A 116,629-nucleotide genomic window follows, 5' to 3' on the forward strand; every position below is an offset into this window, starting at 1 on the left:
TGTGCTGTAAACTATATGCTATACCACTTATGTATTCCTCATGCGGGTTGTCACTGTACCTGTACAGGTACCTTATGTGAACTGCTTTACCACTTTCTCTACCCAGAGTTTACCTCAGCATCACTGCTTTCCTGCTCACTTCCTGGTTCGGCGCAGGGGGAGCGAGGAGAGGATGCAGAGGTGCTGAGCTGAATCAGCTCAGCATCGCTGTGTCTTCCTCTGAGTTTACACAGGTCTCCAGGGACAATCCAAGCCCTGGAGACATGTATAAGCTCAGTAGGAGAGAGTGAGAAATAGTACATACTTACCTCTCCAGAGGATCCCGGCCACCCAAGTGCCTCACAGCCCGGCCACTGCTCTCGGAGCTGAGAGCAGTGGTCGGGAACTACAACCGTATTTGCGGTTTCTTTTGCCTTCCCTATCACCTAACAAAAGCTTGGATGATGGGAATACTCCATTTAGGCTATGTTCCCACTCAGTATTTTGCAAACAAAACCAAAACTGGATTGAAAACACAGAAAGGCTACTGAGCAAAAATACTGTGCGGGAACAAACTGCACTAAATCCACCCCAATTGTGTGTACTTTGTAGATTTGCCGCTAACAATTTTAGCAGGAAATTCACAGTTGAGGATCTTGTGGAAAATTGTTTGCATATCCAGCATAAGGATTTGCTGCTAACATCTTTATAGGTATTGAGGAGCCCATGGCAACAGGTCCCAGCTGTTTGGTGGCGCAAGGAGTCTTACTCTGTCAAGCCTAAGCTTAACTCTTTAGTTCTATGCCCCCTCCAGTCTCCCACGTCCACCTGCTTCAGTATTAGGCTGACCTACTACTTATAACCCGCCCATCTGTACTGTATTTATTACTAGCACCCACGTTTACCCGTCTGCTTGCACATAAGCTGAAGTCTGCCCACACTAAACATGGCGTAGCTTTTTTTTTTTAACTTTGGACTCCGCAGTGCGTCGTCGAGCGTTTGCCCTGAACAAAAATGGCGGCCGTAGCATCAGGTTCACGCTAGATGCCAGCTGCGCTATAACCTTTACCCTGTTGGCAAGGGGCGTGGTAATGGTTCCCAGCAAGCCGCCATATTGCCTGTTGTCCTGTCCAAGGGGTATAGGTCTGGATTATTGTCTTTGGAAAATAAATTTGGCGTCGGAACGAGCCGTGTAAGTTCAGGAGGCCGTAGGAAGAAAGCAGCCATGACCAGGAGGCGGAACAAGCAAGGAAGCCTGAGGAGGGAGCGAGCGCCGGGGCAGCAGAGGCCGGGGAAGGGGTCCCCCTCTTCTGATGGAGCAGAGACAGATGTGAGGGAGAGCCTCGACGAGATGGGCAAAGGGGGGCAGGTAATGGGCCCGGCACTGTGCTGCTGCATGTCCTCTGTATAACACTCTGCTGACTCTGTACATGGCCCCTGGGTAACACACAGACTGTACACATACTGTATGCATGGCCCCTGGGTAACACACAGACTGTATGCATGGCCCCTGTATAACACACACACACACATACTGTATGCATGGCCCCTGTATAACACACATACTGTATGCATGGCCCCTGGGTAACACACAGACTGTATGCATGGCCCCTGGGTAACACACAGACTGTATGCATGGCCCCTGGGTAACACACAGACTGTATGCATGGCCCCTGGGTAACACACACATACTGTATGCATGGCCCCTGTATAACACATACTGTATGCATGGCCCCTGTATAACACATACTGTATGCATGGCCCCTGTATAACACATACTGTATGCATGGCCCCTGTATAACACATACTGTATGCATGGCCCCTGTATAACACATACTGTATGCATGGCCCCTGTATAACACATACTGTATGCATGGCCCCTGTATAACACATACTGTATGCATGGCCCCTGTATAACACATACTGTATGCATGGCCCCTGTATAACACATACTGTATGCATGGCCCCTGTATAACACATACTGTATGCATGGCCCCTGTATAACACATACTGTATGCATGGCCCCTGTATAACACATACTGTATGCATGGCCCCTGTATAACACATACTGTATGCATGGCCCCTGTATAACACATACTGTATGCATGGCCCCTGTATAACACATACTGTATGCATGGCCCCTGTATAACACATACTGTATGCATGGCCCCTGTATAACACATACTGTATGCATGGCCCCTGTATAACACATACTGTATGCATGGCCCCTGTATAACACATACTGTATGCATGGCCCCTGTATAACACATACTGTATGCATGGCCCCTGTATAACACATACTGTATGCATGGCCCCTGTATAACACATACTGTATGCATGGCCCCTGTATAACACATACTGTATGCATGGCCCCTGTATAACACATACTGTATGCATGGCCCCTGTATAACACATACTGTATGCATGGCCCCTGGGTAACACATACTGTATGCATGGCCCCTGGGTAACACATACTGTATGCATGGCCCCTGGGTAACACACAGACTGTATGCATGGCCCCTGGGTAACACACAGACTGTATGCATGGCCCCTGTATAACACATACTGTATGCATGGCCCCTGTATAACACATACTGTATGCATGGCCCCTGGGTAACACAGACTGTATGCATGGCCCCTGGGTAACACACAGACTGTATGCATGGCCCCTGTATAACACATACTGTATGCATGGCCCCTGTATAACACATACTGTATGCATGGCCCCTGGGTAACACAGACTGTATGCATGGCCCCTGGGTAACACACACATACTGTATGCATGGCCCCTGTATAACACATACTGTATGCATGGCCCCTGTATAACACATACTGTATGCATGGCCCCTGTATAACACATACTGTATGCATGGCCCCTGTATAACACATACTGTATGCATGGCCCCTGTATAACACATACTGTATGCATGGCCCCTGTATAACACATACTGTATGCATGGCCCCTGTATAACACATACTGTATGCATGGCCCCTGTATAACACACAGACTGTATGCATGGCCCCTGTATAACACACAGACTGTATGCATGGCCCCTGTATAACACACAGACTGTATGCATGGCCCCTGTATAACACACAGACTGTATGCATGGCCCCTGTATAACACACAGACTGTATGCATGGCCCCTGTATAACACACAGACTGTATGCATGGCCCCTGTATAACACACAGACTGTATGCATGGCCCCTGTATAACACATACTGTATGCATGGCCCCTGTATAACACACATAGACTGTATGCATGGCCCCTGTATAACACACACAGACTGTATGCATGGCCCCTGTATAACACACACAGACTGTATGCATGGCCCCTGTATAACACACATAGACTGTATGCATGGCCCCTGTATAACACACATAGACTGTATGCATGGCCCCTGTATAACACACATAGACTGTATGCATGGCCCCTGTATAACACACATAGACTGTATGCATGGCCCCTGTATAAGACACAGACTGTATGCATGGCCCCTGTGTAAGACACACACACACACACACACACACACACACACACTGTATGCATGACCCCTGTGTAAGACACACACATACACTGTATGCATGGCCCCTGTGTAAGACACACACACATACTGTATGCATGGCCCCTGTGTAAGACACACACACAGACTGTATGCATGGCCCCTGTGTAAGACACACACACAGACTGTATGCATGGCCACTGTGTAAGACACACACACACACAGACTGTATGCATGGCCACTGTGTAAGACACACACACACACACACACACACACACAGACTGTATGCATGGCCACTGTATAAGACACACACACACAGACTGTATGCATGGCCACTGTATAAGACACACACACACAGACTGTATGCATGGCCACTGTATAAGACACACACACACACACAGACTGTATGCATGGCCACTGTGTAAGACACACACACACACACACACACACACACACACACACACACACACACACACACACACACACACACACACACACACAGACTGTATGCATGGCCACTGTGTAAGACACACACACACACACACACACACAGACTGTATGCATGGCCACTGTGTAAGACACACACACACACACACACACACACACAGACTGTATGCATGGCCACTGTGTAAGACACACACACACACACACACACACACACAGACTGTATGCATGGCCACTGTGTAAGACACACACACACACACAGACTGTATGCATGGCCACTGTGTAAGACACACACACACAGACTGTATGCATGGCCACTGTGTAAGACACACACACACACACACACAGACTGTATGCATGGCCACTGTATAAGACACACACACACACACAGACTGTATGCATGGCCACTGTATAAGACACACACACACACACACACACACACACACACACACAGACTGTATGCATGGCCCCTGTATAAGACACACACACAGACTGTATGCATGGCCCCTGGGTATCACTCCTCCTATACACATATTATGTACATGTCCTCTGGGTATCACTCCTCCTATACACATATTGTGTACATGTCCTCTGTATAACACATAGACTATGTTCACACTCTGGTATAAACAACATCCATTCCACGCGAACAGACGTTGTTTAACGCTACCTACGGGCGGCATTAATGATCATTCACAGGGAACGGCCATTGTTTGTAAAGCGTGTGAAAAAAGCCTTTTATTACATTGCGCTCTCTATTATTATATTAGGTACCCAGTATGCTGGATACCAGTAAAATCTTATCACAGTTATGGTGATATACATAGTTATCCGATCTTCCAGCTACAGAAGTGACTGCACAGGTACCCTGTCAGTGGTAGTTTTCCAGATCCGCCATGTGTGACTCTAGCATTAGAATAGCTCCACGTAAAGGATATAGACACGCTCATATTCATCATTTGGAACGTTTTTCTGCCAAATTCTGTGATAGAAATATGGCTACTTGGACTTGTATCCATACAGATACATGTGGGCCTGTAAGGATGCCTGGGTTGCAGTCAGCAGCTTTTACACTTGGCAATCCTAGGCCGTCCACAGCCACAAATGAGCGATGATTGAGCAAGATCGGCACTTTCTTGCAATGCCTTTCACAGCACAATTAACCGAGCAGCCGGACCATATGAATGATCCCTGTATCGTTTGTGCGGCCATTTAAATACATTGCTATCGGCCACTCATCTCCTATTTACACTCGGACGGTAATCATCTTTTTTTAGGCCTGCATAAGAGTTGTGATCAGTCGAGCATTGGGTGTTTTTCCGCTCCATGGCTGATCACTGACCGCTGTACATGGGGCGCCTAATTATCGCCCTAATGAGAGTTTCTATCAACAAGTGTAAAAGAGCCTTAAAGTTACCAGTCATTATAAAAAAAACTTTTGACGTGTCAAAAGTTTTGAGTGGTCCTGGTCAGAGTGCTCAGTCCCGTATTGATTGGGAGAAGAAGGGATTCAGCGTGTCCACTCTTTGCTCTGAATTTAAAAAAAGAATCACACCTTTTTTTTTTTCTTTTCTTTTTCAGAGCGGGGAGAGGACACGCTGAGGTCCTCTCCCCGCTCTATCTTCCGATGGGTAAAGCTCTGAGCACTCGTACTGGACCGATCAAAACTTTTGACATGTTAAAAGTTTTTTTCCTTTTATAACGACAGGTACACTTTAATCCTCCCAAAAGTGTCATAGATGGGGATGACCTTAGGAGAAGGTAACCCACTTTAAGAAAGGCCTCCAATAATAATTACTACACACACATCAAAATTCCAACAGACTTCCAATGGAAGCCCTATTCATGATGCTTGGAACAAACAGTGTTTGTTTGGACTTTCCTTTTGGAGGCATCCTGGACCTGGGTAGTAAGGCTTCATTCACAAATGTGTAGTGAGAGAGTCGGGCAGCTCTGTCACTACAGTGCCGTGGCGATTTAAAGAGTTTCCCCGCTGCCTGCATAATATTAACACATCATGTCTGATGGGGAAACAATCCATTGCATGCATTCACCGTCTGTAGGTCCGCAAAATCTACGAACGTGTGAGTGCAGCTTAAAGGGAATGTGTCACAAAGTAAAAAAAAAAAAAATAAAAATGATAAAATTGAATTTGGTTTTTTTGTTAATTTGTAAGTGTTTTTTTTTTTTTTTTTTACATGTAAGGAAATATGAAAAAATAACTATCTAATTTTCCATATTTCCCAGTAATGGCCCCTAGGGGGAGCTCCAGCAGAAAAACTGCTGGTAAAAGTTACCTGATATACGGCTGTGCTGAAAAAAGAGGCAGTCTCTGCTCAACTGCTGTGACATCATCACCTCCCTCCTCTTTTCACAAAGGAACAAAGAGGGGAAAGGTGATATTATGTGTACTGCTGGGCAGCGCCATTTTGTTGTTGTCTGCACAGAAGTACACATACAACAGACGTGTCTCACAGGTAGAGTATATATATATATATATATATATATATATATATATATATATATATATATATACCTTCTCTACCTGTGCTATGTGTGACACTGCGGTGTATTATGAAGGGCTCATTATATATATATATATATATATATATATATATATATATAAAGCCCTTCATAATACACCGCAGTGTCACACATAGCACAGGTAGAGAAGGTATATATATATATATATATATATATATATATATATATATATATATATATATATATATATACACACACACAAAGAGACCTATAGCACGTCCTTCAGTGAAAAAAATGCACTCCATTGTGGAACTATGTGTGTGTATATATATATATGGCTCTTGCATGTATGTGTGTGTGTATATATATATATCTATCTATCTCCTGTATGTATCTATATCTGTGTGTGTGTGTGTGTATATATATATATATATATATATATATATATATATATATATATATATATATATATATATATATATAATATATTTATTTATTTACACACACACACACACACACAGGAGAGTACCGGCTATTGCTCTCTGGTGTATATGGGGGCTAATTGTACCAATTAAAAAAGAGTAGGAGAGACACTTTGCTCTGCCAAATGCAGCCACCTCAGTGAGACAAGAGTTGCTGGCTGTAATAAGCAACTGTAACTCCTTTGCTGCAGTCACTGATTGGTTACAATATTCCTGTCTGTACAGATGTATCTATTGCAGTGTAACAAATAGTTGCCAATAGTTCTGGATAACAGTAACTTCTGTCCTGGGAGCTGATTGTTTGGTTTATTCCTATATAATCACTGTGGGGGATAATACATGTATGTACTGGTACCTTATCTGGCTTGGACCCGACAATAACTCCCAGCATACACATGCAATATCCTCCACAGTGATTATATAACTATAGGGGAATCCACCAAACACATCATCAGCTCCAATGATAGGAGTTACAGTTAATCATTACAACTTGTAATTTACAACAAATTGCTTCGCTATGGACATAAGAGAGCTGTGTTATTACCTGAGCTCCTCCTGCAGCTGTAGATTGTCGGATCCCCAGTGCAGCAACTGCCCGATCAGGACACTCAGTTCCCTGCCCTGTACTCAGTTATTGTGGGGTCAGTCACATAAGCTGAGTACAGGGCAGGGAGCTGAGCCAAAGTGAGTGCTCTGATCGGGCAGTGGCTGCACTGGGGATCCGACGATTTACAGCTGCAGGAGGAGCTCAGGTAATAACACAGAACACTGTACTGTATAAGACTCCCACTGAGGGGGCAGCAGCACATATATGGAGGAGAGCAGGGGCACATAGCAAGAGGGGCAGGGGACAGCAGCAGTATATAGAAAGGAGGGAGAAGCGGCATACAAGAGGGAGGGAGAAGCGGCATACAGACAGATGGGAGAAGCGGCATACAGGAGGGAGGGAGAAGCGGCATACAGGAGGGAGGGAGAAGCGCCATACAGGAGGGAGGGAGAAGCGGCATACAGGAGGGAGGGAGAAGCGGCATACAGGAGGGAGGGAGAAGCGGCATACAGGAGGGAGGGAGAAGCGGCATACAGGAGGGAGGGAGAAGCGCCATACAGACAGGAGGGAGAAGCACCATACAGGAGGGAGGGAGAAGCGGCATACAGGAGGGAGGGAGAAGCGCCATACATACAAATGGGAGAAGCGGCATACAGACAGGAGGGAGAGCGGCATACAGGAGGGAGGGAGAAGCGGCATACAGACAGGAGGGAGGGAGAAGCGCCATACAGACAGATGGGAGAAGCGGCATACAGACAGGAGGCAGAAGCGGCATACAGACAGGAGGGAGAAGCGGCATACAGACAGGAGGGAGAAGCGGCATACAGACAGGAGGGAGAAGCGGCATACAGGAGGGAGAAGCGGCATACAGGAGGGAGAAGCGGCATACAGACAGGAGGGAGAAGCGGCATACAGACAGGAGGGAGAAGCGGCATACAGACAGGAGGGAGAAGCGGCATACAGACAGGAGGGAGAAGCGGCATACAGACAGGAGGGAGGGAGAAGCGCCATACATACAAATGGGAGAAGCGGCATACAGACAGGAGGGAGAGCGGCATACAGGAGGGAGGGAGAAGCGGCATACAGACAGGAGGGAGGGAGAAGCGCCATACAGACAGATGGGAGAAGCGCCATACAGACAGATGGGAGAAGCGGCATACAGACAGATGGGAGAAGCGGCATACAGACAGGAGGGAGAAGCGGCATACAGACAGGAGGGAGAAGCGGCATACAGACAGGAGGGAGAAGCGGCATACAGACAGGAGGGAGAAGCGGCATACAGACAGGAGGGAGAAGCGGCATACAGACAGGAGGGAGAAGCGGCATACAGGAGGGAGAAGCGGCATACAGACAGGAGGGAGAAGCGGCATACAGACAGGAGGGAGAAGCGGCATACAGACAGGAGGGAGGGAGAAGCGCCATACATACAAATGGGAGAAGCGGCATACAGACAGGAGGGAGAGCGGCATACAGGAGGGAGGGAGAAGCGGCATACAGACAGGAGGGAGGGAGAAGCGCCATACAGACAGATGGGAGAAGCGGCATACAGACAGGAGGGAGAAGCGGCATACAGACAGGAGGGAGGGAGAAGCGCCATACATACAAATGGGAGAAGCGGCATACAGACAGGAGGGAGAGCGGCATACAGGAGGGAGGGAGAGCGGCATACAGGAGGGAGGGAGAAGCGCCATACAGACAGATGGGAGAAGCGGCATACAGACAGGAGGGAGAAGCGGCATACAGACAGGAGGGAGAAGCGGCATACAGACAGGAGGGAGAAGCGGCATACAGACAGGAGGGAGAAGCGGCATACAGACAGGAGGGAGGGAGAAGCGCCATACATACAAATGGGAGAAGCGGCATACAGACAGGAGGGAGAGCGGCATACAGGAGGGAGGGAGAAGCGGCATACAGACAGGAGGGAGGGAGAAGCGCCATACAGACAGATGGGAGAAGCGCCATACAGACAGATGGGAGAAGCGCCATACAGACAGATGGGAGAAGCGCCATACAGACAGATGGGAGAAGCGGCATACAGACAGGAGGGAGGGAGAAGCGGCATACAGACAGGAGGGAGAAGCGGCATACAGGAGGGAGAAGCTGCATACAGATCGGGGAGAGCAGCGGCAGGCATACAGATCAGGGAGGGCAGCGGCATACAGACGGGGGGAGCAACGATATACAGATCGGGGACAGCAGCGGCATACAGACGGGGGGAGCAGGGAGAACACAGACCGAGGCAGCAGCGGCACACAGACAAGCAACAAGTTCAGGGAGTTAGTACAGAGAAGGACCATAAAACCAGGGACTTATGGTGAAGAAGCAGCAGCAAGTGTAACGCCCGGAGTAGTGGATCCACTGGACCGGCACCAGCGATGGCACAAACCTCACCAGGGAGCGGAGTCTAAGGGGCCGCTGGTTTTCACCAGAGCCCGCCGCAAGGCGGGATGGACTTGCTGCGGCAGGCGACCCCCAGGTCGCTACCCCTGGCTTGGTTGCTGGTGTCGGCAGGCGAGGCGTGGCAGGAGATGGCACAGGCAATAGTCTGCAGATGAGAGAGCACGTGACAGGCTGGACACGGGAACAGGTGGAGTGACAGGGAAACGGGAACCAGGAACAGGGACTTGGGACCAGGTAACGGACAGGACTCAGGAACAGGGACTTGGGACCAGGTAACGGACAGGACACAGGAACAACAGGGAGCTGGGCCAAACGCTATGGGAAGCATGTAGAGGCTCCAACACTAAGGACAGGGCATGCTGGGATTTATAGGGGAGTGATTGGGTGCAACTACCAATTAGGAGCGCACTGCCCCTTTAAATCTGAGACAGCCGGCGCGCGCGCGCCCTAGGAGGCGGGGACGCGCGCGCCGGCCGGCACAGCGGGAGACAGGAGCGTGGAGAGGTGAGGCGCCCCCCGGGGCCGAGGTGACAGCAGCGCCGGGTCCCCGACTATGGACACCGGCTGCTGCATAGGGCAGGTAGCGGTCGCGGCGGCGGCCCGGAACGCGGGACGCCGCCGCGGCCGTAACAGCAAGCAAGCTGGAAACCACAGTTCAAGTAACTTTCAGCCACTCTCAGTACTTTTCACAGTACTTCCAGGAGCAGGCTCCTCTAAAATGGTGCCATCGCCCTCCCCCAGCTGTGTACTACGCATGCCTTCGAATATGCCTAGCACACAGCTCATGAAGCACAATGTAAGTAAACGGGACGGACTCCGTCCCGTTCACTTCAATGTTATGTGTGTGCCGTACAGCATCTGTGTAAGTGTCGTGCAAAGACACCATACACAAATGCTATTCAACATGGCAGCCCCCTGTGGCCAGCATCACAAGGTTATAAAACATTGATACTACAGGCAAAATAAAAATAAAAAAATACCAAACCACTTATTTTTTATAATTACATTTAAAGGAAAAAGAAAAAAAAAAGTGACACTATCCCTTTAAGCACTGCAGCCATTTACTGATGTGTGAGTGACTGTGCGGCTTAGCTGTAAGTGTTTCTAGACATTCCTTAATAACTAAACTAGCTGTTTATTGGATCAGCTGTGACACAAGCAGCCTTTTATTGAGGTTGCATCTTATGACATTAACATATTGAAAGTGAACAAATCATTTTACTGCTGTTGTCTGTCTATGGAGAACGTATAGTGATGTGCTTGATTTATGCTGTTGGTGATGGATGTGGCAAAACTAGACAAACCCACTAACTTAGAGGGTCCTCCTACCTTTGGTAAGAGGTTTTTGAATATTGTTGAGCTCTGTTCACATCATGTTTTTAAGTACCACAAACTGTCACTAATAGACTACACTTGGTTTCTGAAAATCAATGGCCATAGCACAGTATACACTGGAGTACATTTTAGCCACTATCCCAATGTTTATTGGCAGTGTAGGTGTGATCTGAGTGGGGCCTTATAATGGGAATGGTTCTGCAGCTTGGGAAGTATATGCTTATCTATGCTTTCTGTGCCTATTAGGGTAACAAGAGCATGAATTTCCCTGTTCACTAAGTGTGCTTGAAGTTAAAGTCCCATTATGCAAAAATTTTCAGTGCTTTTAAAAAAAATAGTTGCAGTATGTAAATGCTAATTCCAAGCCAAAGCATACTTGCATGTGGAGCTGTCACCCAAATAAAAAATAGGCTTATTAAATTCCCCTCATGTTTCTTCTGCTCTTCTTGTTCTGCATCTTTTTAGTAACTGAGATATGCTTTTCTTTTTTAGGTATTGCCATCTTCAAGTGAATTTGTACAAACGTGCTGCCTGTTGTGTCATCGAGAGAAGAAAGATTGGCTGGGTTCAGCCCAGCACAATGGGCTACTGTCGCCAGTGGACGAAATTCCTGCCTCGTTTATGCCGTCTTTAGCACAGAACCTGCTGGGTGAAATGCCACTGTGGATTTGCCAGAGTTGCCGGAAGAGTGTAGAAGAAGAAGAAAGACAGGCAGTCCCAGAGCAACCATTAGCGGTAAGGCTCAGGAAAAATTCATACTTAGCCAGGGCTGTGGGGGACATGACAGTAATGTATACTTACCTATCCCGCTCCCCTGCTGTAGATCCACTCTACACCACTGTTAGCGTTTTCATAACATCCGATGACATCAGTCCCCATAGAAAATTAATGGTCAGCATAGGCTTTTTGGAGAGTGGCTAATTCCAGTGGTACATTACTGACATGTCTTCCGCAGCCCTGGTACCATGGCTTAGTATGAATTTCTCCCAGAAAACCCCTTTAACGTGTACTTGTCAGGAAGCTGGCCACCGCTATCAGTGGTGAAATCCATTCAGTGGCCAAAAGGTTGGGTATCCATGGAGATGGAACACGCTGAGACGGTAATGTGCACGAACTCCATTCTGCACATTACCGTCTTCGAGTATTTTTTTGTTTGGCAGCTGTATTATCTTAATACATTACCTGGCCGCACTCCTGACTGCTCCTCAGGCTCCCGTCTCCCTGAAATCCCGCTCAGCCAATCATTGGCTGTGGCAGAGCAGCGCACTGATTGGCTGAGCGGGACGCCAGGGAGCTGAGAGCCTGAGAAGCAAGCTGGAGCACGGCCAGGTAATGTATTAGCTTAGCAGCTGCCGGGTTGAGTGGGAAGGGGCTTTATTACTCGCAGCAGAATAAAAAATCCGGGAATCACAGCGAATTTAACTTGCAGTGTGGAATCCGCTGCGATCTGGTATGTGTGAAGCTACCCTTACCCAGACTCTTTTGCTTCAGTAATGCAATCTCCTAGTGACCCATAGGTGTAAAAGGGTGCAGTACAAAATTAATGTGTATCTCCAGTTATATATCCAGTGCTATAGTTCTTCCTTTTGGCTTTACTTTAACAATGTAGTTTAGCTCCATCAGTACAGATATATGCCACACATTCCAGTTATTGCTGTAAAAGCAGACAAAGCCCTGTGCACTAGTGCACTATTACATGGCTCGATATGCCAGATAAGCCAGTGCCAATCTGCTAGATGGGTGCTCACTTACTAAGCTTATTCTACAGCTCAATAATCGTGCAGCAAGGGCTGTATATATATCGTTAGCAAGTCCCTGCAGCTCTTGCCTTAAGTGTAAAATGATAAAAATTTATAAATTGAAAGACACGATCAGCCAATGATCGGTTCCATCGGCTGATCATTGTCTTTATTACACAGAGTCATAATTTATTCGGCAGATTATCCCTATGAGTAATATGACCCCTAGGTGTCTATGCTGCTGCTCAATTACAACAATTGTGTTTTGTGTTATTGTACTGTACAGTAATGTTAATACCATTTTCCTTTTCAATTTTTACATATTGTACCACTGTTCTGTATGCTCCTATTGCAGGTGTCCTTGTCGCACACATCCTGCAAGTCCCAAACCTGTGGTGGTGGTTCACACTCCTCTTCCTCCTCGTCATCCTCCTCATCTTCCTCTACATCTTCATCTTCCTCCTCCTCTTCGTCTTCATCTTCTTGCCAAGGTAACTCTGGGGACTGGGACCCTAGTTCCTTTCTGTCTGCTCACAAGCTGTCAGGACTTTGGAACTCGCAGCACTCCAATGGAATCCCTGGAGCTGGATCTGCAGGTAAGTACAAATAAACACATTACCAATGACCCATATGCTTGCTGTTAGCATAAACATCTTACAGGTATTGTAAAAAAAAGTAAATGTAACATTTTCTTTTTATATGTGCTTAAGAAGAGCCTAGTTTTGGAAATCTTTACTGTGAAATTATATTAAAGCCCTATAAAATTAATGATGGAGATTGGTGGAAGACTCCCAGCGCCCTTACTGATAAGCTATTAGTAGCTGCTTAGCAAGGTACTACAGCGTTTCCCTATTCGTTTTAATGGGACATTACTGCAGTACCTTCTATCATCACTAAAAGTACAGCAATGCAGGTGTGAGTGCTGGTAAACATTGACTGTGGTGCCCTCGCAAGTGCTACAAACAGCTGATCGGAGGGAGTATGACTACCGACACCCTAGCTAATCTAATAGTGATGGCTTATTCTGAGGACAGACCATCAGTTTTCCACGGCTGGATAATCCATTAAAGGGCTACTTCGGGCAAAATGTATTTTTTTATATTTTACTACATAATGAAAGTTAGACAAATCACTAATATACACTTTTTATGGGAAATGCACATAAAGTGCTATTTCCCTCAATTTAATAGATCAGACATGCTCAATTCCTCTAAAAGAAACAAAAAACCTGACGAATCTCGAGATGAGCGAACCTCGAGCATGCTCGCGTCTCAAGTGTATGCAGGGTACAGTAGGGGGTGCATGTAGACGTATAGAATAAGAATAGATGTCTGTGTAGTTGAATCAGTGCCCATCTTTCTCCGTCCCTCCCTTCCTGTGCTGCCCAGTGCTTGCAATGTCCCCCTCCCTCCATCCCATCCCGCTGCCTGCCTCCCCACCGGCCATGCTGCTTGTTCCTAATACAACTTCCGCCCGGTCCCATGCAGGAGGGTGAGTGCTCCCTATCTGCTACTCACCCTGCTGCACCTCCTTCCAAGCAGCTGCCCAGGCCCTCACTGACGCCCATCCTCTCTGAGCCCTTGCGGCTCCGTGCCCCGCTGCTTCCCAGTGCTCACCCCGCTGCTCTGTCCTGTGCAGGAGCACTCACCCCGCTGGGACCGAGCGGCGGGGTGAGCGCTGAGGCACAGCCGGGCATGGAGCCACAGGGGCTCAGAGAGGACAGGAGGAGGTGCAGGAGCGCTCACCCCAAACAGGACCAAGCAGCGGGGTGAGCGCTGAGGTGCAGCGGGGCACGGAGCCGCAGGTGCATAGAAAGGACAGGAGGAGGACAGCTGTTTGGAAGTAGGACAGAGAGGACAGGAGGAGGTGCAGGAGCGCTCACCTCGCCAGGACCGAGCGGCGGGGTGAGCACTGGGAAGCAGCGGGGCATAGAGCTGCAAGGGCTCAGAGAGGATGGCTCAGTGAGGGCACGGGCAGCTGCTTGGAAGGAGGTGCAGCAGATGAGGAGCGATCACCCTCCTGCACGGGACCGGGCGGCAGGTGTATTAGGAGCAAGCAGCATGGCTGGGAGGGAGACGGGCAGCAGGATGGGATGGAGGGAGGGGGACATTGCAAGCACAGGGCAGCACAGGAAGGGAGGGAGGGATGAAGAGAGAGGGCACTGATTCAACTATACAGACTTCTACATAGACGTCTATTCTTATTTTATACTTTTTTTTTTTTTTTTAAGAGAAATTGAGCCTGCCTGATCTAAATTGAGGGAAATATCACTTTGTGTGCATTTTCCATAAATAGTGTATATTAGTGATTTGTCTGACTTTCCTTTTGTAGTAAAATTTTACAATATACATTTTGCCTGGAGTACCCCTTTTAAAACCAAAAATATTTTTGATACTTATGAATTACATTTACAAGAGTTAGACATGGCTACATTTGCTAAATTTGAAAAGCGTGATTCTGCTATTAAATGTCAGCATTTGGTGCCTTCAAAAACCAGCTTGACATTTTCATATTCTCCTGTGAGTAATATGGTAAATGCAAAGATTCAGAAAAATTAAATAGTCATTTATTGTATGCTTTAGGGGAAAAAAGCAGTGGACTGTCAGTATCGCCAGAACATGCCAGCAAGACTTCAAAGCTCTCTGGTTTGAAGGTGTGTCCATATAGTCCCTCTGGAGCCAGTACAGGAACACTCCCTACCTCACTTAACTTCTGTAAATCTCCGAAGCAGTTTAAAACTATGTGTCACAGGCCATTATCCCCAGGTGAGCATGGAGGGGTTTTTGGTTGTGTTGGGTACACGCTGCTGCAGTGTTTCTTGGTAGTGAAGTTTCAGTTTTCCCCCTTTGCCTTCTAAGGCTGCATTCCCACGTTCCGTGATCCTGACGGATCACGGACGTGGAATGCATGTACCGGAGTCCCCCGTGCCCGGACAGCATCTGTAATTAGATGCTGGGAGCGGGGGAGACTGTATTCATAAGCGCCGCGCTGTAGTAACAGCACCGCGCGGCTGATTCATTACAGCGCGGCGCTTATGAATACAGTCTCCCCCGCTCCCAGCATCTAATTACAGATGCTGTCCGGGCACGGGGGACTCCGGTACATGCATTCCACGTCCGTGATCCGTCAGGATCACGGAACGTGGGAATGCAGCCTAAGACCTGCAACTTTTATTTTCTGTTTCTATAGCTCTATGAGGGCTTGTGGGGCAAGTTGAACTTTTTGATGGCACCTTTCCTTTTCCATATATTAAAAAATAAAACTACAATCTGCTTGTTAACTTAACTCATTGGGTCATTATGATTGGATACCAAACATATAATTCTTATTTTCTTTGCATTGTATTCCGAACCCTAATATTTAGATTTTTGTGGCGTGCTGTAGCATTTTATTTGGGAGGTGTGGTAATAATAATAATAATATTAATAATAATATTATTATGCGTTTCTGACATTTATAAATGTGGTCAATTATGTCTGCTTTTTTCATTTGATAAAACATATACCACAGTTACCTTAAAGTGACACTGTCACTATACCACAGCACGACCGCTGGCCCCGCCCCTCCATGACGTCATAGGCACAAAGGGCCTGCCCCCACACCGACCATTGGAACAGGCATGGTCTAAAGGTCTAGGCCCCACCCCTCTAGGTCGCCCCATACCAATGGGCGTCGAGGCGGTGGGGCCTATGTGCCGATGTCTTAGATGGTGCCGCAAAGCCCCGCCCACTTAGCACAATCTGCAGTTGATAAAATATCACTTTTTACTTGAACAAGCACAATGGCGTATGATATAAAATAAGGTATAAAAGCTGCTAAATTTACCCTTTACACCTGTGTAGAGAAGTCAGAATGCAAAAAGGGGATGACTGTGTCACTTTAAGGTACTTGAATAAGTGATCACTTGTACAGTACATTACAATACTATTGTAATGGAGTGTATAGTGATCTGAGCACTTTACCAGTACGCCATTTGCTAGGCTCCCATCTCAACTGCTCAGCACCCCATAATTGTGTCTTGTGCTGGGGGTGAAAGGAAGTATTATGGCTTGAGAGAGGGTACAGTCACCACCTTGGGTCTAACTATCCAAATGCTACAGTATACAGAACCTTCCTGGCAAAGATACATTTTACAGACTTTGTCTTTACAGGTGAAGCGTATCATTCTTCAGAGCTCCATCGCCATTCTGACCCTAGTGCACCACCAAACAGCCCAACGGGACTCTCATCACAGCAGCTGACATCTCCTCACAGTCCTCCGCCTCCTCACCTTTCTTCGAGTAACTCTTCAGCCCCTTTCTCAGCAACAAGCCTCTCCACTCACTCTGCACCATCTAAAGCCACTGTCTGCACCACTTCCGGAGCTCACAGAGGTAGTCATTTAACAGGGTCTAGCCCATCCCTCCTGAAAGTCAATCCACCTCCACCACCACTCTCAACCTGTAGCCATCCCTGCAATGGGCATTGCAGTGGAACAAATGCACTTCAAGGAGGAAACACCCCGGGGGCCACTAACAGGTATATAGGCGATTTGTACACTAAATAATTGACTTTGCAAATACTCTTCTGTTTTTCTGAAATTTTTATTTTTCATTTAATGAAATAATTTTCCCTATTCTCACTTTGGTGATAAGTGACTAATCCTACATGCACTGCTTATGTACTGTCAATAAATTTTTACTTCAGTCTGGTCTTATTGTATTATTAAGGCTATGTTCACATATGCAGATTCCGGCATATATGAAGGCACTATTCTTTCCATCAGCGGGTCAGACACATCAGTGTATGACTGATTCAGAAGAACCATTGTGGGTTAGTCTTATTGGATGCCACAATGCAAATGTGAACATTTCCTTAGCTGGTGTGTGTGTGTGGGGGCATATCTGTCTTGCTTTATTTCCTAATTTAACCCTAACGTTGTAGGGATTCAACGTGCAGAGGACACAAATTTTCTAATGTGTCAAACTGCTTGGCCACACAACCTTGTGAAACAGATGAGGGACTGGGCGAAGATGAAGATAGTAGCTCAGAACGCAGCTCGTGTACATCTTCCTCCACAAACCAGAGAGACGGCAAGTTCTGTGACTGCTGCTACTGCGAGTTTTTTGGCCACAACACAGTAAGTAATATATACATTAGATAATTGTCTGTGTAAAAAAAACACCATTGTACCTCTCTTCTCCTCAGTAATGACTGAATTTTTATATAATATGCAGCTAATAAGATCTGAGGTGCTTCTCTCTATAGATTTTTAGAAAAGCTCCATGTTGGTAAATATTAAAGGGGTATTCTGATTTAATGAAGCTGTCCCCTATGCATAGGTTACCCTAACAGTGTCAGCAGGTTGGAATGTGAAATGCAGCTGACAGATTCACTTTAAACTAAGAAACATTTAAAGGAAAGGGTATAGAAATTTAAAGGGTTATTCCCATCTCGTGAAGTTATCCTCTATAATAAGTTGGGGTCCAACATTTAAGAAGGAGGCTGGCAGTAGTGGCTAGAGCAAACATGGTGTATTACAAAATTCACAAGAGGTATACAATCAATATGTTTAGTATTTCATTTATAAACTTATTGAAGTGGTACACAGGGAAAACTTAAAATTTGCCTATGGCCTTCCCCTTCCATAACACAATAAACCAACTATAATATTGAATTATATATATCATCGCACAAGGGTGTCTATATAGACAAACTGAAAATAATATATATTTAAATTTCTTCCTGTCATTTAAGCCTCCTCCAGCCCCAACTAGTCGAAATTACCCAGAAATGCGTGAGAAACTTCGATCACGACTGACCAAGAGAAAAGAAGAGGTACCGCAGAAAAAATATTCTCCGGGGGAGCAGGCTGTGGACCATCGTGATGTAAACGAACTCCTCGACTTTATTAACAGCACCGAACCTAAGAGCACTAGCAGCAACAAAGCAGCCAAGAGAGCACGACATAAGCTGAAGAAAAAGGTAAAAGGCTTAAGGAGAATTGTCACTGAATTACAAGTGCACAGTTAGGGCGTGTTCCCTTTTTTATAAGTTTGAGGATTTAACTCTTTTCAGATTCTTTCCCGTCTTTGCCTTCAGAAGTCAATGGTTTAGCCCCAGTCAGTTGTTTCCTACGTCTGTGGGGCTACTGTAAAGCATGTCTGGAAAAAAAATAGTATATATTCATCTGCCTGATCCACACAGCTCACTGCATTCAGGAAATACCTGCGCAGCCCATCATTTGCCACAGTGGTAATCCACCCCAGCCAGTAATAATGCTGTTATTGAGCCCCTAAGATCACCCTAAACAACAACCTGTCCTGCAAAATACAGTCTTGTACAGTTACAAAAGAATGAATAAAAAATTTATGACTTGAGTTAAAATTGGTTATGTCACTAGGGATTAAAATAGACTTTTTACTTGAGTTGATATTAAAAATCTACACAAAAAAGTGACATTTTCAGGAGGGTTATTCCAGTTTTAATGGTGGTTAAAAAAATGTATTTATTAATCGTGACCTTTTTTTTTTTTTTTTTATTCCCCCCCCCCTTTCCCTCAGGAAAAGGCTCTTCAGGAGGCTGAGTGCCAGAAATCATCAGATGCTTATTGTTCAAATGCTGAAGAAGCAGGATCTCCGTCTTCTGGGGAAAAGCTACTCCAGTGGCCTCAGTTGGAGCTAGAAAGGGTGAACAGCTTCCTGACCAGTCGGCTTGAAGAGATAAAAAATACCATCAAAGACTCTATTAGAGCGAGCTTTAGTGTCTATGATCTGAACCTTGATGTCAATGACTTCCCCAAAAAAGCTGCTGTGCTGGAGCAGAAAAACCTGCTTTCACACATTAATGGTTCTTCTGATCTCCAAGAGATTGATCTAGATCTTACACCTCTTACACTCAGTGTCTCAAAGGGCCAAGAAGCAAAACAGACAGAAGAAAATGTCAACCCTTCACAATCTGCAGAAAATGGTGTTGTTAAGAGGTTGAGTGCTGTACCGAATCTTTCCCGCATGATCTGGGTTCAGTCTCAAAAGAACTCAGAATCGGGACAAGGTCCGGACACAAATACTGGGTCTGCCCCAGACAAGGTTCTATCCAGCTCAGAAAATCTGAGACTTCAAGGGCAGTCTGTAACTGGAAGTCGTGTGAAGAAGAGCAAAAAACAAAGCCTCCAAACACGAAAGTGTGAGCCTCAGAATGGAGAGGGTTTACTGGCCAAGACACCTGCACAAGGAACAAAAGCCCAGCAGAGGCCCTTACTTGAAAAAACAGAGGACGTTTCAAGACAAGGACCAGACACTGTGAATTGTGTTAATTTTAGGCCTGAAAAAGATAAGCGTGAACCAGGATCTGAGAGGACTGATATAAAATCCAGCAATGGTAATAAAAGCAAATCCAGGAAAAGCAGGAACAAGACAGATAAACCCGGTATCTCTGTTGGTGCGTTGTAGTAATTTTTTTTTTTTTTTTTTCATGATCTGATGTTTACTTTTATTTTTTTTCAACTAGTCTGGCTTTATCTATTTTGAATTTGTTTTTCTCTTATATAGTACAGCATAGGCTGCTATTATAGAATATTATTACAAGCGAGACTTTTTTGGTATGCCATGTGTATACCTATATTAGTTGATGTGGTATTCATAAGTTTTTAGCCATCTTGATTCCTATTTCCTCACTGATGATGTTTGCTAGGTCTGTCTGCATGTCCCATGATGCCTCTGGCTTTGTGCAAAGAAGCAGTGGAGTCTTATCACTACACTTAAGTGTAGTAATTGATATATCATTGACCTAGACCTTCTGTCCCCAGATTTAAAGCGACTCTGAAACCACAATCTGACCCCAACCCTTTGCCCCCCAAACCCCTTGTACCGTCAGATAGCTGCTTTTATACAATATCTGTCCTGGGTCCGTTCGGAAGCTGATGCAGTTATTGTCCTTAAAACAACTTTTAAACTTACAGCCCTGTGTCAAATTGGCGTGGCTTAGAGTGTGTGTGCCCAAGCCTTGCATCACATCTCCGTCCCTCCTCATTATTAGGAATGCCCTGAGCAGGGTTTTTCCTATTCATCACCTGTCTGAACACTGCACATGTGCTGGATCATTAAGGCCCATGTGCAATGTTCACACAAGTGATGAATAGGAAAAATACTGCCCAGGGCATTCCTAATGATGAGGAATGTGTGGAGGAGGGACAGAGAGGCAGAGCAAGGCACACACACTCAAGGCCACGCCAATTTGACACAGGGCTCCAAGTTTAAAAGTTGTTTTTTAGGACAAAAGCTGCATCACCTGCCAGGACAGATCTTGGATTAAAAGCCGCTATCTCATGGTACAAGCGGTTTGGGGGGTTCAGATTGTGGGTACAGAGTCGCTTTAAACTATTATATGTGGTTCAACTGTCTGATTTTGCCACTAAGCAGACACCATAGGAAGTAACTACAACCAGTCTGCAGCAAGGATGCCAGTTTTAGTATGTTCTGTACATTATGCCAGTGCTGGTCAGTAGACATGTCAAGAGTAAGACAGGATTATGGCAGTCTGGCAGAGGACAGGGAGGGAATCTTGATTTTTTTTTTTTTTTTGTTTGTTTGTTTTGAGTTTAATATCTCATTGAATATATGGGTTGTATACACTCATTGACTGTAAATATACTGTTTATATGGTGTAGCTGGTTTTTAAAGAAGCAGTTCACAAAACAAAATTTTATTGGCCCCCCTGCTAGGCGCTGGCACGTATACACGTATACAGTCCTGCGGCGGCGTTCAAATTCGGAGCTCACTCACGTCATCCGCTGCTGTGACCTCTCTTCTGTCTCCTGTGAATGAACGGCGGAAGTCATGCACTCCTATAGATAATGCATTGTAAAGCTTTTGCGGATTTGAACGGCGCCGCGGGACCGAAAAGAAGCCGCACTGCGGGACACCAATCAGCTGTGGTGAGTATAAGCGCAAGTGCCTAGCGGCGGGGGGGCACAAAATTTTTTTTGAACTGCTTCTTTATGGCCAGGATCCTACATGATATTTCAAGTCTTTTTTTTTTTACAGTGCATACCATACTAGAGATTCCTATTGATGTAAGGAAAAATATTATTTTCCTTTTAAACCATGAACATGGTTTTATTTTATTTTTAGATATGGTGCTTGCTCTAGGTGTGTAATTTTTTACCCATAAGGCTGGGGCTGCACAGCGATTCTCACTTGCACAACCAGCAACCACTGTTTTGCATTGCTTGTCATTCAACTTCATCACTCACAATGGGACCACAGTGGGCTCACAAGCGACTGTGACCCTGCAGATGCAGAAATCTATCCTGGATGGATTTTTTTGTTTTGTTACTGTAGGGTCATAGTCACTTGTAAGATGCAGCATGACCCCATTCCCTTGTATGAGTGATGGAGTTGAGTGACCAGGAATCTCCATGTAGACCTATCCTAAACATCAACCGTAACAGTTAGGCTGGGTTCACACTGCCTTTTTGCAATCTGTTTTTTTTCATCCGTTTTTTGAGAAAAACGGATGAAAAAAACGGATGCATTTGTGTGCATCCGTTTTTCCATTGACTTCCATTGTAAGAAAAATGGGTCAAAATGGATCCTTTTTTTTTTTTTTTTTTACGGGCACAAAAATAGTGTCAGCTACGTTTTTGCGTCCGTCAAAAAAACGGATCCGTTTTGATCCTTTTTTTTTTACAGTGGAAGTCAATGGAAAAACGGATCAAAACGAATTCACACAAATGCATCCGTTTTTTCCATTTGTTTTTTGCAAAAAAAGGATGAAAAAAATCGGATTGCAAAAACGCAGTGTGAACCCAGCCTTATGCACTAAAACGTGGGGAAAATCGTGTAACTTAAAGTGGTTGGCTGGGCAGGAGAGTTTTTCTTTGTCTATGCCCAAAGAGGGGGGTTTAAAAAGAATAACATACACTCACCTCCCTGGCACTGCTGGTATTATGCTGCTTCTTAGTTTTGAATCATGATTCTGCTGGCCCGCTCAGCCACTCAGAAGCTGCAGCAGTGTCCCCCCACTAACTGGTTTGGGGGGCTACCACATCACTAACCTGGAAGCAGCTGCACAGTGGGGATGGAACTGCATAAAACTGGTGTGGTGGCACGGGAGACATAAGTGTTATGTGGTGTTAGCCAGGTTTGAAAATAGAAAAATGCTTTGGAAAAATCCGCATGAATGAATCCTAACCTATTACTATTCTGTCTTCTATTAGATGATGTGTTCCTTCCAAAAGATTTAGACAGCATGGAAATGGATGAAATTGACAGAGAAGTAGAGTATTTTAAAAGGTGAGGATGGTTATTTAAGTTAAAGAAAGGCACATATGATTATACAAAAACTCCATCAATGCCATTTATTTATGGGAAAATGAAAGGGGTAGTGCGGCGCTAAAAAATTATTCACAGAATAACACACATTACAAAGTTATACAACTTTGTAATGTATGTTATGTCTGTGAATAGCCCCGTGACCCACCCACCCCACCCCACCCGTGTACCCGGAAGTGTTGGTGCATTATACATTACTTGATCCGTGTCAAGGGCCGTCCGCCATTTTGTGCCAAACGTCATCTTCGGGCGGCCGAGTCGCTGCCGCCCGTCCCCCCTCCGGTGCGTCACAACTGTGCTCAGCCGCGATTGGCTGAGCACAGTTATGCCCAGCCAATCGCGGCTAAGCGGCTGATGACGCTGCAGAGTGCGGCCGGCATTCGGAACAGATGGAGCTGTTCGCCGGCCAGCTGAAGAAGACGTCACTGAATGAAGATCGGAGACAGGTGTCGGCATGTGATAGGCGAGTATAGCGCACCACACTTCCGGGTACACGGGTGGGGGTGGGGGGACACGGGGAAGGGGGCCATTTACAGACATAACATACATTACAAAGTTGTATAACTTTGTAATGTGTGTTATTCTGTGAATAATTTTTTACCGCCGCACTACCCCTTTAACAGCAAGTTAGAAGAATCTAACCTGCTGTTATGTGTCCATAGATCAGGCGATGCTGAGGAAGAAGGCAGGTTTCTTAACTTCATTCTCAGCATTGTTTTCCTGCTTTATTATGTTAAATAGGTTGTTAGGTGCATTGGGGACGGTATTACAGCCCGCGGGGCACTGATTGGCTTGTTTGCTCCTTTTCATGAATAATGAGGCAGTGCTCTGCTGTGATGCCACTTAGGGCACTCATGATTGCAGAAGTCTGGATAAATATTCATGAAGATGGGTGGACTGGGAGCCGTAAAAAAGCTGCCTTCTTCCTCAGCATCTCCTGCCCTACAGGAGCATAATGGCAGATGAGATTCTTCTAACCTGTTGTTAGTTTTGCATTAAAAGAGAACTCCAGGGTGGGGTGGCAGAGTGCTGACTGGCTGTGCAGGCCTGACACATCACGTCCCAGGTTCCCATTCAGACCCAGAAACGTCTGGGACCAGAGCCGCAGGATACCAGCACCAGCGCTGGAGTGGGGGAGGCGAGAGCAGGTTACGGCTTTCATCCTCCCACTCCCCAGCACAAAAATCACCCCAGCCCAGAATTCTCCTTTAGGCTGCGTTCACACTACGTATATTTCAGTCAGTATATGTATATTTCAGTCAGTATATTTCAGTCAGTATTGCAACCAAAACCAGGAGTGGATTAAAAACACAGAAAGGCTCTGTTCACACAATGTTGAAATTGAGTGGATGGCCGCCATATAATGGCAAATATTTGCTGTTATTTTAGAACAACGGCTGTTATATTGAAATAATGGCAGTTATTTAATGTTATATGGCGGCCATCCACTCAATTTCAACATTGTGTGAACAGATCCTTTCTGTGTTTTTAATCCACTACTGGTTTTGGTTGCAATACTGACTGAAATATACTGACTGAAATATACGCAGTGTGAACATAGCCTAAAGGTGAATACACATGCATATTTGTTAAGTTCAGAAACTTCTAAAACGGAAAGTACATTCCTTTTATCTATTCGTAAGAATTTATTTAAGTCCCAAATAGAATAAATGTCTGCAGCAAATCAGTGGTGTGTGATCTTTATCCTTACAAGCATTATTTCTTGCTGTATTCTTTAACTTTTTATTGTAAGGACTAACAATCTTCACACTTAAAGGGGTTGCCTGGGCATTTTTTATTTTAATATGTTGCTGGGGCTGCAGGGGAAATAATAAACATGTTAACTCTATTGTCTTACTCTCCCACCACATTTCCGATTGTCCAGTCTCCACCACCACCACCTTCTTCAGGCTTTTGCTGATGTGTGGTGTGGACAGGAAATGCCCACTCAGCATAGACCGCATTGAGAGATATATGCTGCCTGTGCCAAGCTGCATATCCTGTTCACATGGCATGTCCATGCAAGCCTTGTGAAACCAGCAGCGCCGGAGGAGCAGAATGGGGAAGGATACATTTTTATGTTCCCTGCGCGCCCCCAGCAGCATATTAAAATATCAATTTACAGACTACTTTAAAATCGAAGTAATTAAAGGAAAAGCCTGCCGGTTGAAAAAAAAAAAAAACTTCAGCCGGCAGGAGACGTAATTAACAATGACTACTTACCACTCCCCATGCCTTTGTAGTTTTGCCTCACCACTCTGGGACCCCCTGTCGGGCTCCGGGATCATCTTCGGTTGCACCGTCACATGGACAGTTCATGGACTGCCCTCTCAGCCAGTCAGTGACTGCGGCGGGAAACCGCCGCAGTCACTGATTGGCTGATGGGGCAATCCTCCTAATTGTGGCAACATTGGAACCCCAGAGCCTGTGACATGGCGCTTCACGGGCACAGGGAGTGATAAGTAGTGATTGTTTACTATGTTCCCCTCTGCTGGCTGACAAATAGTAGTTTTTTTGTGTGTGTGTGTGTGGAGGGGGATGTATTTGTGACTTGTACCAGCAATTGTTCAATTTCTTATACAGTGAATTAAAGTGTACTGTCATGTCTGCAATAGTACTTTTAAGTGGCAGCTAAGTAGATCTTTAGTTGTTCCCTGGCTGCCATGACAACTGATTGGCACCTCTGCAATGCAATCGCTGGGTTCCAATCACTGTGACATTTGAGAAGTTAAATAGTGTCTGAGTGATCTCCCGTGATGGTCAGTGATGTTGGGTGTCCGTTACCAGCTGACACCCACTGCCTATTGAAAGGTTTTAGCCCCTGAACACCCTGCATACTTCCCTACTTGGGAGAGGGTTTAAAGGGGTAATGTGGTGTAAAGCATTATTTCTCTAAATAACACAAATTACAAAGTTATACAACATTGTAATGTGTGTTATTTAAGTGATTGGCCCCCTTCATCATGTTCCCCAAACGCCCCCCCCCCCCCCGACCCGGAAGTGTGATGCTGTATACTTACGGAATCACTGTCGACCCCGGACGCCATCTTGCGACGATCATGTCATTTTCAGGAGTCCGGCCGGACCGCTCTAGCCCTCCCTCATGCCGGCCCCCATCCAGCGTGTCATCGGCTGCTGACCCGCAATTGGCAACACACTTCAGGGTCTAGTGTGGTGGTGGGGGACATGGGGAAGGGGGCCATTCACTTAAATAACACTTATTACAATGTTGTATAACTTTGTAATGTGTGTTATTTAGTGAAATAATGCCTTACACCACACTACCCTTTTAATTACTTCAAGATAGGATTAGCAAAGACAACACCAGAACCTTTACATGTGCTTAAACAAAAAGATTCTCATGAATTCTTGTTTCCTTTTTAGGTTCTGTCTGGACTCTGCCAAACAAACACGCCAGAAAGTGGCTGTCAATTGGACCAATTTTAGCCTGAAGAAAACCACTTCCAATGTGGCACAGTGATGCCTGCACTTTCCAACGTTTTCCTTCTTCTCTAATTCACCAATACACCTTCTATCCCGTACAACTGACCTCTAGTTCCCCGCTATTCTCTTTTTGCACTGTCACAAATCTTTGAGGGATTTTAATAATATATCCTCCTTTTCTTTTTTTAATAAGAAAGTTGGCAAGGCTCATTTCCAGTGCATTCTCCCTGGCCCACACTGTTGAAATCCATGTCTCATTGTTTTTCCAGTGTAGGGATGAATGAACTGCCTCTTCTGCTAGGAAGAACACCCCCTTTATTTGCCATGTCTTTAACCACTTTCTTTTCTGATATCTTTTACTCTTGGGTCTTTTTCAGTTTCCAGAATTCTAACATGTAGGTCAACCTAGGCAATAATAATAATCTAATAATATGTACCTTTGTAAAGACTGACCGATTATAAAGTGTGATTTCAAAGTTCTTTTTCAAGTTCTTAAATTCTGTTTTTCTGGTCAACCAAGAATACAGCCAAGGAATTAATAGCTACAAATTCTTATTGGAGCTAATATAACAGTTACATCTTTAATTCACTTCTTAACATTTTTGTTTTTAACTCATTGACTTGGTTTCCATTCTGTAAATAAATGTGTATGTGCACATGCCCATTAACCGCATGTGATCTCCTATTTTACACCATCCTTTCATTCAGATGATACACTTCAATGTTCTGGGAACTGTTACCTAATAGATTTATCTGATCATTGCTCTCCCTGGAAACCAGGACTGCAGTGCTAAGTTGAATAGACTCTTCCCATCCTTTGTGAGTCCTGACTACTTCAGAGGTCATAAAACCTGGTCTTACTATTAAAATAATTATTCAGTAATATGCAATTATTGCAGTCAACTGGTGATGGAAACTGCAAACTAGATGGATTACTAGACGAGAACTGTCCTATCCTGTTTTCTTTTTTATACAGTAAAGTATAAAATAATAGAATGATCAGAAGCCACAGTTGTGTGGTTTATGTTCCCACACCTCTTTATCAAGCACTTGCATCACTCCTATTTCTTCACTTAGCATCTTGTGTGACACCTTCAGAAGGGTGTAATGGGAGGTACTTTTAACTAGAGCACCCTTTTAATAGTCCCTCATCCTTTGCTATGTGTATTCCCCTTGCATCTCTTTCTACCAACCAAAATAATGTATCTGGCTTCAATAGAAACAGAAATGATGTATTTTTTTTTTTTTTTTCTTTCACATTATTTCTACCTGACAGCTGGTGCTATGCTCGAATAAACCGTAGGACTTTGACCTTGTGGATAAGCTGGTCCTCTGGATTCGATATTGGATTTTATTAATGTTCTGTTCGCCAAGTGTATATTGGCTTTGCTGTGTTATTTTTCTTTTGTTTTTATTTTTTTATGTTACGTTTTTTATACTGTGAAAATCTTTCATTCAGAAAGATTAAATGACATTTGGACACAGGTAAAAGTGAGTTTGGTCTTTGTTTCCTTTATCCCGACAATTCTTTCTATTGAGCGTGTAATGTACGAGTATCCGTGTTGTTCTTACCATCCCATACTTATGTATCAGAAGGAGACATTTCCCAGGTCTGGATCCAACTTCTCCCAGCACCTAGGGAGGAGCGGCAGGGAGCAGAGCAGACTTCAAAGCCTGCAGCCTGGTGAGCAGAATCCCGATAGGAATGAATCGCTTTGCTTCGTTCCTTCTGTAGATTTGCTCCTCTTTAACTTCTAGTCTTTGAGTTTGTGAATGTCATTATCAAAGTACAGCTTATAAAAGTGGATATTGTGCCATAACATTTGGGATTTTTTAGGGCACTATATTATAGATACAATTCCAATAAGGTATTACAAATGGCACAAAAAGATGTACTTAAAACACTATAGTAAAAAATACATCAAACTAATGCTTCTATTCAGGAGGAGAGTGCTGCTCCTGGCTGCCATCTTCACTAATGACCGATGCTGGCAGCGGCTGCTGCTGTTGTATTTGGTTGTACACACTGGCTGGCAATATTCAGCAAGTAAAGGACTGGAACAGAACTCTCCTTGTGAATACAGGGAATTTCTAGACAAAATGCTTTTTTTTTTTTATTTTAATTTTTTTGGAATCAACACACTGCTCACATACATCTGTAGTTTTTGCGGATGTACAAATGGTAAAGCCCTGTAATGGATTGCACATTATGCCCGCAGTGGGAAAACTCTGAATCTCCATAGCACTGTAATGACAGAGCCACAGCGATTGAAAGAGTTTCCCCGCTGCCGGCATGATATTGACACATCATGCCAGGTAGGGAACAATCCATTGCATGCATTCACAGTCCATAGGTCTGCAAAATCTACAGGCGAATGAATCGCTGCAAGAAATATTAAAAACAGCAAACAAAAAAGGGGGGGCTGCTACAAATGGACTGTTTATAGTGCTGCAAAGTTAGGTACAGGAGAAAATCTATCATAAATCAGTGAAAGCTCAAAGAAGAGTTCTAAACAACCATGTAAAAAAGGTGACATTACCTATATGTAAACCACAGGGACGCCCACTGACTGCCCCCGCCCCGATGCACGTTTTGGCGATGCCTATATTTAAAACAGATCTGTCACTGCCTCAATGCTCAGGGACACCACAGCATACATCTTAAATCAAATATTATAGTTTTCTTGACTTGTTAAAATTTTTTACTGGGTGTGGAAGGCAGTGGTGTCCGTGGAGCCTCGGTTGCGAGTCTCAAAACACGGGAATAGCCAGATATCCCTAGCCCCACGGGGCGCCTCCACCTTGATATAGACTTTGACACAAAAGGGGGCCACCCTGTTGTTTCCCTATTTATGTTCCATTACTCGCAATCGAGTGGGACTTTAGGGGCTATCTAACAGGGCGGTTTGGTGCTCTTCCCATCCTGGAGGCACCCCGTGGCAACAGGCTAGAGATATCTGGCTATCCCGTGTTTTGAGACTCGCAACCGAGGCTCCACGGACTCTTGTTTTGCATATTTAAATTTCTGGGGGCATCAGTGGAGACTTTTGATTGAGTACTTCATTGGAATTTTTTCAGTGATTTACTGTGTTTTGTTGACTTGAGCTTTATAGTGTTTTGAGGTGTCATAGAAACATATCAAAAGCTTTGAGCAGCCAGCTCTTTGCTGGAACCCACACAGATCACTAAAACACACAAGATTGGACCCATAGACTTGCTATAGAATTATTCTTCAGCAGCAAGAACAGTCAGGCTATGTGCACACTGAGCAATTCTCGAGGAATTGTAGCTGAAAGATTTCTGCTTGAAATTCCTCGCCTATTCTGCTCTGGCAGAATTTGAGCAGAATTGGGGCGGAATTTGAGCGGAAATCAAGCGGAATTACCAGCAGAATTCAAACCCCATTGACTTCTATAGGATTCCTCTAGCGCAGGCATGTCCAAAGTCCGGCCGGAGGGCCATTTGCGGCCCGTGTTCCGAACTTTTACGGCCCCCCAGGTATCCAGCTTGCTATTATCTGCCTGTGTTATAAAGCATATAGCATGTAGCATGTAAAATGGTCGGCCCTCGCACATGTTCACTTCATCAAATTTGGCACTCTTCGAAAAAAGTTTGGACATGCCTGCTCTAGCGGAATCCGCCCAAAGAATTGACATGTACATTCTTTGGGCGGAATGCGGATTCTGCGCGGAATCCCGGATGGAAATTTAATCTGTGTGCACGGGCAGTCGGAAATCCCATTGTTCTCTATGGAAGGAGCAATGTTGCATTTATACGGGCTGAATTCCACGCGGATTCCGCTGGCTTTTTATGGCGGAATTCGGGCGGAATTCCGCGAGAATTGCTCAGTGTGCACATACCCTCATTGGGAGAGAAGCACTTAGCTGAGAGCTTCTCCTTGCATGTTCTACCCATTGTCTCATGTCACTTCTTTTAGCAGATCGCGGAATACGCCGGCCTATAGAATGGTGTCTATGGAGCCGGTGGAAAAGCGCGTGCCCGTGCAGGCGGACAGCTGAAGGAATTCCGCGGCGAGAATTCCATAGTGTGAACCCGTCCTTGGGGTATGTGCACACTGAGGAAAAGGCGAGGAATTCAGCTTGAAATTCCTCCCGTAAAATATGTACAGAGCAAAGTCCCATTGTGTTTAATGGGTTTTCTGTTCTGTTGTTCACACTGCAGAATTTCAGAGCAGAATTTTCTGCCGCAGATCTGCTAGAGGAATCCTATAGAAGTCAATGGGGGGCTTAAATTCTGCTTGAATTCTGCCTGAAAACTTTCTGCTTCAATTCCTCGAGAATTGCTCAGTGTGCACATACCCTTAGGGCGGACAATGTCCGCGGAATAACGTCAGCTGTCCGCCCGCACATCTGGGCGCCTTTCCGCCGGCTCCATAGACACCATTCTATGGGCCGGCGTATTCCGCTATACGCTGAAAGAAGTGTCATGTCACTTCTTTTAGCGGATCGCGGGAATACGCCGGCCCATAGAATGGTGTCTATGGAGCTGGCGGAAAAGCGCGTGCCCGTGTGGGCGGACAGCTGACGGAATTTCGCGGACATTGTCCGCGAGAATTCCGTAGTGTGAACCCGCCCTTACACTGGGTCGCACCGTATTGACAAGGGGGAATGGCAACGCCCAGTTGTCAATGTATTCATTTATTTTCAGAATGTCCCCATATTGTAATTCCATGGGGAATACAAGTATTTATTAAAAACTATGCCAGGAGAGGTGATGGTTTGCAGTGTATGGTGTCAGGACTCTCCAACCTGCCACAGAACTACAACTCCCATCATGCCTCCGACCCTCTCCATCCACATGATGATCCATTTTGTGCTTCACAATAGAGAAATGGCTCGGTGAGTGCACTTATAGGGCATGTTATGGTCTGTCTGTATTATGACATCCTTTACTACCCTTCAGCTCTCTACATACAGAGCGGGGAAGCCAGCCCCACGTGACACACAATCCGTCCACTAATTTCCGCGGCCGCTGGCACTGACGTCACCAGTTACACTTGCCGCATAACTTTTACCTCATCGTCCTTTTCTCCCGGCCTGTAAACAACGACATTGTTTTACACGTGACTCGTTCTTGTTTGTGATTGGCCAGATTCCTTGTGACGACACGGAGGCGCCGGAAGTGTTGTGGACTCCGTGGTGCCGTTCCTGTTGCGTCTGTGGTGTGAGAGAAGATCGGTGTCATGGAAGGCGGCAGTGACAGGAAGGTTAGTGCTCTTCTTCTTGCAGTGTGTTTATAGCAGCCTCACCATCTTTATTACTGGATATTGTGGGAGAGTCAGGCCGGTAACCTTCAACTTTCCCCTGCTCATGTCTGCTAGGTTTTTATAATCGGATTATTGCTTTTTTTTTTGGAAACTACATAACTTAGGCAACATATTGAGCAGTAACATTTTGTTTACATGTATTTAAAGGGATTGTCTGGCTGGATAAAGAGAATCCCTTAAAGGAATTTTTTTGAGTCTGAGAACAGCAGCTGCCTGTGCCTCTTCAGCCTGCTTGTGTCTGGCGGAGCCAAATTGACTGTTTTATGCTATTTACATATCGCCCATTGACTTAAAGGGAGTTGTGCAGCACCACAAGTCATTCACCTTTCTGGACTGAGTCTGTACATTGCTTTATTAGTTCTAGTGATGGGTAAGGCTCTCAGCCTCCAGAGTAGGGTAAAGTCAGTGCTGCAGGCCCTTCATTCATTAGGATTGGTGAGGGCGGACTAGTGATATGCAATCAGTTTATTTATGAGGAGAATAGCCTGTTAATTATTTGTCCCAATTCTGAAATATTAAAATTGTCTCATTCCAGAGAGATCGTGACCCAGAGGAGCACCATGCATTGTCAGAAGATGAGGACTATGTGCCCTATATACCACTCAAGCAGCGGAGGCAACAGCTGGTAATTTATATATCCTTGCTCTTATCTTTTCAGCCTTTTATTGTATTTGTATTTGACTTTTTTTCCTTGTAACAGTTCCCCTTTTAACACATTTTTCTTACTTTTCACCGATAGCTTCAAAAGCGTTTGCAGATGCGTAAGAAAGGAGTCATAGAAGAAGAGCAGAAGGACAGCGGCAGTGAGCATCGTGGGGATGAGGATGACATTCCTTTGGGCCCCCGATCTAACGTCAGTCTTCTGGATCAGCATCAACACTTAAAGGAAAAAGCAGAAGGTATGAGGATTTTTATTGTACTTTGTCTGTTCCCTGAATATTTTTTGTACAGATTTAAACCAGTAGATGAGTGACCTCTCCTTGTAACATGCTGCACTACAAAGGAAAGCATATTCCGACATTTAAGATGACAGGTCACTGCACTATCTGCCCAATCTTATATCAGGTACGGAGACATGCTGCAAGAGCTTTTCTGGTTGTACATTTGTCAAGGCAACAATTTCATGCACACTATACGGTTAAACGTTTGCCTTGTTGACTGTACCATATAGCATTACACTAATGTCTATCCACATCTGCTGGGCAGATTTCTGTGATTTAATGTCAAATCTGATATAAAAATGATGATGATAGTTGTAGTCATGAATGTATTTATTTTACAGCTAGAAAAGAATCTGCAAAGGAGAAGCAGCTGAAAGAAGAGGAGAAGATCCTGGAGAGTGTGACTGAGGGAAGAGGTGAGTGCATTATTGCATCTAATCTGTACAGTGAAAACAACATTGTGTACTCATGGCTATAATGCATGTAATCTCAAAAAATAGTGCCTTTCTGGTTGGAGTGCAGGGGTGAAGGTAGGCACGAATTATAGCTCACATGGATTTCAGTAAGGGTGCACAGGTAACTCTGATGCACCCGAATCTTTACAGCATGCCAATGTGTAGGTGGGGGATTAATTAAGACATGTGTTTGAGATGCCCCCCCCCCCTCCTTTTATCCCTACTTGGTAATTTGTATATAGTTCCAATACTGATGCATGTTTTTCTTTCCATAAAGCTTTGATGTCTGTGAAAGAAATGGCAAAAGGTATTACGTATGATGACCCCATAAAGACCAGGTGAGCCCATATTTCCTTTGTCATTCTTTGAGTCTTCCATTTAGTTTTTTTTTTTTCTTTTACTCTTAGGTCACTGTCAGACATACCCCTTTTTTGTTTATGCATTTTTTTTTTTTTTTTTTTTTTTTTACATTTTTTGCAGCCTTATTATTTTTCTCAGGTTTGCACTCCCGAGGTCAGAATGTGCTGTATAGTCATGAATACAGAAAGAGATTTTCCGCCAACACAACTCTTATCTACATTTTTTTTTCTTTAATACATTCAGAAAAAAAACTATCCTGTTACAATTTTGGGTGTATTTTAGTTGATTTATGGCTGTTCATTGTATGTCTAGTTTCTGCTTAGTAACCATAGCCTTGCTTTTATCAGTTGGAAAGCTCCACGGTATATTCTTGGGATGTCACAAGCTCGGCATGAGCGTGTCAGACGGAAATATCACATTTTGGTTGAAGGGGATGGCATTCCTCCTCCCATAAAGCGTTTCAAGGAGATGAAGTTCCCAGCAGGTGACTATCGGACGTTTTTTTCCCCCAGACACGGCTATGATCTTTGTGTAATATAAATACTTGAGTATTTGTTATAGTTATATTTTACATTATTGCAGAGATAAGAGAGTTGTATCAGATTAAAAAAAAAAAAAAAAAGTCTGTCCAAGACCATAACTGCTTTTCTCTTATCCATGGCCTATTTCTGTAGTTGCAGTTTAATGCTGTCCACTTAAATCAAGCAGAGCTGCAATGCAAAGTGCACCTCATAGACAAACGTGGTGCTGTGTTTTGGGGAGGGGGCAAATGGGGTAGTCACCCCCTTCCCCTAGATACGTACAGTCCTGGATATTCTGGCTGTGTACCTGTGAACTTTGGGCACATTGTGATGAGCATTCAAGCAAGAGATTGAAAAGGATGGTTAATCCACTGTTATCATCTGTACATCAGGAAATGAGCAAATACAAAGAGGGTTTTTTTTTTCATTGTCCTAAATGTTCTTTTGGTGTATATGTATATTTCTTATGACTGAGGAACAATTCATTAAATGATGCATTTTTAGTGAAAGTGCCATTTAATATTTATGTATTTATGAATCTATTAACAGCCATTCTACGTGGACTGAAGAAAAAAGGGATTCTGCACCCTACCCCCATTCAGATTCAAGGCATCCCGACAATGTAAGTACTGCTGTTTTACATATATTCTACAGTGTTCAGAGCTCTAGTGATGTGGTACAGTAATTGTAAAAAAGGGTGAATCTGATTTTATTTGTACATCTGTTATATGACTAAGGGAATTTAATTTTTCTTGCAGCTTGTCTGGACGAGATATGATTGGCATAGCTTTCACAGGGTCTGGAAAAACATTGGTTTTTACACTACCTGTTATCATGTTTTGCTTAGAGCAAGAAAAGAGATTGCCTTTTACAAAGAGGGAAGGACCATATGGGCTTATTATTTGCCCTTCAGTAAGTATCTTCACTATTCTCCATGTGCTGTCCTTACATCTTACATCTGTCCTGCTAAGTGCTTGGTGATGAGGAAATTATAAATATATTTTTACGATAGTAGAATACCTAGCTTTAACCCAGCCCCGGGGGTTTCACACACTGGTCTTGCAACCGGACAGGTGAGGAGCATTCAGTGTGATCCTTCATAGAGCAGAAAAAGTACTGTAAGAAAAATCATGTTTACTGTACTTTATGGTGCACTTCTAAATTCATGAACCCTCCCAATATTATATTGTATAGACATGTGAGAAGGTACATTTAAACAGTTATACTTTTTGGTGGTTCTTTACTAAGCACTGTTTACTGCTTTGTTATTATAGAGAGAATTGGCTCGTCAGACACACAGCATCATTGAGTATTACTGCCGCTTATTACAAGAAGATAACTTTCCAACCTTACGGACAGCACTGTGCATTGGTGGTATGTCTGTTAAGGAGCAGATGGAAACTATAAAACAGTAAGTGCTCCTTCTCATTTCCTTTACTAAATTTTGTCCAAATTATGATAAGGTCTGCAGTGTTATCTACCTAAAGCTGACCGATTTTCAAAATCTCTCTCACGACCTGCCCAGACACATGAACCCTTATGTGTTTCCTATGGTAGGGGGAGGGATAAGCCACAGCCAGACTGCTCTTGTGTCGGCTCTCCCTCTAAAAAAAAAAAAAAAAAAAAGTGTCAGGCAGCAAAAAAACACCACCAAACTGATGATGATGGTGGTGGCCACCATACAACTTATACTGCTGCCTGAACCCAACCACCAGCAGTGAGTTCCCTTAGACTTTATCAGGGGGTGGGTGCCTTAACATCACGTGGTTTAATCACAAAAAGGGTATGTTTACATAGACTAAAGTCTTTCTGAAAAAAAATAACACCTACAAACCAACTGTATGCATTTCTGTACTGATTTTGATGTGTTTTTTCCTCTTTGACGTCACAGATTTTTTTTTCTCCCTTGCATGTGATTTTAAACATTACCACTTGAAATAAATGGTAGTTGATTTTATGGGTAAAACTGTGCAGTTTTTGTTAAATGTTTGATGCATTTTTGGCTTAATTTTTTTTTTAAATGCAGTTTTTGCTCTTTTGAACAAGCCCAAAGGTCTATTTCGCACAAGTGTAATCTTAACATTTCTTCTTCTAAAAGAATTCTTACATTACATTTTTATAACTTATCTTTTTAATTATCGGTAGGTTATTATAACAACATGTAATGGCCCTGAACCCAATGTCCGCTATTGTGTTACTCCCTGTTAAGCTTTGTATTGTTACAATAATAATCTTTTAATAGCCTACTCACGACGATTGCTGTCTGCTTAGAGATTTGTGGGTGAGATGTCTGCACTTGTTAAATCAGAAGCTGTCAAACTTTTTCAGTTTATGCAGTCACACGTCCGCAATGCAGTGTGCTTTGTGCCTCCATAGTGGTCCACAATTCACAGACCACTACATTCTAGACAGTGACCTGTGCTGCAATTTCGGATCCTTACTATGACCTGTCCTTTTTTTTTACGGCATGTATCACTGCCTCTTCACGGATCCACAAAAAGTGTGGCTGTGTGAATAGGCACATTGAAATAAACGTGATTTTAATTTTGTCTGTATTTGCGGATCCACAATTATGGACAAATTTTGCAGATGTGAGAATGAGGCCCTAGTGTTCTTGCCAGATAATACTTTCCCAGTCCTATTACATTGTCTCCAATATATATAACGTACATTTATTTTTATGCCTATGTTACTTTAATGGTGCGTACACACCTACAGGATCTGCAGCTGATTTTCTGCAGCAGATTTCATTTAAATAACTGAACACAGCATCAAATCTGCTGCAGATCCTGTAGGTGTGAACGCACCCTAAAGGTGGTTTTTTTTGTTTGTTTTTTTTATAAAAATCACTTATCACCTATCTAAGGTGGAAGATAGTTGATCACTAGGGGCCAACTACCAGGACTCCTACTAATGACTAAAACTGTTTCCCAAGTGCCTCTTTTTAAAGGGGCTGTCCGGGGATAGCACTCACTTCCTCCCTTCGCTCATCTTGGAAGTATACCTTCAGAGGTGTGGGTGCTTGTCATAACCATCATGCGGGTGTGGCTTTGCCTATACATGATGCTTGCAAGATGCATCCACCACCCTCTTATCTTAGAAGGTATACTTTCAAGACAAGAAGTAGGGGGAGTTGAGGTCTCTTCTGCTCCCTGGGAAATCCCTTTAATGCAGGGGTAATGTGCTTGTTTGATTTCCAATCCATTGGTATGGAACTGACATTGATTGCCCTTAGCAATATATTGACATAACTATCTATTTTGTACATACTGTTTTGAGTGTGACTGTAAATACTTTGTTTTTCCTGCAGAGGTGTGCACATGATGGTGGCAACCCCAGGACGACTTATGGACCTGCTTCAGAAAAAGATGGTGAGCCTGGACATCTGCAGGTATCTGGCCTTGGACGAGGCTGATCGTATGATTGACATGGGCTTTGAAGAAGATATAAGAACAATATTTTCCTACTTTAAGGTACATTCCTTTAATGTATATGTATTTTGAGCTTTGGATATGTTTTCTACCTTTAAAAAGAGTATACCATGAAGGAAGTATATTTTTTGTTGATCCAAAAATAATAATTATTAAGTATACTGATACCAAATACCTCTATATGGGATGATTTTCCTGTTTGTTTTGTGTTATTTGCAAAGTGACACTTATGATGATGTAGTGTATGCTTTAGAGAATAAAAAAAAAAAACCTGATAGTACATATTTATTCTTATATCTGTTTAAATCTTTATAGGGTCAGCGACAAACACTACTTTTTAGTGCCACTATGCCCAAGAAGATTCAGAACTTTGCTAAAAGTGCTCTAGTGAAGCCAATAACTATTAACGTTGGGCGAGCAGGTGCCGCCAGTTTGGATGTTATACAGGTGAGACATTTGAGTATTTGTTTTACATAGTTAACATATCTAATACGGTTAAAGAAAGACACATGTCCATCAAGTTCAACCAAGGAGGGGATGGATCCAGGGAAGGGGGGATATACAAGGAGGGGATGGATATAGGGAAGGGGACAGATGATAATAGGTTCTATACATATGCATTTATATTTATTTTGGCCTAAGAACTTGTCTAGGCCTGTTTTGAAGCCCTCCACTGTTTTTGCTGTGACCAGATCCTGCAGTAGACTGTTCCACAGATTCACTGTTCTCATTGTAAAGAAGGCTTGTCACCTCCAGAGACTGAACCTTTTTTTCTCCAGGCGGAGGCAGTGACCCCTTGTCCTTTGAGGGGGTTTACCTGAAATATCTTTTCCCCATATTTCTTTTAGGGGCCATTTATATATTTAAATACATTGATCATATTTCTCCTTAAACAACTCTTCTCCAGACTAAACAAATTAAATTCTATTAATCTATTTTCATAACTAAGATGCTCTATTCCCCTTTTATTAGTTTAGTTGCCTGTCTTTGTACCCTCTCCAGCTCTAGAACATCCTTTTTATGAATCGGGTTCCAAAACTGGACAGCATACTCCAGATGAGGCCGCACCAAAGCTTTATAAAGCGGTAATATCATATCCCTGCCCCGAGAGTCCATGCCTGTTTTAATGCATGACAATATCCTGCTGGCCTTAGAAGTAGCTGACTGACATTGTGTGCTGTTCTGTAGTCTATTATCCACAAGTACACCCAGATCCTTCTCTATCAGCGACTCTCCCAGTGTAACTCCCCCCAGGACATATGATGCATGCGGGTTATTAGTACCCAGGTGCATAACTTTACATTTATCCACATTGAACCTCATTTGCCAAGCGGACGCCCAAACACTCAGTGTGTCTAAGTCATCCTGTAACATCTGCACATCCTCCATAGACTGTACTGTACTACAAAGCTTGGTGTCATCTGCAAAGATAGAAACATTGCTGTTAATTCCATTCTCAATATCATTAATTAACAAGTTAAACAGAAGGGGGCCCAGTACTGACCCTTGGGGTATCGGGGGACCATTCGGAGTAGGAATCATTGACCACCACTCTCTGGGTACGATTATTAAGCCAGTTTTCAATCCAGTTACAGACTAAACTTTCCAAACCCATAGACCTTAACTTACCCATCAGGTGCCAATGAGGAACTGTGTCAGCTGCATTTGCAAAATCCAGATACACGATATCCACAGCTGCGCCCCCATCCAGGCTTCTACTCACCTCTTCATAAAAACATATTAGGTTGGTTTGACAGCTTCTATCCTTAGTAATACCATGCTGGTTATCACTTTTACCCACTACATATTCCTGGATGTAGTCCCTTATAAGCCCCTCAAATAGTTTCCGCACAATGGACGTTAAGCTTACTGGTTGTTAACTGGGCAAGTCCTACAGCCCTTTTTCAAGATCGGCACTACATTTGCCTTACACCAGTCCCTTGGCACAATACCAGTCACCAAAGAATCACTGAATATGTCATACAAGGGTAAAGAAATTACAGAACTGAGTTCCCTAAGAACTCTGGGGTGTAATCCATCAGGCCCTGGAGCTTTGGTTACATTACATGTGTTAGCAGTACTGGCTCCACCCACCTCAGCTCCATCCTCTTCTTTTGTATATACAGAGCTGAAGAACCCATTAAGTAACTCAAGCTTTCTCTTGATCTCCAGTTATTAACTTCCCATCACTATTATTTAGGGGTCCTACATGCTCTGACCTTGGTTTTGTTGCATTAATATATTTTGAAGAATTTTGGGGAGTTTCTTTTGCTATCTATGGCTACCTGCCTTTCATTGTGGAATTTTGCTGCTTTTTTACATTTTAAGGCTGGGTTCACACTACATATATTTCAGTCAGTATTGTGGTCCTCATATTGCAACCAAAACCAGAAGTGGATTGAAAACACAGGATCTGCTCACACAATGTTGAAATTGAGTGGATGGCCGCCATTTAATGGCAAATATTTGCTGTTATTTTAAAACAACTGCTGTTATATTGAAATAATGGAAGTTATTTACTGTTATATGGCGGCCATCCACTCAATTTCAACATTGTGTGAACAGATCCTTTCAGTGTTTTTAATCCACTCCTGGTTTTGGTTGCAATATGAGGACCACAATACTGACTGAAATATACGTAGTGTGAACCCAGCCTTACAGGGTTTGTTGACTTGTTTGTAATGTTTAAATGCTACAGCTGACCCCTCTGATTTATATTTTTTGAATGCCCCTTTTTTCTCATTTATAGCCCTTCTAACCTCGGTTGTTAGCCATGTGGGATTCGATTTTAACCGTTTATTTGTTACCCATAGGAATATATTTGTCAGTACAGTTATTTAATGTGGATTTGAAGATTTCCCATTTTCTTAGCGGTATCAGTATGTGACAGCAGCCGCTCCCAGTCTATGCCCTGAAGTTCTGCCCTTAACCCAGGAAAATTGGCCCTTTTAAAATTAAGAGTTTTTGCCCTCCCAACATGTTTTTCTTTTCTACACTTTAAGCTAAAAGTCACTATATTGTGGTCACTATTACCCAGGTGTTCATGGACAGTGACATCCCCAACCAGCTCAGCGTTGTTAGAAATAACCAGATCCAACAAGGCATCACTTCTAGTTGGCTCCTCCACAAACTGGCCCAGAAAATTATCCTGCAGGAGGTTAAGAAATTCCCTCCCCTTTGTGGTTTTAGCTCAACTGTGACCCCAATCTATATCTGGATAGTTGAAGTCCCCCATTACCACTACTGTCCCCTCCCGGGCAGCCCGCTATATTTATCTATTCAACTGACCATTAATCACCTCAGTAATGTTGGGGGGGGGGGGGGTCTATAGATTACACCAAGAATAAATTTTTCACAGTTTACCTCCCTCTGTAGTTCTACCCACAATGCTTCCACATCATCACAGTCATCGCCCACTATTGCATCTTTTAAAATCTTTTTAATATAATTTCTGACATACAGACATACTCCTCCTCCCCTTCTGCCCACCCGGTCCCTTCTGAACAATGCAAATCCTTGAATATTGACAGCCCAGTCATGTGAGGAGTCCAGCCATGTCTCAGTCACACCAACCACATCAATGGACTCCTCCAGAACCAAGGCCTCTAGCTCCCCCATCTTGCTGGCTAGACTTCTTGCATTAGTAACCATACACTTTATATTACCATCTAATTTAACCCCTTCACTATAAGAAATGGGATTTATTGAAGTGCTGTGGCTACAATCATCCTCACTGCTCATCTGCAACATATTGATCTCCTTATCCACTGCTCTTATCCTCCCCCCACAGGACCCTTCTCCTCCCTCCTCAATGTTCTGTCCCCTCTCTAACCTAATCAGCCACTATATTACATACTACATTGTCCTCCCTCCACATCCCTAGTTTAAAAACCCCTCCACCCCTTCTAGGATTCTCTCTCCCAGCACAGCGGACCCCCTTCCATTCAGGTGAAAATTATCTGTGGAAAACACCTAGCACCTAGTTCTCTAAAATTATTTTTAATAGAACTAGGCTTTGTTTTTTTATATTTCATTAATATATTACTGAACACAGTGTGTTATGTGTGAATGAAAATCTGTCACTGAGAATTAGGATCCCACAAAGCAGGTAAATGTAGTATCACATGGCATCTATTCTGACAAGACGAGTCTGCCAAAGTCATGATACCTGTTGCTCTTTGTTCAGACTCATGGAAGGTGGTACTTAACAGGTTGATATGCCCAAAAAGGACATATGGAAAGAGGTTGTTTTGCAAGGTAACCTCTTTTAGGCTGACCCCACACACAGACATAGTTTTGGAAAACGATCACTAGAGTTTTTGAGCCAAACGTTGATCCAGCTGGAAGTACTCTTTCCTTTGTAGTTCCCGTACCTTTTGATTCCACTTCTGGCTTTGTCTCAAAAACTGCAGTGACAGTTTTTAAAAGAAAACTTGCATGTGACACCAGGCCAGATGTTTAGCTAATTGTCGGATGGGGCCATCTGACTATGCACAGCATCTTACTAATTAAAGTGCTGTGAATGTAGCTACTTGGTCCATCTTGTTTAATGAAACACAACAATCGCTGACCACAGGGAGAGCAGTATAAAAAAAAAAAATCCAATGGGTTACCCTTCCAGAGTCTCCATTGATACATTGCTACCTAAAAATTTTGAATATGCAAAAAAGGGTCAGTGGAGCCTCAGTTACGAGCCTTAAAACACGGGAACAGCCAGATATCCCTCCTGGGAAGGAGACCTGTTGCCAAGGAGTGCCTCCCAGTGGGGAGATCACCAAGCCACCCTAATATGAGACCCCTTAAATTTAGTTGCGAGTATTGGGACACAAAAGGGGAAATAACAGGGTGGCCCTTTTATGTCATAGCCTAACTCAGTTGCGAGTATTGCGACATGACAAGTGAGATGCATACAATACCATCCAAAGTGTGGGAAGTGGCAAAAATCTTTCCTCTTTTTGGGACTGGATCTCCTTGAGGAGACTGCCAAACTTATATATGGAATCTTACAAGCTGTACAATGCTCCATGGTAAAAGTCCTTATAAAGTAGGTAATCTCCAAAAGGAAAAAAAAACTTTATGTAGAATGCCATCTGTTGCATTTACCCTCCCTACAAATTGGTGTTCCAACAACTGTGTATAAATAGGGGACTCCCTCTTCTGATTGGGGCTTGATATACAATACACATTCATGCTTTAATGCTCTTTTATGGTGCGTTCACACCTACAGAATCAGCAGCAGATTTTCTGCAGCAGATTTCATTTAAATAACTGAACGCAGCATCAAATCTGCTGCAGATCCTGTAGGTGTGAACGCACCCTTAAGGGTTACTCCTCTTGATATGCTGTGCTCTATCCACAGTAACCATGAGATAGGGTATAACTAAAAGATCATGGGGGGGGAATCCAATTGCTGGGGCGGCTCCCTGCAATCTTCCGTACGGGGACTCTGAAATCCCTGCTGGAATACCCCTTTTAAGGGTTGAACATTGATGTTTAGGGAAGCTACCTTCAGCTTTGTCTGGGATTCGAGAAAAGGGTCTGCCCCTTTTCCAAAAACCACACCATATTGGTCTGAATTGACCAAAGTCAATATGGTGTGCTTGGATGCTGCAAACATTTGGAAGAATAACCCATATGACATAGTACAGAACCATTGAGACTATGTAGCCTTTTGCAAAAATAAGTGTAGATGAAGCCCGGGTAGTTTAGTAACTTAGTATTCCTTCTGATAACTGATGCCCATGTTTGTCCTTCTTTCAGGAAGTAGAATATGTCAAGGAGGAGGCCAAGATGGTTTATTTACTGGAGTGTCTGCAGAAGACTCCACCTCCCGTGAGTAACACTCATTTTTCTAAAGGACAGGCTTACAGTATTGTCTGATGCTTATATTCTTATACTGTACTTGGGTTTTGAGCATTGCTGTAATGTATGCTTATGTTTGGTACCAGAGAGGATAGCTCATCAAATAACTTTATTATATCCTTTAGTCTTTGTTGTGAGTACCCCTACTCACACCAAGTGGTACCCAAACGTAGTATTACAGTATGAATCAGGGTGCTGTGTCCCCCAATGACAGGCACAAGAAATGTTAATTCATAGTATCATTGAAAGACCATGAAAAATGAAAACACATCAGTTCTCTCACTGTTAAAATGTCATCGTAGTACCATACTGAAATTCACAAATCCTTAGTACCATCAGTTCCACCGTTACCGATTTGTCTTTAGATGTGGCATGCAGTATTTTATGCACTATTTTAGGTGTGAGCTTGTAGTTCATCAATTCCCTAGTTACCAAGGGTGTCCACATTTGTGTTGGCATAATAATAATAAAGGTTATATACACATTATATGACTGTGCTTAAACAATATGCTATTGATCCATTTTGTCATAGGTGCTGATCTTTGCTGAGAAGAAAGCTGATGTAGATGCCATACATGAGTATCTTCTGTTAAAAGGAGTGGAGGCAGTAGCCATTCATGGAGGGAAAGGTGAGGGGGAAGTCTTTTTAAATAAGGAATATCAAGATTTGCGAATTTCTGCTGGTGAAACAAAGGAGCAGCAAGTGTCACAGGGTGGGGACAATTACCTCAAGTGCTTATAACCCCTACCGGGCACTGTGATTAGTTACCCTTTGAATGTTGAGCAAAAAAGGTCCTAGCCGTTCTTTGGAGCTCCTCTTCGACCTCTCTCCTTCTATACCTTCCGAGAGGAGGGAGATATCAGAGGGTTGTTGTTAATGGTGTATCTTCTGAGCAGAGAATGGTTACAAGTGGTGTACCACAAGGGTCTGTTCTGGGTCCTATTATTTTTAATATGTGTGTAAGTGACATAGGAGAGGGTTTGGTAGGTAAGGTTTATCTGTTAGTTGATGACACTACAGTGTACAATATGGTTGATATTCCTGGAGGTGTCAGTAATATAGAAAATCATTTAGCTTTGCTAGATAAGTGGTACAAACAATTGAAACTGCAGTTCAATGTTTCCAAATGTAAAATAATGCACTTGGGGACGAGTGTCATATCAACAGTTCTGTGTTGGCAAAGACTGCAGAGGAGAAGAATTTAGGGGTAGAACGGGTCCAAAGACGGACTATAAAAATGGTGGAGGGTGTGAGGCGTAAAATATATGAGGAAAGACTTAGTGACACTGTCACTCCCTTTTTGCGATCTGACTTTTCTACACAGGTGAAATGGGTAAATTTAGCAGTTTTCATACCTTTATTTTATATCCTATGTCATGGTGCTTTTTCAAGTAAAAAGTGATGTTTTATAAACTGCAGATTGTACTAAGTGGGCGGGGCTTCAAGGTAGGGCTGGGCGATATGGCCTAAAATTTATATCACAATATAATTAGATGCATTCACGATATATCAATTTTTTTTGTGTGTATACAAATTACAACACTTTAAGAATTTTTTAAGATGTGTATTGTATAACAGATCTTTTTCCAAACAAGGTAAAGATTAAGTGTTAGTAAAACACAAAATTGTTTAAAATAAAGTGCCAGTTATCAGCCCCCCTTGTGCCAGTCATCAGTCTTTCCCTGTGCCATCAGCCCCTCCTTGTGCCATCAGCCCCTCCTTGTGCCAGTTATCAGCCCCTCCTTGTGCCAGTTATCAGCCCCTCCTTGTGCCAGTCATCAGCCCCCCCTTGCCAGTCATCAGCCCCCCTTGCCAGTCATCAGTCCTTCCCCTGTGGCAGTTATCAGTCCTCCCCTGTGCCAGTTATCAGCCCCCCCCTTGCCAGTTATCAGCCCCCCCCTTGCCAGTCATCTCCCCCTCCCCTATGCCATCATCAGCTTTCCCTATGTGCCAGCCAAGCCCCATGCCATTGCCACATCATGTCCCCCCAGCCAGGGCCATCATCAGCCCCATGCCATAGCCATCTGCACCCCCCGACCCCTCTGCTACTTACCTTTCCTGCAGGGCTGGCTGATGGAGTCCGCGAGGCGAGACGGGCCACGTCTTCTTCCCAGCATGCACTGGGAGAGACCTGACGTCACACGCATCGTCAGCTAGCGCGCTGACGATGCGTGAACGGAAGGCCCTGCAGCGCGGTACCACGGAGCGGTAAGTGAGAAGCTTATTCACTACCGCTCTGTGGGCATGTATCGCGATATGACGATATGCCGAAAATCTATATCGTGATCCGAATTGATGACGATATTTTTGCATATCGTTCATATCGCCCAGCCCTACTTCAAGGCAACAGCGCCACTTATCCCCGCCCCTCCACAACGTCATTGGCACACAGGCGCGCCCCCTCTTCACCTATTGGTATGGGCCGACCTAGAGGGGGTGTGGACTGGACCTTTACGCCAGCCTGTTTCAATGGTTGGTGAGGGGGCGGGGCCAATGTGCTGATGACATCGCAGAGGGGACGGGGTCAACAGTGGCGCTGTAGGCGGGGCTGAGTAGCGCTGTTGCCGTGAAGCCCCGCCCACTTAGCACATAGCACCATGATGTATGATATAAAATAGGGTATAAAAACTGCTAAATTTACCCATTACACCTGTGTAGAGAAGTCAGAATGCAGATTTCAATCTGTATGGTCTGGAGGAAAGAAGGAAAGGGGGGGGGGGGGGGGGGAAATGATCGAAACCTTTAAGTATGTTAAACGACTAAGGTTCAGGAGGGAAGTGTTTTTAGAAGAAAAAAAAACTAAACTCAAGAGGACCCAGGGAGAGGTTAGTTGGGGGAAAGATCAGAAGCAACATGAGAAAATGTTACTTTATTGAAAGAGTAATTGAAATGTAAACCTGCCTGAGATAAGCATCTTTCTAACCGAAGATAATAAGAATGGAAATACCAAAAGTGCAGACTAGATGGACCCAGTGGTCTTTTTCTGCCAACAGTCTATGTTTCTATGAGAGGGGGTGATGTATGTTGCAGGTGATGTTTAATAGCTGGCTGGTAGAGATGCAGGGGCAACATCGGGCAGCTATTGGACATTGCGCGTGGGCATAGTTTCGCCTTGCCCGCAACATACACCTGTTATTATTTTGCCGCTGCAGCCTGAAAATACCAGACTGCTAAATACAGAAACCATCACCGTTTCTGGACGACTCCTCAAGTACAAGAAAACTTTAAATGATAACTGTATGGTGTATTCTTTTTTTAGACCAAGAAGAGAGAACCAAAGCTATTGAGGCTTTCCGGGAAGAAAAAAAGGATGTCCTGGTTGCTACAGATGTTGCTTCCAAAGGTTTAGACTTTCCGGCTATCCAACATGTCATCAACTATGATATGCCTGAAGAGATTGAGAACTATGGTGAGTTTTGGAACAAACAGGAATAGCTGATTATTGGGAGTGTATGGGTATGTTTACATGGGCAAAATCTGCACTGTAAAGAAAAAAACACACTTAAAAATCAGTGTGGAATCTTCTGTGTGGATTTTAATATGGGCTTCACTATCTGCCTTAAGAGCACGTGCATTAAGAAATAGCGCTGTCTTCCTACAAACTGCATTGATAACGTATAAAGTAGCTTGATATTGATGGCTGGAGCAGAATCACTATATATCCTTAAAAATGAACACACAAGTCAGGAATGGGATGGTTTTAGGAGACAAAGTATCTTATACCTTTACACACTTACACATTTTTTTTTTCCTAGTAAAGCTGGAGCATTGATGGTAACTGCAATGTAATATGAAATGCATATTGGCATGTCTCTCTTCTCTTCATATATAGTCCACAGAATAGGACGTACAGGACGATCTGGTAACACAGGAATTGCAACCACTTTCATTAATAAGGCATGCGGTAAGTATTCACGCAGGTATTATAACAGTAGGTTGATAGTAATGTATGCCTGTGCTGCCTGATTTCTGTTACTAACCTTCCATCTTCTACAGATGAATCAGTATTGATGGATCTGAAAGCCCTACTTATGGAGGCGAAGCAGCGAGTGCCCCCTGTCTTGCAGGTACTCAACAGAAGCGACGAGACCATGCTGGACATAGGAGGTGAGTAATGCAAACCACTCCCTGCCATTTCCTGAGTTAGCTCTGTCTGCTCATTGTTTAAGGATTCTCTCAAAAGTAAAATGAATGATTTCTTTTTGCATTGAATTGAGGTTTCTTAGCCAACTAATTTTAATAAGTGTCCTTAAGATGTAAACCACCTAGGACAAAGGGTGGTGATGTAAAAGATGTGAACGTGATATAAGATTTTGTGCCTGAAGGAACTAAAAAAACACCCTTATATACACTATATCTCTGTTCTCCCATATTGTTGTAACACAGCAATAGACACTGCAGTTTTACAATGATTTTAGAAATTTACAATAAAAACTGCAAGCTTACCGCATTACCACAGTGTGTGAACACAGCCAAAAGCTTATGCAGTATGAGAACCAAGTCCATGTGAGACAGGGCAATAAACTATATAAGTACATGCCTGCAACATGGGCCATTTTCATAGGAAGAGCTCATAACTATAAATATGATGTAGGAGGATGCAGAATCCATTACAATATTGTATATGGTGCTTTCTCCTAAAAAGCTTGACATGTTTTAATTTGTTCATGCATTTATGGTTCTAAACTATCTTTTTGTATTTCTAGGGGAACGGGGCTGTGCATTTTGTGGAGGTTTGGGTCATCGTATTACAGACTGTCCCAAGTTGGAGGCTATGCAGACCAAGCAAGTGAGCACCATCGGGAGAAAAGACTACCTGGCCACCAGTTCCATGGACTTTTAGGGGAAGAACATTACAGATTGATATTGGATGGACATTGTTTGGATTATGGTGTTCTGGTTGCAGACAAATATGTGACTGGCATGAATCTGTACCTACACCTAAAGTACACAAAAGGATCTCGGGTTTTTCCTAAATACTTCCTCCACTTAAAGCTGTTAAAAGCCATGTATGTCCCTCATACAGAGCAGATTATTAAGTAATGGACAATTTACAAGTTCCCTTATTATTTAGTTGCTGTCATTTTATCCATTTTACTGTGTTTGGGTTCCTCTTTTACAGTCAAAAAGGCATTAAATGTCTGCTGCGGATTTCATGGATTTTTTTTTGTATTAAGAAGAATTGAAGTGAGAAGAATTGTGTATTGTACAATAATAGTACAAACACAGTTATACTGTATATGGGTTATTATATTAATATCCTTGCGTATGTACAGCAGTGAAAGGTGTTGGCCTGAAACTACGAGTATTCTAATATAATGTAAATGGAATGATATACTTGTTCATACAGTTTCTGAATAGTTGGAGAATTGAGTCAGTTCACAATTACAGTATGTCATAATAACTTAGGCTCCTCAGATTTACCAGATGTACATATTGTTAAGTATAATCCTGCATTATGATCATTTAATCCTCATTCCACTTGAGCATGTCTGTATTGTGTCATTGTGTGTGACTTGTATTGTTTAGTTGTGGAATTTAGAATTTAAAGTTTTATATTTTATAATGTTTTGTTTATTTTCTCTTTATTTTCTTGTGGTGTATAAACTATCCCATCACCACTAAATTTGATTAAAAAAAAAACTAGGTAATAGGAAAGCTAGTGATCCCTTTATTGTGTGGAATAGGGATAACTTTTAATCTTGGGATAACCCTTTTAGGGCAGATGTGTTGTAGAAATTCCTGAGAGATAAGACTAATAAGCAGAGATAAGATAAGAGCAGAATTAACCCCTTCACATCAGCCATATGGCTATATATATTCCTACTGTCAGTGTCTTGTGCAGTACTAATGTATGTATACATTCCTGGTGTAAAGGTATTTTAATGTGTGCAGGGCTGCTTCAGTGTGAACATTGCCACACACATTAATGATAGACAAAGAATATACACCTCCATTCTATCAGAACAGCGATCTGTATCTGGAGTCTGCCTCAGGCAGACTTTGCATGCAGAGCACCAATCTCACCGACCAGTGCTATGCAATGGCATAGCATTGATCAGTATAAGCAGACTAATAATTGCTTAAATAGGTAGCCTCAGAAAGCATCCGAGTGCCGATCTCATTGATCTTTGCTGTATAACTATACAGCAAAGATCTCAATGAGAGATCAGTATACTTATACTAGAAGTCCCCCAGGGGGAATAACCCTAACCCCAGGATGGGCTTCTAGTATAAGTGTAAAAAAAAAAGAAAAAAAAAGTGTTATTAGTAAAAAGCCCCCTCCCCTAATAAAAGTCTGAATCACCCCCCTTTTCCCAGGTTTTAAATAAAAGTAAATAAATAAACAAACATGTTTGCTATCGCCGCTTGTGTAATCGCCCAAACTATTAATCACATTACTGATCTCGTACGATAAACAGCTTAAGCGCAAAAAAATGCGAAAGTGCAAAATTGCGCATTTTTGGTCGCATCAAATCCAGAAAAAATTTCATAAAAAGCGATCAAAAAGTTGTATATGCGCAATCAAGGTACTGATAGAAAGTAAACATCATGGCGCAAAAAATGACACCTCACACAGCCCCATAGACCAAAGGATAAAAGCGCTATAAGCCTGGGAATGGAGCGATTTTAGGGAACATATATTTGTTAACAATGGTTTGAATTTTTTACAGGCCATCAGATACAATAAAAGTTAGACATGTTATATATCGTTGTAATCGTAACGACTTGAGGAACATGCATAACAAGTCAGTTTTACCCCAGGGCGAATGGCGTAAAAACAAAAATCCCCTAAATAAAAAAGTGTTTTTTTGTTCAATTTCACCACACATTGAATTTTTTTCCTGGTTTCGCAGTGTACTTTATGCAAAAATTCAGCCTGTCATTGCAAAGTACAATTAGTGACGCAAAAAATAAGGGCTCATGTGGGTCTCTAGGTGGAAAAATGCAATCACTATGGCCTTTTAAACACAAGGAGGAAAACGCAAAAACAAAAATTGGCTCCATCCTTAAGGGGTTAAATATAACAATATTGTTAATGCACGGTGAATATATATAATGATACCTTGGTTTAAGAGTAACTTGGATTAAGAGCATTGCTTTGGTTTAAGAGCTTCCTGTACTGGGTGTGAGGGGGAGTGGGGGAGAGGCCTGGTCTGCATAGCGGGGTCTACAGCACTGTACTCTGACCCCGGAAGTCTCCCTTACCTTCCAAATCATAGAAGATCCACTTCAGGCTGGGGTTTGCATCAGGGGACAGGACTGTGGAGGTAATCTCTTCATAGCAGTAACACCTCTCTCCCCGGACAGAGAGTGCTGCATATATGTGCCCACATCTGTCCTGCTCATTCCTTCACACTTGGCCATTCACACTGCTGTATAGAGAAGTTTCTGTCACTGTTCTCCTGCACAGCTCTGAGATTCTCACTTTCTGATTGGACCATGCTAAGCACCCCCCCTTACCAATTGCTGTCATGTGACCACACAGACCTCTGACAGCAGCCCTGCTTCTCTATTCTAGCATGTTGTACTACGCTACTGCATTATGGGGATCTGCAGTTCCATCCTGTAATCTACAAACTGCTGCTGTTTTTTCAGGTTTATGTATTTACTATATATTATACACCACATGCTGATTGCTATACTGTACAGTAACTTATAATGTTTCTCATTGTTTGTTTCATCTGTTCTACATGTTGTTGATAATTTTAAACATCATTATATTTGGGATGTGGAACCAGTTGTCTGCATTTCAATTATTTCTTATGGGAAATTTTGCTTTAGTATAAGAGTGGATTTGGATTACAAACATGGTCCCGGAACAAATTATGCTCGTAATCCAAGGCACCACTGTAGTAAATTGTGGCTATCATTTCTTTTTATTAGTGCTTACAGTGGCTTTGTCTACCAAGCATTAGACTGGGTGTAATCTTTATACATGTACGGGTGGAGCCACCGCTTTACCAGACAGCTGAAAGAGCGCAGTAAATATTGTTTTATTTTTTTTTTGATGATGGTCCCCAGCTTCAGTGCTTTTGTTTTTCTTCAAATGGCTTTTCTGCATATGTCTACGTTGTAACGGAGGTGACATCCAGACCTTTGGGTTTGACTGGTATGTCAAATTTCTACTAGAACATCTGCAGATTGTATTCAAAGAATTCCCACATGCTTGACATTTAGGCCTGGTTTCACAGGCGTATTATGGCTGCAAGACCCGGCCTCTCAGCAGGTCTGTTGACTCGAACTGACAGGTGTGCTGGCGGCCATAATAAGTATGTGTGAAACAAGCCTAAGGGCCCTATTCCACCGGATGATTATTGTTCAGATTATCGTTAAATCGTTCGAATCTAAACTATAATCGTTCGGTTGAAATGCAGTTAACGATTAACGACCAAACGAGAAATCGTTGATCGCTTTATAAGACCTGGACCTATTTTTATCGTTGCTCGTTCGCAAAACGTTCGCAAATCGTTCACATTAAATAAGATATTGTTCGGTCGTTAGCAGTAGATACGAATGCAATTGCGAAGAAAAAACTATCGCAAATACGATTATAAGTAACGATTATCGTTCCATGAAAATGAGTGTTTTCAGGTCTTTCGCAATAGCGGTCGTTTGAGATCGTTAATGATTATGCGAACGATAATCGTCCGGTGGAATAGGGCCCTTAGGGTCCATTTACACAGAGAGATTATCTGACAGATTATCTGCCAAAGACGTAAAGCCAAAGCCAGAAACAGACTATAAACAGAGATCAGATCATAAAGGAAAACCTGAGATTTCTCCTCTTTTCAAATCCATTCCTGGTTTTGGCTTCAAATCTTTGGCCGATAATCTTTCTGTGTAAATGGACCCTAAGGGTGCATGGTAACTTATGGTGTGAGCTGATCCTACTGTGAAATCTAAGCACATGTCCTTGTAAACACTGTTATTTAGTGTAGTACCTATATCATCTACCTCTACAGGATGTCTGTCATCATTTTCATGCTGCCTAAACCACCATTAGGGTGGTCCCTGGTGTCTTCCCCTCCGCCTCACCGGTTTTGGCTGGTCAATCTCTCTTTATACCCAAAAAGGGGGAGATATCGCAGAGGACCACCCTAACGCCTTTTGGCAGCATGAAAGTGATGAAAGTTTCCTATAATATATAGTGGTGCCTTGGATTATGAGCATAATTCGTTCTGGGACCGTGCTTGTAATCCAAATCCACTCTTAAACCAAAGCAAATTTTCCCATAAGAAATCATAGAAGTGCAGATAATCGGTTCCACATCCCCAAAATAATGATTTATTCCCTATCGTCCATATTGGCAGCACAACAGATGGGGTGTCTCCACCCCTGTGTACCCATGGACAAGGGAATATTTTAATGAGGCAAAATTAATAAATTCCACCCCCTCTGGTATAATAGGCCCTCAGGAACTCCCTCCCACTGAGTTTTTTTCTCTTGTCCCTTTAACCTATGGTTAAGGGAGTCACAGCCAGCTTTTTGTCTGGCTGTGATTAGAGTTAATAACTTGAGGCAGTTAGGTTGTGGTTACTCTGTGACCCATCCACAGGTTTTCTCTGCCCCTGGTACCGGACTGGAAAGCTTTGCTATTTTTATTTTCGGCCAGCGTTCCAGGGGCACAGGAATCAGCTTTCAGCTGTTTGATTACCTGGAAGATCCTGCAAGCGGTTTGCGGGGTTCCAGCTACCAGGCGGATCAGAAGGACGCGGCGGCGCTATCTTGGTAGAGGCAGAAGTGACGCCATCGGAGGTCAGAACGACCACTTCCGGGTCTCCGCCACGGTACAGAACACCACAACGGAGCGGGCATCGGTAAGAGACCTCTCTTAGGAGAGCGGTTTGCTCACTTTAAGCATCCCCATTAAGGGGAATAAGCGCGGAGGGGTATTTTTACCCATAGAATTGGCTTCCTATTAGGGTCTATGGGACGCCATTGAGTGGGCGGAGCATACGTTGTGGCGCCAAAGGGGGCCATTTAAACCGCTCCCACCATCATAGTAGTGTCTGGCGTTCAGGACAACACATGTGAAGCAGTCCCAGACTATAGAAGCCAGAGGCGGATCGGCATTTGCACAGTGATAATCTTGTCTACTGACCTATCATTCAGCTCGAGGTAGCTGAATCCCGACCAGATATGTATGCTATTGTACTGCTTGCTAGCATATTTTAATACAATGTATATTGCAGATGTCTTCTATGGAATCCAGCAGGGGATCTCAAGGAAGGAAGTTCTCCTCTAAGCAAAGAAATCTATCTTGTATCCAGTGTGGTAAGTCGAGGATAGTTCCTTGCACCCTTTTTTTTCTGCTTTTATGGTCAGGGAAGGTCTTGACTGCATGCTTTTGTCCACAGATAAGTCTCTCCCGGAGACTAGTGACACAATGTTGCCAGGACTGCCGCAGTTCCTCACCAAACGGATGAACCTTCCATCCAGGATGTCGTTGTCTGGGTGAAAGACTTCGTCCAGCAGTCTATTGGAGAGGTTAAGGACACTATTAAAAACAAGTCTAGAAAAAGGGCAAGAAGGAGCCAGTCTTCCCCTCTAGCTTCTCACTCTGATCAGGAGTTTATTGTTATTGATGTGGCCGGGCCAACATCCTCGTCATCTTCCTCAGATGAGGAGGAAATTAGACCTGAAAAGTATTACTTTCCAGTAGATAGGATTCAGAAATTGGTTAAAGCTGTCCTGTTGGAAATCCATCTGGCAGACACTTCTGAACCTGCTACATCCACCTCTAGGGGAAGAGCTTTCTATTTAGAGGATAAGATCATGGATATGATCCGTGCAGAATGGAAAAAGCCAGAGAAATCAAGCTCATGTTTAACATCAGAGAAGATCAGACTAAGGAGTGGTTAGCCCCACCTAGAGTAGATGTGGCTATAGCGAAACTTTCTAAACGCACATTGGTGCCAGCGGAGGATGGGTTTAGCCTAAAGGACCCAATGGACCGCAGGGCAGAGTCTAACTCTGCTGCCGCTGCCCAGACTTCAGTATCTTTGTTCTCCTTTGGGGTGGCAAGATCGCTTAGAAGATGGCTAGCTAAATCCCAGGAGGATTTGGAAAAGGGAGTTAAAAGAGATGACATACTCGCCCAGTATAAGAAAATCAATCTAGCCATAGATTTTCTTTGCAATGCTTCTTTACAACAGGTCAGATTAGCATCCAGGGCATTGGCCTTATCCACAGCTGGCAGAAGGGCTTTGTGACTAAAGCCTTGGACAGGGGACAACTCCTCCAAGTATCACCTCTGCAATTTGGACTATCAACCTGGGAGGTTGTTTGGTGCAGAGCTTGATGACTTGATGGAGCAGCTGTCTGACAAGAAGGGAAAGTCCCTTCCTCAGATGCCTGTAGCCAGGAGACAGTTTAGAAAAGCAAGATCTCCACAAAGAGGGAAACAGTCCAGATATTCTAACAGGGGAAGAGGTACTTTCTCCCGTAGAAGGGGCATCTCAAGACAAGTCTCCTAAGAGTGAACAAAAAAAACGTATTTTTGACTCCAGAGAATTACCGGTAGGCGGTCGCCTTACAGTTTTTTGGCAGACCTGGGAATCTGCAGTTCAAGATCCCTGGGTCGTAAATACTATCCGATATGGATATTCTCTTCCTTTAGACCCTTTTCCCTTAGAAAGATTTTTAATTTCAAGAAGACCAGAAGGCGAAAGAAGAAACATTCTAGAGCAACAGGTCCTACACTTAGTTACAATTGCAGCTCTGGAGGAGGTTCCTCCAGCAGAGGTAGGGGAAGGGGTATATTCCCTAATTTTTTTGGTACCGAAGCTGTCCGGGAAATGGAGGCTAATAATAGACTTAAGGTATCTGAACAATTTTATTTTCAACAAAAAATTCCGCATGGAAACAATAAAATCTGTCAAATCGATAATCCTGCCTGGAGACTTCATGGCGTCTCTGGACCTCCAGGACGCATACTTTCATGTGCCAATCCTACCTTGCCACAGGAAATTTCTAAGGATCGCCCTACCTATTCAAGGGCAAGTCAGACACCTCCAGTTCAGGGTGCTGCCGTTTGGCATAGGCACGGCGCCTTTCGTCTTCACCAAAATAGTCTCAGCAGTGGTAGCTGTATTGAGACTTCAGGGGATAAGAATAGTTCCTTATCTAGACAACTGGCTAATCATGGCACCAACAGCAGACCTCCTATGCACGCAAACCAAAGTAGTCCTAGATTTCCTCCATCAGCTAGGCTGGGTGGTGAATCAGGACAAGTCAGACTTGGAACCATCAACTACCAAGGCATTTCTGGGGTTCATAGTAGACAACATCGAGATGAAATTGTATCTATCTGCGCAGAGGAAGAACAGAATCCAGCTCGGTTGTCAGTTCCTGTTAACCCCTCGTCAGGTCTCATTAAGAACCCTGATGAAGTTCTTAGGGCATCTATCATCAACATCAGAAGCGGTACCGTGGGCTCTGTGGCATCTCAGGCATCTTCAACAAGAGACTCTCAGGGTATGGAACAGAGATCTGACTACCCTGGACCATACCCATGTCCTGTCTGTAAACACCAGACTGTCCCTAAGGTGGTGGCAGGAAGTGAAGGACGGTATGGGGCTTCAGGAACCCGTCTGGGAGCTCATCACCACAGACGACTCCGGCACAGGATTGGGAGCCCATCTTCATCAGATGCAGATTTCAGGATTATGGACCAAAGAAGACAGACAACATAGCGTGCGTTTGTTATATCAACAAACAAGGAGGCACAAGGTCCCAGACTCTTCTGAGTGAAGTGGAGAGGGTCTTTGTATGGGCAGAGAGAAGAATAACCAGATTATCCGCAACCCACATCAAGGGCACGCACAATGTGATAGCGAATCGTTTGGGTCGAGGACTCACGGTCCCAGGGGCATGTTCTCTGAACAAGGATGTATTCAGACAGATAGTAGATCAATGGGGTCTTCCCCAGGTGAATCTTATGGCAACAAGACAGAATTGCAGACTGAGCAAGTTTTGCTCACTTTACAGGGAAGGCAATCCCCTGGCAGTAGATGCCTTGTCGATACAGTGGAATTTCCACCTGGCTTATGTATCTCCACCGATCCCACTAAAACCGAGGGTATTAGCCAAAATACGCCAGGATCAAGCAAATGTAATAGCAATCATTCCCTTTTGGTCAAAGAGATGTTGGTTCCCACAGCTATTGAACATGAGCAGGGGAGAGTACTGGAGGTTGCCAATGATGAAGAACCTGGTGTCTCAGAGCAGCCAGGTGTGCCAGAGTCTCAGGGCTTTCAACTTGACAGCCTGGAGGCTGACCAGCCCATACTGAGAACTACGGGCCTATCCCAGAAAGTGTTGGAAACGCTCTCTCACTGTGTGGTGACCAACCGTTCCTACAACAGAATAGGTAACATCTTCCAAAGATGGTGTGTTTCACATGATGTTAATCCAAAAAGACCATCAGTGGCTCAAATTCTTGATTTTTTGCAGGAGGGTTTCGACAAGGGGTTGAAACCCAGTTCCATTATAGTTCAAATTGCAGCCTTGTCCTGTCTCCTAAATAGAAGGCTTCTGCAGGAAAAGGAGGTAAAAGACTTTACTAAAGCAATAGACCATTTAAGACCGTCAATAATTAAACCTGTTCCTCCTTGGGACCTAACACTGGTCCTAAAGCAGCTATGTAAACAGCCGTTTGAACCTCTGGACTTGTGGAAATCAAGTTCCTCAGTTTTAAGGTGGCTTTCCTTTTGGCTGTAACTACAGCCAAAAGAGTAGGGGAGCTGCAAGCACTAGCGGCAAGAGATCCATATACGGTCTTCCTAGAAGACAAAGTAATCCTGAGATACTTACCAGGGTTTCACCCTAAAGTCTCCACCTTTTCTAATATAAATCATTCCATCCTTCTTCCGTTTTTTTTCTCCAGAAAGCCTGGAGGAAGGTGAAGATTATTCCAATCTAAACGTGGTAAGAGCGCTCAGAATTTACCTTCAGAGAACTTCTTCTTTTAGGATTGAAGAGAATCTGCTGGTCCTTTTCCACGGGAAGAACAAAGGAAGGAAAGCATCAAAGCCATCCATTTCGCGCTGGATTTGTGACTGTATTGGATCCTGCTATTCTGCTGCAGGCAAAGAAGCTCCGGATTTCACCCGAGCGCACTCGACCAGAGCCATATCCACCACTTGGGCGGAAAGGTGTTCTGTCCCATTGGACCAAATATGTAACTCCGCTATGTGGTCCTCTCCACTCACCTTTGTAAAACATTATAGGATTGATTCACTTCTTGCCAGGCAGACGATGTTTGCCAGAGCAGTGTTAAGTTCTGTTACAGCATGAGAGCCCTCCCTATAGGGGTGTTTTTCTTGCTAAATCCCCATCTGTTGTGCTGCCAATATGGACAATAGGGAAGTTAACATTTATTATGTTAATGTGTTTTCCCTGAGTCCTATTGGCAGCACAAGAGTCCCACCCTATTATGTACTTTAAAATTTACTCAGTGGGAGGAAGTTCCTGAGGGCCTATTATACCAGAGGGGGTGGAGATTATTAATTTTTCCTCATTAAAATATTCCCTTGTCCATGGGTACACAGGGGTGGAGACACCCCATCTGTTGTGCTGCCAATAGGACTCAGGGAAAACACATTAACATAATAAATGTTAACTTATTCTAAATAACATGTAAAACAAATGAAACAAACAATGAGAAACAGCAAAATATGTGATATTATAAGTTACTGTACAGTAATGGAGAGGATAGGAAACACAAGGGCTGACAGAGACAGCAGGGAGCAGGAAGGAATGAGCGGGGCAGATGTGAGCACATACATGAAACACTCTCTGTCTGGGGAGAGAGGGGTTACAGCTATGAAGAGATTACCTCCACAGTCCTGTCCCCTGATGTAAGCCCCAGCCTGAAGTGGATCTGCCATGATCTGGAAGGTGAAGGAGACTTCCTGGGTCAGAGTACAGTGCTGTAGACCACGCCCCTCCCACCCAGTATAGGGAGCTCTCAAACCAAAGCAATGCTCTCAATCCAAGTCAAAAACTGTGAGCTCTTAAACCAAGTTACTCTTAAACCAAGGCACCACTGTAGTTTAATATACACCTGTGCTCACATGTCAGTACCTCATGTCTTTCCCATTCTGTCTGCAGCAGAGGTGGTGAGTGCAATACCATATTCATACTTGTGTAGTTTGGGGGCAGCCTTCTCCGCCGGTGGTGCCGGCTGGGTTTTGGTGGGCATTTTGGGTTTGGTCCTGTGACATTGGGGTTGCAGGGATCCCTTCCCTGCATGTGCACGCTTTGCGAGGTTGGCGGTCGCTGATCGACACAGTGTGAAGTTAGCGTAGGGACCCGTGTGAACCAGGAGACCGGCACGTGGTACACAGGGCAATATGGTTTGATCAATTTATATAATTATATACCGACATCCTGGCGTTGGTTTTTAAAAATAGCCTAGCGGCATTAGTATCAGCCATAGGTGTGATGTGCAGCCGCTCCCTTCTCTCCATGTCGTAGTTTAATATACAATGGCTGCATAATCTAGTATGTAACCAGCACTGTCCCGGAATCTCTGCCGCATGAATTTGTGGACACCCTTCTCCAATGTTTCATGATAAAGTGATGCAGGCATTTTGGGGGTGATTTCTGTTACATAATACTGTGCACAGTATATTAAAGGGGTACTCCAGCGGGGGGGAGGGGGCCCTTTTTTTTGCTGGGACCGGGGAGGAGGTGGCTGAGGGAAAAGACGTCCACTCACCTCTCCGGTTTCAGCGGTGGGTCCCGCATAGCGGCACTCCGACGAGTCATCTTTACCATGAAAACAGTGAATCTGTGGAACAGTCTACCCCAGGATCTGTTATCTGTAGCCGGGGAGCGCCTCTATTAGCCGGCGCGGGTCCCATTGCCTCACCTGCTAATTAAGCATTTCGATGCAGCTGTCAAACCTGACAGCGGCATTAAAATGCTTTGTACCTGTAGTCCCTGGTGTCTAGTGGGTCGGATCTCATCACGGGGGGGGGGGGGGGGGTGGGGGGGTGGGGGAGATCAGTTCTTCGGGCCGGGCCTCAGCGTTGCACTGACGCTGATTCGGCTCAGCAATGATCTAATGAATCATTGCTGTGTATATACACAGCATTGATCTCTATGAGAGATCAATGCTGTTTACATAGGAGTCCCCCAGGGGGACTTCTAGTTAATGTAAAAAAGTGTTTTCATTAATAAAAAAAAAACCCCACCTAATAAAAGTCCAAATCACCCCTCTTTTCCCTTTTAATAAATAAACAAACATATTTGGTATCACCACGCGTGTAATCGCCCGAACTATTAAATTATCAAATTCTTGATCTCGCAAGGTAAACGGCGTAAGCGCAAAAAAAATTCCAAAGTACTAAATTGCGCATTTTTGGTCACTTAAAAAAAAAAGTAATAAAAAATGATCAAAAAGTCACATATGTGCAAATTAGGTACCAATTGAAAGTACAGATCATGGCGCTAAAAATGACATCTCAAACAGCACCACAGACCAAAAAATAAAAGAGTTATAAGGATGGGAATGGAGCACATTGGGGGAGATTTATCAAACATGATGTAAAGTGAAACTGGCCCAGTTGCCCCTAGCAACCAATCAGATTCCACCTTTCATTTTCCAAGGAGTCTGTAAAGAATGAAAAGTGAAATCTAATTGGTTGCTAGGGACAACTGGGGCCCTTCTACTTTAAACCCCTTTGATAAATCTCCCCCATTAAGTTTTTTTTTAAAGGTTTTAATTTTTTAAAAGCTGTCAAATAATATAAAAGTCATGCAAGTTACATATCATTGTAATCATACTGATGTAAGGAAGATACATAACATGTCAGTTTTACCATAGGGTGAACGGCGTAAAAGCGAAACTTCCTAAAATTAAATACAAATTCCTTTTTTTTTCAATTTGACAGAGCAAATGATTTTTTTCCCGGTTTTGCAGCATATTGTATGGAAAAATAATGCCTGTCATTGCAAAGTACAATTGGTTTTGCAAAATATAAGGGCTCATGTGGGTCTTTAGGTGAAAAAATGCAAGCACTTCCCTTTTAAACATAAAGTGGGAAAAGCAAAAGAGCAACAATGAAAATTGACTTTGACCTTAAAGTGACTCTGTACCCACAATCTGACCCCCTCAAACCGCTTGTACCTTCGGATAGCTGCCTTTAATCCCAGATCTGTCCTGGGGTCCGTTTGGCAGTGATGCAGTTATTGTTCTAAAAAAACAACTTTTAAACTGGCAGTCCCGTGCCCAACGGCCGGGGATTAGATTGTGTATGCATTAGGCTGGCACACCCTCTCTGTTAGATCGAACTTAGCTTTTCCCAACGTTCGATCAAGCCTAATAGAGACAAGTCAAAAGATTTGACCAATTGCTAGATGTTGCTAGGAGAAGTCCGTGCTAAGTACATTTTCTCCCAGCTCTGTCAATGCAACCAAGATGGACTTCTATAGAATGTCTAAAGTACTGCTTCTTGTGGCGGGTACAGAGTAGGCTAAAACAGGCACTCATCCATGCACTTTTCCCAGCTTGTTCTAATTATTGGTGGGGGTCTGAACACCAAGACCTGCAACGAAAAAAATGTTGATCTGGTCTTAAGGACTGTGAAAAGTGTTGCATGCAGTATCTATTTCTTTCCTGCAGAGGTCAATACCGCTCAACCCTATTGCTGCAAGGAGTCTTCTCTGTCCCTCAAAGGTAGTATCTAAAAGATATGGCCAAATTAGGAAGATGAGTATGTCTGTATAAATTCCTGAATATGTGCCAAGCCCCGAGAGATTCACAAAGACCATAATAAAACTCCAGTGCCTTTCTGTTAACCCTCACCTGTATTCACAGCGTGTCAGAGTGTTTATTCCATCTCATGTCCTAGCAAATGTTAACATTTTATTGTGAATAATGTGCAGAGTTGCGGCTTTCTCTTGGCTGCACTGACTCCATAATAATAAGAAACTTTATTTATTAGAACATTAAGATCAGGGGTAGGAAACCTTGGCTCTCCAGCTGTTGCAAAACTACAACTCCCATCATGCCTAGAAGGCTAAAGCTTTGGCTGTCCAAGCATGATGGGAGTTGTAGTTTTGCAACAGCTGGAGAGCCAAAGTTCCCTGCCCCTGATTTGGATGGTGAACCCCATTGGAAATTGCATTCTCATCAACACTACCCTGTCTTTTCAGATCTTCTTCAACTTCTTCAAATGATATGACAACTTGTGGCCTGTGAATTCATGGATCCACTTCCATTCGCAGCTCCATTTGCCCTTCACCACAAGACTTTGCGGGGGTATGGGGTCACAAACAGGGCTGAGAAGGTGGGGGATGTCAAGTTTTGGTGCCCAGTATATAGAGTCACAACCCTTCTCTGTTAGCATAGTAACATAACTGAGTAAGCGGTCTTCAGTTACAGCTACCTCAATGAAAGCTCCAATAAAAGATTAAGAAATAAAGTATATAGAATGGAGCACCTGTAATATATGAAGTAATACCCCCCCCTCCCAGGGGCACATAGGTGTTTGCCAATGAAACATAACCAATAGGGGTCTGACACCTGCTCTGGCAGGGCTAAACGCTTACACAAAAAACTTTAAAGCAAATTACTAACTTTAATAAACTTACCAGGTACATTTCCTGATAACCCTTTAATAGAACAACAAAAAGTCCTATGTAGAGTGTGGTCTGGAAACTGGCCAGTTCTCATTATGTGCAAGTGTGCAGTCTGGGAATCTATTCCAGCCAGAAAGCCGCAAACTGAAGACATTCCAGTGATGTCATATCCATTATACAGTCATTTTTAGAAGTGGTTTTACATTCGTTCAAAAGGAAGAGCTCTTACAATGAGAGTGAAATATCGACATTGCTAACACGAGAGTCCTCACCACTACACAGTGTACAGAGACCGACTGCTTCCGGCCCCGGTCACCGTGCCGAGTTTAACACCACCACCGCATACTGACTAGTACCACCGCATACTGACTAATACCACCACATACTGACTGGGATTCTACAGGTGGGCCTTTTCATGGAGGATTCTACAGGGGGGGGCTATTCATGGGGATTCTACAGGGGGGGCTATTCATGGGGATGCTACAGGGGGGGCTATTCATGGGGATGCTACAGGGGGGGCTATTCATGAGGGATGCTACAGAGCTATTCACAGGGGATGCTACAGGGGGCGCTATTCATGGGGGATGCTACAGGGGGGCTATTCATGGGGGATGCTACAGAGCTTTTCATGGGGGTTGCTACAGGGGGCGCTATTCATGGGGGATGCTACAGGGGGGGCTATTCATGGGGGAAGCTACGGCGGGGGCTATTCATGCGGGATGCTACAGGGGAGGCTATTCATGGGGGATGTTACAGGGGAGGCTATTCATGGGGGGGCTATTCATGGGGGAGGCTATTCATGGGGGGGCTATTCATGGGGGATGCTACACAGAGGGGGCTTATTCTATGTAGGGGAATGCTACACAGAGGGGGCTATTCTATATAGACGGGATGCTAGACAGAGGTGGCTTATTCTATATGGAGGGCGGGGGGAACAAAGTAGAATTGCTTAATACTATATGGGAAAACAGCAAAGGAAAAGGCTATTTATTATATGGGGATCAGAGGGACAGACTACTATTTGGAGGCATAAACTGGAGCTAACTGCTTCTATGGGAGCTACTGTGTGCAGCAGATGGCGATGAGGATGATGCTGGAGCAAGGAGCCTAAAATGTTTGTCTGACAGATCCTGTGGAGACAAGTCATGGCCAGAGAAGTCTTCATGATGGACTGAGCCAGAAAAGAAAAAAACAAACAACTTCAACTAGCAAAACGTCCCTTGTAATTCGTGTAGATAAGACGCCTCCTGTGAGTCACTGGATGTACCGCTCTCTTTGTAAAACAAAACAAAACAGTCCTTTATTTTTTTTAAAGGAAGTCTGTGAGGTCTGTACCAGGTCCAGGACTACAGGTCCCAGCAGCCAAGTGTTAGATATAGTGACATAACCAGTGTCACCCTGTATCTGCAGCTGTGTACCTAGTATGGACCTCACATAGTCTCCTTAATGCACTGTTCACACTTATTGCAGATTTGCTGATTTAATTGGCTTAAATTAATTGACTCATTCGCCACTGCCCAGTGCTGCCCCACAAGCTAAAATGTGCCAGCCTGGGAGAAACAAAAAAAAAATGGCCACAGCAAAGCCCAGCCCTGCTCATCATTTATAGGTCACATAGCCTGAGGGGGCAATATACTATGTCCTCAGGCTATGTGACCTCTAGATGCTGTGTAGGGCTTTTCTGTGGTAATTTATATGGTTAATGGCCACAAAAAATCCCGGGCAGGGCAGGGTTAATTGGGGCGTGGTTATTGGGATGGAGGCAGGGCTAGAGGGGGTGTGGTTAGCTAGGGGTCCACAATTTCTGAACCGCCCGGGGCCCATGGTATCCTTAATCCGCCCCTGACTGACACTGTTAGATACCTGTTAGGTCAAGTAGACACATGGTGCCTTTCATATATCTGTCTGTGCTTCCAGAATGTCCAAAATAAAAGCATTTTGTATGTTATGGAAGCACAGCTGGATATATGAAAGGTATCATATGTGTCCTTGACCTAACAGCTATCTACCAAGCAGTTTTTAACCCAGAAGTTTGGCTTGTCAGATAATAGTCTATTTCAATAGAAAAAAGGGTCAGACAACTCCTTAAAGCTTCTCTCTAGGATTTATTGTCCTAATAGAAACTGTAAAAAAAGCTGGGGTTTTAAAATGCCTCTGTCTCAGAAGGGTGGGGAAGGACAGGAGTGGAGACCAGGAAATAAGAATTTTCAGCAGCTTCAGGGTGTGAGTCAGGATGTGCTGCAGACAAATGGAGCAATTCATGTAACAGAAAGCTATTACAAACAAACTTAAATCATGGGTTGGTATTCAACAGGTTAAATTTTTATTATCCGGAGTTCCACTTTAATAATCTGGGGGTAAAAGTAACCAAAGTGGCACCAGGGGGCAGGATGGTATCGGGTTGGACCCTAGACGTGGTCTCAATGTCAAAGCTGCTAGACAGGGCGTCAGCCCTGACATTCTTGGAACCAGGCCAGTAGGTTATCTCAAAATTTAACCTAGTGAAAAATAAAGCCCATCTGGTGTGAGACGTCTAACTTTGTCAAGACACATGAGGTTCTTATGATCGGTAAGAACCACAACCTTATCTTTTGCACCCTCTAGGTGCAAAGTGTCTCCATTCATCAAAAGCCATTTTAATCGCTAGTAACTCAGATGTGTCAGATGTGTCCACCTCAACAATAAAAGGATGCTCAAAGTCCGGCTGAATTAATACTGAAGCCTCTGAGAAACACTGCCTAACGGTGCCTTCACACGTACCATATCGCTGCGCATTTATCGCTGCGTTTTTATCGCTGCATGTTTGGTGCAATTTTTACATCCGAGTTTTGATTTTCACATGAAAATCATGTGAAAATCAAAACTCGCATGTAAAAATCGCACCAAACACGCAGCGTTAAATACGCAGCGATACGGTACATGTGAAGGCACCCTGAGTCCGTCAAATGCCACGATAGCGTCTGGGGTCCAATTGACCAGATCTGCCCCCTTCTTAGTCAAATCGATAAGGGGTTTGGCTATGAAATGAATTTCCTATAGTAATTAGTGAAACCCAAGAACCTTTGCAAAGCCTTAAGGTAATTAAGTCGCTCCCAGTTTTTAATGGCTTGGACCTTTAGAGGGTCCATACTAAACGAGTTTGAAGTTATCTTATACCCCAAAAATGAGACCTCGTGTATTTTAAATTGGCATTTTGACAGCTTGGCGCACAGATGATTTACTCTCAGAAGCTCCATGACTGTACGGACATGCATAATGTGAGAAGCCAATCGGGGGAAAAATAAGAATGTCGTCAAGATATACCGCAAGAACCCGACCAAGATATTCACAGAAAATATCATTGATGAAGTGTTAAAAGACCGCCGGGGCCTTGCATAAACCAAAGGGCATAAAAAGATATTTAAAATGGTCTTCTGGGGTATTGAAGGCAGTCTTCCATTCATCACCTTACTTAAAGCTATTCAGGTTATATGCTCCCCGCAGATCTATCCTTGAGAACCATTTAGCACCCACAATTTGGTTAAACAAGTCAGGGATAAGGGGTAGCGGGTGCTGGTTCTTAACCGTGATCTTGTTTAACTCTCAATAATCAGTACAGGGCCGAAGCCCACCATCCTTTTTCCCCACAAAAAAGAATCCCGCCCCCCAAAGGAGAGGAGGAGGGGTGAATGTGACCTTTACATAGACTCTCCTTGATATACTCCCGCATGGCCTCTCTCTCGGGCAGGAAAGGTTAAATATGTGTCCCTTAGGATATTTGGCCCCGGGCAAGAGATCAATCGAACAATCATAGGGTCGATGGGGGGGGGGGGGGGGGGGGGGGTAACCTTTTCACTGAACTCTCATCAAACACGTCAGTATAAATCGGACAAAGACTCTGGAATCTCCCCCTCCCATGGGGAACATTCCGCAAGCGACACAGCAATACAGTGGGAAGCACACTTAGGCCCCCACCGAACAAGTTCCCTGCTGGACCAATCGAACACAAGATTATGTGCTTCCAGCCAGGGTAACCCCAGGATCACATCAGAAGACAAATTTAGCATGAGAAGGAAATCGAGGGTCTTGACATGAACAGACCCCATCTTAACTTCAAGGTGGGGGGTAATGTACCTTACATCCCCTTAAGCAAAGGGGGCAGAGTCTGCTCCAGTGACATTCACCAGACATTTGAGCAGCAGGGGACATACCTCTAAACCGGACAAAAACACAGGGTTAATAAAATTGGCAGAAGACCCAGAATCAACCTGGACGTACCCAGAAATACATCTATCCCCCAACACCAGAGAAATAGGCAGTAGTAGTTTGTTACCTGTGCGCCTGAGTGACCCCCTCGATAGTCGCTTGGGCACCTGGAGCTTTCTGGTGGTGGTTCCGGCCTGGAAGGACATCCTCTTACGCAGTGCCCAGCTTTGCCAGAGTACAAACAGAGGTTATTTCGAAGACGGTGTGCCCATCTGGCCTTGGCGCCTGTGCATTTACCTGCATGGGTTCCTCCAGAAGGGGTAGAACAGGAGGGGAAGGTTTAGAGGAAGAGGTCGGAGTCAAGAAGGTTCCTGTAAGGTCTGGGGTACCCTTCTCCCGCTGTCTGTCCCTCAAACTTCGGGTAAACTTAAGGGTATCAGGAGTCAGGTAGGCCACAAAAAGGTCTTTTAGTCAGTCGCTTAGCCCAGCCCAGAATTGGAACCAGAGGGCGCAGTCGTTCCAAGTGGAAGGGCCGCTCCCCTTCCGGAAATACTGGACGTTTACCCTACTGTAACATGGTTAGTTGTCACTCCGCATTGGCTGCACTACCCGGGTCATCATACAGCCGGTCAACCGGTCAACTGTTTGCAAGTCGGGGAAGTCAGGTGACAGGCAGAAGGCCCATTCCTGAGGTGGCCCTTGGAGGAGGGACATAACTATGCCCACCTTCTGAGCCTCGTCACCAGAGAAACAAGGGCGCAGTCTGAAAAACAGCTTACAACCCTCCCGGAAAGTGCGGAAGCTGCTCCTGTCCCCCTTGAATTTCAATGGGAGCTGGACAGGAGGTACCGGGGAGGTCATAGTAAGCTGTCAGGGGGCCGTCTCCTGCTTTTGGACCCTTTCAGACAGCTCCTGCACCATGGTGTTGAGGCACTGCGATTGGTCCACAATTTTGGTCATAGCATTCATGATGACCGTGAGGCGAAAAATTGGCTGGCTATTCTGTCAGGACAGAGAGGTAGGGATAAGACACGACAGTGAGCCCTAGGCCTGAACCCACCCACTGTCGCTACCTACTTGCCTCAAACGGTCCTAGGCAGCCGCGGACACCCACAAAGGCGGTCTCTGCCCTGGTGTAAGTCAAAACCAATGGGGCAATACAGTACAAAATCAGTAAACATTCAGACAGTCAAAGGTCAGGTGGAAGGTCAGATAAAAGGTCGAGCGAGCAGAGGAATTAGGAATGGGGATTGCAGGAGAAGACAGGGAGAGCTGGGATCAGGGTGTGAACCTTAATAGTGAGCGATGAGAGACTGGCTCAGCTTTCTGAGGATCAAGAGCCCGGTCCGGAACCCCATTGGACCGGTGCTCTGATCCACAAGGTTCTGGACGGGCAGAGGAAAAAGTCAATCTAAAGACTTGCTCAGCTGCAGCAATCAAGTCTAGCAGAGCTCAGGGTTACTCCTGCATTGCCGGAAGCCGAGAAGCAAGCGGGTGTGTCACACAAAAGCGAAAACCAGGCCCAATTCAAACCAGGCTACTGCACATTCCTGACACAGAGATGTAGTTTCTGCATTTTTCTAGTCCATAGACATCGGAGGTGCACTGCTGCTTTCCAACAGATATCTGCTGCTGTCATTCTGGAGATTTGGGATTCTATATTGTATAGTAGAGTCATAAGGGTTTATAGCTTATGCAGATGGCCAAGCTTACCTATTAACTGCCATCATTCTGCAACCTCTGTTTTGAATTTGTCACCATAATCCATTTTGTTCATCAGTCGTCTCCACACATCTGTATTAGATATCAGTCACTAGCATTCATTGTATTGTATAAAGGTTACCAAATGTTGTTTGTGCCATAATTGTGTCACCACAATGCTATGCATATATTTTGGCAGGCACTTGAAAGTCTGTGTATTTATCTTGGACTTGCCCGAACCTGATTATTTTGTCAACCTGAACTGTCTGATCTTGCTTTGTCTGACAACGTTACTGTCTCTGGCTCCTCTTGCTGGCTCTCTATCTGCTCTGACAACAGATTGTGTATTTCAAATTTCTCCCTCTTAGCCCTAAAAGTCTTCACAATTTTTTGTACCTCATTAGAGTGCCCTCTTCATTGTATACTGGTTACTAGAATGCCTTTCATATTCTTTGTTGGCCATACACACACCATGAATATGTGTAACTGCATAAGAATGGAATGTTTATTTACATATGTGCAAGCACATAGCAGCCAATAATAGCTGGATCTCTTATAGAAAAGCAAAAAGATATAGTAGAGGTACATACTGTATAATGTTAACATACAGGCTGCTTTCTAGTTTCTAGACGTAATAAACAGCACATGTGGCAATAACTCTTAGATCCGTATTAGACTAATTGTTCCATGTCATCAACAAGTATTCATGTTTCTGAAGATCATAGCCAAGTACTACAGCTTTGCATAGTTCCAAGAAGGAAAGTGATCCCTATGTCTTCTGTCAAATTATACAGTAATTGCAGGAGTTTCTAGTCTAAGTCGTGTTCCCTGGGGATACAGAGATACTCCTGACCTGATTTTTTGAGGCCATGGCAAGCGATTTCTCAATCTGGAGTCAGCACATTACCTAATGGCATTCCTTGCAATAAACTATTACAAAGTATATTTCTGAGTCACTAATTTCTTCCACACAAGCCAGAGATCAGTATCATATGTCCAATTTAGGAAACGCCAACTGAAGTTTTACATACTTGAAGAAGAAGAACATATTACATACTGAACATATTACACAGTGACTCTATGAGCACACACACAGGATTTTGGCACTTATTTTGAGCTGCAAAAAAATTATTTTTTTTGCTACAGCAAATGTTTTTACGCAATTTGCAGACCAGACCTTTTCCTGCCATTTACAGACATAAACTGCCCCCCCAAAATTCCTGGCACTTAATTTGTAATTATTATAATACATTCAGTAAAACTATACTGACTGAATGGGCCAATGCTTTATTATTCCATTCAAAGCACTTTCATGAACATTTTTGGGGACAGATGATTTTTTTTTCATGTGATCCATGTAACTATGTAAGCGCATACACTTGCGCGTGCCAGATTACTGGATTTGCTAGAGTAATGCTGCGTTTACACAAATCGGCAAATCGATCGTTTAACGATTTTGAAGCAACTATTTGGTTTTTATAACGATCAGCATTTAGACAAATAAATCGTTAGAAAAATTGTTAGAAAATTCGTAAGAAAAATCGTTATTGCGATTGTTTTTAAGACTGCTTAAAGGGAACCTCCCACCCCCCGTGCCGGGGTGAAGGCCGCCCGACCCCCCGCTAGAGCCCCGGATACTTACTAGAGCTGAGCGGAACTCCAGTGCAATGCCTGCGATCCCAGGAATCTGCGGGCAGGATCTTCCAGGGAATTCAAGATACATTCCCTGGAAATCCAGGGAATTTAAAGAATTGTAAGGACATGGAGTAACAAAATATAACAAATCGAAAATCCATCAGTAAATTAACATGGGGGCCAGCTTGTGCCAAAAAGTCTGCTAGTCACACTGGGTGTGCATCAAAGAAATGGTCAGCTGAATGACTAAGAAATCAATTTTAGGCTATGTTCCTACAATGTAAAATAATGGCAAATAATCATGATCAATAATAACGGCCGTTGTTTTTTTTTTTACATTGTGGGAACATAGCCTTAGGTTATGTTCCCACACTGTCTTTTTAGAAGAAAAACAACTTGTATTAATGCGGTGGGGCGGGCAGTCAAACTTGCGTGGCCTAGAGCATCAGTGCCCTAGGCCTGCCTCTCTGCCTGCCTCCATCCAGCCCAGGGACATTCTAAAAGTAACGGGAGGTGGACAGAGGGGCACTGCAGGCCCCCGTCACTAATGCCACAGCAGTTTGACTGCCCGCCCGTCGCGTTAAAGGGGTTATCCAGCACTACAAAAACATGGCCACTTTTACCAGACTCTTGTCTCCAGTTCAGGTGTGGCTTGCAAGTAAGCTCCATTTATTTCAATTGAACCACACCCAATCTGGAGACAAGAGTGGGTCAAAAGTGGCCATGTTTTTGTAGCATTGGATAACCCCTTTAATAAAAGTTGTTTTTTCTTCTAAATACTGGCACCAGGAAACAGGCACGATGTGAGAAGCTCTACAATGTGGTACTGGTAGTTCAGGGGCGGCAAGGAGCTGGTATAGAGTCACTTTAACCAACCATTTTGGCCTCCACAGCCTGTTTTAGCCTTAATGCTCAGAGCCTTTTTTTCAAATCTGACCTGTGTCTCTTTATGTAGTGATAACTCTGCAATGCTTTTAATTATCACAGTTATTCTGAGATTTTTTGTGACATATTCCTCTTTATGTTTGTGGTATACTTTTGTTGATACACTCAGTAGTTTTTTGGTAAAAAAAAACACAACATTTGCACAAAAATTAGAAAAATGTATGTTTCTTTATCTTCAAAATCTCTTTTTCTGAGAAAAATAGTCATGTCACATAAACTAATTATTAATGCAACATCTACAACATGTCTACTTTATAGTCATTTGTGAACGTCTTTTTAGGATGTTAGAGGGCTTCGAAATTTTGCAGCGATTTTTCAAAATTCCAGGAAAATTTCCAATTTAGATTTTTTTAGGGACCAGTTCAGTTCTGAAGTGGATTTGTGTGGCCTGTATGTTATTTACCCCCATAAATCCTTCCACAGTAAAAACTGCACCCCTCAAAGTATTCAAAGTAGTATTTCATAAGTATTAACCCTTTAGGTGTTTCGCAGAAATTTAAGCAAGTTGGAGGGGGAATTTAAAATTTTTCTTTTTTTGGCAGATATTCTATTTTAATCCATTTATTTACTCTAACACAGCAAATACTAAATGTGAAATGGAACTCAATGGGGGAGATTTATGAAAGGGTGTAGATATACACCTGGTGTAAACTGCCCACATCAACCAATCACAGATCAGCTTTCAGCTCTGGTAGGATAAAAGAGGAGCTGTGATTGGTTGCTGTGGGCAGTTTACACCAGGTATATATTTACACCCTTTTATAAATCTCCCCCAATATTTATTCCCCTTATTCCAATGTTTCTAGAAATCCCCCATATGTGGCCTCAGTGCGTCATCTGACTCCACAGGCCTTAGACATGACAGAGACCTAGGGAATTTTGACGTTTCCATCGTTACCATTCTGAGGGACATGTGACACCCTCATCATTTTTTTATTATTTTTTATGAGGTGGTACGAATAAAAAACAAAATGTAGCAGCTGTTTATCTTTATTTTTTGTATGGCATTTACTATACGTCACATATGACATGTTATAGTTATTTGTCAGGTCAGTTTGATTACAGTGATATCCATTTTTATATAGCTTTTGTTATAGTTTATGGCATTATACCATAAAAACTGTTTGTGTCTTGCATATTGTAAGAGTGGTAATATTTTAATTTATTTGCCAATGGAGATATGTGAGTTTTTTTTTTTTTTTGCAGCATAAGCTGACATTCCCTTACGTCCCATTGGCATCACAACATATGGGGTAAATTCGCCCCTGCGAGCCCCTGGGACGAAGGAATATTTAATGAAAAAATAACAATTACATTTTAATCCCCTCCTCCATGAGGTATAAATAGGCTCCACCTCCCCCTAGACCTCAGTCTTTTTTTACTTCGTTGCTGTTAGCCCTAGGGGACTTTGTCCCTCCTCCGTTTTTATGCTTTGTTAACCTGTTGCATTCAGGTTTTCTCTCCAGGTAATGATTGCTGGGATGCCGCTGGAGCCGGTGTCCAGGTAGTATCCTGATATTTGCTTCTGCAGGTCTTAGCTTTTAAGTTTTTCTCACCTAGTGCGTCTTGGAACGCACTCTGCGTGTCACCGGAGCCGCTGGCTTTTCTTCCAGTCGCGTTCGACTGTGGAACGCATCGGCGCTGCGTGCGTCTCAGCACTGTGGCATCAGCGTCATGTCACTTCCGGGGGCCGGCAGCGGCGCGTCTCTCTGCATGCCGGATTAGCTGTGTGTTCAAGGCAGAAGGTAAGCTGTTGCTACCTCTAGGTCTGGCTGTCTTCCTCTGGAAGGATTTTCTGTGGCTCATTTGAATCTAATAGAAAACATCTGAGTGCAAAGTGCTGCGATCTCTCTTCTATATGCTTAAAAGTAAGTGTTGCTGCCACCTAGTGTCTCTTTCCGATATCACTCTAGCCAGGCTAGTGGTTTATATGTATTGTAATACATTGATTATTTGCAGATGTCTGAAATGGAGACCAGTCCTGCTGCTGGCAAAAGACCTTCTAAGGAAGCACTTCATGTGCCGAGTGTGAGACTCCTCTACCTGACGGCTATGGATACCGTAGGAGGATCATTTTTTCCAGATAAGATTCATCCTTTCTTTCATAAAAATATTTATGAATGCCTAAAAATATTTATAATGCCTAAAAATATTTATAATGCCTAAGTACGCTGTCCTTCATGCAGACCTAAACCTATGAGGAGCCTGATGTTCAGGAGGTAGTTGTATGGGTCAAGGACTATGTGCAAAAGACTTTAGCGGCTAATGAGAATCGCCGCCCGTGTCCTAAGTTAAAGACCAAATGGAGTATTTCTCTCTCTACTCCCAGCCTCTGAGTATATTACTTTATGGCTGTAGGATTATGGTCATTTTCAGTTTTACTGTGATTGATGAAGTTAAGTCATCATCTTCTTCTGAAACCTCTTCTACTTCTGAAGATGAGAAAGAATTATTCAGGGGGTATTTCACACAAGCTCTGCTAAGCTGTGCAGGCTGAAATACACCCTGAGGAAATAGAAGAGGATAGGATTGGTCCTCCTCAAAAAAGCCTAGGGCTTTTTCTGTGGGTAAGACTTCAGTGTCTATGTTACAGGCGGAATGGAAGGAACCGGAAAAGGCTCCGGGTTTGAGCAAGAGGTTTAAGACCTTATATGTTCTCAAGGAAGAACAATGTAAGGACTGGATTGAGCCTCCAAAGGTGGACCCGGCCATAGCCAAACTGTCAAAATTTACTGTGCTGCCTGCGGAGGACGGATCCAATCTTAAGGATCCGATGGATAGAAGGGTGGAGGTAGCCCTCAAGAGATCATATACGGCAGCGGCAGCCCAAGGGGCAGTCTCCATTTCTTCTTTGAGGTTTCTAGAAGCCTAAGAAGAGGGCTGACCAAGGTCCAGGAAAATTTGGAAGGTAGAGCTAGCAGGGACAAGGTCCTTCGCTCCTTAAAAAGGTCATTATGGCCATTGACTTCCTCTGCGATGATGCATCTCAGGGAACCAGGTTAGCGTAAAAAAACTAGTACGCTCTCAACCGCTGCCGAAGGGCGCTATGGTTAAAACCCTGGGTTGGAGATGCTAACTCCAAAATTCAGCTCTGTAATATGGAGTTCCAGCCAGGTAGGCTGTTTGGCTCTGAGCTGGATAAATTAATGGAGGAATTGTCTGACAAGAAGGGGAAGTCCCTACCATTGTCCTATAAGAGCGGTGATTCCTTTCGCAGAGCAAAATCTCCTCAGCGAGGCAAAGGGAGATACCAGTACAGAGGTTGAGGAAGAAACTATTCCAGAAGAGGTTCTGGGAAGCAGCAGAATAAGGACACCAACAAGAAACCAGACTTCTGACGCAGAAGCTGTCCAGTGGGAACACGTCTGAGTTTGTTTCTCCCTGCCTGGGAAGAATTAAGAAAAGATCACTGGATGTTAAATATTATTCAAAATGGTTATGTCCTTCATTTATCATCTCTTCCTCCTCCAAGATTTCTTCTGTCAAGAAATCTTAAGCCAGAAAGACACTTAGTCCTAGAGACAGAAATTCTTTACCTCCTTTCCATTGAGGCTCTAGAGGATGTTCCTCTATCTGAGATCGGTCAGGGAGTTTACTCCCCAGTGTTACTAGTGCTAAAGCCATCCGGAAATTGGAGGCTTATTATAGATTTGCGATATCTCAACAGGTGCATCGTAAAGAAGACGTTCCACATGGAGAACATAAGATCGGTAAAATCTATCCTCCAGGAGGGAGATTTTATGGTCACCATAGATCTACCGGATGCATATCTTCATGTACCGATTCTGAAGGCTCACAGGAGAGCCTTCGCCATCCAAATCCAGGGGAAGGTAAGACACTTACAATTCAAAGTCCTTCCATCCGGAATACCTCCGCACCCTTTGTTTTCACAAAGATAGTGTCACCATGATGGTTCGCTTCCGTTTACAGGGGTTAAAGTTATCCCTTACCTGGACGATTGGTTGATTATGACTCAGACTCAGGATCTTCTGAGAGTTCAGTTGAACTATGTCCAGGACATACTTCAACAATTAGGTTGGCTTATCAACATAGAGAAATCAGACTTAATTCCTAATTCCTCCTCGTCAGGTATCCATAAGAACATAAATGCGCTTTCTAGGGCTCCTTGCCTCAGCTGCAGACGCGGTGCCATGGGCGTTATGGCACATGAGATTTCTTCAGAGAGAAGCACTAACAGTATGGAACCGAGGACTGAAGGACTTGGATGCGATGCATGTTCTATCGACTCAAACAAGACCTTCTCTAATGTGGTGGAGACAAGTCAAACATGGAGTTTTATTTTCAGGACCACACTGGATAACCATCACGACAGATGCTTCAGGAACAGGTTGGGGAGCTCATCTGACAGTCATCACGACTGCAGGATCTTGGAGTCAATAGGAATCCGCTCTGCCCTCCAACGTGAGGGAGCTCAGAGCGATTTACCTAGCTCTTCTTCATTTTTCTCCTCCTATTTTACAGAGAGCAGTCAGAATCCGGATGAACGACAGGACCTGTGTGGCGTACCTAAACAGGGAGGTACCAGATCCCCTTCTCTCCTCAGGGAAGTAGAGAAGATTTTTCTGTTGGGCAGAAACCAGAAAAACCAGACTCTCTGCGATTCATATCAGGGGTGTCGACAATATATTGGCGGATTGAGTCGAGGCCTGACATTACCGGGGGAATGGTCTCTCTCAAGGAGAGTGTTCATTCAGTTAACCCAGAGGTGGGGGCTTCTTCAGAGAGACCTCATGGCATCAGCAAGCAATGCCAAACTGAGGAATTTCTGTTCCCTTTACAGGGCAGACAATCCCACGGTAGTGGACTCAATGACAATACCATGGACATACCAGCTGGCGTATATCTTTCCTCCCATAGCCATGATTCCCAGAGTTTGACGAAGATCAGTCTAGATCATTCGTCAGTAATAATAATAACTCCCTTCTGGCCGAAGGGGTCATGGTTCACCCTGCCCAGGAATATGAGCAGAGGGGAATTTTGGAGATTACCTCTGCATCCGGATCTAATATTCCAGGGTCAACATCTGTGCAGGAATCTTCCAGCCTCAGCTTGACAGCTTGGAGACTGAGAGGACCGTATTAGACTCTAGTTTTTCTGAGAAGGTATAGTATACTCTTTCTCACGCTCGTAGTAGCACTACAAATAAATCTTATGCACGTATTTGGAAGATTTTCAAGATTGGTGTGCAAGCAGGAGTATTGATGGACTTAAACCTTCTACTCCACAGTCATTGGAGTTTTTACAGGAAGGCTTCTATAAAGGATTAAAACCTAGTTCCATCAAGGTGCAGATAGCAGCCCTCTCTGCACACCTAAACTCACGTTTCTTTCAGATCTTGGAGGTAAAGAATTTTGTTAAGGCTAGACTAGGCCTAACCTGGTAAAGCAGGTAGACCCATGGGACTTATCCTTTGTGTTGAGACGCCTGTGTCTTCCTTCCTTTAAGCCTTGGGAGGAAGTAGACTTCAAGTTAACATTGAAAGTTTCTCTTTTACTAGCCATTACCTCTGCTAAGAGAGTTGGAGAACTTCAAGCCCTTGGCTCCGCACCTCCATACGTGATTTTTTCCCAAGACAAAGTTATCCTTAGGTTCCTTCCAGGATTCCTGCCTATGGTGGCTTCATTTGCCAACATCAACCAGCCAATAGTATTGCCTGTATTTTCTCCTACTGGATCATCTAAAGAAGACTTGGATCTTTCTTTATTGGACGTATCCAGAGCTATCAAGATCTATCTACATAGAGTAGGTGATTTTCGTAAAGATGAGAATTACTTTATCCCTTTCGCAGGAAAGAACAAGGGGAGGAAGGCTTCAAAACCTTCAATATCCAGATGGATCTGTGACTCCATTGCCTTATGTTACTCCTCTGCTGATCTGGATCCACCAGAATTTACCAGGGCTCACTCTACTAGAGCTGTGGCCTCCACTTGGGCAGAGCGTGCCGCTGTGCCACTTGAGGACATATGCCAGGCAGCTACCTGGTCGTCTTTGACAACCTTTGTGAGATATTTCAGGCTGGATACTTCTTTCTTGTCAAGAACAACCTTTGCAAGATCTGTTCTTAATGCGGACGTAATAAATAACCCGCCCATTGGGGATAATGCTTGCTAATTCCCCATATGTTGTGATGCCAATGGGACGTAAGGGAAGCTAAAATTATTATGTTAATTTGTTTTCCCTAAGACCCATTGGCATCACAAGACTCCCTCCCTGTGTTTTATGTTTCTTTATAATTAGACTGAGGTCTAGGGGGAGGTGGAGCCTATTTATACCTCATGGAGGAGGGGATTAAAATTTAATTGTTATTTTTTCATTAAATATTCCTTCGTCCCAGGGGCTCGCAGGGGCGAATTTACCCCATATGTTGTGATGCCAATGGGTCTTAGGGAAAACAAATTAACATAATAATTTTAGCTTTTAGTGGTACACCTTTTGGGAGATAAATCTCCCCTCAATTTTCTAAGCAATTGTTAGAGTAGCTCTCCAGGTAGATCTTCATAAATGCTTTGTAAATGTGAGAAAGAGATTTCACACAAGTCAGCGGTTCTATTAAAATTAAATTTTCTTGGTCACTCAACCGCAGCAAAGTTAGATACAAAAGAATGAAGAAAACTGCAAAGCTGTTCATATTCACATACTTGTTCGGGTGACAGAAAATAATCGGTCCAGACTCATTCCCATGAAAGCAAAGTAGCTGCAGATTTATTTATTAGGTCCCCTGACATTGTGACGTATTACAAAAGGATGATCCACTTTGCCGATCCTGTCCAAAAATTCTGCTGCAGTCAGCATATGGTAAGTAAGTATTTAGAATCCAGATAAAAATGGATAAGGCATTTCAGGATACTAATCTCCCTTCATCACACTCATACAGTGGTAGTGCAATACAGTCAAAATCTATAGCTCCATTTAGAGTATGCACTAGGGGCTTATCCAGTGCATGCTCAGAACGCGTTTACACAGTGTGGCCTGAATACGGCCTCATCTTCACACTGCCTTCTTTCTGAGCCCATACTTTGCAATTCTATTTATTCCTAAATTATATATCATTTACATCTTAAAAACCATTGTGTACTTTCAGCCTGATGAACTAGAGGTAGATGGAATGCAGGATTTCTGCTGTAATACTTCATTTACTAAAAACCAAAAGTGCATTGCCCTTATGTAGCAGAACACATTATATCACCTATTATAGCAGAATCAACATCATATCACATATATCAGATATTATAGCAGAATCCACATTACATCACATATACCAGAATCCCCCTTACATCACATATATCACATATTATAGCAGAATCCACATTATATCACATATACCAGAATCCACATTTATCACATATTATAGAAGAATCCACATTATATCACATATATCACATATATCACATTTTATACCAGAATCCACATTATATCACTTGTTATCACAGAGTCCACATTACATCACATATATCACATATGTGGTGTCCCACCACGGGTGTCGCTAACCTATACACCCCTCGCAAAAGCCTGTACTTCAAGTAAAGTGGTAATGAAATTATGCCTTGGTTTTGCCACTAGATGTCGCTATTATTTGTATATGCACTTGTATTTTGCACAGCTGTAGTGAACAAGGGGTTATTGTTTGTTTGTAATCTGCGCACCAATAAGAGCGGTTTTATGTTCTCCACCTATCTCTATTCTCCTTTCTTTTCTCTGCACTTTCTTCTCCACCACTCACAGGAGGTATTACACACCCTGTAGGAAGTTTTCACATGGGGAGAGGAAGTATACACCCACACTTAGGGAGTCTTATCCAAGTCTTGGTAGAGAGAGGACGCACAACAAGACGGTCTCTGCTGTAGTTCAGCTGGGCCCTGGCTCTGCTAGGTCCCCCCACATGTCCAGTGTAGTCTAGTCGAGAGTGTGGTAGTGGACAGAGTTATGGGAAACACAGAGACTCTTTTCTTCAAAACAACACTTATTCTTATTATGCAGTGCTAAACCACTCAGGATAGGACAAGTCAGAGATCACCCCAACCCACGCCGTTGAACATCTCTAAAAGCGCAGGACAGTATTGTGAAACAAGAGGAACTGATCCAGATAGAGCAAAGTTGCTACCAGCCTACGTACTCTATCTCACAACGCAGGTGTAACCAGGTAATCTTGGCCACCTTGCTCAACTCAGGTCACAAGGTCTGGGGCTTGTGTCACCCTGGGAGGACGGGTCACCCGACACTGTAGAGCAACAGGTGATACAGTGATAACAAATTTTGAAACACAGGCACAAGTAGTCTTCTACTTTCAAGTATTCTTGAGTATTCTATTTCTTCTTCTAAAGTTCTGGCAGAGCACACTTCTACCCTGGGTTGGGACTCTCTGCACAAACTCCTCTCTACTACTCTGAACTCTCAGCACAAACTCCTCTCTACTGCTCTAAACTCACTCTACTTCTCAGCACACACCCAAGTCATCACAGCTCTTGTGCTCCAAAAGCTCTTAACACAGATTGAGTCTAGTCAAGTCAGAAGTCTATTATCTGCTACTGTACTAAGTATTCCTGAAGTAAAGGAGATTTTATTTATGGTAACAGGATTCAGTAATTATTGTTCCGACACCTACACAGTCACTGCTCTATCCTTGGGTCATCTCCCTTTTCTGTGGGTGTCGGTACTGATAGTCCGGGTGGGTCACAGCGCCACTTCGGAACACCGTGATAAGTACCCAAGGGACCCCCTTACAGAGGACGACAGAGGAAAGGACATAGCCAGCCTTCCTAAAATAAAAACAGATGTGCCTCCATACCTGTGTGCCCAACCGGCACTAGTGTCATGACAACCTACCATCCGGCTGAGCTACACTCCGACTAACCACCACAGTAGTGCCGTCACACAGTACTACCTGGCAAGTGACCGGTCGACCATAGTGCTCCACACATATTACACCAGAATCCACATTATATCACATGTTTTCACAGAATCCACATTACATCACATATATCACATATTATAGCAGAATCCTCATTATATAACATATATATATCAGAATGCACATTATATCACATATATCACATATTATACCAGAATCCAAATTATATCACATATATCACATATAATACCAGAATCCAAAGAATATTCATGATTCAGGGGAAATTGTTGAATCTGGATGGCTGCATTCTTCACATACCTAAGGATTATATTCATCATATTCATTCACAGAAATTGGCTTAGATTTTTTGTGAGGACACAGGAAAATGTAGTTCTCTACACGTAAGCTTTGTTCACACCAAGTTAATATTACAAATCGCTATACACACCAATTACACCATCAATGTAGCTAGTAGTAAAAGGACTTTGTCAGGTCTGTGGACCATATATGATATATATATATATATATATATATATATATATATATATATATTAAGCACTAGGATATAGTATATAGTTTTTTATAATTGGATTTAGTATACAGCTGTGGATCCTTTGCCAGGGACTCATAGGGAAAGCCTGCAAGTCTTGCTCTTTCCACCCACATGATTGACAGCTTTTCTTTTATGAGAGTGTATACATGTAGATTGTCAGAGCTCTGGCAGCATTTCAAGAGATTTTTACATGAATAAACTGTACTAAATCATTGACAAAAGTGGGGAGATATGTATCCACTGTGCCGCCTTCTACCTGCCATGACTGTATGTAATTGTATTGAATTACATTGAGTCTTCTTCTTCTTGGCTGTGCTTACCAGTGGAGTAGCTACCATAGAGGCAGGGTAGGCTATCGGGCCCGTGCAGGAGGGGGGCCCAGGGAAGAAGGTAAGAGTGCGTGTCCTTGTGCTTAACCCCTTATGTTCTAGGTAATACTAGAAACTAACATGAGAAGCTGTGTTGTACAATGCTGAGATGAGTTGGCTAGAGCAGTACTGATGACAACAAGACATGGGTTGTAGAGACCCTATGCAATTCATACCAGAGAGCCTTAGGTCAGAAGGCTTCTGGGACAGGGACCAGTGGCTGATGGGCACTGAGCTATTGGGCAGTGGAGTGTGCCAACCAGTGTCGGACTGGCCCACCAGAGGACCGTAGGATCCTCCGGGGGGCCCCCAGCTATAGAACCTGCACAAACCCTTACTGACATGTTGTTTCTCATTGGTTCTTCATTACTGGGCCCCCAGGATCATTTCCTCTGGTGGGCCCCAGATACCCCAGTCCGAAGTGAGAGTGTTCAGCCAAGAGAGACTGCCAAGAGAATAAATAGCTCCTGGAGCAAGAATCAAGAAAACGTGAGTATCTCTTGAGTCCTGGTTGCAAATTTATAAAGTCTGACAGTATATGGAAAAAGCATTGGTTGCAAGGGTTGGAGAACTGCTTGTTTATTATGAGTCAAATAACTTCATGTTTAGTCCAGGTTGCACTAGAAGCACCAGCCTGACCATTGTCACTAGTTTTATTGTGAGAACAGCCAGACATTCCATACCTTGTATATGTTTCTGTAACCACCAAGTGTCAGTGCCTCTTACAAATAGAGCCCTTGTTGTAAGTAAGCATTGCTAACAAATTCTATGTGCATTTCTTCATACATCATCTTGGTTTTCAGGAAGGGAACCACCAGGCCCTTGCTTAATAATTACACCACCCACTCCTATGCTTCTCTTTCACACTATTTCTGTGCAAAGTATAGATATCCTGTACATTGCTCAGTCAGTAAGGTAAGATGCAGATGCATGTGTATATAATCTGAGTGCACCTGCAAATTTTACATGTTAAAGGAATACTCCAGCAAAAAATAATAATTCTTTCAAATCATTTGATGCCAGAAAGTGCCAGAGATTTGTAATTTACCTCTGTTAAAAAAAATCTCAAGTCTTCCAGTATGGCCGCTGTATGTCCTGCAGGAAGTGGCTTATTCTTTCCAGTCTGGAGAGCATGAGAGGTTTTCTATGGGGATTTGCTACTGACCCGGACAGTTCCTGGACTGTGTCAGACCGGAAAGAATACACCACTTCCTGCAGTACACGCAGCAGCTGATAAGTACTGGAAGACCTTTTGGAGATGTTTTTAAATGAAAGTAAATAAAAAATCTCTGGTACTTTCTGACACCAGTTGTATTGTTTTTCACATAGGAATACCTGATCCCTAATGCCCTGTGAAATATGCTGTGTATCAGGGCATGATAAGTAATCACTTCCATGTAGCAGATGGATAATGTTATCAGCATCATAGATCACAATAAGATTTTGAATGGAAATGCTGCTGTAATTCTGCACTATGATCTATTTGCTGTTATTTCTTAGTTGTCTTTGTCTAAGATTTACTGTTCTGCTCGGCATTCTTCTATAATGGATATCATATGATCCAACATAATTCCTTTGCTGTCAGGTAATTGCTCACTCGCTTTCGGAAAGAAATGTACACTTGGCATTTAGGACAACTTGTCTGGCCTAAATGTTGCTGCAATGTTTCATGCTTTTTATGGTTTTGTGCATACATCAATCACCAGAGGTGAAATATAAAAAGAGTAATAAGCAATACTATAGAAAGTCGATGTCACCACTAGTGGACCTACTATAGAGGCAGACCATGGGGGCCTGGTCAGGACCCAAATAGCCCCACCCAAGGGCAAACAGACATACAGTATGATGCTGAGCTGGGATTCAAGCGGGCCCTGTACCACCCTCTTTCCCCGTAGTGTGAAGGTTTAGCGCACTACTGCAGGTTAGGAAGTTTGGAGACTTTTTCATTTAAATTATATTGGATTGAAAGTGAACAGGCCCCAGCAAGTTTTCGGGAGGCTGGGGGTGCCTACAGGCAATGACAATGTACACAACTAATTACTGAGCAAAGCCCTATGCTGCATTTATAGGCATTATAACCCCCAGGCTATGATACCTGTAATGTAGCATAGGGTTTTGCTGTTTAAACATTTAACCCTATAGCTACATAATCATGGTCAAATCAATCAAATTACACAGCAAAAGCCTATTCTGCATTATAGGTATCAATAACCTTCAGGGTATGATACCTGAAAGGGCATTACCCTATGGCTACATAGATACCCAGGAACACTAATCAGTTGTGGTTTGGATGCAAATAAACACATCTTCAAGGATTCTTAATTGAGGGGGAGCGGTAAGCTTCTGCTAAACTCCTTAAGGGTGCCTCAACACGTACCGGATCCGCAGCGGATTTCACGCTGCGACTTTGCAGCGAAATCCGCTGCGGATCCTGGTTTATTGAAGGCCTATGGGGCCACATACCAGCAGCGGAATATTCATTCCGCTGCAGATATGTGACTTGGCCCCTTTAACCCCCACCGCCCGCAGCCCCGGCCTGACGCATACATTACCTGCTTGGTGCCGCGGCTGTGTGTGAAGCTCCTGGCTCCCCTCGCTCCTCATCAGCCTAAACGATAATCGTTCGGTTGAAATGCAGTTAACGATTAACGACCGAACGAGAAATCGTTGATCGCTTAATAAGACCTGGACCTATTTCTATCGTTGCTCGTTCGCAAAACGTTCGCAAATCGTTCGCATTGAAGAAGACATTGTTCGGTCGTTCGCAATAGATACGAACGCAATAGCGAATAAATAGCGAAGAAGAAACGATTGCAATTACGATCATAAGTAACGATTATCGTTCCATGGAAATGAGTGAACGCTTTCGTTAATCGTTAACAATTATGCAAACGATAATCGTCCGGTGGAATAGGGCCCTAAATCTGTGTAACTGTGCAGGAGGACACAGGCACAATACTCTTCGGCCAACCCTGGAAACGGGAAGGGGTAGACGTAGATTGCTCTATTGTATATGAGCACTGGCATACGAGTATGCTGGCCCTGACCCCTTTTTCGTGGCCTGATTAACTAACCCCAGCCAGCTCTGCGCCTGGAGCAACAAATCTATGTTTGTATCATAATTTTCATCTGCTTACAGGCCCCCCGCCAGCCCATCAGGTGAGCAGGGGATACGGCAGGCATACACCAGGAAGAAGGGGCGAATCTCCCGCGCCTTCTCCCTGGCATACGTCAGTGGCGCAGATTTCATAAATGTCCCCCTTGGTGTTTATCCTTGTAAGTATTATCCACTACTGTTTTTGCTTTTCTTTTGTGCCTTTGTATTTGTTATTATATGTTAGTGTTTTTTATTCTACATGTCCAGAAGACATTTCAGGAAAGCAAACAAGGTGGGATATGGACATAAAAGTTGCATAAAACATAAAAACCAGGTTGACATTTATTAAATTAGGCCCTGTCCCCATTCACCCTGCCGGATTTACTAAGAGGTGCATGCCTCTTAAATCTGGTAGAACCTGTACCGCATCAGGCGAGTGGGGCTTACGGCTTTAGTTTATTAGAGAGCAAAGCATGTGAAAGGCAGAAGGCTATAAGGGAGAAAAAAGTACCATCAAAGAAATGGTTACAACGGAAGAATACCAGATCTTTCACATTTCTTTTAAGTTTTTAGTTTTAGTTTCTAGTTTTTTTTTAAAACATATTTTATTCAGATGTTTTCAAAAATACAAAACATGGGTAAAGTATACTTAAACATACGAGTACATAACAGCTAAGATTAGATTCACAGCCCGACAAAGAGGCAGTCTCTGCATTATATCTGCTTATGCTGTGCATGAAATAAGGAACTTCTTTAAGGCCCATTGTCCCACACTTGACCACTGTTGTACTATGAAATGTCCAAGAGTAAGGTATAATAAGTAGTACAAAACAAGGAAAATAACCACATCCGGAAAAAGAACAATAACTATTCCAGCATGCACATTCCTAAATTTCATCTGACTAGATGTGTGACGTCTGATGTTGAAAACTCCGCAATTTCAGACCCCCCCCCAAGCGACTACTGCAGTTGAGGCTTAATTTGACATCCTCCTACAAAAATTATAGTGGTCATCGACTCTAGCTTATGGACGTCATCAAAATGCATCATTAAGCTCTTCGTCCTTATACTGGAACCCCATGCTTGTATATAGGGACCCTTTACATTCTTAATTTTTAGAAGATGACATTTCGAAACCTAATTATTTGTTTGTATCCAAATTAATCAAAATATTCCACACACAGGATAAGTTCTTTTAACTCTGAGTATCCCTGTAAAGTAATGCTTATTACAATAACGATAACAAGTTCCTCAAACTCACAAAAAAAAATCAAAGATGCATATTTTGTTTCATTTTTTACGGACAGTGGAACGATGTCCCCAATTTTTACAGTTGGTCTAAGAATGTACAGGTCATTTGGCGACCCTGGATATGTTGCAGCCTTGTACTGGAAGTGTATATTGGGAGTCCTTTTGATCCCTAAGTGGAGAGTTATAATATTGCAATTTTACTAGGACCTACAAGCAAGCGCAGACCATTAGATGCCCCATCTATAAAGAAAACAGTTTTGATCCAGGCTTCTTTAGCAAAAACACAAAAATTATGCTTGATAAGATCCATGCGTGGGTTTAAAAGTTGCATGTACAATTTTTTTACGGGAAAAATAAAGCTTTTTGTATTTTTGTTGGCCGGATTTAACACTTTCTTCTACATATAGCATTGTAAAATTAGCGTCAGGCAGCAGGATAGTTTACACTCTTTGGCTACGTTCACACAGAGCAAAAGGGGCGGATTACGGGAGGAAATATTTCCGCCTGAAATCAACTGACGCTGAATTCCGAGCAGAATATAAGCAGAATCCCTGCGTATTCCGCTAGGAAAGTGTTCAGCTTGTAATCAGCTCTTGACAAATTCAGTGTGGAATACTCGAGGAATCCGCGCTGAATCCGCATGCATTCAGCGCTGAAATTCAGCGAGTATTTGGCGAGTAAACTAGACTATACCAGAATATATACTAGAATCCTCCTCCCCCACTTTTTTCCCCATTACCGCGCTGATTCAGCGCGTAATTTCCGCTTGTATTACGCTTGTATTCCGCGCTGAATACGGGCGTATTCAGCGCTGAAACAGAAAATCAGAGCCCCATTGGTTTGTATAGGCTTCCGCTAGCGGAAGAATGAACATGTTCATTCTTCTGGAGGAAAGCGGATTAGTTCAGTGCGGAAATTCCACTGTGTGAACTGCAGAGCAGAATTTCCATTCAACACAATGGAAATTAGCTCTGCACCTATTTTAACGGCTGAAATTTCAGCGCTGATTCAGCGCAGAAATTCAGCTGCTTTTGCTCTGTGTGAACGAGCCCTTTTGGTCTGGACAACTGAAACTGACAAATTTCTTGCCTGGTGGGAAGTGACGTCAAGCTGCCGCACAGCACTGGCCTTATTTTCCTCTTCACCACCTGTCTTGTACATAACATTGTAGTAATAGAAATAGTAATAGAAAATGGCATGTCTGCTACTGTAATAAACAACAGAAATGCTTATATGTCCCAGTAGCTATTTATATACTAGACACTAATTAACTTATATATTCATGGTATTTTAAGAAAGATATACAATATACAATGGTACTGATGGCAGACGGCCACTTATACTTGGCAATATGTGTTATTATGCTAGCTTATATCCATGTTATCACTCCCGCCATCTGCCAATACACTTGCCTGAATCAGAATATAGATCCGTAAACAGCACCTGTTTATAGTGGGACAGTTGGGTTTGGATAATTCTCTCCTATCAGGACAGCTGTCCGTAAAAATTGCTGGAACCCAAAAATAATTTCCTGCTGAACAGGAGTTAATTTCTTAATTTTTTAAGAAGGTTTAATGCAGCAAAGTGACAAGGGAATATTATTACGCCTTCTGAGCAATGGAAAAGAAGCGGAGCCCACATCACTTTGGAGAAAATTATAGCTCACAATGTCACTGTAAAATGATGTGTGTCATCTCATACATACAATCTGAATTCCATGGCACAGCTAGTGGAGCTATAATCCTCTCTCTCCTATGGGATTTCATTGGCTGTTATTCCTATGCCCTTGTAATGTCATGGTATGGATTCAGTCTCTGAGGCATACATATGGATCTAATTGTAGACCATTGGGCAGTAACTAATAGCTCTGGCATAGTGACAAATAGTAACAACACTAGCTGTCTTAAAAAAACTTAGCTGGCTGATTTTGGCAAGACCAGTCGACTATTTCCCAACAACAGATGTTGGTCGTGTCTGAATGAACCATTACACTTTTATCTAATGTTGTCCATGGCTGGATCTGCACCCGATACCTATGCCTATGAGTGGAGTTAAAGGAAACCAATCAGCCCAACAGGGCTGATTTGGTTCCCTGCAGCACTGTATAAAGCTCCTGTGCAGCCCATGGCACGTACCGGCCATGGCTGCAGCAGCAGCTTTATATCCTAGAAAATTAAGCTTAATTTCCCCGTCCGCAGCAGGGAGAGGTGCGTGACAGGTTGTCATCTGGGCAACTGGGACCGCAGCTATTAGCGGGCACTGTCCGATCGCAGTGCCTGCTAATTATGGCGCTGATCCTGGCTCGGCACTCGATTGCTTTCGGCTGCAGCAGGATCTCATTGATCTATGCTGTATATCTATGCAGCATAGATCTCAATGAGAGATCAGTGTGCTTATACTAGAAGTCCCCCAGAGGGGCTTCTAGTATAAGTGTAAAAGAAAAAAAAAAGGTCATTATTAATAAAAAGCCCCCTCCCCTAATAAAAGTTTGAATCACCCCCCTTTTCCCATGTTATGAATATAAATAAATAAACCAACAAAACACAGTAATCACTGAACTCAAGGAGAACAGCGAAAAAAACTCCAATGAAGTACTCAATCAAGAGTCTCCACTGAGGCCCCCAGAAATTTAAATATGCAAAACAAGAGTCCGTGGAGCCTCAGTTACGAGTCTCAAAACACGGGATAGCCAGATATCTCTAGCCTGTTGCCAACGGGGTGCCTCCATGATGGGGAGAGCACCACACCACCCTGATAAATAACCCCTTAAGTCCCACTCGGTTGCGAGTATTGGAACATAGACAGGGAAACAACAGGGTGGCCCCTTTTGTCAATGTCTAACTCAAGGTGCGAGTATTGCGATCATGACAAGGGCTTGCAAAGGCAGGCTTCCACCCACAGACAGCCGTTTCGGGGTTTTTGCCCCTCGTCAGTGTGAGGTAGGATTCTGGCTAGTTGGGGCAATGAAAAATCAACCAACAAAACACAGTAATCACTGAACTCAAGGAGAACAGCGAAAAAAATTCCAATGAAGTACTCAATCAAGAGTCTCCACTGAGGCCCCCAGAAATTTAAATATGCAAAACAAGAGTCCGTGGAGCCTCAGTTATGAGTCTCAAAACACGGGATAGTCAGATATCTCTAGCCTGTTGCCAACGGGGTGCCTCTATGATGGGGAGAGCACCACACCACCCTGATAAATAACCCCTTAAGTCCCACTCGGTTGCAAGTATTGGAACATAGACAGGGAAACAATAGGGTGGCCCCTTTTGTCAATGTCTAACTCAAGGTGCGAGTATTGCGATCATGACAAGGGCTTGCAAAGGCAGGCTTCCACCCACAGACAGCCGTTTCGGGGTTTTTGCCCCTCGTCAGTGTGGGGAAGGATTCTGGCTAGTGGGGGGCAATGAAAAATCAACCAACAAAACACAGTAATCACTGAACTCAAGGAGAACAGCGAAAAAAATTCCAATGAAGTACTCAATCAAGAGTCTCCACTGAGGCCCCCAGAAATTTAAATATGCAAAACAAGAGTCCGTGGAGCCTCAGTTACGAGTCTCAAAACACGGGATAGCCAGATATCTCTAGCCTGTTGCCAACGGGGTGCCTCCATGATGGGGAGAGCACCACACCACCCTGATAAATAACCCCTTAAGTCCCACTCGGTTGCGAGTATTGGAACATAGACAGGGAAAAAACAGCGTGGCCCCTTTTGTCAATGTCTAACTCAAGGTGCGAGTATTGCGATCATGACAAGGGCTTGCAAAGGCAGGCTTCCACCCACAGACAGCCGTTTCGGGGTTTTTGCCCCTCATCAGTGTGGGGTAGGATTCTGGCTAGTTGGGGCAATGAAAAATCAACCAACAAAACACAGTAATCACTGAACTCAAGGAGAACAGCGAAAAAAATTCCAATGAAGTACTCAATCAAGAGTCTCCACTGAGGCCCCCAGAAATTTAAATATGCAAAACAAGAGTCCGTGGAGCCTCAGTTACGAGTCTCAAAACACGGGATAGCCAGATATCTCTAGCCTGTTGCCAACGGGGTGCCTCCATGATGGGGAGAGCACCACACCACCCTGATAAATAACCCCTTAAGTCCCACTCGGTTGCGAGTATTGGAACATAGACAGGGAAACAACAGGGTGGCCCCTTTTGTCAATGTCTAACTCAAGGTGCGAGTATTGCGATCATGACAAGGGCTTGCAAAGGCAGGCTTCCACCCACAGACAGCCGTTTCGGGGTTTTTGCCCCTCGTCAGTGTGGGGTAGGATTCTGGCTAGTTGGGGCAATGAAAAATCAACCAACAAAACACAGTAATCACTGAACTCAAGGAGAACAGCGCAAAAAATTCCAATGAAGTACTCAATCAAGAGTCTCCACTGAGGCCCCCAGAAATTTAAATATGCAAAACAAGAGTCCATGGAGCCTCAGTTACGAGTCTCAAAACACGGGATAGCCAGATATCTCTAGCCTGTTGCCAACGGGGTGCCTCCATGATGGGGAGAGCACCACACCACCCTGATAAATAACCCCTTAAGTCCCACTCGGTTGCGCGTATTGGAACATAGACAGGGAAACAACAGGGTGGCCCCTTTTGTCAATGTCTAACTCAAGGTGCGAGTATTGCGATCATGACAAGGGCTTGCAAAGGCAGGCTTCCACCCACAGACAGCCGTTTCGGGGTTTTTGCCCCTCTTCAGTGTGGGGTAGGATTCTGGCTAGTTGGGGCAATGAAAAATCAACCAACAAAACACAGTAATCACTGAACTCAAGGAGAACAGCGAAAAAAATTCCAATGAAGTACTCAATCAAGAGTCTCCACTGAGGCCCCCAGAAATTTAAATATGCAAAACAAGAGTCCGTGGAGCCTCAGTTACGAGTCTCAAAACACGGGATAGCCAGATATCTCTAGCCTGTTGCCAACGGGGTGCCTCCATGATGGGGAGAGCACCACACCACCCTGATAAATAACCCCTTAAGTCCCACTCGGTTGCGAGTATTGGAACATAGACAGGGAAATAAATAAATAAACATGTTTGGTATCCCGTGTGCGTAATCGCCCGAACTATTAATTTATCACATTCCTGATCTCGCACGGTAAATGGCGTAAGCGTAAAAAAAAAATAACAAAGTGGAAAATTGTGCATTTTTGGTCGCATCAAATCCAGAAAAATTGTAATAAAAAGCAATAAAAATGTTGCATATGCGCAATGAAGGTACCGATAGAAAGAACACATCATGGCGCAAAAAATGACACCTAACACAGCCCCATAGACCAAAGGATAAAAGCGCTATAAGCCAGGCCATCAGATAAAAGAAAAGTTATACATGTTATATATCATTGTAATCGTACCGACTTGAGGAACATGCATAACAAGTAAGTTTTACCCCACGGCGAATGGCGTAAAAACAAATACTCCCCAAATAAACAGAATGCGTTTTTTTTTTCAATTTCAATACACATTAAATTTGTTTCTGGTTTCGCAGTGTACTTTATGAAAAAATTCAGCCTGTCATTGCGAAGTACAATTAGTGGTGCAAAAATAAGGGCTCATGTGGGTTTCTAGGTGAAAAAATGCATCTGCTATGGTCTTCTAAGCACAAGGAGGAAAAAAAACGGAAGTGCAAAAAAATCGAAATTGGCCCGGTCCTTAAGTGGTTAAAGTGAATATAATATCAGGTACATCGCTTTAGGTTTTTTTACCTTAACAGATCAGTGTCAGCGTGGGGATGCTGGTGGCATGGTTTTTTTTTGAACCGTCTCTTGGTTCCTTTGCACTGCATCGGTCCGCCCCAGAGCACAGGGGGCAGACCTGCCACCCCCCCTAGTGGGACAATCTCCCCTTCCCTCTGTAATGTGGCCTTATTAGAATCAATGCAACTGTGTTACAGAGGAGAGATCGTCACACTGGAGAGGTGGGAAGGTAGTGGGCCTGTCACCAGTGCTCTGTGCCAGGCTGGTGTTTGGTAATAGACCGTGTGGGAACCAGATGGCGGTAAAAAAAAAAAAAAAAGGACTGCACCGCCAGCATCCCCGCACCAGCGATGATCCGTTAAGGTAAAAAAACCAAAACGATGTATCTGATCGTACATTCGCTTTAAGTACCATAAAAGAGAAGCGTAAGAGGGCTCTGTTGCTTGGGAGGAGTTTTTGAAAGTAGAAAAAAGGGTGAGTGGGTAAAAGGTCGGGACAGGATTCACTCTCTATCAGTCAACTGACCTCATAAGTTTGAAGTCCAAACATTATATCTTTCCTGAAGAGTGCTTTGATGTGTCATCAATAAACAGAGTCAATACTACTCCAGGGTATTAACCAGCAAGAACAATGCAAGCAAAAGGTCTGAGGGACTTCTTTAGGGATTTTACCAGACTATGAAGTTTTTTGCCCAGAATATAAATTTTAAATTATTGCACAAATCAAATTCATATAACAAAGCAATAAGCTGTCCTCGGTGATATAGTGATACATTGATCTCTATGTACCTATTTAATCTATATAATTGTCTGGCATGTGGATATGCATACATAAATACAGCTGTTTTCCCTAAGACCTGCACATATGGACCAAATGTGATATAATAAATTACAAAGCTAGAACACATTTGTGTCACATTAAAGAACTGAATACAAAAGTATATAGGAATATAAACTGAAGATCTAAGCAGCGTAGACTTATCAAACCAAACCAAAAGCAATATTACAGTAATAAATAACAGATGGTGGGTAGTTTCCAGAGTGTTATTAAACAAAACACATCGGGATCAGCCTCTCATTGTATCAAGTGTATCAGAAAAACTTTGATGTTGGCCTATGATCCCAGGGTTCTGTGCTAACCTAAGTCACAGGGTCTCCTTACTACCTTAGTCTTATCAAAATTAAGTATTATTTTGTCCGTGGGACATTACCCAATTTATTATCTGAGAACAGTACTGGAGCACTAACATCATGAATTCAGAAAGTGAACCTGTCACATGTTTTTGGTGCTAGCGCAGTGATGTTATACTGGAAGGTATGTTGTATGATAATACATTTATTTCTCTTGTGTAATGAATGTCTGTAAATACTTAAGTAGCTACACACCTTAAAGTGTCACTGTCGGTACAAAAAACGTAAACCTCTTTATGCACTCTTGGTGTCACTGTCTAGTCTGCCTTTGTGTTTCACCATGTGAATCACTAGTTCATCAGCCACATTAACAGCCAGTGATTTTGTAATGTCTACAAATGACCTCATTTTAACTATAGACATTACTCAACTTTTGTTTCATTCTCTTAAATAAATTTTCCCCTACCGCATATAGAATCATAGAAGATTGTCAGAAATCAATAATTATCAATAGTACAAGTGATTTTAAGAAACTCTGAAATAGGTTTTATTAATTTTTATAAAGAGTTTCCTTCTGTACTCAGAAAGCTTCAGAAGAAGCAGGATGTCTGTGTCCATTATGCTATATGGAGGGGGGAGGGGTCGAGGGAGATGAGTGAGCATGGAGAGGAGAAAAGGCAGAACTGCAAAACACTACATCCTGTAATCATATCTCACCAAGTTTCTAAATAAGCACTGACCTTTCTGACCTCTGAATCCAGCGTTTTATGTGCCCAGTCTCCTGACTGCTGGGCTGGTTCTCTGCTCACTCATCCCGCTTGGCCCCTCCCCCCTTCGTAGGTTATAATGGGCTCAGCAAACCCATCATCCCGTTGCTCCTCTGTAAAACAGCTTTTTGAGTACGGAAAAAGTCTTTTTTGCCTAATATAACCTATTACAATTTTTTAAATCGTTTGTACTATTGATTTCTGCAATAAAAATGTGAATGACAGTTACACTTTAAGTATTTTGTATATACATATGAGAAATATACTCCACATTCAGTCTTTACTGTTGTGTTGTTTTTGTTGTGTTTTAAGGGAAAACCAGAAGTAATTATAATAAAAACTATAAAATAAACTTTCATGCCTCTCCTCTGAAAAAAAAACAAAAACTGTTTACAGATGGAACATTGTTGTCAGGCTATGAAAGCACAGACATGGCTGAAAAATCCAGTGCGGTCTCATTCTTCATACTCTAAGAGGTATTTTAATTCAGGCTCTTTTCATACTGTGTTTTGCAGTGTCACATATGTCTGATATTTGCCAAAACACACTTTGATGTATGCTTTACAAGAGCTCAATGCAAGTAGACAATGCTAATACGGTGTGCATATAGCCTATTTAGCATACATGCTGCACAGTTTATGCTGTACAGATCAATAAGAATAAATACACAAACAAAGTATAAAATCGAGAACATATACAGATGTATATACATATACATCTGTGTACATTAGACTCCTTTCACACCATGTTTATTGGGTCCATTTCCTGAATGTTTTAAGAAATATTGTGATGCATATGCAAAACATATTCATAGATCCCAACCACCCAACAGAAGCCAAAGTGTCCTTTCTATTAGGGTTTACATTTTTCTGTTCTATTTAAGTAAAAAAAAAAGTGTATGCCATGCGGTATACCGTATACTTTGTGTAATAGATGCCACTAAGTGCATCCATCAAAGCTATATGGTGGAGGTATATAATTGAGAGTTCCCTGCTGAATAGCCCCGTTGGACACTACAACAAGGTTGCATTCACACATCCGTAGATTTTGCAGACCTACGGGCAGTGGATGCATGCAGTTGATTGTTTGCCAGACCGTCATGATGTTCAATATCATGCTGGCAGCGGGGAAACTCTTTGAATCGCTGCAGCTCTGTCATTACAGTGCCGCTACAATTCAAAGAGTTTCCCTGCTGTCAGCATGATATTGACACATCATGCCAGGCATGGTAACAATCCATTGCATGCATTCGCTCTCCATAGGTCCGGACGTGTGAATGCAGCCTTAGGGCCAGTTCACACTAAGTAAATCAGGCAGAATTCTGCGGCAGAACTCTCCGCTGCGGAATCCTGCCTGCCTGGGTGTGCCATAGCCTGTGTATGGAAGGGAGCGCACTCCTCCGCTGCCGCCGCTCTCCGCTCAAAGAAGTGGCATGGAGAGTTCTGCCGAAGAATTCAGCCTGATTTTCTCAGTGTGAACATACCCTTAGTGTAAAAAGAGTTTAACCATAGAGCCTTAATATACCCTATTGTATATTATATGACTGTATGGTACGTGTAAGGTGTGACATTAGCACCTGTTCAGGCTTCTGAGACATTGTGCTTTTTTTGGTGTCCTGCTGAGTTTCTTGTGGCCTTTAGACAGTTAAGTTGGGTTTTACCTTTGTGATTGACATATTTCCTAGCCCCTTTTGTTTCTTCTGTTACTTTCTGTGTGTGGCACAGGGACGGCATGTGGTTCGTTGTCCACTACCACTTAGGGTACAGGTAGCAAATAGGTAGGGGCAGCTGGGTGAGTCTAGCTTTAGGGCCCACTTGCCTTGCCTTCCCATTACCTCCTGGTTTTGTGGCAACAGCTGTTCACATTACATAAGAACATGAAATATATTAGTTATCCAGATATTTTCTATAATTGGTTCTTCACAGAAAAAATTATGAGAAAAACTGCAGAGAGATCAGAATTCTTTAGAAACCCAGATGCCAACCCAACAATGTAAGATCTGTTTGGGGAAAGGTCTAATAGTTTACTTAAAATGGTCTAATGGTTCACTTAAAATGCTCTCTGCTATACCCCCTCCAAGGGTCTTGTTGCCTTTGTAAAGCAAACCACCCGTAGCTTGATAGCTAAAAATAACAGGCAGCCCAAGGCTCTGAAGTAATAGATTTAACAGATGAAGGGTAAATACTCGAGAAATGAATGGAAGAATATATGTGTGATAGACTGGCAGAAGACTGGCACAAGAAAACACCACTTTTTTATGTTCTACTTTAATTTACTTTTAAATTTTCATTGAGTTTTTGTTACCTTTTGTTTAATAAATTGTCTTTATCTTTTTTTATTATTTCGGTAGGTTTAAAGTGACTCTGTACTCACAGTCTGACCCCCCAAACCACTTGTACCTTCGGATAGCTGCTTTTAATTCAAGATCTGTCCTGGGGTCCGTTCTGCAGGTAATGCAGTTATTGTCCTAAAAAACAACTTTTAAACTGGCAGCCCAGTGCCCAACGGTCGGGGCTTACATTGTGTATGCATTAGGCTGGCACCACCTCTCTGTCCCTCCTCCCTACCCTCCTCATCATTAGGAATGCTCCAGGCAGATTGCCTCCTATTCATCAGCTGTGTCAGCCCGGCACATGGGCTGGATTGTTAAGCACATGTTCAGCATGGAGAAAATGTTCCAGTGGCATTCCTAATGATGAAGAGGGTGGGGAGGAGGGACGAAGGGGTGGTGCAAAGTTAGGGCACAGATACTCCCGTTTGGCACGGGGCTGCAAGTTTAAAAGTTGTCTTTTTAGGACAATAACTGCATCAACTGCCGAACGGACCACAGGACAGATCCTGGATTAATAGCAGCTATTTGAAGGTACAAGTGGTTTGGGGGGGGGGGGGGGTGAGATTGTGGGTACAGAGTCACTTTAAAGTATACCTCCAGTAATTTGTGAAAAATTACTATTGTAAATGACAAGAATACACAATGCTGCACATCAGGTTAGAAATTCAGCATGGAAATCTTTCTAAGCGCTAATCCTCTCCACTCCCTGCCATGCATAATTATGCATTAGCTTCCCACTCCATCTCCATAGCTCCAGCATGACCCAGCACCATACAATTCTGTGGAGGGGTAAGCCGCTGCCCAATGTGTAGCTAACGAATGAGTGAAGTAAAAGGCCACATGAATGATTCAGTGATGTTTGTGTTTCCTTGCCTGCGCAATAGTTGTACTCTGTAATAGGCCCATTAACCCTTTGAGGACCAGGCCCAAAATGACCCAGTGGACCGCCCAAATTTTTATTTTTGTGTTTTGTTTTTTCCTCCTCCCCTTCTAAGAGCTCTAGCATTTATATTTTTCTATCTACAGGGCCATGTAAGGGCTTGTTTTTTCAGAGGAGTTGTACTTTAGAATTGTGTCTTTTATTCTACCGTAATATGTATGATGGAATCCCCAAAATATTATTTATGAAAATAAAAATTGGTGCAATCGTAAAAAAAAATATGGTAACTTTTGGGGGGTTCCTTTGTCTACGTAATGCATTATATAGTAAAAGCAGTATGATACCAACAGGGGGGTAGCTAGGATTCATGGGGCCCCATAGCAAAAAACTGTACGGGGCCCCATGAATCCTGTACGCTCCCCTACCCCCACCCCACTGCCAAATACTGACAATGACGCACATATACACACACAGAGGCACCATTAACATATATACAGATACGCCACTGACATACACACATATATACGCTGTAATGTGATTACACTAGTGCTGATGTATACTCCATGAGTAGACTGTACACAGGGAAATCATCTCAGTGTAATAAGAAATACTCAACCAGAAATAAAAGAAAATGCAGCAGATATTAGTGGTGGTGGTGATGTCACAATACCAAAATTTTGAGTTCGATACCGATACCTGCTGTTTTATTTCGATACTCGATACCATTTCGATACTAAAGTTTGAAAAGAAACCCCGTAAAAATACATATATAATGCCGCCCCCCTTTAGACTGCGGATGTGCACTAAAACTCCCAGCATACCTCTTTGTTCACAAGGATGTATGCTGGGAGTTGTGTCAGGAGGCTGCTGCTGTACAACTGCAACTCCTAACATATCTCTTTGTGCACTACAACTCCCACCAATCATTTAGTTATTCGGTATCCTATATTTTGGGAGACCCCTTTGAGTCTGTGGAGGCTGCAATGCAGTTATTGCCCTCCAGGTATTTAAATATGTAAAAACCATGCAAGAAATAACCATACCGCAGCATATGAACAAAGCAGCAATTGGCCAGTAACTTGTGTCATAACAATTATAGCAAATGATCCGGATTATCATTATAGGATTGTTATATATACTGTAAGTGTCTGTATATACTGTGAGATGTAAGTGTTTGTATATATTGTGGCACACACTGCAGCGAGTCTATGCACAGCACCAGGGTTGGCACAATGTACATGGGGGAGACTGCCACAAAATATTCAGACATAGATAGAGGGGACAGAGAGAGAAAGAGGAAACATAGGGGACAGAGAGAAAGAAGAGACAGATAGAGGAAACGGACAGAGAGATAGATGGATAGTTAGATAGGTACAGATACTCTGCAGGACTCCAGATAAGTTGATAGAAAACATGGTGACTTTATTCCATCAAGAAACTACTCACAGCAAACAAGGTAAATACACACAGCGTTTCGGCGTAACTTACGCTGTTTTTATGTTGAAAATGGCGTAAGTTACGCCGAAACGCTGTGTGTATTTACCTTGTTTGCTGGGCGTCGTTTCTTGATGGAATAAAGTCCCCATGTTTTCTATCAAATTATCTGGAGTCCTGCAGGGTATCTGTACGTAGCTGACTTTGGTCCGTGGTCTAGATAGATAGATAGATAGGAGATAGATAGATAGATAGATAGATAGATAGATAGATAGATAGATAATAGATAGATAGGAAATAGATAGATAGATAGATAGATAGATAGATAGATAGATAGGTAGGAGATAGATAGATAGATAGACAGTCAGATATAAGATAGATAGATAGATAGATAATAGATAGATAGATAGATAGATAGATAGATAGATAGATAGATAGATAGATAGATAGATAATAGGTAGGTAGATAAATAGAGAGATAGATAGATAATACAAGCCACTCACACTGACTGATGGATACAAGGAAATAAGGCAAGAAGCTAGAGGAAACTAGTTATGTAATTAAACAGACAGATAGGAGCTAGAAAGAGGAGAGAGAAGAATCCTGTAGGCTGCACGGGGAGACTGAGGAGGAGGGAGAAGACACACAGGCCAGGCAGAGGTCACCACACTGCCCAGGGAGCACGGCCTGTGCTATGGAGAACGCTGCCGCAGCTGCCTCGCCTGCAGACCAGTGATTTATGTCCTAATGACCAGTCCGGCACACAGTGTCCAGCAGGCTGTCGGGAGGCTGCAGCGTTCTCTTCAGGCTCCCTGCTTCCCGGTCAGTGTGATGACATGTGATTTTCCCCTAGACGCTGTCTGCACTAGAATTCTGTTTCTTCTAATAAAATGAAGGCAGCACAGCCCACACCTGTGTGTGAGGGTAATCTGCAGGTTACATCCACCGTCACCCTGCCATTACTGATGTCCGCACAGGCAGGATCCTGACAGCCCCGGCCGGCCTCCCTCACCTCACAGCTGCGCTGGATATATAGTGGCCGCACCTCCTTCTCCTCAGCCGGGCCGCTCCATATGCAGCAGATCTGTGCTGCATATGGAGCTGCTCGGGAGGGGTTAAATGCCGCTGTCAGGTGTGACAGCGGCATCTACACTAAAATAACCGACACTAGCAATCGCTATGTGCCGGTTATTTGAATTTGGTGCTGCCGGGAGCGAAGGGAGAGTAAGCTCAGGAGGTGACCGCAGGGGGCGCACAGAGAACACGGCCGGCGCTCAGCTAGCTACCGGCCGCGTTCTCTGCACTATACTTTATGTTAAGCTGAGTTATTATGCAGTTTAACATAAAGTATCGATACCAGGAAATCCTGGTACCGAACCGTTTTTATGCTCGGAATATCGATAGTCGTATCGATATTTCGGTGCATCGTGCATCCCTAGTGGTGGGTTCTTTTATTAGAGCCCAGCAATAATAGAAGCTGCTGCAGAACATCTTTGGGAGCAAACCTGTCAATCACTTGAGACACAACTAACATACACAAACACACACATATACACACCAGTGCTACAGACATTGCTGACATACACACACACATATATAGCCACAGATACATACACATACTGACATATAAATATATACACAGATACATATATACACACACTGACATATACATATATACACAAATACATATGTACACCCACTGACACAAATACACAGCACTTACAGCTCCCAGGCTTCACCTCTCCTCCTCCTGTAGTCCGGGCTGATCTTCACATAGAAGTATTCAGGACCTTTGGGTCATGTGACCATAAGATCCTTCTCCTCTGTTCAGCCCGCTCACCCGGCACTACAGTGAGGGGGCTGAACAGTGTAGTGGCGGGTCCCTCTTCCTCTCTGGACCCCTGGGGGTACACTGGTCGGATGTCAGTGTCAGTACCTACCATGAAGGCAGGGCAGGCTTCCTCGGGCCCCCTTCCTGCAGGGGCCCCATAGCAGTCGCCTTCCCTGCCTTCATGTTAGCTACGCCACTGGATACCATTATTCTATAGGGCAGTCCGAACACAACCATATGCAGGTTTACACAGATTTTCTAATGTTATATTTTTTTTTTTTGCAATGTTATATATCCTTTTTTTGCAATTAATTATTAATAAATTGGCCCTATTGTGACACTTATAACGGTTTTAATTTTTCACCTACGGGGCTGTATGGGGTGTCATCTTTTGTGCCATGATCTCTAGTTTTAAATAATACCATATTTGTGTAGACCGTTTGTTTTGATCACTTTTTATAAATCTTTTTGTGTGTATATAATGAACAAAAAATCGGCAATCTTTTTTTTTTTTCCCTCTTTTACTTTACACCATTCGCCGTTTTTGATGACAATTGTTATATTTTAATAGATCGGACAATTACGCACGCTACGATATATAATATGTCTATTTATTTATTTTTATATGTTTTATTTATATAATGGGAAAGGGGGGTGATTTAAACTTTTATTAGGGAGGGGCTTTGGGGTATTTTTTAAAAACATTTTTACCTAAGACACCAGGACGTACAGTTACGTTCAGGGTCCGCTGGTGACAGGCGGCCAGGGCATAACTGTACGTCCAGGGTTGTCTAAATCAGCGTTTCCCAACCGGGGTGCCGCAGTGTTCCGGGAGAACCCGCCAGGGGTGCCGCGGGATCCCGGTGGGAAATGCACGGCCGCGCAGCTTCTCGGGATGCACAGAGCGATTTGATGTTCCGCCCGCACTATGAGCGGGCGGAACATTAAAGTAAGCAGAATATAGGAGCAGGAAGTGTCAGCATCCTGCTCCTATATTCACTCCCATAGGCTGCCGGCGCTTCATGCCAGCAGCCTATGGGAGGCCGGGACGTGACCTCTCCGGCAGGCGTGATGATGTGACGTCATCACGCCTGCCGGAAGTCCCGTCCCCGCGGCTCGCAGAGGAGCCGAAGAGGAGGAGGAGAGCTGCTTCCTGCAGCCACAGCCCGGATTAGGTGAGTAGGATGTTTGTTTTTTTTTAAGGGGTAGAGCAGGGGGCATTATTAGTTCATGGGGGGCACCTCAGGGGCATTATTAGTATATGGGGGCACCTCTGGGGGCATTATTAGTATATGGGGGCACCTCTGGGGGCATTATTAGTATATGGGGGCACCTCTGGGGGCATTATTAGTATATGGGGGCACCTCTGGGGGCATTATTAGTATATGGGGGCACCTCTGGGGGCATTATTAGTATATGGGGGCACCTCTGGGGGCATTATTAGTATATAGGGGCACCTCTGGGGGCATTATTAGTATATGGGGGCACCTCTGGGGGCATTATTAGTATATGGGGGCACCTCTGGGGGCATTATTAGTTCATGGGGGAACCTCTGGGGGCATTATTAGCTCATGGGGGCACCTCTGGGGGCATTATTAGTTCATGGGGGCACCTCTGGGGGCATTATTAGTTCATGGGGGCACCTCAGGGGCATTATTAGTATATGGGGGCACCTCTGGGGGCATTATTAGTATATGGGGGCACCTCTGGGGGCATTATTAGTATATGGGGGCACCTCTGGGGGCATTATTAGTATATGGGGGCACCTCTGGGGGCATTATTAGTATATGGGGGCACCTCTGGGGGCATTATTAGTATATGGGGCACCTCTGGGGGCATTATAAGTATATGGGGGCACCTCTGGGGGCATTATTAGTTCATGGGGGCACCTCTGGGGGCATTATTAGCTCATGGGGGCACCTCTGGGGGCATTATTAGTTCATGGGGGCACCTCTGGGGGCATTATTAGTTCATGGGGGCACCTCTGGGGGCATTATTAGTTCATCACAGCAGGGGATCCTACATACAGGGGGCACAGCAGGGGATCCTACATACAGGGGGCATCCCACATTCCTAGTTGCTTTACTGCACATAACACCAAACAGTGCAGTTACTTTGGGAGCCGACAGGAGGGAGAAATGATAGGAAGTTGCTAGAAATGTGCGGAGCCTAAATTGTTTGTCTCGCAGGTTCTGAAGAGATGAAAAGTAGCTGGAAGAAATCATCATGGCAGATGGAGAGGAAAAGGGAAAGTGACTCCTCAGATCAAAGAAGACGTCACCTGTGAGTCACTGTATGACGGTTTTCTTATTTTGTAGAACATTAATTAGTAGGGGTGCCCCGAGGAATTTTTTTTTTCCAAGGTGTGCCCCGAGGTGGAAAAGGTTGGGAAGCACTGATCTAAATGAGCACTGATATACTAGATCAGAGTTTGTTTTGTGCTTGTGTTGCTCCATAAAAAAGGACCATTACACTGTAAACTCTAATGAAAAACAAAATCTATTTCATTTAATTGTTTATAATTATTTAGTCAAACGGTATTCACATCCTTTCCAAGAACAGGACAAGAGTTGGGCATGTGTGTGCACCAACTTGACTGACAGACTATACTATAGGTTCTGTATATATATAATTTGGCACAATTCTACAGACACTAATAAATATATAGTATATAGTATTTATTATTTATATGTAGTAATAATATAATTATGTAATTTGAAAGTTGCATATTATTTTAGGCAGCCACAAACACTGCCCACATTACCTGCTCCTCAGGATTTGTGACACACCAGAAAAGCCACTTAAATACCTGTGGGAACATATACAGTAGGGTGCTTATACACTTGTATAAGGCATACACTGGGTTTTTATACTTGTTACAGCTGGAAGAGGAAATAACATACTAATTGCCAAAACCACTGATTGCCCAGAGCCAAGAGAATCCTATCAGTGGAGTGTTGAGTCGCTTGGCTTCCTGTGTTGTATTAGAGGATGTTTAAGCCTTGATAATCTTACTTCCCAGAATGCATTTGGGAGATCTTTTGGCAAACCAATGATGCTTTTGCCCTTTGTATAACAGGTATGAGTAATAAAATTGGCAAAAAAAAACTATGTGAAGTGCTGTGGAATCTGTGTGCGCTATACAAATAAAAGCATTATTATTATTATTATTTCTATTCCTTTTCTTCGATCTGGATAACCAGTGCCTGCATAATGATCTGCTTTCTCAGTTGGCCTGTCCTAGAATACGGCAAGAACCTCGTGTGTTACCAGGAAGTACACCCCCACAATGTTTCTGAGGCCTACCACAGTCAGCACATAATTCTGAACAATGTGAATAGTTCAGACATTGCAGCCAATTTATTTGTCATGGATATTTATAAGAAAATAAAGAACAGGGTATCATTAAAAGAAAAGACTGTTTTGGCACAATAGCTAAATACCTTGCATACTTGGGTACAGAAAGATCTTTTCACATTCTCAAAACATGAAAAAGGGAAAAATAACAATAAAATAAAACCCATATAATCACAGAATGTGCCGTCCTGCTCTGTCATTTATCTGGGAAATCTTGTGCTATATGAACAGCAACAATTTTCTTTACTTAATGACCTGTGAGAATACCTCCTACTGCGTCTTACAACGGGAAGAGAAGCACAGCGCTTTTACCTAGGTTCTGTAGAACAGACTGCCTGGTGTGCTAGTAAAAGGACTTTTATTCTTTGATATGTTCATGCAGTGTATTTTACAGCCACACTTCTTTTCTATCTCTAAATGTGTTATTTCATTCTAAATGTTGTTTTTCCTCAAAGAGACTAAAAATGACATTTTAGTTCTGTAGAAATCTTAGCAACCATTATTATGCAGTTGATTTTTTTCTTTATGATATAAAATGAAATATGTCACCAAGTTCACACTGCCCTTTGCAAGCACAATGGGCCCTGATGTGCCAATGATGTGCATGCACATAGTAATCTTGGACATTCATATGTAGTCCATCACCACTAGGTGAGCGGGGGGATTAGCAACACAAGGGGCAGTAAACACTGATGTCTGCTACAGGAAGCAATATAAGTAATGCAGGCCTCGAATCAAACTTATGCTGATGATTCTTTCCCAGTCCTGCGGTCAGGTTGTTGGGTTAGAGATTATCCTTTCAGCAGGAGTGTAGCTAAAGGCTGATGGGCCCTGGTGCAAAATGTTAGCTTGGGGCCCCCCCATCTCACCCCATCAGGCAAAGTCATATCTAACGTTATATCCAATCCAATACTCTAATGTGCCACTATGTTCTAATGCACTGTCACTGCCTCCACCTCATGTACTGCACTACTGCCCCCCTATAATTAATGGACTGTACTGTGTCATTGTCTAATCATTGTATTCCAATCTTTCACTCTCCAGCTGAAAAACTACAACTCTCATCATGAACTGCCAGTTGGAAACGATGGGGTTTGTAGTGCTGCAACCTGAAGAGCCACATGCTGCAAAACTACAACTCCCATAATAAACTGTCAGCAGGGCACGATGAAGTTTGAACTTCTGCAACCTGGAGAAGTCACCTGATATCACCTGCAGTCCTATGTAAGATAACACAGCGATATCCCTCTGAGTACAGATAATGTAGTAGCTGTCACCTGCAGTCCTATGTAACACCACAGATAACACAGTGATATCTCTAAGTACAGATAACGTAGTAGCTGTCACCTGCAGTCCTATGTAACACTACAGATAATACAGTGATATCTCTGAGTACAGATAATGTAGTAGTCACCTGCAGTCCTATGTAACACCACAGTTAACACAGTGATATCTCTGAGTACAGATAATGTAGTAGATTTCACCTGCAGTCCTATGTAACAGCACAGATAACACAGTAATATCTCTGAGTACAGATAATGTAGTAGTCACCTGCAGTCCTATGTAACACCACAGATAACACAGTGGTATCTCTGAGTACAGATAATGTTGTAGATGTCACCTGCAGTCCTATGTAACAGCACAGATAACACAGTGATATCTCTGAGTACAGATAATGTAGTAGTCACCTGCAGTCCTATGTAACACCACAGATAACACAGTGATAACTCTGAGTACAGATAATGTAGTAGCTGTCACCTGCAGTCCTATGTAACACCACATATAACACAGTGATATCTCTGAGTACAGATAATGTAGTAGTCACCTGCAGTCCTATGTAACAGCACAGATAACAGTGATATCTCTAAATACAGATAACATAGTAGCTGTCACCTGCAGTCCTATGTAACACCACAGATAACACAGTGGTATCTCTGAGTACAGATAATGTAGTAGTCACTTGCAGTCCTATGTAACACCACAGATAACACAGTGGTATCTCTGAGTACAGATAATATTGTAGATGTCACCTGCAGACCTATGTAACAGCACAGATAACACAGTGATATCTCTGAATACAGAAAATGTAGTAGTCACCTGCAGTCCTATGTAACAGCACAGATAACACAGTGATATCTCTGAATACAGATAATGTAGTAGTCACCTGCAGTCCACTTCTCCTCTCCTCTGTGGTGTAAGTGGCTCCCCAGGGTTGAGGCTCCTCCTCCACCGGATCACAACATTGCTGTACTCTCTGATGTTACTTGCCGTCTGTACAGTGATGTCATCTGACCTGGGGGAGGGGCCTCAAGCTGAGGAGAGGTGGATTGCAGCACAAGCTGGAGCTCAACATCGTAAAGGTACGGCCATAGGACACAGCTTGGGCCGCCAACGCAGATGTCTGGAGGAGGGGGCGCTGGTACTTGCTGTCATCTGATTAGGTAAGAGGCCCAATCAGATGACAGCATGTGCCAGCGGGCGCAGCGGGACAGATTAGCGCAGTGCTTCCCAACCTTTTCCACCTCGGGGCACCCCTACTAAATAATGTTCTACAAAATAAGAAAACTGTCATACAGTGACTCACAGGTGACGTCTTCTTTGATCTGAGGAGTCACTTTCCCTTTTCCTCTCCATCCAGTCCAGTCTTCCATGATGAGTCCTTCCAGCTACGTTTAATCTTTTCAGAACCTGCGAGCCAAAAAATTTAGGCTCCGCACATTTCTAGCAACTTCCTTTCCTTTCTCCCTCCCGAAGGCTCCCAAAGTAACTGCGCTGTTTGGTGTTATGTGTAGTAAAGTAGGAATGTGGGATGCCCTCTGTATGTAGGATCCCCTGCTGTGCCCCCATGAGCTAATAATGCCCCCAGAGGTGCCCCCATGAACCTATAATGCCCCCAGAGGTGCCCCCATGAGCTAATAATGCTTGTTGCTGTGCCCCCATGAACTAATAATGCCCCCAGAGGTGGCCCCCATGAACTAATAATGCCCCCAGAGGTGCACCCATGAACTAATAATTCCCCCAGAGGTGCCCCCATGAACTAATAATGCCCCCTGCTGTGCCCCCATGGGCTAATAATGCCCCAGAGGTGCCCCCATGAGCTAATAATGCCCCCAGAGGTGCCCCATGAGCTAATAATGCCCCCAGAGGTGCCCCCATGAACTAATAATGCCCCCAGAGGTGGCCCCCATGAACTAAAAATGCCCCCAGAGGTGGCCCCCATGAGCTAATAATGCCCCCTGCTGTGTCCCCATGAACTAATAATGCCCCCAAAGGTGCCCCCATGAACTAATAATGCCCCCAGAGGTGGCCCCCATGAACTGATAATGCCCTCAGAGGTGCCCCCATGAGCTAATAATGCCCCAGAGGTGCCCCCATGAACTAATAATGCCCCCAGAGGTGCCCCCATGAGCTAATAATGCCCCCAGAGGTGCCCCCATGAACTAATAATGCCCCCAGAGGTGCCCCCATGAACTAATAATGCCCCCAGAGGTTCCTCCATGAACTAATAATGCCCCCAGAGGTGCCCCCATTAACTAATAATGCCCCCAGAAGTGGCCCCCATGAACTAATAATGCCCCCAGAGGTGCCCTTATGAGCTAATAATGCCCCCTTCTGTGCCCACATGAGCTAATAATGCCCCCAAAGGTTCCCCCATGAACTAATAAAGCCCCCAGAGGTGCCCCCATGAACTAATAATGCCCCCAGAGGTATCCCCATGAGCTAATAATGCCCCCAGAGGTTCCCCCATGAACTAATAAAGCCCCCAGAGGTTCCCCCATGAACTAATAATGCCCCCAGAGGTGCCCCCATGAGCCAATAATGCCCCCAGAGGTGCCCCCATGAACTAATAATGCCCCCAGAGGTGCCCCCCATGAACTAATAATGCCCTCAGAGGTTCCCCCATGAGCTATTAATGCCCCCAGAGGTGCCCCCATGAGCTATTAATGCCCCAGAGGTGCCCCCATGAACTAATAATGCCCCCAGAGGTGCCTCCATGAGCTAATAATGCCCCCAGAGGTGCCCCCATGAACTAATAATGCCCCAAGAAGTGCCCCCATGAACTAATAATGCCCCCAGAGGTTCCCCCATGAACTAATAATGCCCCCAGAGGTGCCTTCTTGAACTAATAATGCCCCCAGAGGTGCCCCCTATGAACTAATAATGCCCCCAGAGGTGCCCCATGAACTAATAATGCCCCCAGAGGTGCCCCCATGAGCTAATAATGCCCCCAGAGGTGCCCCCATGAGCTAATAATGCCCCCAGAGGTGCCCCATGAACTAATAATGCCCCCAGAGGTGCCCCCATGAACTAATAATGCCCCCAGAGGTGCCCCTAAAAAAACAAACATCCTACTCACCTAATCCATGCTGTGCAGGCAGCAGCTCTTCCTCCTCTTCTGGCTCCATCTTGCGAGCCGCAGGGACGGGACCTCCGGCAGGCGTGATGACGTCACATCATCACGCCTGCCAGAGAGGTCACGTCCCGGCGTCCCATAGGCTGCTGGTATGAAGTGCCGGCAGCCTATGGGAGGGAATGCAGGAGGAGGACGCTGACAGGTCCTGCTCCTGCATTCTGCTCGCTTTAATGTTCCGCCCTCTCAGTGTGCGGGAGGAACATCAAAGCGGTCTGTGCATCCCGAGAAGCTGCGCGGCCGCAGCTTCTCGGGATGCTTAAAGAGACAACTGGCAAGGGGGGCATGGCGACCCCTATAGCTACGCCACTGCCTTTCAGGTATTGAGAGTATTAGACTCTGTTCAAGCAAGCAAGATGGAGGCCAAAAAAAGAGTGCTTTTGATCCTCTTCAGACCAGCATATATTAGTATACCACGTAAAATAAACCATGGAATATACAGGATCTTGTTAAAAAAAAAAAAAAAAAAAGGTATGCATTAAAGGAGAAGTCTGGTGAAAATGATAATTTGCAAGCAGATAGGGGAGGGGGATATATAATACACAATCACTATTTACCTCTCCCTGTGCCCCCGAAGCACTGCGGAAACCTGTGGGATAAACATATCTATCCTAAAGCCCCTATTTCACGGGTCGTTTTAGAGGAGCAAACGAGCGCTTTCAGCGCTCTTCAACGCGGCTGCAGCAAGCGGGTGAGTGCAGGAGGGGCGGCGGGGAGCTGCGCGGGGGGGGGCTGCCCGGGAGATCGCTGATCGCCCGGGCAGCCCATAGGATACAGCAGCGTTGCTGTATCGTTGCTGTATCAGTCGCTTGTTTTTCAACATGTTGAAAATCAAGCGACTGCAACGATCAGCCGACATGAACGATGACGGCTGATCGTTGCACTCTATTCCACGGGACGATTATCGTCCGTAGCGGCCGAAATCGGCCGAATACGGACGATGATCGTTCAGTGGAATAGGGCCTTAAGATAATAAGAATGGAAGTACTAAAAGGGCAGACTAGATTGACACTGTGGTCTTTTTCTGTCGACAATCTTCTATGTTTCTATGCGTCTCAGGCTCCAGGACCCCTGATGGAACTAATTTTCCCTCGGGTTCTCATGTTGTCGCGACTTGGGGACGAGAACACTAAATTGAAAATTGTCCCGGTGCTAAAGGGTCCTTAAAGGGTTAAATGGATGCCATAATTGGCTACAGGTGGTGGATGCTACTGCATGGCATTTTACAAAGACATTTATTTAAATCATAATGTTTTATGACGTATCCATTAAAGGGGTGGTGTCCCAAAGCAAAGAAGATCTTTGGGATCTTGCGGATCAAGTTGCACAGCAAGGGAGATGTCAACAGGAGAGTCTAAGGCTGCGTTTACACAGACAGATTTATCTGACAGATTTTTTATGCCAAAACCAGGGACAGACTATAAAAAGAGAACAGGCCATGAAGGAAAGATTGAGATTTCTCCTCTTTTCAAATCCATACCTGGCTTTGGCTTCCAAAATTGGGCAGATAAATCTCTCTGTGTAAACGCACCATTAGTCCTCCTGAAGACTTTGGCTCCTCTAGATTGCACCTGATCCCTCTCCAGCAGACCATGCACCTCCAGTTGTTCCTTATGCTCCTGCCTCAGGACCCATTCAGAAAATTCCAGGTTCTCAGTGATTATAATAGCAATCCCAAGACTTGTTATGGCTTTCTGGAAAATATCACATTGAATTCCACACTCTGGCTTGGATGGCTATCTAGGAGGTACCAGCTGGGAAAGAGTCCAGATATCTATCTATTAGAGAGCTCAGGAACATCCTTACCACTCTCCTTTTGCATCTACCATGTCACTGTTACTGAGGAGTCTATTCAAGTGGGGCACCACAGTCTTTGGGAAAAGATTTGTAGGACCACCAAGGGTCATCTACACCGGAATTGTGTGTGCTGTGTGTGGTAAGCTCAGTGGCGCCGCAATGATGAGGCGACCTGAGTCGTCTGCCTCAGGCGGCGCCACCAGCTGTCATTATGGGGGCGGCATATGGCGGATTATAATATGGGCTGTTTGGGCGGCCGCCCGGGGCCCGAGGCTCCGGGGGGCCCATGCCCGGCTGCCCACATTATAATCTGCCACTGATTCCCGGAATGCATGTACCGGAGTCCCCCCACGCCCGGACAGCATCTGTAATTAGATGCGTATTCATAAGCGCCGCGCTGTAATGAATCAGCCGCGCGGTGCTGATACTACAGCGCGGCGCTTATGAATACAGTCTCCCCCGCTCCCAGCATCTAATTACAGATGCTGTCCGGTCGCGGGGGGACTCCGATACATGCATTCCACGTCCGTGATCCGTCAGGATCACGGAACGTGGGAATGCAGCCTTAGTCCCCGGGGTGATGCGCGGCTGCCGGAGGTGTCCCATCCTGTCCCCGGCACCGCGCGCATCAGAGAGCTCCCCGTGCGCCGGAAGTCACAGGCGCACGGGGAGCTCTCTGATGCGCGCGCTGCCGGGGACAGGACGAGACACCCTGGGCAGCCGCACATCAGCCGGGGACCAGACCAGAGATGATGGGAGAGGGGGACCATCTATAAGGGAGGGGGGAGAGGGACCATCTATAAGGGAGGGGGGAGAGGGGGACCATCTATAAGGGAGGGGGGAAAGGGGGACAATCTATAAGGGGGGAGAGGGAAGAGAGGGACCATCTATAAGGGAGGGGGGAGAGGGGGACCATCTATAAGGGAGGGGGGGAAGGGGGACCATCTATAAGGGAGGGGGGAGAGAGGGACCATCTATAAGGGAGGGGGGAGATGGGGACCATCTATAAGGGAGGGGGGAGAGGGGGACCATCTATAAGGGGGCGGAGAGGGGGACCATCTACAAGGGAGGGGGAGAGGGGGACCATCTATAAGGGAGGGGCGAGAGGGGGACCATCTATAAGGGAGGGGGGAAAGGGGGACCATCTATAAAGAGAGGGGGGAGAGGGGGGCCATCTATAAAGGAGGGGGGAGAGGGGGACCATCTATAAGGGGGGGGGGAGAGTGGGACCATCTATAAGGGGGGGAGAGAGGGGGACCATCTATAAGGGAGATGGGACCATCTATAAGGGGGGGAAGAGGGGGACCATCTCCTAAAAGATCAGCACCCTCCTCTCCTAACATCCTCTGTGCTGCTGGGACCTTTCCTATAGGATTAGCACCCTCCTCTCCTGACCTCCTCTGTGCTGTTGTGACCTCCCCTATAAGATCAGCACCCTCCTCTCCTGACCTCCTCTGTGCTGCTGTGACCTCCCCTATAAGATCAGCCCCCTCCTCTCCTGACATCCTCTGTGCAGCAAGGGACCAAACGTTATGTTTACTGGGGACAGCATTGGGGGGGGGGGGGGGGGCAGTATTGGATTATAATGTGGGCGGATTGACGGGGGGGGGGCAGTATTGGATTATAATGTGGGCGGATTAACGGGGGGGGGGGGCCTCATCCTATAGTTCGCCTCGGGCAGCAAAGAGGCTAGAATCACCCCTGGGTAAGCCTATGTGTGTGTGTGCTGTGTGGTAAGCCTATGTGTGTGTGTGCTGTGTGTGTGATGGGCCTGTGCTTGTGTGCTGTGTCCCGGGTGTGTGGTGGGCTTGGGCCTGTGTCCTGGGTGTGTGTGGTGGGCTTGTGTGCTGTGTCCTGGGTGTGCGTGGTGGGCCTGTGTGCTGTGTCCTGGGTGTGTGGTGGGTCTGTGCTGTGTGCATATGTCTGTGGTGGGCTGTCTGTCTGTGTGCTAGTGCCATTCTCTGTTGGGCCTACCCCCTTTGTTCATGGTCATACATGGATGCTCCACCTAGCGATGCCACAAGCGGCACGCCTTCAGCTCACTAGGGAGGAAGAAGGAATGCCTGAGGACTGCAGAGCCAGGTAAGTATGTTTAATTGTTTAATTGTTTTCCTTTATATAACAAATGGGGGATACCTCCAGGGGGCAGCGATACCTACATTGGGGGCAATATCCACCGGGTTAGCATGGCGGAGTGGAATACTACAGGTGAGGGGTCTTACAGCCAGGGGCACGATTACCTTTAGGAGGGGAGGGACTGCCTACATGGAGTATACCAATTTACTGGGGGGGGTAACTACCAGGGGACTACTAACAGGGGGGATGCACAGAGGGGACCTACATACTATATGGGGACACAGAGGCACCTTAATACTATATGGGTTTTAGCAAGGTCTGCTGTATGGATGATGCACAGAGGGGACTTAACTACTCTTTGGGGGTATAGAGGGGGCCTTTATTATACGGGTGCACAGAGAAGACTTGTGCCATATGAAAGCACAGAGGGGGCCTAATACTACATGGAAGCACAAAGGGGGCTTGTCTTTTATTTGGAGGGACATAATGAGCATAATTGCTTATATGGGGGCACAGAGGGGCACTGATACCGTGTGAAGCAATACACATGGAGAGTTTGTGTAGAGATGAGGGCAATATTGCGGTGAGGAGCCTAAAATGATTTTCTGCCAGATCCTGTGGAGACGAGTCATGTCTAAAGATGTTTTCATGATGGCCGGGCAAGATGGAGAAGAAAAGGAAGATTGAAGAACTCTGACTTGCAAAAAGGTCACAAGAAGAGAGGACGCCCCTGGGAGTTATGCTGGGTTTACACGGAGCGATAATTGGCCCGATGGTACGATTAATGATTTCGCAAGAACGATGTGTTTTCCATAACGATCAGCGTTTAGACGGAACGATATATCGTATGGAAAAAATTTTTGCGATCGTTTTGTGATTGCTGAAAGCGGCATATCAGCAGTTTCTGCCGAGAGAACCTGCTGATATCCTGCAAGAGCCCTTTACCTGAGAAGGTGATAGCCGTTAAAACCGCTCCTCTGCGCCGCCGAAAATTGGTAATTGCCCCTTTGCAAATTAGGGGCCGAAGACCATTTGGGGTGTTGTCTGGGTCCGGAGCATCACTCTGTCCCGCCCAGTCCGCCCCCTCTAGTCCATTTCAGCCAGCACAGCCTCCTGCCGTCCGCCCCCATCTGTCCCGTACCCCCGCCCCCTCCTCTCCAGTGTAGCTCACATAGGCAGCATCTACCCGTGCTGCTCAGCCCGCTTCCTCCCCTCCAGTGTAGCTCACATAGGCAGCATCTCCCCATGCTGCTCAGCCTGCCCCCTCCCATGCCGTATGTGAGCCGATCAAGAGTCAAGGACAGGAGGCTGCTATCTGCTACATTTTGCATATAGCAGCAGTGTGATCGGCGCTGAAAGCCTGGGTTGATCTCGATGGTAAAGCTCAGCCCAGGCTCCTAGCGCCGATCGCGTTCTTGCTATATGCATAATGTAGCAGTGAGCAGCATACGGAAGATTGCGGAGGCGCAAAGGTGCGGTTTTAAGGGCTATCACCTTCTCAGGTAAAGAGCTCTTGCGGCATAATCAGCAGGTTCTTTCGGCAGAACCTGCTGATATGCCGCTTTGAATGACTGTTTACAAGGAACGATCAGCGAATTTTGAGCGAACGATCAACGACGATTTGAGAACATGTTCAAAGATCAAAATGAACGATTTCGTTCAAATTCGATCGTTATCGTGCAAATTCGCACGATAATCGTTCCTGTTTCAATAAATTTTTATTGACAAAAGTTTTTCAGACAATGTTTAGACAATACGACAAGTTTAAAATGAAAGGCTATCTGTCATGAATGGAACTTTGGCGCAGTCCTCAGTGCGTAAGGTACGACCGAGACTGCGATTTTGGCCATAATATTCCATTTATTCTGTGTTTTGTTTGCCTTTGTTTTTGCCCTGTCTGAACTGTGTCTTATTCCTTCTGGTCTGCTAATTGTTTTCCCTGCCCCACCCGTGTCTGTGCTGCAAAGTTTGCTCTGGTCATGTAACAGTTAACCTGCCTTGCTTCAGTGATTGACAGCTGGTCCCTCCAATCATCTTCTGGACTTGGTTCCTGGTCTCCTATTTAAGATTTCAGCTTCTGCCTGTGCCTTGCCGGTTATTGACTTAGTCTCTGCCTGCTTGTGGGTCTGTTTCTGTGCTTCTCCTGAATTCTGCTTAGTATCTTTTGACCTCGCTTGCTTGCCGCCTGCCCCCGACCATATTGCCTGTTATTTGACTACTCTTTTGGATCCTGATTTTGTACCTTTGCTGCCAGACTGTTGTGACCCGGATTGCTGACCATTCTTTATTGTGTTTTGTCTGTCTGTCTTGTCTTTTTGTCCCACCAAGCCAGTGCAGGGACCGCCGCCAAGTTGCTGCCCTAGGGTTTAGCCTAGGGGGGCAAGTAGGTAGAGTCAGTGGGCGGGGCTGAGCTCAGGGCTCACTGTCTTTGTGTGTTTGGTGTGACTGGTCCTGACACTATCATAACAGAAGCAGAGATACGCTCTAAAAAGGACACAGTATAAAATAAAAAGAGATAAACAATAGAGACTCTCAAACACATAACATAATGCAAACAGTAGACAAAGGTGGCACGAGACGTGCGCTATTAGCCCAATAAAAGTATAAGCACAGTGATATGGTCCACCGAACAAGCTAGTTAGGAAGCGACCAGCTAAAGAAAAGGACTCACCACAGAGAACAAGGCAGAAAACTAAGCTAAAATTATGGGCATCAACAAAGCAAATGTTAACTAGAGCAGTAACACAGACATGAAAAACAAACATCTACTCAAGCGTCTTTATGATGTGACATGAACATACAATGCCAACTCTAGATGGAAAAAGAGTTATATGTATGGGGCACAGAGTCCAGTTCAAAACCGAGGAGGAAATATAGGGAGATTGTATAATAAGTTCCGCCAGCCTGCGGGTCGCTGTAGATTGAAAGGCAAAGTTACAGTCACAATCATATGGGAGTTCAATCAGAAGAAAGAGAAAGACCCATCCGCAAGTCATCGACGAAAAATGTGTCAGCTCCTTTAGAGACCTGCAATCGTCCCAGGGAGGCCCATTTATAGCGAATGCAATTGTCTCTCAGAACCGATGTAAACGGGGCCAATGATTTGCGCCACCCAAGAGTGGCCGCTGACAGGGTAAACCGAAATCGTCTCTTGTTTGTTTGCAAAGCCGTGACGCTGCTTGGTAGCTGCAAGAATCGCCTTCCTAGCATTGAAGTGGTGCAATCTGGGGGCGGCAGGAGGCAGTTGTTTAGGACGGGGTATGCGTCGTATCCAGTCAATAGTAAGCTCCTCAGGAGAGTATGTAGGTAGGAGATCTTTGATAAGAGTCTGAACAATTTTAGGCAGCTCGGGAGCCAGCACAGATTCCGGTATCCCCCTTATTTTTATATTATTAATTCTAGAACGATCATCCACTTGGCTTAGTATAGTACGCAGGTGTTTCACTTCTGTATCCAATTCCTGGTAATCATCCCGTAAAGCATTGTAATTGTCAACAACTGTAACCAAATTGTCTTCCAATTTTTGAACTTTTTGGGCTATGGTATGAACAGCGCCCTCAATAGCAGCCACAGTTCGCGCAAAACCCTCGTTAATGGAGGAGGTCAGCGTAAGAAGTATTCTCAAAGAGTCTGGTTCTGAGGGATCTGAAGTGTCACACAAAACATCAAGCCACCTAATCGTCGCGTTGTTAATAGCAACAGATGGGAAACACACGGCTGGGACTCTTGGTGGTTGAATATAAGCGGCCTTGTCAGCAACCAGGACTTCGGAGGGTCCAGGGGTAATAGAGGGGCCAAAAAGTGTTGGCCTTGGACCAGTCTTAAGAGGAGCGTTTCCGCCTGCGGCGCCGTGTGGAGGCCGCTGTAGCAGAGGATGGGGACTGCTGATTAATGGCAAGAGAAGAACTTACAGTTGACCGCCCCGATGTACTGTCTCGGGCGTTGCGAAGTGAAGGCCGACTCCGGCAAGGCCTCCTCCGGGAGCCGCTCTGCCTCTGCTGGAGAGGTCTGCCACACCGCTCCGGCAGCCGTGCTTAACAAGTCCAGGAACGGTGCAGCGAAGGGGCCGGAGCCACCCTGTGGAGCCGTCGCTGCGGTGAGAGAAGCTTGTTGTCTTCTCCGGGCGGCTGCTGTTGCTTTCCGGGATGTAAGAGTCATTTTACGGGAGAGGTTGGGGTTGGGAGTCTGTCAGGCTGAAAAAGTAATAAGTCCAATCGGTAGAGTAATAGCTGAGTAGAAGCTGAAGCAGGAGCTCTGCGGAACACGTCCTCTCTCCTCGCCGGCAAAACCACGCCCTTGCACGATAATCATTCCGTGTAAACGCAGCATTACTGGATGTATTACTTAAAAAGTCTGCAGAATACAGCTGTCACTGCTGAGGGAGAATGTTGGCCTTTATATAGTAGATTTTATGCAGTAACAGTACAGGCTGTTAGGGGTTATGTAGGTTTGGAGTGGTATGGCATCACTGGTCAAGGGGGGGCCCAAATTGAAGTTTCGCACCAGGGCCCATGACATTTTAGCTACGTCCCTGTGTGGACCCCAATAGGGACCAATATGAGAGATGTCAATCTCCTGCTGTATAGCACTATGAAAAATGATTGGCACTATATATATATAAATGGTATAAAAATGATGAGGTTTCCTATTGCAGAAAACCATCACATAGTGGCAGCATGATGCCTCAGTGACTAGCAATGATGCTTTGCAGTACTGGGGTCCTGAGCTTCAACTTACCAGTGACAACATCAGTATAGTGATAAGTTCTTCCTGTATGGGTGTGTTTGCCCCCACCACCACATACCACAAGGACAAAATTAAATTGATAATTTACTGTGCTGTTTATGTGGACTGGCCGCAGTGTTTGTGAGAAATTATTCTACCATGGAGTTAGGGATAAGTGTCATGCACAGGTGTACTATGGCTGCACCGCATGCCTAGTTACCGGACTATCTCCGCGATCTGCGGCTCTGTTTACTCCTATGGAGCGGCCAGAAAGAGCCGAGTAAGCTTACTCAGCTCTCTCCGGCGGCTCAATAGGAATGAATAGAGCTGCGGGTAACGTGCCGTACTCGTGGCTCTATTCGTAAAAGAGAAGCCGAGGGCCAGATTAGGAGGGTACAGTCAGCGGACCCTAACAAATCTCTTACTTTACAGGTAATTTTTCTTGGACAGTTGGCATTTTACAGGCTCTGTGAATGGGCTCTGCAATGGGCATGACAACCAAAGAAAAAGAAAAGCGAATGTGCTATGTCATAGATTGCACACACACAGTATGATGTACTATCAAATTTCAATCTTTATTAAAGGGGTATTCCCCCCAAGAGCTAAAAATATTAAATGCTCCCAACCTAGCTAGTCTTACTCACTATGTCCCCCTGAGAATTTTGAGCCATCTCCCGTCTTTCTAGCTGCTTCCGTTCCATAGTTACAAGTTTTTTTTAAAAAGCCGAACTATATCCAACATGGCGCTGGCCAGACAACAACATCTCCCATCATGCAATGCTTATGTCTGACTGGTACATGATGTAGCAGAGCTGATATGCACAAGATATAGCAAAGTTGAGTGAGCGGCATAGCACAGTTGAATGAGCGGCATAGCAGAGTTGAGTGAGCGGCATAGCAGAGTTGAGTGAGCGGCATAGCAGAGTTGAGTGAGCGGCATAGCAGAGTTGAGTGAGTGGCATAGCAGAGTTGAGTGAGCGGCATAGCAGAGTTGAGTGAGCGGCATAGCAGAGTTGAGTGAGCGGCATAGCAGAGTTGAGTGAGCGGCATAGCAGAGTTGAATGAGTGATATAGCAGAGTTGAGTGAGTGGCATAGCAGAGTTGAGTAAGCGACATAGCAGACTTGAGTGAGTAGCATAGTAGAGCTGAATGAGTGATATGCTGCGGGTGAGTCGGATGGGGGGGGGGGTACAATATATAACATAGTAGAGTTGCACCTGCAATCCCGGGTCAATATTATCCAAAAGTGCCATGTGCCAAAAAATAATGCAATGATGTAGCACTAGGAAACATCTTGGTACACTACCACCTCAATCCCGCGTGTTCCGTTATGTCCCAATAACTTCATCAGGAGTAAGCCTTAAACATGGGGCATTTGTGATTTGCATGTAAGGGTATATGCACACAGAGTAATTCTACTGGAAAAACTCTGTGCAAGATCCGCCAGTCATCCTGGCGGTCCCC

At 44.2% G+C, this 116,629-nt stretch overlaps 2 protein-coding genes across 5 annotated transcripts; both read left to right on the top strand.

Moving 5' to 3' along the window:
- Positions 1 to 1,028: 1,028 nt before the first annotated feature.
- Positions 1,029 to 28,152, top strand: FAM193B (family with sequence similarity 193 member B). Of its 4 annotated transcripts, none has more exons than XM_069971185.1 (10): positions 1,029 to 1,309; positions 11,669 to 11,911; positions 13,271 to 13,511; positions 15,498 to 15,680; positions 17,067 to 17,433; positions 17,839 to 18,034; positions 18,652 to 18,879; positions 19,458 to 20,334; positions 23,114 to 23,189; positions 26,613 to 28,152. In XM_069971185.1, exons 1-10 carry the CDS (start codon positions 1,205 to 1,207, stop codon positions 26,707 to 26,709), a joined length of 2,613 nt encoding a protein of 870 aa, XP_069827286.1. In that variant the 5' UTR covers positions 1,029 to 1,204; the 3' UTR covers positions 26,710 to 28,152. The 4 variants fall into 4 exon arrangements, with proteins under 4 accessions (XP_069827286.1, XP_069827279.1, XP_069827295.1 ...); XM_069971178.1 differs by having other exon boundaries at positions 1,030 to 1,348; XM_069971194.1 differs by having other exon boundaries at positions 1,030 to 1,348; positions 13,271 to 13,406.
- Positions 28,153 to 31,773: 3,621 nt separating this feature from the next.
- DDX41 (DEAD-box helicase 41) lies at positions 31,774 to 49,096 on the top strand. Its single transcript, XM_069971214.1, has 17 exons — positions 31,774 to 31,899; positions 32,495 to 32,584; positions 32,699 to 32,858; positions 33,242 to 33,316; positions 33,633 to 33,693; positions 34,063 to 34,199; positions 34,786 to 34,858; positions 34,995 to 35,148; positions 35,511 to 35,647; positions 37,547 to 37,709; positions 37,983 to 38,114; positions 43,428 to 43,499; positions 44,062 to 44,158; positions 46,790 to 46,939; positions 47,363 to 47,434; positions 47,527 to 47,637; positions 48,237 to 49,096. The coding sequence occupies exons 1-17, from the start codon at positions 31,876 to 31,878 to the stop codon at positions 48,371 to 48,373; spliced, it is 1,845 nt and encodes a 614-aa protein (XP_069827315.1). The 5' UTR covers positions 31,774 to 31,875; the 3' UTR covers positions 48,374 to 49,096.
- Positions 49,097 to 116,629: the final 67,533 nt, after the last annotated feature.

This window comes from Dendropsophus ebraccatus, chromosome 1 (assembly GCF_027789765.1).
Source record: "Dendropsophus ebraccatus isolate aDenEbr1 chromosome 1, aDenEbr1.pat, whole genome shotgun sequence".
In the NCBI taxonomy this organism is placed as follows: Eukaryota; Metazoa; Chordata; class Amphibia; order Anura; family Hylidae; genus Dendropsophus; species Dendropsophus ebraccatus.

What these genes read in the sequence shown, in the direction of transcription:
- FAM193B (XM_069971178.1), top strand. Translation starts at nt 1,205, where the DNA reads ATGACCAGGAGGCGGAACAAGCAAGGAAGCCTGAGGAGGGAGCGAGCG. An exon ending in AGATGGGCAAAGGGGGGCAG is followed by an intron (nt 1,349 to 11,668) that starts GTAATGGGCCCG and finishes TTTCTTTTTTAG; the next exon opens with GTATTGCCATCTTCAAGTGA. An exon ending in CCCTGGAGCTGGATCTGCAG is followed by an intron (nt 13,512 to 15,497) that starts GTAAGTACAAAT and finishes TGTATGCTTTAG; the next exon opens with GGGAAAAAAGCAGTGGACTG.
- DDX41 (XM_069971214.1), top strand. Translation starts at nt 31,876, where the DNA reads ATGGAAGGCGGCAGTGACAGGAAG. An exon ending in AGCAGCGGAGGCAACAGCTG is followed by an intron (nt 32,585 to 32,698) that starts GTAATTTATATA and finishes TTTCACCGATAG; the next exon opens with CTTCAAAAGCGTTTGCAGAT. An exon ending in ATTCAAGGCATCCCGACAAT is followed by an intron (nt 34,859 to 34,994) that starts GTAAGTACTGCT and finishes TTTTTCTTGCAG; the next exon opens with CTTGTCTGGACGAGATATGA.